Consider the following 121896-nt stretch of genomic DNA (forward strand, 5'->3'; position numbering starts at 1 on the left):
TGAATGGAATTCATTCATTCACTCACTCAACAAATATTTACTGAGTGTTCATTTCCTGGGGCAGTAAACAAATAAACCCCTGCCACTGGGGCTGACACTCGTAGGGAGACAGACAGACCCCAAACCAGCCGACAGTACAGGAGGTGATGGTGTATGCTACAGGGAGAAATAAAACCGGGATGCGTGGGGGTAGGCAGGGGGACTGCATGTAATTTTAACAAGTGACCTCACCGCGGAGGGGACATTTGAGCAAAGCCCTGAAGCAGGCAAAGAGGAGTCAGTCATATGGGTGTCTGGGGGAAGCTCATTCCAGGCAGAGGGAACAGCCAGTGCAAAGTGCTAAGCCTTGTTATCTGAAAGTACGTAATACAGGAGAGGGGCATGAGAACGATATACATTAGCTAAAGTCCAACAGAGAGAAGTCAGGGGCCTGCTACGTGCTGTCGGACTCGGAACTTGGCTGCCCGGAGATGCAAGCCGACACCGAGGAGCCTTCAACGAAAATTCCTGCAAAGACTGAGGAACAGCGACTCACCCGTACCTTATCGCTTACCCATACCATAATGGGAAACACACCACAAAATGTACCTGGTGAACGTTAACGTGAATCCCAACATGATTTTCCACTCTCTATTTCCCCCATACCAGCAAATTGCCATAGAAATCACAAACAGAATAAGCTTAACCTCTGGAGTTGGCTGGGGTCTCTCTTCCTTCTCTTGTTAGGAGAGTGCCCCACTCTGTCTGTGGAGTGGCTTTCCTGGCTTACCCTCTCTGCTCAATAAACTTTCTTCCACTTTATTTATTTATTTATTTATTTATTTATTCATTCATTCATTCATTCATTCATTCATTCGTTTGTTAGTCCTCACCCGAGGACATTTTTCCATTGATTTTTAGAGAGAGTGGAAGGGAGGGGGAGAGTCAGGGAGAAAGAAACATCGATGAGAGACACACATGAATTGGTTGCCTCCCGCATGCGTCCCAACCAGGGTAGGGGATTGAACCTGCAAATGAGGAACATGTCTTTGACCGGAATCGATCCCACGACCCTTTAGTTTGTGCCCGAAGCTCTATCCACTGAGAAAACCCAGCTAGGGCTATTTATTTTTAAAAAACACATTTTTATTGATTTTAGGGAGGAAGGGAGAGGTAAGAGAGAGATAGAAATATCAATGATGAGAGAGAATCATTGATCGGGTGCCTTCTGCATGCTCCACACTGGGGATTGAGCCCACAACCCGGGCATGTGCCCTGACCCAGAATTGAACTGTGATCTCCCTTTCATAGGTCAGTGCTCAATCACTGAGCCATGCCGGCCAGGCATTGCTTCCCCTTTAAACTCTACGCTGGCTCATATATGAATTCCTGTGCGAAGCCAAGAACCCTCTTGGCTTAGGACTCCAGTCCCCACTAGGAACTCGCCCCACTGGCATCAAAAGGAGCCTGCTGAGGTGATCCCCAATCTATGCGAGGACAAGGACAGCAGTCACAGCAGCAAACCATAGACAGGACTATGTGCCAGATACAGCCACCCCAGTCACTCATGTAAGCCTCACAAAGAACTGCAATGACGTCAAAAATGGTATTAACTCCATTTTACAGAGGGGGAAACTGAGGCCCGGAGTGATGGAGTGACTCTCTTGGACTTGAACAGAGCACAGCAGTCTGTGGTCCAGTGGTCCAGGTAGGTGAAGTCTGTGAACTTCTTCCAAAGCCCCCCTCCACCCCCCCTCCACAGGGTCCCCGGCCTCCAGGCCTGCGCAGGAGCTGCCTCTGGTCCAGGGGCTCCCGGAGGGGTGGAGCTTGGCCAAGGGTCCCCAGCTCCCGGGAGTCAGCATTGGCAGATGATTGATGGTTTAATATCTTGTGCTGCAACCCAGGCCCCTCCTCCCCCACAGCCCAGCAGGCGGCCCCCAAGGAGAGGCAGAGGTGGGGTAATCCAGTTAACAATAAGAGAAGAAAAATTCCAGAGAAGCGCAGACCAGGGAGCTGGTTTTCCTGGACTCAGGTGGGAAGGAGGAGGTAGATCCCCAATTCTGTTGGGGGTCAGGGGACTAGCAGCCCTCAGCCCCTCTCCAGTACCAGCTGACATCCTGTCTTGAAAATGGAAATGTGATGAGTGAAAGGTCACAAGCAGGATCAAGGCCTCTGAGGAGACGGCAGCATGTCGATGTCGTCTCCACAGGTCGGATGGAGGCTGGAGGGACACGGAGGGAGGTGGGAGCTGGGGGATCTTTGTACCTAGGTAAGAAATCTTGCGTCATCCTTGTCTCTCGCTCCCTCCTGTTAGGGTCGCCAAAGGAGGAACGCACGAGGCCAAAAGAGGTAAAGAATTATGAAGTTACTAGAGGCCCGATGCACGAAATTCGTGTAAGAGTAGGGCTTCCTTCCCCCAGCTGCTGGCACCAGCTTCCCTCTGGCACCCGGGACCCAGGCTTCCCTCTGGCCACCGGCAGGCACCCGAGACTCGGGCTTCCCTCACAGTCCCAGCTTCGTCCGGAAGGATGTCCGGTCCAATTAGCATCTTACCCTTTTATTATTATAGATTAGGTCATCTGGATACCCAGATGGGCTGAGCCCCAAAATGGCACCAGCACCCAAAGACAGGGAGTCAGAGGTTTTAAAAGGACTCTAGGCAGGCTTTTTCTGGGCGGAGAATTCTCTGTGCAGGTCGGGTTCTGGGAAACTCCGCAGGGGAGAGATATGGTCTTAGCAAGTGGAATGTGGTCTAAGCAAGTGGAATGTCCGTTGTGAAGTGGCCTAAAGGTCAGTTCCCGGGGGAGGAGGTATCCATTCAATTATTTGATCAGACCTAACACCTATCTCTTCATGTCTCCCTCTCCCCTCAACCCCTCCCCCTCATTCTCTCTCTCTCTCTCTCTCCCCCCCGAACCTCCCAAATCTCAGACTTCCTTTCTCCAGGCCTTTATGGGCCCCCACCTAGTCCAGTGCAGTAGCCTCTGCCCTGGTCCCCAGCTCTGCCCTTGCCCCCCTAAAGTATATTCCCTCCATAGCCCTCAGATGGCGCCAGTGAGCACCATAGCCCAGTCTCCCAAGCCTCTACTCAGAACACCCAAGGCTTCCTTCCACCTTGGATTAGTTTTCTGTTGCTGCCATCACTAATTCCCACAAATTAAGCAGCTTAAACAACGTGCATGTATCATCTCAGGTTCTGGTTTGGTGTCAGCAGAATGCGAGGCTCTTGGGAAGGATGGTCACCTGCTCATTCAGGTGTTGGCAGAATTCAATTCCTGTCTTCATCTCTTCCCACGGTGCCCCTTCCTCATCTCACTCCAGCCTCCTCAATGTTCCTCAGACACAGCCAGTGAGTTCTAGCTTCTGGGCCTTTGCATATGTTTTTCCTCCACCAGGAAAAATCTGCCTCAGGCATTTGCATGACTTGTTGTCCCTCTTTTTTTTTTTTTTTTTAATTCTAGGTTGTCAATGTCTCTTTTTTTTTAAATGTTTTTTTTTTTTTTTTTTTATTGATTTCAGAGAGGAAGGGAGATGGCGAGAGAGATAGAAACATCAATGATGAGAGAGAATCATTGATTGGCTGCCTCCTGCACAGCCCCCACTGGGGATTGAGCACGCAACCTGGGCATGTGCCCTTGACTGAAACTGAACCCAGGACCCTTCAGTCCACAGGCTAATGCTCTAGCCACTGAGCCTAACCAGCTAGGGCTTGCTGTCCCTCTTCACCCAGGTTTCTGCTTGGGGTATGGACTGTCTCCCAATATCCCTTTTCCTTATCTTCTGTTGCAAGTAAATTATTTTTTTATTGTGGTAAGATACACATAACCTAAAATTTACCATGGTAACAATTTTACAGTGTGCAACTCAGTAGCACTAATCATGATACTGTGCAACTATCACTGCTCTGTAGTTCCAGAACTTTTCCATCACTGTCAGTGGAAACCCCATATTGATTTAGCAGTCACTCACCATTCTCCCCCACTCCCTACTTTCCTTCTCTTTTGTATTAATAGAACACCTCCATTTTAAAGCTGGGCACAAGGCCATCCAGGAAAAAGACTACATTTCCCAGCCTTCCTTGAAGACTATGCCATGTGACTACATTTTGACCAATAGCATGTGAGCAGCAGTGAAGAGGTGGAGCAAAGCCTCCCCTACTTCCCTTCCCATTGGCTAGAGAGGGTGGACCTGATGTGGAGTCCACTCTAAAGATGGTAGAACTGCCCTAGCCGCCTTGGCTCAGTGGATAGAGCATCAGCCTGCGGACTGAAGGGTCCCAGGTTCGATTCCAGCCAAGGGCACATGCCTGGGTTGCGGGTTCGATCCCCAGTAGGGGACATGCAGGAGGCGGCTGACCAATGATTCTCTCCTCACTGATGTTTCTCTCTCTCTCTCTTTCTCCCTTCCTCTCTGAAATCAATAAAGAAACATATTTTTAAAAAATAAAGATGGTAGAACTGAAGACAGAAAGAGCCTGTGCCCCCACCACAGTGTAGCCAACCATTCTAGCCCTGGACCATTTACACCCAGACGATGAACTGAGTGCTAAATAAAGTTATCTCTTGTTTGAGCCACTGTCATGTTGGGTTTCTATTCCAGCTGTCAAAGTGATATTGTAACTAGTACACCACATGGTAATGGAATCTAAATTACGTGGCATTACCTTAGCAGGTAGGCAGCTGGTGAGGGCTCCGATAGGACAGTCTGGGAAGCTGGTGGCCCCTATTATGCAAGGACAGAACATTTACGAAGCCTGATGCTATGGACTGAATGTGTGTGTCCCTCAAATTCACACCTTGAAACCTAATCCTCAATGTGATGGTATTAGGAGGTGGGAGCCTATGGTGGGGTCATTAGGTCATGAGGGTGACACCTTCAGGAATGGGATCAGTGCCCTTATAAAAGAGACGACAGAGAGCTCCCTGGCGCCTTCCAACACATGAGGCCACCATGAGGAGACGGCTGTCTCTGAACCAGGAAGTGGGTTCTCACCAGACACTGAATCTGCCTGCATCTTGATCTTGGACTTGCAGCCTCCTGAACTGAGAAATACATGCCTGTCGTTTATAAGCCACCCAGTCTGTGGTATTCTGTTACAGCAGCCTGAACAGACTCAGCTGCCATCTGTGAGATCCTTGAAGACAGCCTGCCACTCCAGGGTGGATGGCTTTGTGCAATGCAGGCCAGGGCTGTTTATGTGAGTCAGGAATGACCTTCTGTGTCTCTTAAGCCACTGTAATGTTTCCCTCGTTAGCCACACCCGTTCAGTTTCCGAGTTCAGATTGAGAGGCCCATGACAAATTCAAACTGCCTTTTCCAAATAGCAAATGTTTGGACAGTGAGGGATATCTGCATTCGGAGAGTCTTGTGGTCACAGCAGCCTAACATTTGTCTTAACGCATATCCACAAAAGAAAAACCCATCTTTCATCGACGACTGTGGGGATTTAATGAGGGACATAGAAAGCACCTAGCCTGTGCCTGGCACATAGTAGGTGCTCAATAAATGTTCATTGTTTCCATCACCATCTCTGGTTTGGGAAAGTGATGCCCCTCCCCAAACTGCGGGGGAAGCTTCTTTCACATCTTTTGTTTCCAGACAAGAAGCAGCTCCTGTGGGGCAGACCCTTTCCCCACAGCTGGCTCTCTGCTTCCCACCACCCCCCGCCGACCACCACCGCCTTCCTGCCTCCCTGCTTCATTCATTCCCTACAACTTGCCCAGGTCCCTCTCTTCCTTAAACACCCGCTCCACTAACCCCACAAACACTGCCCGCAGCAGGGCTGGGGCCAAGTTTCTCACAAAACTCTTTTATGACCGTTTTCTGACTGCTAAGTGGTTAAAAATATCCACTCCGCCCAGACAATTTTGCTAAGCTGGTGTCAGGGGGAGAAAGGGAGACACGGGAGAGCTCGCAAATGAAGCAAATTGCTGAAAATCTGATTTTTACTGTCTTATCTGGGAGCCACACGAGAGGAGATGAGATTGCAGTGCTGCTGGAACTTTCTCACATCCCTGAGTCGGGGGCAAGACAGTGGGGGAGGCATGTGGAGAGAAGACAGGGAAGGAGAACAGAAGGGAAGACAGGCTCACGAGGGAGGGAGCTGGAAGAGACAGGGAGGGGGAAAAACTGAGCAGGAAGAAAGGGCAACGGCCACGTGAGCAATTAGGGGCATAGATTTGAACGTCATGACCCCGGCCAGGGCCACCCACGAGGGCTGTACCTCTGTCAAAGACCCGTTGCCCGTGGCGTCCAATTTTAATTGCCCAGCAAGCTTATGTAAGAGGTAGGAGACACTCACCCATTTTACTGTTGAGAAAATGGAAGCTTCGAGGAAGGAAGCCTTTGCTCGAGATAACGCTAACCTCCCAGCCATGGGAATGACCAAATGAGAGTCTGGAACGGGGGTGATACCTTTTTCTGTACAGGATCAGAGAGCAAATATTTTCGGCTTTGAAGTCCACACATTCTCTGTTGCAATGACCCAAGTCTGCCATTGCATGGTGAAAGCAGCCAGAGGCAATATGTAAAGGAATGGGTGTCTGTGTGCCAATAAAACTACACTGAGTGGCCAGATTATTATGATCTCTGAACATATAATAACCTGCCCACTCAGTGTATATATATGTATATATGTATTAGAGGCCCGGTGCATGAATTTGTGCATGGGTGGGGTCCAGCCAGCCTGGCCAGGAGGAGGGGACATGGGCGGTTGGCCGGCCTGCCTGCTGGTCGAACTCCTGGTCGAGGGGACAATTTGCATATTAGCCTTTTATTACATAGGATATACACTGAGTGGCCAGATTATTATGCGCTCAGAGATCATAATAATCTGGCCACTCAGTGTATTTAAAAAACCAAATGGCCCCCAGGATTTGGCCCCAGGGGCCTTAGTTTGTCAGCCTCTGGTCTAGAACTATATTGCCCAATATGGTAGCCACTAGCCACATGTGGCTATTTACATTTAAATTCACTGGAAGTAAACAAAATTAAACATCCAGGCGCTCAGTGGCACTAGCCATATTTCAAGAGCTCAGTGGCTGCCTGGTGGCCATGCATTGTGGCTATTCCGTTAGCCCAGAACGTGACCATTGCCCTCATCACAGAAAGTCCTATTGTCGTGCTGCTCTAAATTGTTTGTCTCTAGTTCATGTTTTCTAGGGGTCAAAGTTAAAGGAGTGATTTTGGGGGGCTTTCATTTATTCAGTCAACAAACATTGGTCCAGTACTGTCTGGGTGCCAGACCCTGGTGTTGGTGCTCAGGGCGGAAAGGAGCCCGAGAAAGACCCATTCCTGGCCTATTCATTGCCGTGTTGTCTCTCTGCGTTGCTCCTCCGTCCACATCTGTCTGTCTTGCTCTGATTTCCTTTCAGGTTTCTGCTCCTGTGCTTCCTCCTCCAGGAAGCTTTCCTGGACCACTCCAACAGGAGGGAGCCCCTTCCTGGTGCTCGTTACCCTGCCTGATTCTTCATCACAGCTCTCCCTGACCCTCTGAGGTATATCCATTATTTGCTTATGCGTTTCCACCTCCTCCACCAGAATTCAAAGTCCATTAGGACAAGGATTTGTTCTGCTTTCTCTTGGACAGAGAAGGTGGTTGTGAGCCCAGGCTTTGAAGCAGATCGCCTGAGTTTGCATACTGTCCTTCCCTCTCGGAGGCTGTGTGATGCTCCACAAGCTGCGTGGGCTTTCTCTACCTCTGTTTCTTCACCTGTAAAATGGGACTAATAATAGTATACTGAACGGTGGCCCCCAAATACATGTTCATGTCCCAATACGTGCACCCTGTGAATGTGGCCATTTTTAGAAAAGGGGTCTTTGCAGATGTAATTAGGTTAAGGATGAGGTCATTGTGGGTAACCTCAGTGGGCTCCAAATCCGATGACAAGTATACTTTTTTAAAAAATGTTTTACTGGGAGGTTGGATAGGGGCTGGGAGGAGGGGGGAAGGGGGAAAACATGAGAGATATCTGTAATACTATCAACAATGAAATATATTTAAAATAAAATAAAGTGTTCAAAAAAATTTTACATTGGTTTTTGAAGAGAAAGGTAGGGAGCGATAGAGAGAGATATTTATTGTTCCACTTATTTATTTTTCTTAAAAAATATTTTTATTGAGTTTATTTATTTCAGACAGGAAGGGAGAGGGAGAGAGAGATAGAAACATCAATGATGAGAGAGAATCATTGGTCGGCTGCCTCCTGCACGCCCCACACTGGGGGTCGAGCCCACAACCCGGGCATGTGCCCTGACCAGGAATCGAACCTGTGACCTCCAGGTTCATAGATTGACACTCAACCACTGAGCAACACCGGCCAGGCTGTTCCACTTATTTATGCACTCATTGGTTAATTCTTTTTTTTAAAGGATCAGTAAGCTGTGCTGTTTTTTTGAAATATGTTTTTATTGATTTGAGAGAGAGAGGAAAAGAGAGGGAGAGAGAGACAGAAGCATCAACATGGATTGGGGACCTCTTGGTGTGTGGGATGACGCTCAATCCACCGAGCCACAACAGCTGGGCTGGCTAATTCTTGTACGTGCCCTGATGGGGGATCGAACTCGCAACCTTGGTGCAACCTTGCTGGGAATGATGCTCTAATCACCTCAGCTACCCAGCCAGGGCGACATGTACCCTTTTAAGAGTAAAGCAATGACATGATCCAGCCCAGAAGTGACACATTAGTTCTGCCCCAAATTCTTTTGCCAGAACACATCCTGTGGCCCACACTTAATTACAAGGGGGCCAGGAATATGATTCCGCCCAGAAAGGGGAGAAACAGAGGTATTTGGAAAACAGTGGTCATCACTCAACCATGTGGCCATGAAGGGGTGGTCTGGAGGGAGGAGGAGAGCTCCAAGTCCAACATTTAGGGGTTGGGTAGAGAATGAACCTATAAAGGAAGCTGTAAGGTTATGGCTGGGGGAACTCAAATACTGTTTTATGCATCAGTCTGGTGGCTGCTACAGGCAGAGGACATGCTATCCTAGACAAGGGCAGGAACTGAGAGATGAGAGCAGTCACATGACTAAGCTGGATCATCCCTCTAGTAGCCTGATATTCCTTCCTCCCTGGAATCCCATCTCATTAGTTAGGCTCAGTCGAGGACAGAAGCCACTCTAGGTATTTCAATAGGAGGGGATTGAATGCAGGCAACCAGTGCCTGCAAACCTATTGAGAGGCCTGGAGGGAGGCACACCAGCATCCAAGAAGGTGGCGCGGGCTGGAACCTTGGAGAATAACTGCCAATGATCTCACTGATTGCTCTCAACATCAGAGTGGGCGATTTGCAGGGTGATGCCCGGAGGGTGCCAGGCAAACCTCATGACTGTCAGTTGCCAGGGCGGGCCTGAGTTCTTGCTTGCCATTGAGAGGAGGGGTGAAGCTCGTTTCTCTTCCACCTGACCAATCTCTCATGAATGTCTCCCAGTTGTGAACTCCCCCCCTACAGCCCTGCTGACAGGTGCATCTCAGACATGCAGTTGTCAGACTTCCAGCCCTTGAGACAGAGTGGAGAGAAAGAAGTGCGGCGTTGCTAGCAGATAATCCCGCACACCCAAAAAGGTGAAACACGGAGGTGGTGGCCAGAGGGTTTGGGGTCTGGTGACATGCTGGCCAGGAGGAGTTAGAAGTGATCCTGGTCCATGGTGGATCCCCACTCCAGGTGTCCAAGGCAGTTCCCTTGTTTCATGAAGTCATTCCTTCCCAGGCAGCTCTTGGATGGTGTTCCTCCCTACAAAGCGACAGAAGTTAGGCTACAAAGTTGAACCTTGGTGATGAAAGAAATGTTTAAAAGTAAGAATGGAGCCCTAGCCGGTTTGGCTCAGTGGATAGAGCGTCGGCCTGCGAACTGAAAGTTCCCAGGTTCAATTCCGGTCAAGGGCACATGCCCTGGGTTGTGGGCTTGATCCCCATTGGGGGGCTTTCAGGAGGCAGTCGATCAATGATTTGCTCTCATCATTAATGTTTCTATCTCTCTCTTCCTTCCTCTCTGAAATCAATAAAAAATGAAAATAAGAATGGAGTATGATGCATTGGTCAAAAGAAATGAACTATCAAGCTGCGAGAAGACACGGAGGAACCCTAAATGCATGAGTGAAAGACCCTAAGTCTGAAAAAGCTGCAGACTGCACGATCCCCGCTCTATGGGAAAAGCAAAAGCCACAGAGAACTGTTGCCAGTTCTCTCGGAGGTACAAATAGGTGGGGCACAGGGATGTTAGGGCGGTGAAAGTATTCTGTAGGATCCTGTAATGGTGGGTCAGTGAAATCTTGCAATTGTCAAAACCCATGGGTCATGCAACACCAAGAGTCAGCTCTAATGTCAACTGCAGACTTTAGTTAGGAATACGGTGTCGATATTGGTTCATCTGGTGTAACAAATGTACCACACTAATGCAAGGTATGAATAACAGGAGAAATGGGGGATACATGGAAGCTGTCTGTACAATTTTTCTGTAAATATAAAACTGCTCAAAAATGTAAAATCCATCGATTAGAAAGAAAAAACACACCCTAGATGGTTTAGCTCAGCGGATAGAGCATCGGCCTGAAGGGTTCCGGGTTCGATTCCAGTCAAGGGCACGTACCTTGGTTGCAGGCTCCTCCCCTGCCTGGGTCCTGGTCAGGGTTCATGCAGGAGGCAACAAATTGATGTGTTTCTCTCACATCGATATTTCTCTCTGTCTTTCCCTCTTTCTTCCACTCTCTCTAAAAGTCAATGGATCCGAAACCGGTTTGGCTCAGTGGATAGAGCGTCAGCCTGCGGACTGAAAGATCCCAGGTTTGATTCCAGTCAAGGGCATGTACCTTGGTTGTGGGCACATCCCCAGTGGGGGGCGTGCAGGAGGCAGCTGATCAATGTATCTAACTCTCTATCCCTCTCCTTTCCTCTCTGTAAAAAATCAATAAAATATATATATTTTTTAAAGTCGATGCAAAAATATCATTGGATAAGGATTTTTTAAAAAGGAAAGAAAGAAAGAAAGAAAGAAAGAAAGAAAGGAAGGAAGGAAGGAAGGAAGAAAGAAAAGAAAGAAAGAAAGAAAGAAAGAAAGAAAGAAAGAAAGAAAGAAAGACAAGTAAAGAGTGGCTTTTGGGGGCTGGATCATGCTCCAATCTGCAGGTTCTCTGCTAAACAGAGAGAGCTGACTGAGCTGCCATGGATGCACTAAGCACTGAGCATACAGTCCCTATGCCGGCAGCGTGAACTTCTCACTCTGGGCAGACCTGGAAACTAGCCTGGACTGCTTGCCCTGTCAACCTCGGGGGTCTTTCTCCAGGATCTGGGCTCCCTTGCCAAGGATTCTCTTGGTCTTTCTTAGATTAGTAAGAAAACTGGATCTCAGTTTTGCTATTTGTAAGTGGGGATATAATATGTCATAGTCACCATAGCCTAGGTTATGCTACATAACAAATAAGCCCAGATTGTAGAGCTAACGGATTTTGTGTTTCTAGATTCCAGACATGCTGCTTGTCAGCAATCTGGAAGATGAGACTTTCAAAAGGCAGTTATGATACAGCAAGCCCAAGTTTGCAGCTGGCCACTGTGGTGAGGATGAATCTCTGAGTGTCCACCACAGAAGCAGCAAAGACGTGTTTGCAAAAAAACAGCCCCCTGCCACTTGCCCGAAGCCAAACAAGGAGACAGGTCAGTTCCAAACCCAGCCTCTCCCAGGGTCCACTCTCCCAATCCCAGAGCTTCTTTTCTCTCCTCCCTGCAACACATTCCTTCAGAGCTGGAAGTTAATAAACTCATCACTGAAGAGCAGGGAACATGTCTGCAGAGGTTTTAATTACAGCAGAAAATTGACCCAATTGGTATTTAATGTCGACTAAGTGTCGAGTTAACTGGTCAGGGCAGGAGGAGCTGAGGTTTGCATGGAGGTGTCCTGAGCCCTGCCTGCCTGCTTTTCCCTGGGAGCCTCTGAGAGCCTGTGGGCGGAGGGGGCGGGGGGTGAGGGGAGTGTGGTTCTGGCTCTCTGGGGCCTGCAGAAGGACCTCAGAGACCCTGGAAGAGGAAAGGAAGCAACCTGAGGTGAAGAGGTGAGAAGGCATTTCTGACACCTCAGCTCAGGGCTCTGCTCTCCCGCCTCAGGCTTTTTCCTCCTTGTGACAAACAGTTGGTATCTCGTAGGCAGCAGTGGAGGAAGGGGTTCCGGTGAGGAGGGTTCAGGTAAGAAGAGTGTGGGAGGAGCTGCGAAAGGGGTGGGGATCCGCTACAGTCGGAAGGAAGGATTGAGCCCTCCTGGGGCAAGGCTGAGCTGAAGGAGCTAAACCTTCTCAGAGAGGCCGGGCAGGAGGAAGCTCCCGGGTCCTCTGTCCAGCCTCAGGGCTCTCCCCGGGGAGCTGAAGGAGGGGAATTTCCCTGGAGAGCCGGTGCCTAAGAGAGAAAGAAAGGAGAAGCCCCAAACAACTGGAGACAGGATAGCAGAAGCCAACCCCACCCAGAATCCACTGCTGTTTATTATTTTCCATACATTCCAGGCCCTCCAGGGCGACCACGTCCTGCCCAGAGGACAGTTTGTTATGTATTTATTTACTTTTGTTAGAACAACTCAGCAAAAGAACATTCCCGTTTATTGTTGGACAACATTGTTTCAGACATACATCAAACAGTCCAAAAAATAAAATAAACACCAACTTCATAGACCAAAAAAAAAGGGGGGGGGGAGGAAGAAATCTTTTTGACTTGTTCAAATCCGGATTAAAACTTTGAACTGTGAAAAAAAAAAAAGAAACCTTTTTATCTTTGGCCTTTTTAACCATCTCATACAAACCAACTACTTACAGTACAGCTAAGTACATACACAAAAAGTTACTGGAATGCTCGGAATAAAATTGTTTTTTTGGTGGTTGTTTTTGCTTTTTTACGTGGTTTTTTTTTTCTCCTTTGAGAGTATAATGAACATGGTCACACCACAAGTAAAGTCAGAAGTAAGACAAGAATGCTCCAGCTGAAACCGGTTTGGCTCAGTGGATAGAGCGTCGGCCTGCGGACTGAAAGGTCCCGGGTTCGATTCCGGTCAAGGGCATGTACCTTGGTTGCGGGCACATCCTCAGTGGGAGGTGTGCAGGAGGCAGCTGATCGATGTTTCTCTCTCATCATCGATGTTTCTAGCTCTCTATCCCTCTCCCTTCCTCTCTGTGAAATATCAATAAAATATATTAAAAAAAAAAAAAAAAAAGAATGCTCCAAAGGGCTGGTTTGGTCACCCCAAGATCATTAAAAATGGCTGTCCCCTAACAATATGTACAAAAACATAAAGTGTAAATAAAAAATACAAACAAATATTCCCTTTTGAAGTGCTTTTAAGAAAAAAAGCAGGGCCTTGGAGGTTTTGGTTCTTTTTCCCTCCCCTGTTGCAAATTCACGTTGTGGTTTTGGTTGGGTGGCGGCGAGTGCGTGTCACCTGCAGGTGGCGCTGCCGAGGTGGGCGGGAGGGCAGGGAGGGAAAGGTAACCACGTTTCGATTCTGGAAGTGGAGGGTGAATAGGTCACGGAGGCCTTTTTTTTTTTTTTTAAGTTTAACTTTTCCTTTTTTGCTGTCTGGTCATCCCCAGAGGACAGTTTAGAAATAAGAGCAGAGACTCCTCAGTCGGACTGCCTGGATTCTAACTCTGCCGTCCCTTACTAGCTGCGTGACTGAAGGTAAGCGACTTGAGCTGTCTCAGTTTTGTCATCTGTAAAATGGGGGTGTAGTTTCCAATGGTTAGACTAGGCGAGGCGAGGCGAGGCAGCAGAAACAAAGAAACCCAACATCTCAGCAGCTTAAAATCGTAGGTTTACTTCTCACTCATGCTTCATGCCAGTTTTGGGTCATTGGAGGGAGCTCTCCTCAGTCACTGCTGGAGCAATCACATTCTGGAACATTGCTGATTGTCGTGGCAGGAAGAAGGAAGAGCTTTGGAAGGTCTCACACAGGCAATTAATTGCTCTAACCTGGGGGCGGGGGCGACACGTGTCAGCTAGTTAGAACTAGTCACAGGACCTCACTTAGAACATGGGCAGGAGGTACAATCCTTGGCCACCAGATCTGATGGCCTCCAATTGAGTGAGTTACTGAATGTGAAGTGCTTAGGACTGTACCTGGCGCATCAAGAGTGCTCTTTACCCATCCCCGAATCCGTGCTTCATCAGGAAGAGTGATCTCACCAGGTGCCTGATGTGTCTCTGATACTGGCAGAGCAGGACCAAGATGGACCAGTGGCTGGAAGCCTGGAAAGTGAGCTCCAGGTTTGCTCTAGGTGTGGTCCAGCTGTGCTCCAAGTTGGCACCAGGTGTGCTCCAGGTGTGAGGTACAGTGGAGTTACACTTATGTCAGACCCTGACCTCGGACAGGACCACATTGCTCCAGCATGCATTCTGGAGAGGGAGATTGTGAGGGCTGATCTAACCCTGGAATCGATACCTCCTCCCCTGGGAACTGACCTTTAGGCCACTTCACAGTGGACATTCCACTTGCTTAGGCCACATTCCACTTGCTAAGACCATTATCTCTCCCGTCTGGAGTTTCCCAGAACCCAGACCTGCACAGAGAATTCTCCGCCCAGAAAAAGCCCGCCTAGAGTCCTTTAAAAACCTCTGACTCCCGTCTTTGGGTGCTGGCACCATGTTGGGGCTCAGCCCACCTGGGTTTCCATATGATCTAATAAATTCATAATTCTTCACCCCTTTTGGCCTCGTGTGTTCCTCCTTCGGCGACCATAACAGAGATGTGAGCTAGAGCCTGCCCAGATCCTACATCCCTGGACCAACAGGCACCCTGCCCCACAGAGACCCACCCCACATCCAGGCTGCCCAGGCCACATGGGCCAGAGCAAGTGCTCATGTCAGCTCCAGCCTGAAGCCCCAGACCTCCTGAGGGCAGGAGCCCAACAACACCCCTCACTGTCTCTCCTGTATCTCATGGGTGACGTCCTTTTCTCTTGGCTGTGAGGAGCGCTCACCCAAAGCCAGACTCGTTCACTCACTCTGCTCTTGACCCAAACAGAGGAGGTAAAGGTAAGGAAACAGGATCTGAGAGGCAGTCACAGGCTCAGGGTCTCCCACACTTAAAGCCAGGCTGCTCTGTCTCCAGAACTTTAAAAAATGTCACCAAGCTGCGTCTGTGAGGCCTCTGCACCACCCCTGTTAGCTCTCACGTGTTCCACCAGCCTCCGGCAGCCGCCCTCCTCTCCCCTGCTGAGCCTCCCTCCTCTACCCAGCCCGCAGGAGCACAGCAACCCTGCTGAGCCTGGTTTCACCTTCACCCAAACGGAGCTCACTTCAAAGGAGGGCGCAGAGGCCTGGCAGACACCAAGGGAGCCCCTGAAAAATCCACATCGCTAGGCAAAAAAAAAAAGGGGCCCCAAAGCACCGGTAACTCCAGTTAAAGCCCCGTGGCCGCAGCATGTAATTGCCCCAGCAGAGCCCAGTCAGGCCCAGGCCAGGCGGCTCCTCCAGCAGCTCTGGCTTCGTTAAGGAGAACAGGAAAGCAATGCAAGCTTGCCGCCCCCAAATCCTCTCCAGCGGTGGGGCCACGGCTGGCCTGGAGGGGCCGTTTATGGGGTCTGGAGCCACAGTGGTGGATTCTCAGGCCGGGGAGAGAAATGGGTGGTGTCCTGGTGCACTGGCAGGCAGAGGGGAAGCAGTGCCAACTGCCCTTCCCAGGGGGACGTCCCCCATGTACCTCTGTTGCAGGAGTGTGTGTGGGGGGGAGGGGGGAGGCTGAGAAGTCCCCAGAGCACCCCAGCTTCCCAGCCTCTTTCCCTGAGAGCTAAGCCCAGCCGGAGGCCTTCCAGCCCCTACAGGGCAGGAAATGGGAGTTAAGGAGGATTTAGAGACCCGCCCACCTGCTGAGAGATTAGCTGAGATCAATATACTGAGGGCTGGCGAAGATCCTCTCTGAGGGGCTCCTTAACCGTGACCTGGAGAGGTAATTAACAGGCTTGTTGGGGATGTGCCAGGACCCCTACCCCCACCGAATACGAGGCAGCCCCTCCAAAGCTGGGACTGGGGTCCTAGCTCCGGTCTTACTCCTCCTGCGGGTCCAAAATCTGGGTCCTTGTTCCAGCTACTCCTGGGGGACCATTATAATAGCCATTATCATTTATTGAGTGCTCGCTGTGTGCCTGTAATAGTACTGCATAACGCTTTAAATAGTTTGTGAGCCCTGGCCCCTTAGCTCGCTCAGTTGGTCGGAGCCTCATCATCCCCCATACCCCCCTAAGGAAGCATGGGTAGGTAGAACTGAAAGATGAGACAGAGGGCCGAAAACCAGGACTACAGGCTTTATTAGAGGAGAAGGACCCTCCCGGGCTGTCTCTCAAGGGGAGAACAGCAACAAGTGCAGAGGTGAACACGCCTTTTGAGGGGAGGAATGGGGAGGGATGGGGCTTAGGGTACTCGGCACACGCTGATTGGTGGTTTCATACAAGGCACATGATTAGGCACTTAGGTACTTAGGAATCAAGAGCTTAGGGTATTTGGCAGGTGCTGACTGGTGGTTCAATGTATAGTCCATATAAGATGCCTGGTTAGGTGCTCAGGAATGTCCAGGCCACAGGTGCAGGTTACATCATACTCCGTCCATCAGTTGGGGGAAGGGAGGATCTATCAAGAACACCAAATCATCTCTCCCCCTCTCCCTCTCAAAAAAAAAAAAAAAAAATTGTTAAATAGTTCCATGAGCTATCATCACAATTCTAGAAGGGAGGTTGCTATCAAGTCGACTTTGCAGATGAAGAAACTGAGGCACGAGGAAAGGAGAGAGATTGTGCAAGTTCATTCCATTGTTAAAAATGATGATTCTGCCGAAACCGGTTTGGCTCAGTGGATACAGCGTCGGCCTGCGGACTGAGGGGTCCCGGGTTCGATTCCGGTCAGGGGCATGTACCTTGGCTGCAGGCGCATCCCCAGTGGGGGGTGTGCAGGAGGCAGCTGATCGATGTTTCTCTCTCATCGATGTTTCTGGCTTTCTATCCCTCTCCCTTCCTCTCTGTAAAAATATCAATAAAATATATTTTTTTTAAAAAATGATGATTCTGGGATTCAAAGCCAGGCATCTGGGTTCAGAGCTTGGACCCCTAATCTGGACTACAGTTTCTTTTCCCTGCCAACCTTCCACCTAACGCCACTGTATTGTTCCCCATTTTTCTGGCACCTCGAACCATCTGGAACCATCTGAGCATCCAAATGCAGGGAAAACTATGCACCAAACACAAAGTCCCAGAAGGTGTAGAAGCTCCAGGAAGGTGGGGATCCCAGAGGATCCCATTTGTCTTGAGAAACAAGCATTAGGTCTGGCAGGTGGTGGGTGGCCAAAATATTTGTGTGGAGCCCTGGCCCTTGCGGCGCCGTTGGCTGAGTGTCCTACCATGCACTGAGAGGTCACCAGTTCAATTTCTGGTCAGGGCACATGCCCAGGTTGCAGCTTGATCTCCAGTAGAGGGCGTGCAGGAGGCAGCCAATCGATGTATCTCTCACATTGATGTTTTTCTTTGTCTCTCTCCCCCTTCCTCTCTCTCTAAAAATCAATAAAAGCATATCCTCAGGTGAGGATTAAAAAAAGAGAAAAAAAGTGGGGGTATTAACCTACATGCACAGAAACAATGGACAGGGTGGACAGGGCTTGCTTAAAGCAAAGATAAACCTTTTACTAAAAAGTTATGTGCCTGGGTGTGACTACCCACCTTGACCTGCCCAGTTAGGAATTTATGATCAAATCACCCTGTGAGGTTACTTTCCATAGAATGCCTTTTTTCTTTTTTTTCTTTTTTGTCCACAGTATAAACACCTATAAAGATCAATGGTGCCGAAACCGGTTTGGCTCAGTGGATAGAGCGTCGGCCTGCAGACTGAAGGGTCCCAGGTTCGATTCTGGTCAAGGGCATGTACCTTGGTTGTGGGCACGTCCCCAGTGGGGGGTGTGCGGGAGGCAGCTGATCGATGTTTCTCTCTCATCGATGTTTCTAGCTCTCTATCCCTCTCCCTTCCTCTCTGTGAAAAATCAATAAAATATATTAAAAAAAAAAAAGATCAATGGTGATTTTCTCAAGGCTGGAAACGTGGAAGAACACTACAGTCTCCTGGTACACACTGAGTGTGTTTCCTGCTGGTAATAAGAAACAAAAAGCTCAATATTTATTTATTTATGTTAAATTTTGTTTATTAACTTGAGAGAGAGAGAGCGAGAGAGAGAGAGGCATCGATTTGTTGTTCCACTTATTTATGCATTAACTGGTTGATTCTTGTATGTCCCCTGACTGAGGATCAAACCTGCAATCTTGGTGTTTCAGGATTACACTAACTGAGCTACCTGGCCAGGACCAAAAAGCTAAATATTTAAAACCTCTCCCTAAATGGAGGTAAGAGTAAAAGCTCAAGAAGAAGAACCCCTTTTGGTCAGGGTCCCCATGGGAAGCAGATTGCGATGTAAGTCGGTGACTTGAGGTCTGTTATAAAGATGAGGGAAGCTTCGGGAATGGCTTTGCCATGGGGCCCTGTGAGGTTGGGAGCTGTGCCACCCCTAGGAGCTGTGGCCCTGGTCAGGCACAAGTGACCAGCTTGCAGGACGGGTTTGGAGCTGACCCCACTCTCCTCTTGTCTTTCATCTCTTACCAGCGCCTCCTGTCAGCTGAACCCACTGGAAGCCAGAGGACCAGGGAGCACCCATCCGTCTAGCACCCTGAGCCAGGTGGAGGAGGGTGAAAGTGGATCTGGAAAGCCACATAGCAATGATCTTGTCCTACCATCCTTAACTTAGCATTCAGATCCAGCCAGCTCTTCCACTGGCGGGGAGTATCCCACCTTCTGGAGAAGTTTTCTTTCTGCACAAGATGGTACAGACAAGGACTTCAGCAACAATGAAACAATGAAATATTGGCCCTAATCTAAGGTTTAACCACAGGGAACAAGTTAAATGAATTATGCTTCATACCATGGAAAATGAGACTCCCCAACCCCCCCGCCCGCTCCAAAAAAAAAAAAAGGAAGAAAAGAAAAAAAGGTAAAGTGGAAAAAGCACCAAAATCTAGTGTGATTGTAGTAGGTTGAATTGTATCCCCCCAAAAGATATGTCCAAGCCCTAATCCCTGGTACCTGTAAATGTGATGTTATTTGGAAATAGGTTTTTGCGATATAATTAGTTAAGGAATCAAGACAAGATCATCCTGGATTTTAAGGTGGGCCCTGAATCCAATGACTGGCATCCTTATAAGAGAAAGGAGAATACGATTTGGATACACAAGCTAGAAGGTCAAATGCCAGGAGCCCCCAGAAGCTGGAAGAGGCAGGAAGGACCCTTCCCTAGAGCCTTTGGAAGGAGTGTGGCCCTGCTGACACCTGGATCTCAGACGTCTGGCCTCCAGAACTGTGAGAGAATACATCTCTGTTTTTGTTTTGTTTGTTTTTTAATATATTTTATTGATTTTTTACAGAGAGGAAGAGAGAGGGATAGAGAGTTAGAAACATCGATGAGAGAGAAGCATCGACCAGCTGCCTCCTGCACACCCCCTACTGGGGATGTGCCCGCAACCAAGGTACATGCCCTTGACCGGAATCAAACCTGGGACCCTTCAGTCCCCAGGCCGACACTCTATCCAGTGAGCCAAACAGGCTAGGGCTACATTTCTGTTGTTTTAAGACATCCAGCTTGTGGTCATTTGTTACAGCAGTCACAGGAAACTATGTATAAAAGCCTAAGCGACTGAACGACCCACCGACTGGTTGCTATGACGTGCACGGACCACCAGGGGACAGGCGCTCAATGCACAGGATCAGGCTCCCTCCTGTCTGGATCGGGCCTATAGGGATAGGGCCGAAATGGCTATCTGACATCCCTCGAGGGGTCCCAGATTGCGAGGGGCACAGGCCAGGCCAAGGGACCCCACCAGTGCACGAATTTGTGCACTGGGCCTCTAGTACAGTGATGAAAGCACTGGGTGCTGGTGGATATACCTCAACTCTCTAACCTGGTGGGGACAAGTCAGAGATGCACAGTCCATACCCAGAGTCCCCCAGAGGTCCTCAGCCAGACTGAGCCCACAGGAGTCACCTGCTCATTGTTCCCACCCCCACCCCCCACCCCCGTTGGCTTCCTCCCTTCCCTGGTGTATTAATTATACAATCCTGCTCAACAAATTACCCCAAACATAGTGGCTTAAAACAATGATCACATATTATCTCTCACGTTTCTGTGGATCAGGAGTGCTGACAGGGCACAGGGGAACCGCTGGTCCTTGCCCCCACGTGTCTGAGACCTCAGCTGGAAGACTTGAAGGCTGGGGCTGGAGTCACCTGAAGGGACAGTCACTCCTTGCGTGACTGCTGGCTGGTGCTGGCTGTTGGCTGAGGACCTAGCTGGGGCTGTGGGCTGGGAAACCCACATGCAGTTCCGTTTATGGTCTGGGTGTCCTTAGCCCTTACAATATAGTGGCTGGGTTTCAAGTGCAAGAATTAAGAGAAAGTGAAAGGGAGGGAGGGAGGGAGGGACCAGGTGGAAGGTATCTCATTCTTTAGGACCCGGTGTCTAGAAATCTCAGAATCTCTGCCTTTATACTCCATTGGTTGGGGCAGTCCAAGCCCCCGCTGGACTCAAGGGGCAGAGAACGCAGACCCCGCCTCTTCTGGGAGGATCATTAGCATATTGTAAGAAGAGCCTGTGTGGTGGGATAAATTTGAGGGGTGGCATCTTTGAAAATCACAACCTGCAGTTCCTCTTTCACTTCCTTGCTCCCCACAGCTGTTTCCTGGGACCCCCTCCCAGACCAGGGTCTTTGAGGAAACCCAAACTAAGATATCACACAAAGCAATACTATATTTATATGGGCGGGTATAGGTGTAAGTGTTCAGAAAAAGATCTGTAAAGATGAACCCCAGACAGACAACAGTGCGTCGGTTCTCTAGCAAGAGAGCTCGGATGGGGTGGAGGGATTGGAAAGGTTTGTCTGTAATATCTGGATTTTTATTTTTATTTTTGGCCCCAAGGAGGGATTTCCTGCATCCCTGTGGAAAGTAAAAGAGGAAGAGTCAGGATAAGGAAGCCACTGGACTTTTGGGGACACTCGTGCTGAAGCATCTGTGACTCTCTTAAAAAATATGTAAATAGCCCTAACCGGTTTGGCTCAGTGGATAGAGCATCGGCCTGCGGACTGAAGGGTCCCAGGTTCGATTCCAGTCAAGGGCATGTACCTTGGTTGCGGGCACATCCCCAATAGGGGGTGTGCAGGAGGCAGCTGATTGATGTTTCTCTCTCATCGATGTTTCTCTCTATTCCTCTCCCTTCATCTCTGTAAAAAATCAATAAAATATATTAAAAATATATATATATTTTTAAAATGATTTCAGAGAGGAAACGAGAGGGAGAGAGAGAGAGAAACATCAATGATAAGAGAGAATCATCAATCAGCTGCCTCCTGAAACCGCCCCCCCCCCCCCCACTGGGGATCGAGCCAGCAACCCCAGCATGTGCCCTGACCAGAATTAAACCATGACCTCCTGGTTCATGGGTCAACCCTCAACCACTGAGCCACCCCGGCTGGGCATCTGTTACTCTCTTAACACACACAGGAAGCAGGAAGAGAGGAGGCAGAGGGCAGCCCCAGGCAGCCCGTCTGTGCACGCAGGGAAAGCCGCCAGCCCATTTTACTGCTGAGCTGAGGGCTTGAGTAGTTCAAGAGTCCAGAATTTCTGGGAGACTGCAGAATACCCTCACCTAGGAGGGCACTCGAGTCTCACTTACATAATCTATGAAATGGGTATGATCATGACTATCACACAAAGCTGCTGTGAGGGTAACATACATTATTACACATAATGTATGTGTGGTTGACAGGGGACCTGGCACATAAAAGCAATAATAGATGTATTGTGCATGCGACAACTATATGCCAGAAATTGTCTTAAGAGCTTTTTGTGTGTTAACCCATCTAACTCCTCACAATAACACTATGAAGTAGGAACTATTATTGCCCCGATTTTGTAAAAGAGGAAACAAAGGTTGGGCAATAAGCCAAGGCCCCACAGTGAGGCTGCCAGACTTCTTCCTTTCCTTCTGACTCCAAAAGCAGTGCTCTCTCTACCCATCTCCCATACCTCCCGTGGGAAAAAAACGAATGAATAAACGAGACACGTCGGAGCCGGAGAAAGACTATGTTTTCTTGGTCTTTTCTGGGACCTAGAAAGGCTGGTATAACCCTGGAAGCTGGTACCCTCCCCTCCCCTTCCCTCTCCTTAACCACCTTCTTCCACTTTGACCCTCCTTTCTAAACCAGAGGGTTTGGAGCAAAGCTGGTGGGGGAAGCATCTCCTTCAAGATCTGGGGAAGGGGGTTTCTCTTTCCTTGACTCCCATTTCCCTTATAAGGGGGAAAGCGCCCCCCCCCCCCCCCTTGCAGAGAGCAGCAGCTTCCTGGGGGCCTTGCTGCCCTGTTGCTATGGCAACCAGACTCACTAGCAGTTTCTGGTAAAGAAGTTGGCTCTGCCCACAGCTTGGAAGGGAGGAACACTGGGGTAGGAACGAGACGTCAGGAACACCCCTTGGCCCTCAAACTAGACTGCCCACACTCCAAGGCCTGGGAGATTGGAGGCCCAAGTCAACCCAAGGACAGGGGGAGGACTGTTCCCACCTGGGGACCTCCCTTCTGAATCTGGGGCAGCTTTTTACATTTTCCAACTTTTGTCCACCCTGAAAGACTGCCTGGAAACCTCTGAGGAGGGAGGTGTCAGGATTCTCACAGGGTAGGGTCACACACAGCTCTAGGGGACATTTCCTTTTCTCAGCTTTTTCTTTCTTTGAATGAGATATAATTTGCATAAGATAAAGTGCACAGTCTTAAGTTTTAGCTCAATGATTTTTTACATGTGTATATGCCTGCGTATCGATCACCCAGATTGAGAGAATTTATCCATCCCTCTAGAAAGTTCCTTCGTGCCCTTTCCTAGCCCCCAATCTGACTTTGTCTTCACAGATTAGTTTTGCCTGTCCTTGAACTTCCTGTAAAAGGAACCGTATCAGGTTTCCTCTTCTGTATCTGGTGTCTCCCACATTACGGTAAACCTGTGGGAATACTTGAAGTTGCAAGTATCATTAGCTTGTCCTTTTTCTTTGCTATGTAATATTCCTCCGTGGGGATATTTTGCTTTATTCTATTGTTGATGGATATTTGAATTGCTTGCAGTGACTGGTTTTTGTGACTAAAGCTGCTATGAACATTCTTATGTCTTTGGGGAACATAAGTTCACGTATTTGTTGGGTGAATACACAGGAGTAGAATTGCTTGGTCACAGGGCAGGCATATGTGTAGTTTTAGGAGATAGTTCACGTTTTCCAAAGCAGCTGTACTATTTTACATTCCCACCAGCAGTATATGAACGTTCCAGTTGCCCCACATCATTGCCAACACTTGAACCATAGGTCTTTTTCATTTTAATTATTCTGGGGGATGTGTTGTGGTATCTCGTTGTGGCTGTATTTGCATTTCTCTGATGACTGATGATGTTGAACATCTTTTCGTGTGCTTATTGGTCTTTTTGATATTTTTGTTGTTGTTAATAGTTCCAGTCATCTATCATTTTATGAATTTGGTTATATGTCTTTTCCTTACTGATTGTAGGAGCTCTTTATATGGTCTGGATATGAGTCCTTTGTCAAGTATACATCTTGCAAATATCTTCCTTTTGGCGGAATATTTCTTACTCCACATTATCTCTCCAGGTTCTAGACTGGGAGAGGCCACAAAAGCAAATCGCCACAGATGATTCTTTTCCAGTTCCATCTTCATGAAGAAGGCGGATGCCCTGGTTTATTTAATCCTGTGACATGCCAAGACTTTATGTCATTATAGCCTTAAATAGTTACAACATTTTTATGTATTTAATTCACTTATTCAACACACATTTGAAAATCTAATAGATGCCAGATATTCTGGGACACACTGAGAACAAGAGTCAAGGTCTAAAAATAGATTATAGCCCTCGCCTGTTTGGCTCAGTGGATAGAGCATCAGCCTGCAGACTGAAGGGTCCCAGGTTTGATTCTGGTCAAGGGCACATGCCTGGGTTGCAGGCTCAATCCCCAGTAGGGGGCGTGCAGGAGGCAGCCCATGAATGATTCTCTCTCAGCTTTGATGTTTCTATCTCTCTCTCCCTCTCCCTTCCTCTCTGAAATCATTAAACATGTTTTAAAAAATAGATTGTAACCTGGCCCTGTTGCTCAGTGGTTAGAGCATCAGTGTGTGCACCGAAGGGGTTTGATTCCCTGTCAAGGGCATGTCCCTGGGTTGCAGATTCCTTCTCTGCACAGGAGGCAACCAACCAATGTGCCTCTTTCACATGGAGGTTTCTCTCTCTCCCTTCTGCCTTGCCTCCCTTCTACTCTCTAAAAAAAAGCAATGGAAAGAGTACCCTTGGTTGAGGATTAACAAAATAAATAAAATTAAAAGATTGTATTCCGGTTGAAAAATGGTGGGTGGCCGAAACCGGTTTGGCTCAGTGGATAGGGCGTCGGCCTGCGGACTGAAGGGTCCCGGGTTCGATTCCGGTCAAGGGCATGTACCTGGGTTGCGAGCACATCCCCAGTGGGAGGTGTGCAGGAGGCAGCTGATCGATGTTTCTCTCTCATTGATGTTTCTAACTCTCTATCCCTCTCCCTTCCTCTCTGTAAAAATATCAATAAAAAATATATATATTTAAAAAAAAAAAAGAAAAAAAAAAAGAAAAATGGTGGTGGAGAGCAACTGGTCAGGAGGGCCCCTAGGAGGAGGTGACATGGAACTGGGGCTCGAAGGAGGAGCTGGAGCCAGCCATGTGCGGTCTAGGGGAGAGTGTTCCGGGAGGTGGCTCCATGTAGCTGGAGTGGAGTAAGTATGGGGAGAGGGATCCAGAAGAATCTGAGTAAGGCATTTGGATTGACTCTAAAGTCATGTGGATGTATTGCAGCATTCTGAATAGAAGGACAATATAACTGCCATGATGCCATGAGAGGGGCAGGCTTGGGGGGGGGTGCAGGGGGCGCGGGGGGAGAGGCGCCCAGAAGTGAGAAGAAGTAAGCAAATTCAGGTTCTATCTGAAGAGGTATCTTCAGTAGAGGGAACTGAGTCTCAGAGAGGTTAAGTGACTTGCCCAAGGTCACACAGCTAGAAAATGGGGAAAAGGCCAGAAAACCCAATTCTGACCTTTCAAATACACAGACATTGTCATGTTGTGGGTGGCGTGACCTCAGACAACCTAGAGATGTGGGAATCCAGGGTGGTGGGGGAGTAATAGGAAGAGCGCCCCCCCCCCCCCCCCCCCCGCAGACCTAGAAAATCCATCTGTCCTTCTGGCGGTCATTAGTGGTGGGCCACAGGGCAGGCAAGTAGCAAGCTGCAAACTGAACCGAGTCCCCGGCAAGATGTATGGGAGATGTCCCAAACCAGCCTGGGCCCCTCCACCTAGCAGGGCCCATTCAAAGAGATGACAGCGGCCTTGGGCCCTCAGGGGAGTCCAGTAGCCCTGGTTGGTCCTGGAACATGTGCACGGGGTGGAGGATGCTGGGGAGCCGCTGCCAGCCCCATTAGCACCACCTTCATTATCCCAGATTTATGTGTGTGTGATTCTCACCCCCCTCTCGGAATCGCTCCAGCATCTCCCCTGGCTGCAAACTCGACTTCGCCGGAAACAGCCGCGGAGCCGCCTGCCACCGGGCCATTAGCACGCAGGGAGGAGGGTGTGGGAGGAGGGAGCAGTCGGCAGGGAAGAGTGGGGGGTGGGGAGAGAAGGGGGGCGGGGAGGGCGGGAGCTGGGAAGGATGGAAGTGGGTTGGAAGGAAAGGGAGAGACTAGGAGGGGGCGGGCGGCAGGGGGCGGGGGAGTGGGGTGCGGCGACGGGACGGACTAGAACCCCAGAAGGCTTGGCCTCGGAGAGTGGACGAGGGGCTGCCCGGGGTCTCCTGTCTCCTGCGCCCTTGCTGGCCGTTGCCAAGGCGGATGGGGAACTCCGCCGGGCGCCTTTGGTCCAGGAGTTACTAGAAAGCCACGCGCCTGAACCCCTCCTTCTGGGAACTGGCGCCGAGGCCTGGTGCCTGGCCCACCTGCAGGGCTGCCCCCGCCCAGGGATGCGGGGGGAACCTGGGGGTGTTGGCGGGGAGGGGTCCGGTCCTGGAGCCAGGACAACCCTCCCTCGGGTGACTCCCTTCCCCACCCCCCAGTCTTGCCCACCCTGCAGCTCCTGGGGCGGGGGGAGCGAGAGAGGCCCCTTCGTCGCGAGGGAAATCAATGCAGCGTTAATGTACGACTTCTAGGCGAGGGCGGGGACACTTCATAAAAAATGCATTGTTTCGGGGCGCTCGCAGCTCCCTCCCCGGCATCCTGCAAGATGGCAGCCCCAGCGAGGGCGGGAGCCCAGCCCGCGGCCGGGAGAGGGTGCACGGGGGAAGGGGCCCCCTCTCTCCAGCTGGGGAAGGTGGGAAGAGAGGCCAGGAGGGAGGGAGGGAGGAAAGAAGGAGAGAGGGAGGGCGGGCAGAGGGGGCTGGGAGGATGATGGGGAGGCGGGATCCAGTCAGAGGGAGGAGGGCTGGCTGGTGGGGGAGGAGGAGTGGGGGTGGCTGGCTGGGAGCCGGGAGGAGGTGGCACCGAGGAGGGAGGAGAGCAGGCCGGGTGCTGGGGAAGGGGGGCTGGGAGAGGTGAGGAGGAGGGAAGGCAGGGGCCAGGAGGGGAGGCAGTCTGGGGTGAGATGGGAAAGGGGAGGAGTGGGAAAAGGAGAAGGGGAAGAAAAAGGCAGAGAGGGCAGCCTGGACAGGAGGGAAGGGAAACCTATTCCCCCACCCCCCCTGCTCAGGTGTTCGCAGGCTCCACCCCCTTACGGCGGGGCTCTCCGGCTGCCTCTCAGTTGCTTGCACCCTCCCCGGTGGAGAGGAACCAAGGAGCCCCAGCCCCTGACATAGAGTCGGCTGCACCCCAATGGCCTGGCTCCCGACCTTCTTTCCCAACCCGGCACCAACCCCCCCCCCCCCCACCCGCACCAGTCTATTGGGCAGAGTGGCAGCCTCCTCCTTCCTTCCCTTTGCTTCTCTGGCTTCTGTCAGCCCTTCCCCGCCCGCCGCCACCTGGTGGCCCAGCTGCCCTGCCCAGAGCCTGGCAGGGGGCAAGCCCCTCACTCCAGGCCTCCAGGGTTGACCCCGAAGAGCGCCTTTCCTTAGCAGGGACAACGTTTGGCTACATCTGCATCCTGTCCTACATTCTGGAGAGGAATATTGAGGCTCCAGTGAGGGGAAACTGAGGCAGAGGAGAGCTGAGAACACAATATGGGTCTCCTTACCCCACAAGTTTCCCACCCTTTGGTCCCCCCTCCTCCTTGCCTACTCCCTCATTTTCTCTCATGATAAAAGTTTCAAGACACACTCCCCCCAACTCCCAACCTTTCTGCTTCACCATAGGGGAGCTCCCAAATGCCTGAAATATCTTTAAATTAGGAAAAAGAGCTAAGCCGCCAGGGTCCTTTGGTCTGTGAAAGGAGGAGCAGAGGCCACCGGGCCCCCACCCCCCTTTACTCTGGTTTTGCGTTTGAAGTCCAGACATCCGAGGCTCCTGCTGGAACGCTGACGGGCCTGCCCCGCCAGCCCCCGCTGCTTCCCTTTCAGTGGCCCTGTGCTCCCTGCCAGGTGTGCCAAAATTAGGAAGGCTCCCTTCTCCGACTCTTTTCATCCCCCGGGGCTGCTGGGGGCTCCGAGGCGCTAATGAAGCTCCTGCTGCGGCCTTCCCTTTGGGCAGAGCTGTCCTGAGGGAAGCCAGGCTGGAGAGGCGGGACCAGGCCTGGAAATCTGCCCTCGAAGAACTGTCCCCGGAAACGTGTTCACGTGCCATGCTCAGTGAGGGTCTTCTTGCAGCACCGCCCTGCTCTCCTCCAGTCTCCTCCAATCCCTCAGGGTTCTGGTGACATAACCGCCTCCAGGCAGCCCTCCCAGCTTGCCCGCGCTTGCTCCCTATTGTTTCCCTGGGGTTTGGGCCATGAGGTCAGGCTGCTAGGGTTCACGTCCCGGGACCACCTGTTTCTGGTTGTGCCTCCGGGGTAGTTCAGTGAACCTCTCAGAGCCTCAGTTTCCCTTCCTATCAATTACGAGGGTAATTATGAAAACCTGTCATAAGACTTGAAAGATGCGCAAAGGAGGTCATACGTGTAAAGTGGGTCCAACCACACCAGCCCCTCATTGAGCCCCAAACACACCAGGCATGCTCCCACCTCCAGGCTCCCGGCTGCCTGTTCCTCCTAGATATCCTCAAAGCTCCAGGCTCCCTCCCTGCTCATATGTCACCTCCTCAGAAGGGACTTCCTTGGTCACTTCGCCATCATCACGTTGTTTACCCAGCACCTGTTTTATCACCACCTGACATTGGATTACTTACCTGAGTTCCTGCTCTGGAACCTGAGGGCCTAGGTTCAAATCCTGACTTCTCAGCTATTGGCTGTGTGACTGTGGGCATGTTCTTAAACTCTCTGAGCCTCAGTTCCCTCATTTATAAAATGGGGCTTGTAATACCTACCTCACAGCTGTTGGGATGAATAAGTGACTTAGTGACTGAAAGCCCTCAGAACGGTGGCTGGACCACACTAGGTGTTATTCCCAGAACTAATATTGTTGGTATTATTTCGGGCACCCTCTCTTCTCCTCCCCCTTAATTAGAATGTATGCCCTCCTGAGGGCTAATACTTCAGGAGCAGCATTCACTTTATTCACTGCTGCATCTTCCATGCTCAAATGGCCTGGCACATAGTAGATGCTCAATAAATATTTGATAAATGAATGACTAAATGAGGTTCTACTGGGCCTGTCTGAGCCTCAGTTTTCTCACCTGTACAATGGGATAATAGCATGTGTCTCACAGATGCTGAGGATTCCACGAGATAAAAGCTTCTAGGGATGGCTGCGTGTCACACTTCTGACCAGAGCAGAAATCAGCTGGGGGAGCTCAGGGGAGGGTGGGCACCAAGCCTCCGTTGCTTCATCTATAAAATGGTAGTAAGAACAGCAACATGCTGTGGTGAGGATCACGGAAGTGACCTAGAGGGAAATCGAGGTAACCAGGGTGTTAGGGTCGCCGAAAGAGGAATGCACGCTGCCAAAAGGGGTGGAAAATTATAAATTTATTAGGTCATATGGAAACCCAGATGGGCTGGGCCCCAACATGGCGCCAGCACCCAAAGACAGAGAGTCAGAGGTTTTTAAAGGACTCTAGGCAGGCTTTTTCTGGGCGGAGAATTCTCTGTGCAGGTCCGGGTTCTGGGAAAGTCCGGAGGGGAGAGATAATGGTCTTAGCAAATGGCATGTGGTCTAAGCGAGTGGAATGTCCATTGTGAAGTGGCCTGAAGGTCAGTTCCCAGGGGAGGGGGTATCGATTCAATTCTTTGATCAGACCTAACACAGGGGAATCTGGCTGGTGCTGGCCCTGATGCCATTAAGCTCCTGACCTCCAGCAACCCCTGGTGCTGAACTCCTCATACTTGCAGCCCAATGCAGTCCCAAATGGTGACATTACATTTCCCTGGATCGCTAAAAGCGAGCAGGACAGAGTGGCTGTTCATTGATTTTAAAAAAATTATTATTATTATTTAGTTTACAGAATGTGGATTGAGGCTCAGGCACTGCAACATAAAAAACTGGGAGAATCACCCTGGTCCATCAGCTCAGTTGGTTAGAGCGTAGTCCCAGGACCCCAAGGTTGCGGGTTCTATTCCCCAGTTAGGGTACACACAAGAAGCAACCAATGAATGCATAAACAAGTGGATGTTTCTCTCTCTCCCTTCCTCTTTTGCTCTCTCTTAAAAAAAAAATCAATGAAACAATTTAAGAGAAAAAAAAAGGGGGGCGTGTTGGAGTGTTGATGCATTTGACCGGGCCCTCGCATAGCCCAGGAAGTGGCAACGTAAGACTGTCCATCAAGGAGAAAGAGCGTTAAGGGTGAATTGTGTCCCTCTGAAAAAGATGTTGTGATCCTAACCCCCAATACCCAAGAATGTGACCTTATTTGGAAATAGGGTCATTTCATGTACATTTAGTTAAGATGAGATCATGTCAGAGTAGGTTGAGGCCCTAATCCAACATGACTGGATTATGCATTTATTCTAAGAAAAGAGGCACAGATGCAGATACACCAGGGAGAACGCCATGTGACAATGGAGACAGATCAGAGTGATGCGACTACAGGTCAAGGGACAACAAGGATGGCAGGCAGTCTCCAGAAACTGGAAGGAAGTGTGATCCTGCTGACACCTTGATTTCAGAATTCTGGCCTTCAGCCCTGGATGGTTTGGCTCAGTGGGTAGAGCATCGGCCTGCGGACTGAAGGGTCCCAGGTTCTGTTCTGGTCAAGGCCACATGCCCGGGGTTGTGGGCTCGATCCCCAGTAGGGGATGTGCAGGAGGCAGCCCATCAATTATTCTCTCTCATCATGGATGTTTCTATCTCTCTCTCCCCCTCCCTTTCTCTCTGAAATCAATAAAAAAATATTTTTTTAAAAAAGAGAATTCTGGCCTCCAGAACTGTGAGAGAGTACGTTTCTGTTGTTTGAAGCCCCCCAGTTTGTGGTACTTTGTTACAGCAGCCACAGGAGACTCATACAGGAGGTTCAAGAGGCAGGGAGACACAGAGCAAATGACTCACACAGGCTTTGCCTTCTGCTGCATGGCTCCAGGACTTTGTATGGGTAGCACCCTCAGCAGGCCCAGGGCACAGAGGTGAGCAAGGAGGGTCCTGTTTTTGTGAGTCCCCTTTTCCACCTGCGGAAGCCTTCCAAGCCTTCCAGAATCTCCCCAGGTAGAATGAATGCATTGCAGGTGCCCACGGCGCAGGTTTAGGTGGCTGCTGTCATTAATGTAGATTTAAGGTTCTGGATGCCCTTGTCTTCCCAGGTAGACTGGAACCTCCCTGAAGGCAGGGAATAGCCCTTTCATTGGTGCCAGACAGAACTACCTTATGGACAAAGCCAAGGGGTGTAAATCCACTTAGGTCTCTGAAATGCCCAGCTGGTCCAAAGCGAGAGAATTCACACATGGAACACACGAGCTGAATCTCAATGAAGGGCCTCGCGCTGGGGTTGAAACTGCCTGGGCTGAAATTCCAGCCCCACTTGGGACTGTCTGAGTCATCCTCAGGCAAGCAGCTTTATTGCCATGTGCCTCAGTTTCCCTGATTGTAAAATGGGGACAATGGCAGTACTGCCCGATAAGATCATTTCAAGGATTAAGTCTTTAATCCATTTCGAGTTCATTTTTGTGGAGTGGTATAAGGCGGTGGTCTAGTTTTATTCTTTTGCATGTGAATATCCAATTTTCCCAACACTATTTATTTATTTATTGTATTAAACCCCTCCCCCCTTTTTTATTATTGATTTCAGAGTGAGGGAGGGAGAGGGAGAGAGAGAAACATCCATGAGAGAGCTGCCTCCTGCACACCCCTTACTGGGGATGGAGCCTGCAACCCGGGCATGGTCCCTGATTAGGAATCAAACCGTGACCTCCTGGTTCATAGGTCAATGCTTAACCAATGAGCCAGGCAATTTTTTTCCCTTTTAATCCTCACCCACGTATATGTTTTTATTGATTTTTAGAGAGAGAGGAAGGGAGAGATAGAGAGAAATATCAATCAACCTCCCTCCCCACATGCCCCAAGCAGAGATTGAACCTGCAACCTAGCTGTGCCCTGACTAGGAATCAAACCTAAACTTCTGGTGAATGGAATGATGCTCCAACCAGCTGAGCCAGCCTGCCCCAATACCATTTATTGAAGAGATTGCATTCTCTCATTGAATCTTCTTGGCTTCCTTGTCAAATATTAGTTGACCAGATATGCATGGGTTTATCACTGGGCTCTTATTGGTCTATATGTCTGTTTTAGTGCCAGTACCATACTGTTTTGGTTACTATAGCTTTGTAATATAGTTTGAAATCAGAGAATTTGTTCTTTTTTAAAAAAATATATTTTATTGATTTTTTTACAGAGAGGAAGGGAGAGGGATAGAGAGTTAGAAACATTGATGAGAGAGAAACATCGATCAGCTGCCTCCTGCACACCCCCTACTGGGGATGTGCCCACAACCAAGGTACATGCCCTTGACCGGAATCGACCCTGCGACCTTTCAGTCTGCAGGCCAACGCTCTATCCACTGAGCCAAACCAGTTAGGACAGAATTTGTTCTTCTTTTTCAGGATTGCTCTGTCATTTTAAAGATTAAATGAGATCATGTCTGTCAGGTACTCAGAAGTCAGCAGCATACAGTAAATGCTTAATAGGTGTTGGCTCCACGCATGGCGGGCAGCACTGGCTGAGTATGAAGAAAGACACGAGGCCAGGGAGCTGCCTCCAGAGGCCCAACCACCTTCCTTTATATCATTCCTCTCCTTATGCAGGTGCTGGAGGGAAAGTTAGGAGAGAGACCCCATCTAGCCTACCTTGACACCTGAATTCGCTCTATCATTATTGAGCACCTACTGTGTGCCAGGGTCTGTTTTATGATTTGAAAGCCCTCCCTGGCTGTGGAGAACCATCTTGATGGAGTCTAGCAGGGAGGAGAGACCCTGGCTTTAATGAAAGTGAGAGACCAGGCTAGCTGGGCTGTGGCATTGCAGGTGGGGAAAGGTGTGTGGATTCAGGATAGATTTGAAATTGGAGTTGGCAGGTTTAATAACAGACTGGATGTGAGGAGTGAGAGAAAGAGGGAGTCTAGCGTGATAGAGTAGATGGTTTGCCCATCACTGTCTGTGTGCCTTCCCTGCTTCGTCTCATGGCACTCAGCATTTCCAGGTATCTGTTGCCCTGTAGCAAATTATCCCAAAACCCATTTTCTTAAAGCAATACACATCTATTATTTCACAGTTTCTGTGGGTCAGGAATCCAGGTGTGACCTCAGCTGGGTGCCTCTGGCTCCGGGTCTCTCACAGGCTGCAACCAGGATGGTGGCTGGGGCCCTGGTCATCATGCTTCCAGTCTCTCCAGCTGTGGCAGGATTCAGCTATTGGTCTGAGGCTTCCTTCACTCTTTGCCACGTGGGACTCTCCCCAGGGCAGCTCCCAACACAACAGGGCAGCTGGCTTCCCTCGGAGTGAGCGAGAGACTGAGCGAGAGGGCGAGCAAGGTGGAAGCCGGTTTTTTGTAACCTAATCTCGGAGGTGCCATCCCATCACCTTTGCCACATTCTGCTGGCGGAGAAGAAAGTTGTGGAGTCCCACCCACGCCCAATGGGGAGGGGATCACACAAGGGTGGGGTCATTTGGAGCCATTTAGAGGCTGCCACCTCGCCATGCACAACAACCCACTGCCAGTACCTGCCACTCTTTGCGTGGTGGGTCTCTGGTTACAGAGGCAGCGCAGGCCTGTGTGGGGCCAGCCAGGTGTTCTGGAGAATGCACTCCCCCTGCTAGCACACCTCAACCAATGCAGGCTGGGAGCTGGTGGACAAATACCCCAGCACTCTCACTCCTGGCATGTGATGACTCTGAGGTTCGTGTCCCAGTGGTCTCCACGAGGATGAACCCTAGATGTCCCAGCATAACCTCTCAAGATGAACATGCTCTTTATTGAGCACCCTCCCTGCCCTACCTCCCCTCCCCTCTTCCCTGCCAGTGCTTCCTGTAACTGCCTCCCAGGTAAACCATGCGTACTCCAATCAGAGTGTCTTTTGAAACTGTGTTGGTTTCTTGGGGCTGCTGCAATAAATTACCACAGACTGGGTGGCTTAAAACGACAGGAGTGTAGTGTCTCAGTCTGGAGGTTAGAAGTCCAAAATCAAGGTGTCGTCAGGGCCTGCTCCTCATGAAGGGTCCAGGGGAGAATCCTTCCTTGAGGCAGTCTTGGCATTCATTGGCTTGTAGCTGCATTGCTCCAGTCTCTGCCTCCATCTTTTTTTGTGCGTGTCCTCCTCCTCTTAGAAGGTCACATGTCATTGAATTTGGCCCACCCTGGAGCCTGCATGCCAGCATCTCAAGATCCTTAGCTAATGACCTCCACAAAGACCCTATCTATATATGTAAAAGCCAAGCAACCAGAATGATGGAACAACCAGAATGACCAGTCACTATGACAAGCACTGCGGCAGCCAACCGGCCCGATCAGAGCCCGATCAGCCCCCACGACCACCTGTGGCCCCTCCCCCCACCGGTTTGGCCCAATCGGCCCCCATCAGGGCGGGCCGGCCGGATCCCACCCTGTGCACGAATCCATGCACCAGGCCTCTAGTTTCCTAATAAGATTGCGTCTGAGATTCCAAGTGAACATGAATTTGCATGAGCATTTTCCCACCCACTATACCAATGGGTCTTGGAGGCTGAGAAAGGACCATGGGATTTGGCCGGATGGAGCCCTCTCCCTGGCTGGGCAGGGACAAGAGAGGAGGAACAACTTAGGATGATTTTGCTGGGAAAGGAAATGTATTTGGTTCCTGCTGCTGCTATAACAGCCACAAACTGAGTGGCTTAAAATAAACAGAAAACAAAATCAAATCAAAGCAAAAAGCCACACAGAAATGTCTTCTCTCACAGTTCTGGAAGCCGGAAGTCCAAAATCAGCGTCGCTGGGCAAAAATCAATGTGGCCACCTGGACACTCGGGGAGGATCCTTCTGGCCTCTTCCAGCTTTTGGTGGTTCTTGGCTTTCTACATCCCTCCGATCTCTGCCTTCATCTTCACGTGGCCTTTCCCCCCATGTCTCTGTGTGCCTCCCTTTCTCTTCTAAGGACGCTTGTCCATGGACTTAGAGCTCATCCTAATCCGAGATGACCTCAAGATTTTTAATTTACAGCCCTGGCTGGTATGGCTCAGTTGGCTGAGCATCGTCCGTGTACTGAGAGATCACCGGTTTGATTACAGGTCAGGGCACATACCCAGGTTATGAGTTTGATCCCCAATTGGGGTGCATGCGGAAGGCAGCCATCTCACATCAATGTTTCTCTCTCTCTCCCCCTTCCACTCTCTAAAATCAATAAAAACATATTTTAAAAAGATTCTAAATTTACTAACACCTACAATGACCCTTTTTTCAAATAAAGTAATATTCACAGGTTCCAGCAGTTAGGATGTAGATATATCTTTTTTTTTTGGGGGGGGGGGGTCACCATTCAGCCCCCTATAGGGAGGATAAGAACAAGGTTGAGTCTGGGGAGGGAGTGGGGAGGTGACCTTGACAAACCACATGACCTCCCAGAGCTGCTGTTTCTGAATCACTGGCCTTGAGACGAAAGGGCTGAATATGCATGGGACAGTCATGGCCATGTCCCAATAGAGGAGAAACAGGGTGAAAGCTGCCTCCTGACCCCCATGTCTGGCCGCTGACCAGGATGCAAGATGTACGCCATTCCTCGTCACTCTAACTGGCCTCGTCTACATTGAACACATGACCTTTCTTTCTTTTTTGAAAATATATTTTTACTGATTTCAGAGAAGGGAAAGGGAGAGACAGAGATAGAAACATCAATGATGAGAGAGAATCATTGATTGGCTGTCTCCTGCATGCCCCACACTGGGGATTGAGCCCGCAGCCCAGGCATGTGCCCTGACCAAGGATTGAAACCGTGACCTCCTGGTTCATAGATTGATGTTCAACCACTGAGCCACACCGGCCGGGCGAACACATGATGTTTCTTCAAGGTCTGAGGCTGTAGCAAATCCTTTCAAGCCTCCACATGTTACCTAGGAAGTTCCCTCCTCCAAATGGCCTTCCCTCCCACCACTCTGTCCACCGGTCACTTAAGTTTCAGCTTGAGGGTCTCTTCCAGGGAGGGGGGCTCTATTATACCAAGACCCCTGTTACCTGTTCCTGTCACCCCCCCACCCTCTTCTGAACAGTTGCCATGATTGTAATTACATAGTTTTGCACAATTATTTTGTAATGTCACTCTCCCCGCTTCTGGAATGTGGCCCGGGAGGCCACTGTGTCCCCTTGCACCTAGCTCAGGGATGGCACATAGTAGGTCCTCAATAAACGTATCCAGGAGGTACCTGAATGAATTCCTTTGTCCAGGTGAGGGGGCGTGCACTCGGCTTCTGAACAGCATCACCCAGCCAGACAGATCACTTGATGTCTCAGCAGGATGTTCCAGAATCTTCTCTGAGGTGAAAGGGGGATAGCGCGCACACTCACATACACACACGCACACACACGCACGCACACACACACTCACACACACACTTACATACACACACACTCACATACACACACACACACTCACATACATATACTCACACACACATACACTCACACACACACTCACATACACACACTCATACACACACATACACACACTCACACACACTCACACACACATACACACTCACACACACTCACACACACTCACATACACACACACACACTCACTCACACACACTCACACACACACTCACATACACACACACACACTCACATACATACACTCACACAAACATACACTCACACACACACACTCACACACATACACACACACACTCATACACACACATACACACACTCACACACACATACACACACACTCACACACACATACACACACACTCACATACACACACACTCACACACACACACTCACACTCACACACACACTCACACACACTCACACTCACACACACTCACATACACACACACACACACACACACACACACACACACAGCAAGCCCCCTGTCCCTGATTTCTTGACAGAATATTTTCCTCCCCGGGCAGAAAACGAGCCATTATTAAAACAACACAGTGACCGGCGGGAAAAACCCATTTGCAGCAGTTTATATCCTGTCACTGTGAGGAAATGGGAGGAGAAGGTGGGGTGTGAGCACCGGGGGAAGAATCACGATAATCCATCGGAGGGAGAACAGATGGGTGCTTTTTCTTCCCGCTCCTCCCTGTTCAGGCTCTGAGTCAGGAATCCATGTCAGCCGTGGGCTTGTTCTGGATGGTGTGATGGGGGTGAGCTGGGAGAAGGAGGCCGGGCCAAGAGGCTGGGTCCCAGGGGAGGAGGGGCAGTCTGGGACCACCTAGGACCGCCGATCCCACTGCCCACCTGCTCTGTCTCCTGGGCTGGTGGGTTGCCTGCCTTGAGCCCATTCACCTTGTTTTAAGTTTTACATTTCTAAAAATCACCACCTGGGTATTCCTTTCCCTTTATTTTCTCCCTCATCCATTGTCCCTTTCCCTGAAGACAGGACTATGTGCTGTCCCTGGACCCTCTGCGTGGAACACACAGCAGTTGCTCAAATATTCACAAACATGGGCTCACCACCACTGCCCCAAGCATCAGGCCCTGACTTTACAAGCGCCGCCCTCCCTCCCTTCCAGGCTGTGGGCTCCCTGACAGGGGTTGTTTCGGCCCTTCCACCCCCAGCGAAAGCCTGATCCACAGCCAGCTTTGGGGCGGGGGAGAGATGAGCCTGACTGAGTCATTCGGCTGTTTCAAAGCCATCCTTGGCTTCTCTCCGTCAAGGCTGAAACCTGTTAGCGTAGCTCCAACGGCCCTTCCCAGTCTAGGCTAAAACTGTCCAGTTTCACCCCCTGAAATCCCCCAGGCACCTCCTAGTCAGACCCACTGACCCACTGGTGAGTGGTCCCCCTCTCACCCATGATGCTTTTCTCTGAACATCCCTGTTCCCGCACCTGGATGCCCTGCCCCCTCCACGTCCACCTTCTGAGCCTGGGGACTCCATACCTGTGCCCCATTCCCTGCATCCGTCAGAGGTCACAGGTCCCGCCACCCACACGCCTATATGTCTCCAGGTTCTGACAACTGCTTCCTCCCCTTGCCCCTCAGACCTGGGGGTGCTTACGGCTCTACATTTCCACTAGCCCACGGCGTGGCATTATTCCCTACACGTGTCTACACTTTGTAAACGCGGCCCTTCACTGAACTGCTCAAATGACCCATTTTGGATGTCCCGTCTGCTTCCTGTTAGGATGCTGACTGACAGCACCTGTGCCTCAGGGATCCCACCTGGTGAGGAGACAATAGTAGTACCTGCCTCTAGAACGGATGTGAGGATTGAAAGAGTTAATCACGTATAAGGAAAGGGCTGAGTGTTATGATTATCCCTCCCCACGCCTCCTTGTACCTCTGACACAGGAGCTGAAGGCCCCTTGCACTGTTGCAGACACAGTTGGTCTTTCTGACTTGGCAGTTCTGTTTATAGGACCTGCTGTCCCCTGTAGGTTGTGGCGTGCTCAGGGCCCAGCTCTATGCCATCACCTCTACTGTAGAGGCCCAGGCAGCCTTCCACCCCTGCCTATCGCAATCCCCGGAGCGCGCACTCTTCCATGAAGGATGCTCCCAGCATACTGAAGTGATCCATGTGTGTTTGCTTCCCCAACACATGCCAGGCCCCTGCAGGGACCCCATAAGTGTGTGTGGAATTGAATATCAGGGCCCGGATTAGGCTCCTAGGGCTGCTGGGAAAAGGGACTACAGACCGGGCTGTTTAATACCAGGACGTGACACTCGTGGTTCTGGAGGCGAGAAGTGGGTATCAAGGTGTCAGCAGGGCTGTGCTCCCTCCAAAGACCCTCGAGAGAGTCCTTCCTGCCTCCCCGGCAGCTGGTGGTCCTTGGCTTGTGGCTGCATCGCTCCAAGCTCTGCCTCCATCCTCCCGTGACCCTCCCCTCGGCCTTCTCCCCTTCTTTCCTCTTCTAAGCACACCTGGCATTGGATGTAGGGCCCACCCGAATCCAAGACGATCTCATTGCAAGATCCTTAACTTAATTCCATCTGCCAAGACCCTTTTTCCAAATCAGGTCACAGTCCCAGGTTCCGGGTGGACCTATCTCGTGGGCATCCACCATTCAGCCCCTGCAGGCCCACAGCTTTCTTGAGTCTTAGCTTTCTTTCCTTCTCTCTTCATTCACTCGATTTTTGAAGCCAGTGGAGCCCAGACCCAGGACACCCACCCCTGCCCACTTTGCGGGGAGGTCTCCCTGCCAGGAGGGGAGGAACAGGCCCCCGTGCATCCGATGGTTCTCTGTTTCTAATGAAGGCCAAGCCCGCAGGAAGCCTGCTCCTCTGTGGGCTGCCAAGGAGCGGGGTGAGCCCCCCACCTCCCCCAGGCGCGCAGAGAACACCGGCAAGCACCACTTGATCAGCCTCTGTGTGGGGCTGGGCTGAGCGGCTGTCATTACTCTCCCAGCCATCAGAGCCCGCAGTCCCTTCCACAGTTCGAAGGCTGGCCTCCGACCTGCCAGCCGATTTCTTTCCAGGACTGACAGGTTGGGTTAAGAGGGAGCACTCCCCCGAGCCCAGGCATACTTTTTCTGTCTCCACGTTGCTGCAGCCCTTTCCTCACAGAGAAGGCTCACAGCTCCTGCTTCTCTGGAAGGTGGTGCCTCCCCTTCCCATCGTCCCCCTTCCATTGTAAAATGGCCACGCTGGCCCGGGACATATTTTGTTCAATCTTAAAAAAATTTTTTTTTCCTTTAAGAGGTAAAATTCACCTAAAGGACACAATTCGCTGTTTTTTGCATATTCGAGTGTTGTGAAACTATCACTGTACCTAATTCCAGCACGTTCGCATCACCCCAAAGGAAACCCCGTCCCCATTAGCAGTCACTCTCCATTACCCCCTCCATTACCGCCACCTCCCCCCCCCCCGCCCCCAGCCCCTGGCAACCACTGATGTGCTTTCTGTCTCTATGGAGTTGCCTGTTCTAGACATTTTGTATAAATGGAGTCATACAATCTGGGCCTTTGTGTCTGGCTTCTTTCACTCGGCATAATGTTTTCGAGGGCCATCCATGTTGCAGGGTTAACTCTTTCGTTGTAAAGCACATGCCTCTCAGGAGCACAGGTCTGTGAATTTAAAACATATGTTGCACCCTTGTCACCAGCACCTAGCTTACAATACAGAAAATGCTAGTCTTTAGAAGCTCTTAAGGTTCCTTCACACTGCGAGTTATGCCCCCAAGTGTCTCGTTCCCCATGGTCCTCGCCTGAAGGTGATAGTGCCACCCCCCCCCCCCACACACACACACACAGGACATTTGTCACAACTGTAGAGATGCTACTGGCATCTAGTAAGGAGAGTCCAGCCCTGCCTGGTGTGGCTCAGTGGCTAGAGTGTCAGCCTGTGAACTGAAGGGTCCCAGGTTCGATTCCTCTCAAGAGCACATGCCCGGGTTGTGGGCTCGATCCCCAATAGGGGGACATGCAGGAGGCAGCCCATCAATGATTCTCTCTCATCATTCATGTTTCTAGCTCTCTCTCCCTCTACCTTCCTCTCTGAAATCAATAAACATATAAATATTCATTAAAAAATTTAAAAAAGTCCAGGCATGCTATTCAACATCTCCAATGCACAGGATGCCCCCCTCCCACAACAAAGAATCATCCAGCCCCAAAGTCAAAAGTGCCACCATTAGGAAACCTCAGGCTCCCCTGATTCACTCCGTAGATCACTCCTGCCTGCTCCTGAATGCCATAGAAACATGTCACAGGACCCCGTTGTTCGTTCTGTTCTCTGTCTTACACTTTTGCTCAACATTGTCTTGAGAGTCATTCACACTGCATGTATTCGTTGTTTATTCTTTTTCATTGCTGCATGGTATTCCATGGTATGGCTATATCCCAATGTATTTTCCTTTTGCCCGTTGATGGCCACAGGGTGGTGACCAACATCTGGTGGTGATGAACCAAACGGCTATGAACATTGTGTATGTGTGTTTTGGTGAATAACCAGGAATGGAACTGCTAGGTTGGAGCAATGGGACATTAGTAGATCAATTTTTGTGCTCAAGGAGCTTTGCACAAAAACCCTGACTTCCCTTAAAGAACCATTCTGGTAACTCCGAGCCTGACTTCCCACGCGGTAGCCCTCAGCTGGAGCTGAGTAGTAGCAAGCGGCTGCCAGCTTAAAAGGAGGTTGTGTCTCCAGCTCCCCACAGCTGCCACCCTCCATTCTCACAGCCTCACACCTGCCTCATTTCTGCATTTTTTAAACTTTTTTTCAATGTATTTTTTATTGATTTTTAAAAATTGATTAAGGTATTACATATGTGTCCATATCCCCATTGCCCCCCCCACTCCATTCCCGTACATGCCCCCACCCCCCTGTTGTCTGTGTCCATTGGTTAGGCTTATACGCATGCATACAAGTCCTTTGATCTCTCCCCTTCACCCCCACCCTCCCCTACCTTTCCTCTGAGGTTTGAGCATCTGATCGATGCTTCTCTGTCTCTGAATCTGTTTTTGTTCATCAGTTTAGGTTGTTCATTATAATCCGCAAATGAGTGAGATCATGTGATATTTATTTCTCTGACTGACTTATTTTACTTAGCATAATGCTCTCCAGCTCCATCCATGCTGTTGTAAATGGTAAGAGTTCCTTCTTTACATATATATATATATATATATATATATATATATATATATATATATATATTATTGATTTTTTACAGAGAGGAAGAGAGAGGGATAGTTAGAAACATCGATGAGAGACATCGATCAGCTGCCTCCTGCACGCCCCCTACTGGGGATGTGCCCGCAACCCAGGTACATGCCCTTGACCGGAATCGAACCTGGGACCTTTCAGTCCACAGGCCGACGCTCTATCCACTGAGCCAAACCGGTTAGGGCAAGAGTTCCTTCTTTTTAATAGCAGTGTAGTATTCCATTGTGTAGATGTACCACAGTTTTCTAATCCACTCATCTGCTGATGGGAACATAGGCTGTTTCCAAATCTTAGCTATGGTGAATTGTGCTGCTATGAACATAGGGGTGCATATATCCTTTCTGATTGGTGTTTCTAGTTTCTTGGGATATATTCCTAGAAGTGGGATCACTGGGTCAAATGGGAGTTCCATTTTTAGTTTTTTGAGGAAACTCCATACTGTTCTCCACAGTGGCTGCACCAGTCTGCATTCCCACCAGCAGTGTATCATTTCTGCATTTTTGTCTTCTAGCTGCCATTTGGCTTTGCAGCCCCTGTCCTGGGCCCATGCAAGGTCAGGAATCACTTTCTACCTTCCTGTGGCCATGGCCTTGACCTCCATGGGACTCTCTCCTTCCTTCTCAACAACCTTCCCAATTCTATTCTATTTCAGAGCCTTTAGACCTGGCAGGCATTTTCAGGTTGCAAGCCCTGCCACTCCCTATTGCCTTGCTGTCTGGAGTCTGCTGTCATTTTTCTTGGCGACAGACATCCTCAGAACTTCCTCTCTGCCCAGACCACCAAGGCCTCCTATCTTCAGCGTCCTGCTCTCTCTTATAGTTCACTTCCTCAGGGCAGGCTTCTCTGAGCCCCCTGGCCAGGAAGGGCCTCCCGGCTATACTCCCCCACACCCCACCTGTCGGCCAACCCTCACATTGTGTTGAGGAGTCCTTGACCACGTCCTTTGGCCCCCCACCTAGCTCAATGCACAGCGAATATTGGCCATGGGGCATAGGGCATGAAGCAGAGAGAGGAAGACATCATGTCAAGTTGAATAAGCCACTTACCTGGCCATCCCTTCTGAAGAAGCAAACTGGGCTCCTAGGATGAGCTTGGCCTACACACCACACTCCTCAGAAACTGGCCCAAAGGGGTAGGGCCCGAGAGGTCCGAGTGTGTCCCCCGCACCCTTACTGCCAAAGTCCATACCAACCAAGGCTGGAAAAGTGCAGGGCCCTTTACCTAGGGTCCTTAACTCCCCACAGGCCAGGCCTACCCCCCAACATCCCAGCTATGCCCATGCTCTGCCCAAGTGTCTCCCAGTCAAGGCCCCTTCCCCTCAGGGACTCCCCCAGACTCCTCACCTGCGCACCTGTCTTACCTCCCCCAGCTTTGCCCTGGGTGTTTTCCTCTGAATCTAGCTCTCTGCCAACCTCCTCAGATCTCCCCTCCTCACCCCTCCTCTCTCCCAATCACTCAGCTGACCTTCTCCTCACCTTCTCAGACCTCTAACGTCTCCAGGGCTTTCTTTCTCCTCCCTTTCAGCAGCTCCCACTTCAGACGCGCTCAGCTCTCTCCCTTCACCCCAACTTCTCTCCCTCACCCTACAGCGTCTACATCTCTGTGCTCTTCAACCTGCTTCCCTGGTCCCACGGCGGCCGCGCCTCCGCGCACCTGGGGGGAAGGGACAGGCCCTCCTCACCTGGCGGCCGCAGAGCAGCGGGGCAGCGGCCCCTAGTGGCCTGGCAGAGAAGCGCAGCCTGAATGCGCTCCCCTCTCAGTGCCTAACTGGGAACAGACCGCCATGCCTGCCTGCTGCTCAGGCTGGACCAGGACTGCTTTCAGGATTCTCGCTTTTTTCCACTCGCCTACATTGTCCTGAGCACCTACTAGGTGCCAGGAGCAGTTCTAGGTGCTGAGAATACAGCAGTGAACAAGAAACAAAAAATCCTGGCCTGGGGGAGTTATTATTCCAGTGAGAGAGACAAACAAACAAAACAAAAATAGGTAAGGTGGGAAAATGCTGCAGGAGGGAATAAAGGGGAGAGGAGAGCCAAGGAGTGAGCCGGTGGTGTGTTTGCAGTGTTTTCCCCAGGTCTTTTAATACTTATTTATTTATTTATTTTTGTAATATATTTTTATTGATTTCAGTGAGGAAGGGAGCGGGAGAGAGAGATAGAAACATCATTGATGAGAGAGAATCATTGATTGGCTGCCTCCTTCACCTCCCCGACTAGGGACTGAGCCCACAATCTGGGCATGTGCCCTTCACCGGAATTGAACCCGGGACCCTTCAGTCCACAGGCCGATGCTCTATCCATTGAGCCAAACCAGCTAGGGCTATTTGCAGAGGTGAGGTTTGAGCAGTCCTGGTGAAGGGCGGGGGTGGGGGGGGGAGATGCAAAGCTTAAGGGATCCTGTTGGTTCTGCCTCTAGTATATGCTTTAAATCTGGAGCCTCCTGCTCCAGACCTCCATCACCTCTCACCTGGATTGGCCATGGCGGCCACCTCCCAGTCTCCTGAATCCCTCTCAAATTCCTTATAATTTGGATTCAGTTGAGGTAAAATTCCCATAACATAAAACTAACCACTCACCATTTTAAAGTGAACAATTCAGTGACATTTAATACAATCACAGTGTTGTGCAACCACCACCTCTATCTAGTTAGCAGGCAGTTTCATCATCTCAAATGGAAACTCCATAGGCAGTGCGGTCACTCCCCATCCTTCTCCTGGCAACCAGCACTCTGCTTTCCTTCTTTGTGGATTCCAGACATTTCACAGAAATGGAATCATACAATATCTAGCCTTTTATGTCTGACTTTTTCCACTCAGCTTCATTTTTTCAAGGATCATCATGTTTTGTGTGTCAGAACTACCTTCCCTTTTATGGCTGAATAATATTCCCTTGCATGGATATACAGCTTTTTGTTTATCTGTTCATCCATTGATGGACATTGGGTTGTTCCCATCTCCTAGCTTTTGTAAATAACGTTGCTGTGAAAATTAGTGGGCAAGTATCTATTTGAGTACCTGTTTTCAATCCTTTGGGGCATATAACTAAGAGTGGAATTGCTAGGTCCTATGGTAATTCTGTGTTGTACTTACTGAGGAACCTCTCCTATAATCTTTTAAACATGTAAATAAGATCATGTCACCTCCCACCCCCTTAAACCTCCCCCCTGGGGTCCCCCATCACTGAAAATCTAATCCAGACCCTCTCCATGACATCTGAGGCTGTGCTTGGTGGTCCCACCTCGATGGCCCTTTGGCTCTTCAAATAGTTCTGTCTGTTCTGACCTCAGGGACTTTGCACTTACTGTTCCCTCTCCTTGTATCACACATGATGGTCGCTTCCGCTCAAATGCCTCCTCCTCAGAGAGGTGCCCCTCCACTCCTACCACCCACCCCCCATCACCTTAGCCTAAATCATAGTCATTCACATCCCGCCTCATGACTCTTCATGGTTTTTTCCTTCATAACATTGATCACATTCTGAGATGTTCTTCTTGTTACTAAGAAATCATATGTTGGAGAAACCAAGATGGCGGCATAGGTAAACACCTAAACTGCTGCCTCACACAACAATATCAAAACTACAACTAAAAGACAAAACGGACTCCATCCAGAACCACAGGAAAGCTGGCTGAGTGGAAATTCTACAACTAGAAGAAAAGAGGAAAGCACACTGAGACTCAGAGGAGCTGCAAAAGGCTGAGGTGCGGAGACTCGCAAGCAGAGAGGATGGGCGGCTGTGTGCATGGGCGGCTGAGTGCGCGGCTGGCTTTCTAAAGCGGGAGGGAGACGGAAGCTCCTGACTGCACTGAACTCCAGTCCTGGGCGAGATGCTGGGAAACCAGACTCATTCGGGGGGAATCTGGACTGTCAGGAAAAGAGAAAGCACACTGAGACTCGGGAGCTGTGGAAGACAGAGGCCCAGAGGCGCGTGGGCGCAGGGAGGACTGACTGCTGAATGCACAGGCGGCTGAGTGCACAGCTGGCTTTCTAAAGCGGGAGGGAGACAGAAGCTCCCGACTGCGCTCAACTCCAGTTCTGAGCAAGTTTCTGGGAACCCCGACTCATTCAGGGAGAAACTGGACTGTCTGGCAGTGGGTGAAACTTGAGGGCGGCTTTCTCTCAGAGGTGCTTGAGCGATTACCAAGGGACACTGAGACCCAGGGGCCTCATACGGGAAACCAAGGCTGTCTGCTCCGCCCTGAAACTCCGCCCCATCCAAGCTGAGCACAGAGGCTTTTGCAATTTTGCAAGTCTTGTCTCATAAGGCTGTCTCCAGCACAGAAGTTCTCCCAGTGTAGACACAGCTGATCCTCACAGCCAATTGGCCTGGAGGTCAATTCCTCCCAGTGATACCAACAACAATCAAGACTTAACTACAACAAGGCTGTACACACAGTCCACAAAGGGGTGCACCAAGAGTGTCCACCTCAGGTAACTGGGGAGGCTGAGCCACTGTTCCCTATAGGACACCTACCACACAAAGCTACTCTACCAACTCAGGGAAGCAGCGAAAATGCAGAGACAAAGAAACAGATCACAAATGAAAGAAATGGAGGAAAGCAAACAACTGGATATAGAGTTCAAAACCACGGTTATAAGGTTTTTCAAGAATTTCCTAGAAAAGGCCGATAAATTTAGTGAGACCCTCAAGGATATGAAAACGGATCAACTAGAAATTAAACATACACTGACTGAAATAAAAAATATTATACAGAGACCTAACAGCAGACTAGAGGGCCACAAGAATCAAGTCAAAGATTTGAAATACAAAGAAGCAAAAAACACTCAGCCGGAAAAGCAAAAAGAAAAAAGAATCCAAAAAGTTGAAGATAGTGTAAGGAGCCTCTGGGACAACCTCAAGCGTACCAACATCCAAATTATGGGGGTGCCAGAAGAAGAGAGAGAGCAAGATACTGAAAACTTATTTGAAGAAATAATGACCAAAAACTTCCCCCACCTGGTGAAAGAAATAGACTTACAAGTCCAGGAAGCACACAGAACCCCAAACAAAAGGAATCCAAAGAGGACCACACCAAGACACATCATAATTAAAATGCCAAGAGCAAAAGACAAAGAGAGAATCTTAAAAGCAGCACGAGAAAAACAGTTAATTACCTACAAGGGAGCACCCATACGATTGTCAGCTGATTTCTCAACAGAAACTATGCAGGCCAGATGGGAGTGGCAAGAAATATTCAAAGTGATGAATAGCAGGAACCTACAACCAAGATTACTCTACCCAACAAAGCTATCATTCAGAATTGAAGGTCAGATAAAGAGCTTCACAGATAAGAAAAAGCTAAAGGAGTTCATCACCACCAAACCAGTATTATATGGAATGCTGAAAGGTATTCTTTAAGAAGAGGAGGAAGAAGAAAAAGGTAAAGATAAAAATTATGAACAACTAATACATGTCTGTCAACAAGGGAATCTAAAAATCAAGTGAATAAAAAATCTGATGAACAGAATGAACTGGTGAATATAATAGAATCAGGGGCATAGAAAGGGAGTGGTCTGACAATTCTCAGGGGGAAAGGGATGTGGGGGGTGTTGGAAGAGACTGGACAAAAAGCGTACACCTATGGATGAGGACAGTGGGGGAGGTAAGGGCAGAGGGTGTGTGGGAACCGGGTGGAGGGGAGCTATGGGGGGGAAAAAGAGGAACAATTATAATAATATGAACAATAAAGATTTATTAAATTAAAAAAAAAAAAGAAATCATGTTTCCCAAATGAAGTGTGAGCTGCAGGAGGACAGTGACTTTGTGTCTCTTGTTCACTGTCACACCCATGGCCTGGAACCAGGGTCAGGATCAGGGTGAGGCCCAAAACTCAACCATTAAGATAAATCATGTTTTAATGCAAGATTTTAAAAAATAAAAATCCATGCAAAAAAAAATCCATGATGAACAAAATGTCTAAATCTTCAATAAAAAGACAGCATCAGTATTCCTGGCTTTTCCTTCCAAACATGGTTGCGCACAGCACTCTTACTGATCCTGTGTTTATTTTAAAAGTTGGTTATTTTGGTCACCATGGATTTTTGGCATGATTTTGGATTTTTTAAATATGGCATTGCAATACTATTTCTCTTAATTACTGAAATTTTTTGGCATCTTCTTAAGTTTGTAGCCCAGAAAGTGCCTCACTCACCTCACTCTAACGCCAGCCCTGGCTAGGGCCTGGCACCCATAGGTGTTTGAGGATGAATCGATGAGTAGGTGGGAAGCTGGGAGCCAGACAACCACCAATCCCATGGCCCCTTTTCTTGCTCCCTGCACGGCCAGCAGTGGCTCCAAGTGACCAAGTCCCTGGGTCATACAGGCTTGGCTCAGAACCTGATTGTATTTTAACTACTTGGGAGAGTTAGGAAGCCTCAGTGTCTTCTCCTGTAACCTGGGGATAAAGTACCCACCTCATAGGGTCATCATAAAGAGTAAATGAGACTGTCAGTGTTAACTCAGCTACCTGGGCCTCTCCCAGTCACCACAGCCACCTCCACTTTAACATCTACCAAACCAACTCTTGGATCTAACTAACCTCCAACCCCCTGCCTCCCCCGACCCTCCACACACACTCCATGGTCTCCATCCTTCCAGGTGCTCCGGCCCCAGCTTTGCCTCTTTCCCTTATATCCGACTTCCACTCTCTCTGCTCCACCTTCAAAATACACCCAGAACCCACCCACTGCTCGCCTGCATTGTCACTATTCCCAGCGGTATTACCTGGGTCAGTGCAGTCACCTGTGCCCTGTTCTCCCAGCTTCTGCACTTGACCTCCACACTCTGTTCCCCCGCAGTGGCCAGAGGGTGCCTGTCCACACCTGAGTTGGGACATAATACTCCTCTGCTCAAAAACAGTTAATTACCTACAAGGGAGCACCCATACGATTGTCAGCTGATTTCTCAACAGAAACTATGCAGATAAATCATGTTTTAATGCAAGATTTTTAAAAATAAAAATTCGGACAGGTCTGCCTCCATGGTCCCCACCTCACTCAGAGCAAAAGCCCAAGTCCTCCCCTAGCACATCAGGCCCCACAGTCTGCTCCATCACCTCCCTATGCTCACCTTCTCCAGCTGCACAGGCCCTCATGGCACCTTTGAACACCCAGTGTATCTCTGCCTCAGGACCTTTGCATGGGATGTTCCCTCCGCCTGGAATGCCCTTCCTCCAGGTCCCCCGCCCCCATTCCTTTCTCATCACCTCAGGCCTTTATCCAAGTACTACCTTCTCAGAGAGGCCTTCCCTGACCTCCCCTATCTAAAGTGCAGCCGTCACCATGCCCTCCTGTCTTCCTTTTTTCATTTTCTCCCGTGGTACTTATCATCTGACATTCTGTATCTTTCATTTGTCTGGTTTCTTACCTGCCTTCCTGATTAGAATGTCAGTCCCATGAACAGAGAATCTTTGTCTGCCATGTTCACCACAATGTTCTTACACTCAGAATAGCACTTGGCGCATAGTAGGTGCTCAATAAATGTTTGTTGACTGACTGGTTTCCCCCCTTCCCAAAGACAGCATTTGGAATGAATCCTTTCCCCCTATCCTCCCAGCCCAATGCTGAGACCTCTTGATCTTGCTTTTCATTTGGATGAGGGTGTAGAACAGGATGGGGCTCAGGCATTGCCTAAGGTGGGGGTACAGGGAGCCTCCAAGAGAGCCAGTGACACACAGAACCACACTGGCCCACCCCTCAAGATTCGGACAGGTCTGCCATCCATTCCCTAGCACCCTACTCACTTTCTAGAGTGAATTCCATCATGCCTTCTGTGTCTACCTCACCCACGAGAGTGCCCTTGAGAAGGGCTCCCAGTCTTGTTTGTGGGGCCCTAGTTCATCAGCACTCAGCATTGCACCATGTAAGGTGCACTCTGTGAGAAAGAAATGTAAGGAGTGAACACTTGAACTGGATGATGAAATGACTGGGTGATACATCGTGTGTGTGTGTGTGTGTGTGTGTGTGTGTGTGTGTGTGTGTGCGCGCTTGTTCTGAGGGAAAAAAACCACACACAACAGGCTGGGATGGTGGAGGCCTGGGCGTTGTACTGGTTCCCCTGAGTCCAAAACGTGTTTATTCTATTCCCCCCCCCCCACGACCCCGCCCCCAGGGCACCCTCACCCCCCACCCCTTGCAGAATATTAAGAGCCTGAGGTAGGACCGTGGGAACCAGGGAGCTCCGCCTGAGGCAAAGGATTCGGAGCAATGGGGAAGGGGAGTGTGGAGCCCAGCACCCGGGATGGTCCGTGAAGGGGACAGGATGGTCAGTGCAGGGGACGAGGCAGTGGGCGAGCACTTGGAGGGCACAGCGAGAGCCAGAAGGCACAGGTGAGCAGAGTGGTGTCTGAGGTTGGGGTGTCAGAGGTGCTAGGTGCACAGCATATAGGGGCCCCAAGACACGGGGGATCGGAATGTGGGGTGTCATAGGCGCGGAACATCCTGGCTGTGGGGACACCGGGTGCACAGAAGGTGGACGGGACATGAGTATCCAAAGGCTCATGGGTATCGAGGCACTCTAGCCAGGAGAGTCCGGAGACACAAGGTATGGTACGATCTGGAACATAGGGAACAGGGCATCCGGGGCATGGGTACCAACCCGCGCGGTGAGGGGCACGGGGCGCCCGGGCGACTGCGCGCGCAAGGACGCGCTAGTTCCAGGAGCCCAGCTGCTGGCGAGGCTTCCACTGCGGCTGCGCAGCTAAGGGTCTGGGCGCAGGGGTGCCGGCTCTTTCGCACCCCAGCTTCTCCCCATCCTTCCCCTCCTGTGCCCCTGGCCCACGAGGTCAGAGACCATGATGGAATGGAGGCTGGCGAGCCGATCCGAGTCGTGACCAGGGGTGTTGGAGAAAGAGGGGCTTGGAGGGGGTTCTGGCCGCGATTTTTCCAAATTGAGCCTGGGGTTCCTTAAAGCATGCCACCTCTTTCCCTCACATAAATAACGGCCACTCCTTCTCGCAGCCTCTGGAGAATGCAAGTTAGAACCACCTCCCAGGCAAGCTCATAGGTTCCTGGGGTCCGCAGGGGGAGGTGGATGGGCTAAGTAGGGACGGAGGGTGGGATGGTGGGGGGAGGCTTGGAGCCAGAGGATACTGGAGGCGCCCAGTCCCCCACCCCGCCCCCTTTCAATACTGCAGGGTTTATAGGAAGCTGGCTGTCTGGATGTGGGTGGGTGTCCTGGTTGCCCCTGAAGCACTGTACTCACACCCCAGCATCCATGAGGCCTTTCGTGGGTCCTACCAGGTACTGTTCCAAGTGGGAAATTGAGGCGCCCCAACCTACGCCCATAATCGATAGATTTGCTGCCAAACATAGATGGATGGGATCATTTCCACACGCATCAACCTCTGCTTCATTCCCATTTGGTCCCTCAGATTCAGCTGTCTGGCCTGGCCACCCAGAATCAAGGCCAGAGCTTTGGAGCCATGGAGGGGGCGGGGGGGGGGGGGGGGCGGGGGGATGAAGGTGGCCCATCTACACCCTCCACCTCGAAGTTTGGGGCACAATTGTGACCCAGGTTCCAGGTTATGAGAATCCCTACCCAGTCCTGAAATTGAAGGCTGTTCATAAAAGAGGGTGGAGGGTGAGGGTTTGCCACAGGGGTTACCCCTGGTTACCCAGCCAGCCTGCAAGTCCAGTGGCTCTGCCTTTCCCTAAGTTCAGCTACCAGGGCATGTTTCTCGGAAGGGATTCTTAGAGGCCAGGTTAATACACTCAGGCTTTCTTAGATACTCATAGTTCCCAAGCAATTCTGCCCCGAGTTGTGTGTATTTGCTACCCAACCCCTCCCACTGCCTTTTCCACACTCTCCCTATTCCTCACCTGTTATGCAGAACCAAGCTTGGCTGACAATGCATTCTCTTCTCCAGAGACAGACTGGGTTTGTCCCCCTCCCCATCCTTAGCGCACCCCCTTCCTCTATAATTCAAATCTGGATTTGTCTGCTGGACTCCTCACACCCCATTAATGGACACTCTGGGTCCGCCAAGATTCAGCCCCTACTTTTGGACTTTGCTTTACTATTTAGGCTTCACTTGGATGGACTCCCTTCCCCAAGGATCAAAGCCAGGTATTTGCTCCTCCCCATCCATCAGTCTTAAGAGTTGCACACATCTTTCATAAAATGGAGCCAGCAGCCAGACTTCCAGGTCTGTCTCCCCAGATCCTCACCGGATCTTATTGCTCAGGACTTTTGGCTACTCCCCTCTCCAGGACTCTTCTCCCTTCTAATTTCCTCCCAGCCCCCACCGTGCACTGAGTTGTCTATTCTGCTGAAGTGTCTATTTTTGGCCTGGGTCCCGGTTTTATAGCCCCCACTCTGAGTCTTGGCAGTCACTGCTATGGCTCCGGGGATCCAAGCCAGATCGGACTGGAAAGGGGGTGCGGGGCTCCCTCTGCAGCCTCAGCCTGAAACCTGCCCCTCGCCTCACTCAGCCAGATGCCTGGGACCCCGCCAGTTCCTCGCCTTCTACAAGTCCGGTAGCTGCAGTGTAGTTGCTATGCTGTGTAAATCCGTACCGGGTTTTTGCTGTTGCCAAAAACCTAAAATTCACTTTTTTTTCTCTCGTCATTCGGCTCCCCACCCCCAAAATCAGACGTTTGAGGCGTTTCTAGATACTAACCTCCCCTCAACACTTCCCTCTGCTCCAGGTGCTCGGTCAGTTCCAAGCCCTTGTCCCGTTGCCCGGGATCTTCTGCGGGAGGGCGGGGGGGTCTTTTCCCGTCCCGGTGACTCCAGTCCTGGCTTTGCGGTCTTTCCTCGCCTTTCATTGTAGGTCTGTAGTCCCAGAGTGGCAGCCTCCTCAACGCACGCCGGCGCACTGCCCCTGGGTCCTGAAACCGCTTTTACCTCCCCGCTCCGGTGCAGCCAGCGCTCCAGGTCCCTTCTTGCCGGGGTCCAGACTTCCTTTTGCCCCTCCCCCTTGCACGTCGCAGCCAAAAAGATGGGGATAGCTTATGCCTCCTCAGCAACCGAGAGGCCCCCACCTGGAGCCCCCTGCAAGTACAGGTCCGGGAACACAACACCAGGTCTTACTTGTTTCCACTGCATTAGGCATGACGCATTACTCCGTCTCCCGAGGAAGGATCCGGCCCAAAATTTGCGTGCCCCGCGTGCATTTGGCCGTGTTGCAGCTCCCTATCTCCCCGTTCCTCCCGTCTCTGCCTAATCCAACCCGGGTTTTGCATACCCATTCCAGATCGCCTCAACCCTCCCCTCGCTGGGCTCTTCGCCTCTCCTTCCCTGCCGGCATAATCCGCTCCGGGTTGTACTTGCGCCTTTCTCACCTCCCCCCGGCCCCCGTCTTTCCCCCCCGCCCCAGCCCCCCGCCCCACACACTCCCGTTCCAACGCTGGGATCCAGCACCTCGCCTTTCCTCTCACCACTTTCCCAGGGGGGCCGGAGAAGGCGAAGGGGAGAAAACTCCAGTCCGGGTTTTCCGCCCGGCCCTCGGTGTGTCCGGGGAGGTTGCAGTGGCCGGTCCCGGGCGGTGGCTCCGGGCCGGGTTTTGCTTGCTCCCGCCGTCCCCCTCCCGGAGCTGGTGCGCCGGGGAGCGGGGCGAACAGGCGGCTTGTCATTGCTGGTGCCCGGCGCCGGCTCGGTTCGCGCGTCCTGCGGTGCCCACGGGCCCGGCCCGGCGCCCCCCTTCCGGCCGCCCCGGGGGCGCGACGCCGCCGCGCCCGCTTTCAGCCGCGCCCCCCGCCAGGCTCCGCGCCGCCCGCCTCCCACCTGAGCCCCCCACGGCCACTGCGGGGAGCCCGAGCCGTCGGCGCGGGAGCTGTTGGCGCTGTGGCGCCCCCGCCCCGCTGTCTGCCGAGGAGGCCCCGGCGGATGGGGCAGCGCGGGTCCCGGAGCTGCGCCGCCGGGCGGCGGGGGGCTGCAGGGGCGCCCCTGCTGCCCCGTTAACCCCGCGGCGGCGGCCGCCGCCGCCCCCGTCCGGGGGGGCTGGGAAGTCTCCTGGGCGCACACGTGCCACCTCCTTCGGAGCCGCGAAGCTGCGGGGGAGATGCAGGCCGCGGCCGGCACCGCCTCGGGGGGCTCCGCCTCGCCCCAGCCCCTGGAGCTCTGACGCCGCCCCCGCCCCGCCGCCTCCCTCCCCTGGAGGGGCGCGGACCCGTTCGCCCCCTACCTAGAGCCGCCACCACTGCGAGGGGGACGCCTTTAGAGCTCTGTGATCCTCATTTTTTAATTTTGTTATTTGGTTGGTGGCGGCGGTGCTGGGCCAGAGGAAGGAGGGGACACGGAGGCCGCCCTCGCCCAGCCACCCCTCATCCGTTTCCCCCCCGCCCCGATTCCGGGAGATGTGCCGGGCGGGGGGTCCGGGTTCGCGGAGCCGCAGGAGAGACGCGCAGGGCCCAGCTCAGAGCGGCGCTGGACAGGTGAGTGTTTGCGGGCCCCAGGCAAGAGAGACGCCGCACCTGGGCCAGGTGTGCGGGCCAGGAGGGAGAGGATGGAAACCCGGGTCTGTCTGGGCCGCGAAGGGGGAGGGGATTCTGGAGCCGCTGGTCACCACACCAGAGCCGGAGGGGAGTCAGAAGCGGCCCGCACCTCACCCCCACCGGCGATGGGCCGGGAGGAGCGGAGCGCCGGGCGCTTCGGGGTGGAGATGGGCGGCCGCGGGGACCCTGCGGGGGGAGGGGACAGCAAGTGTGCCCGCGCGTGGCTGCGTGTGCCCGCGCGCGCACCAGCCTTTGTGGGGAAGCGGCGCGGCAGTGCCTGCGTGTCCCCGGTGCGTGTGCGCGCGGGTTCTTGGCGCCCTGTTTGTGTAGGTGTCTGGGTGGGAGCCGGGAGGGCGCGCGCGCGGGCCCGGGCCCCGGAGGAGCCTGGTGGAAGGCTGGCACCGCAGGATTCTGGGCTGGGGGTTGTTTTTCTCTGGGAATCAGAGGCGCGGGGTGGAGGGAGGGGTCTGTCTGGGCGCCGTAGTCGGGAGGAGTGGTGCAGCCGGCAGCGGCTTCTCTCCGCGGTGCTCCGTTAAGCGTGGGAAGCTGTCAGAATGGACCCACTGGGATTCGGGCTTTGAGGACGAGCCCACTCCCTACACCAGGTGTTGGTGGTTTTCATCGCCATCCTCCCACCTGAGAGTCCTGGGACTGGAGTCTGAGCCAGAAGAGGGTGGGGAGCGCTGTGTGTGCCCCAGCCGGGGCCAGCAAATGCCTTCCAGTGCCCCGCTGGCCCCCACCTAGAGGCAGCACCCCGCCTGTACGTGGCCTCCGCCAGCATCCCTGTCCCACTCTCCAGGCTCGGTCAGCACCCGGCCGCATCCTGCCCAGGCCTCACTGCACCTCACTGTCCGCCTCTTTCCCCCAAGTCCTGGCCGGCGCCTGGGTGACCTTCCATCCCGGCCCTGCGGCAGGGACCCCCTTTCTTTCCGGGTTCTGCAGGACCCTGAGCCTGGGCTCCTCTGCCCACATCCAAACATGTGGTGCGAGGGGAGCGGGGGAGGGGCTCAAAATGGCTGCCAAGATGGCTGGTCGCCTCTGCCCGCCTCCCTCCCTCTCTCCCTCCATCTCTCTCCCGCTCTCTCTACCTCTTGGCTTGCTCTGTTTCCTCAGCTGCCGCGGAGTCACCGTCCAGAGGGGGTTGGACGATGTGGGTACAGGTGTGGGCACCTGGGTGGTTGTCTGCTCTGGGCCCGCTGACCTCAGATGCTGCTTGGAGGGGCCTCTGATCTCCCCTCCTCGGCACCTCGGGGGCTGGCAGAGCCTGTAACCTGACCCCATACCCAACTCTTCACCCGGGCTGACAGCGGGACTGGCTCCCTGCCCTTCCAGTCTCTGCCCTTCGCGGGTCTCCCAGGCTGGCACCCTGCATTGATCACTGGGTGTCAGGGCGCCCCACAGAGGGTCCGGCTGTCATCCTTGCCTGCCCAGGGCCAGGGACTAAGGACTCCCTCCGGGTGGACCTGGGTCAGGCCCCAGCTGTGCGGCCAGTTGACTGCTCCTTCCTCCCTACTCCCTTCCTCCTAATGTTGAATTTATTACTTGAAAGTGGGATGAAAAGGGGGAGAATAAGAGAAGGAATACAACCTTCATTATCATATCGAGAAAATTATCCGTGATTTTCCTAACTAGCAATTTGCCTGCCATGCTGTTCAGAACTGACTTGCCCATTAATTACAGAGATGAAAAATCATCTGGAAAGAGGAAAAGGGAACTAATTCGATCCCTGGCTGTCGGTAATCTCACCCATGCACTGAGCCACATGCGTGCCTGTGCACATGGCAGTGCCAGCCCTCTTGATGGCACCCCCACCTTCCTCTTCCTCCATCTCAGTGACCTCCTGCAGGGCCTCAGCCCACCCCATGCTTGTCACTCCTGCTCTCCAGTGCCCTGCTAGGCCTGCCCTCCCTCCAATGGGCGCTGGTCCCAAACCCCACTCGTGGCGTGGGGAGTTGGCTTAGGGCTTGATCACTGACTGGCACACTGATGTCTGCCCTTGGGTGTGGAGATGGTGCCTAGGGTGGGGAGCTGGGGACCAGCGCATCTGGGCTGTGGGCCCTGTAGGGAGGAGGTGGAAAGCAGGAGGCTCAAAGCCCAGTTCTATTCCCAGCCTGCCCTGGGGAACCCCTTCTCCTAGGGGGATCCAAGGAGGACCCTGTGAGTATGTTGGGGAGGGGCTGGCAGGCGCCTGGGCTGCTCCTGAGACTGGTTGCATCAAGGCCTGGGCTTCAGGATGGAAGACCTGTGTCCAGGGCTGTGTGTCATCTGCGTCTTATGTGTCTGTCCTCCCTGCACGCCCCCGGCTGATGGGAGATGCTGTGGCGCTTCAGCCCCAGTGTGGGCATCTGGAGTTGGGTTTCGGATCCCAGGAAGTTGCACTGCTATGCCCTCGAGTGGGTGCCCTTAATGGGGAATAGGAGTGGGATCCCTGTCTCCCCGCCCCCCCCATTTGCTGGCCACTGGGAGCTCCATCATGGTCTCTGCCCCCCCCCCCACCCGCCTCCTACCTCTCCAGTCAGACGGGTGGCCAAGGACACGGAAGGCTCTGGTTTCTGTGTGGGCTCCACTCGAGGATCCGATTTCCAGACGCCAGACACTTCCCCTCCTCCAGGCCCCTCCGTGGGGAGGTTAAAGGAGGGGCTCCCGAGATGGGGGTTCCCTGGGTCTGGAACCAGACCTGACTGCAGTGACCCTGGAGGTGCATGCTTGAGCCAGCATCCTTCCTGGGCTGGGTCTTGGCCACTCTAATGAAAGAGAAAAGTGGGGTCCCAGGGTGGGAGAAATCCAGTCCTGTCCGACGTCTGTCTTTCTGCACCTGTGTGTACCTGTTCTGTGAGTGATTGGGTGGTGACCTGGCTGAACCAGCGTGTGGCCACGTGTCCTCAAGCTGGTCCTATATTCATAGGGGTCTCCTGTGTGATGGTGTTTGTGAGCTTTGCAGAGGGGCTGGCCCTGTTTTTGTGTGTGTGGCTCCACATGTGAGCAGCACCTGCAGGTATGTACCCAGGTGTGTGTATCTCGGGCTCCTTGGAATTAGGCCGGGCCGCCTCTAGGCAATCTGTGACCATTTGCCAAGTGCCTCTCCACCAGGTGCCATGCTGGGAATGCCATGGGGACAGTGCCCTGGTCCTGCCCTCATGGAACTCACAGTATCGTGACACATAAAGGATTTCAGTCAATGGCTCATTTCATAGGAGTTGGGGAGAAGGCTTGTGTCTCCCCCTTCAGAGCAACCAGGGTCCCAGCTGGGGAGGAACAGCCCCAGACTTGGGCAGCAGCCCCTGCATTCGAGCACTACAGCAATCACAGGCCTGGGGTGTCCTGGGGTCCAACTCTGCAAAATCTTCCCCATCGCCCCTTCCCCTTTGCCCACCCTCTCCTTGCTGCTCCTCAAACATGCAAAGTATGGTTCTACTCCAGGACCTTTGCACTGGCTGTCCTTCCATCTGGACCTCACCCAGATCTCTGCAAGGCTTTTGCTCCCTCACCTGCTCCAACTGTCACCTCCCAGTAATTTTACCCCCTGCAGCCTTTCTTTCGCTCACCTCCTGACTTTCCATAGCAGGGATGGCTTTTCCGACACTCGGTAATTTCCTGACTTATCCCACCTGTTTGTTTATTGTTTTTCTCCCTGACCAGGATCTGAATGCTCAGAGAGTTTGTTACTTGGTTTGTTTCTGGATCCCAGGTGCCTAGACTCCTACCTGGCCCACAGTAGGTGTTCAAGAAATCTCACCTGAGTGAGTGGGAGGGGGCCTCATAATGGACCAGAGACCTCTGGGCAACTCCCTTAGTTGTGCATAGCTAGGGTTTCCCATGGCCCTGGACCCCTCAGGCCATTGAAGGCTGCCTGCCTGCCAGAGGCCAGGCCGGACCAGCTCTGCACCTGCCCCGGGCACCTGAGCAGAGGTGGCTTCATGGTACATGCGGGCGAGGCTGTCTGAGTGGCAGGTGGCTTCCCAGTGGGGCTGTGTGTGCTATGGAGTTTAGAGCCCAGAGGAGGAATGTGGAGGCCCCCTGCCCTTGCCAGGGGTAGGAGTCCCAAGGTCAAAGCCTGAGCAGCCCCTCCCCCACCTCCTGGGAGGCGGGGGTGGTGGTACTGAGCTAGCCTCTCATGAAATGGGACCTGTTTTTTGGGTCTGCTCTGGCTCTGGGGACCTAGCCAAGTAGAGCCCCCTTCCCATCCCCCCAACTCCAAAATTTGGGGAAAATAAAAACCTTAATAAATAGATATTGAGGCTAAAGATACCTGAGCTCCTGTCAGCTGATGGGGAGATGGTCCAGGCAGGTGAGGGGCCCAGGGCAGAATCTCTCAGCCATGGCAGTCCTGACATTGTGGTCACATCATTCTTTGTTGGGGGCTCTCCTGTGCATCATAGGACTTAACAGTATCCCTGGCCTCCTCCCATTAAATACCAGTAGCACCCCCCTCCTCCCACACACATACATGCCCACACCTAACACCCTAGTGGTGACACCTAAAAACGTCTCCAGACATTGCCGAGTGGCTGAGGGTGGGGGCAAAATTGGTCCCCCATACCCCATCATCTCTACCCCCGTCGGGTTGAGAGGCACTTCTCTAGATCAGGGATTCGCAGACTTTCTCTGCGAAGAGCCGGATAGTAAGTATTGGAGACTTTTGTGGGACACTTACCAACTCTTGCATGTTCTCCTCTGTCTCTTCTCAACCCTTTACAAGTGGCAAAACCATTATTAATTCTCTGGCTGTTCAAAAACAGGTTGTGACCGAGCCATAGGTAGTCAGCTCCTGCCACAGAGCACCCCCAAATTGCCCTTGGTAATGGAGGTTGGGGCCCCCATGGATGCATCCTCATCAGCAGAGGGGCAACCTCATTTGGGATGAGTGCAGTGCAGCCTCCCTGCCCTCTCCTCCTCCTCCTCTCCTATGCTCACTCCCCACTGTCACACTGGTTCCCTCACCAAGCCTCACACGTGCATGGGCTGCTGGCACCGGGGTGCCACCCTTCGTGGTGGGGCACAGAGGAGCCTCGCCTGGCCAGCCTGCAAGTCTGGAAGGGTTTCCTGGAGGAGGACGGTGCTTGCTTATCAGCTGTGGCCTGGAGGGAGGAGGAAGGATAAAGTGGAAGGGAAGGAGAGTGAATGGGAGAGAGGGGCCCACCTTGAGGTCAGAAAGAAGGGGGTGGCTCAAAGGGGAAAAGGAAAGATGTTGTTTCAAGGCGGGGCATGCAAAGAGGAGGCTGGAGGCTGGTGGCTGGTCTACTGGGCCAAAGGACCGAGTTTGTGAGTTTACTGGTATGTTTCTGTTTGCTCCTGGGGATGAGACCTGTGGAAGGGTGAAGGCCCACAGAACAGGTAGCAGCATAAGCTACCTTTGGCTGCTGTGTGGGAGCACTGCAGAGGGCAGGAAGGGAGGCCAGGAGGCCAGCAGGAAGAGGAGGCAGCTGTCAAGGCAAGGGCTCCAGTGAGGGCCTTGAGACATCAGAGATGGGCTGATATGAGGTTTTGAAATCTGAGTTGACGGATGGTTGGCCGGAGGGCGGACTAAAGTGGGGATGGGAGAAACTGCAGGTTTCTGGTTTTGACAGTGGGTAGACAGGAAAGAAGAGGGTGGGCGTGGGGAGCACCCACCACTCTCAGGCCTCCTGCCAGTCCCCCTCCCCTCCCCCCCACACACACATAGTCTAATCACCCCTCACCATCAGGAGTCTGAACACCTGAGTCAGGTACCATCTCTCTCCACTCAGAACCTCCCTGGCTCCATCTCACTCAAAAAAAAAACAAAACCCAAGTCTTTCCCCCTGCATGGTCTGCCCTGTAACCTCCCACCCCCCCTTTCTTTCCACTCTTCCCCTCTCACCAGGCCGAAGCTACATTCCACACCCTGCCTCGGGGCCTTTGCACATACAGTTCCTGCTACTCAGGATGGTTCACCTCCCTGAGACCTCTGCCAAAATGTCACCACCTCAGTGAGGCATTTCCTGTCTATAACCTCCACCCCCATCTCTCCCCTTCAGGCTTATTTTCCCCCAAAACAATTGTGACTAGGTGGGAACTGGGTAACTAGTCACTGAATGGATGACCTGTTCTCTGGGTTTGTTTTGTCTTAGTTCATTAAACAGGTACACCCTCCTAGCCCAGGGCTAGGGATGCAACAGAGCACCAAGCAACCATGATGGCAGTTTCCCTGTGGAATCCTCAGTGGTGAGGAAGACAGCTGATCAGCAGCAGAGTCCAAATTCGATTAGGGGAGCCAAAGGTGGAGGGAGGCCCAGTGTGCTGCAAATGTGGGTATGGGGAGAGACTGATGCAGACCCGGTAGGCAGAGCCTTTGGGAGGAAAGAGGGTGGGAGGCCCAGCAGAGAGAGAGAGAGAGAGAGAGAGAGAGAGAGAGAGATGGGGGTGGGAGTGGGGGGCTGAGAACAGGCACATTGGGAGGACAGAGTAGAGTAGGTGATGACAAAGTGGCAGGAGATCAGGGCCTGAGACTCTACATTAGGACTGCGAGGCAATGGGGAGCCATGGAGGATTGCAGGCAGGAAGGGACATGATTGGGCTTTCATTTTGCAATAGGGTGGAGATTGGATAGAATGGGAGTGGCAGATAGAGGGGGAGCCCAGGGAGGAGGCCCCTAGGGGAGGGGGACACTTTGAACAGTCCCTACTCCTTTGCAGCGCAGTGCCACTCAGCAGCCAAAATTGTGTTTTAAAACTCTCAAGACAGGCAGACCCCACCCGGTGGTGTTTGCAAATAAGTAAGATGCATGGCTGGAGTGCGGTGGGATTTTAAAAAGCCAGAATGGGCCCTGGCTGGTTTGGCTCAGTGGATAGAGTATCAGCCTGTGGACTGAAGGGTCCCAGGTTCGATTCCTGCCAAGGGCACATGCCCAGGTTGCGGGCTCGATCCCCAGTAGGGGGCGTGCTGGAGGCAGCCAATGAATGGTTCTCTCTCATAATTGATGTTTCTCTCACTTTTCCTCTCCCTTCCTCTCTGAAATCAATAAAAATAAATAAATTAAATTAAATTAAAATTTTTTAAAAAAGCCAGAACGGGATGTAGGAGTGCTGGGGCCCGCAGGGCCTCCCTGACCTGGGAGAGGGCCACCAGACTGGTGCAGGGGGAGAAATGATGGGACTGGACCAGGGAGGTGGCAAAGGGGTGGGGAGAAGTGAACAGATTCTGAAGGGGAGGCCACAAGAGCTGCTGGGGTTGGATGTAGGGGTGAGAGTAGAGGGGTCCAGGATGACTATACAGTTACTGAGCGCCTGGGAGGACCAGCTGCCCACTGCTGAAATGTGGGAAGATGGGAAGATGAATGTTTAGCAGGGATCCTGCCTTCCCTGAGCCCACAGTTCCCTTCCTGAAGGAGGGCATGTTCTGGGCACTCTCTGGGCAGTTGTTCTGCCTGTGCAAGGTAGATCTGTTAGCCTGGAATAGGAATGGGGAAATGGTCTCAGAGATGCCAAGAGCCCTGCTCAAGGCAGCACAGCAGATTCAGACCCAAGGTCTGCCCCTTCCCCCTCGATCATGCCTGAAGACTTCCTGGAGGAGGAGGGCCTGTGAGCTGGGCTCTCAGGTGGCTGAGTTTGGGGAGGGCTTAATCTGCTGAGGAGGGAACACGAGATGCTCTGTGGAGGGAGGTACTAAGGGGCTCAACGCCCCATTGTCATATCCCCTCCCCAGGCACTCAGACACCCACCACTTGAGCACAGAGGGTTGCTATGGCAACTGCACTCTAGGGCAAGCTGGAGGCGCCCCTGCTCCAGCATCCCGTTCTCCTCCTGTCACCTGACTACCCTATTCCAGGGCACCCGAGGACAGAGCCTGGGCTGCAACACCCACCACTGGGTAGCCCGCTCTACCCCCACCCCCTGATTTGAGACCGACGGGATCAGGTGCTCAGGCACCAACACTGAGGCAGGTGTGAGGCAGGTGGGCCACCTACCTGCCTGACCTGGTAGCCAGACACGCCTGAGGCCCATTCCCTCTCTCAGCATGAGAGCAGTGAGCCCCACTTCACTTGGGTTCAGCCGGGGCCACTCAAGTCACTGAGGTGCAGGTTGGCGACAGACGCAGATGCAGGCTCGCCTGGCCCTGAAGAGTGGAACCTCCAGTCCAGCTCTGAGGACTCTCAATCACACAAATGCAGTAGGGGCCTGGAGGGGGACTCTCCTGGCTCCCAGGGTCTCCCCAGTTCTCAGCGCCCAGCCTGCAGGGCCAGCCTTCCTGTGTTCAAAGCCCCCTTACCAGTTGGGTCTCCCTGGGACCTCACTTTTCCTCATCTATAAAATGTGGGTTACTCCCCTTTACTCAGTCCTTAGGACGATTAGGTGGGTATGTGTGCGTGGTGCTCGCACGGGCACGGTGTCAGCTGCTATGCCTGGCACCTCGGGTGGCTCAAGCACTGGAGACCCTAGCAGCCCCACCGCCCTGCAGTTTGTGAAAGGCTCCCCGAAGTTGTGCAGCCCAGGGTCCTGCCTCTGTCTGCCCCCCCCCCCTCCATGTGTCCTGACCCTTGTGTGACTTTCCTAGGGCCGACAGGACAAAGTACCCTAGACTAGGCGGCTTTAATAGCAGAAATGTATGGTCTGACAGTTCTGGAGGCTGGAAGTCCAAGATCAGGGTGTTGTCAGAGATGGTTCCTTCTGGGGCTCTGAGGCCAGAATCTATCCCAGGCCACTCCCCAGCTTCTGGTGGCTGCCGCAGTCCTTGGTGTCCCTGAGCTTGTAGAACCATCGCCCTGACTCTGCCTCTGTCTTCACATGGGCTTCTCCCCAGGGGCACGTCTGTGTCCTCACCAGCCCTACTGGCTAGAGCCAACCTTAATGACCTCATTGTAACTTGATTACTTTTTTTAAACAATTGATTTCAGCGAGGAAGGGAGAAGGAGAGAAACATCAACGATGAGAGTCATTGATCGGCTGCCTCCTGCACACCCCCTAATGGGGATGGAGCCGGCAACCCGGGCATGTGCCCTGATTGGGAATCTGAACCGTGACCTCCTGGTTCACAGGTCGATGCTCAGCCACTGAGCCACACCGGCCAGGCTTGATTACTTCTTTTAAATAAGGGCCCATTCTGAGTCCTAGGGGATGGGACCTGAGCATATCTTTTTTGGGGGGAGGATAAAATTCAATCCAAAATAACCCCCTCGGAAGGTCCCAGGATGGTCAGGCCTGGGTCTCCAAGGTGGCTCCCACATACCGACGCCTGGCCTTCCCGCCCAGGTGGGCACAAGGTGGCAAGTGAAACGCTGGTGTAAGGTGGGCACGAAGTCAGGCCAGGAAGAGAGGGAACGGGAGCCGCAGGGCCCAGCTCCTGAGCTGCTCCAGGGAGGGGACCTCAGAAGCAGCGGGGCAGCCCTTGGGGAACACTTTGTGCCCCTTAGGCATTGGTGCCTAGCCAGTGTGGGCCAGGCTTGGCCCCAGGTTGCAGGGCAGATGCCCCGCCTCCAGCTGTCCCCATTACCATCCTTTGTCACTCATCTTGGTTCATTTGGTAAATATTTGTTTGAGGACCTACTGCATGACTAGGCGCCAGGAGACGTCTCAGGAGCTTCCATTCTCCTGGGGGTACAGAAGCAATCCAGGACTACACAGGTAAAAGTCACCTGGGAGAGACGTGATTGGTGGTGACGATGCTGCAGGGGACGCGGCACTCAGTACGTGCCAGGCGCGGCCCTAAGTGTTTCACGTGGATGAATTCCTCTTATCACTCTGCTATCCTGTGAGGTATCCCCATTCTACCAAGACAGAAACAGGACCTAGGAGGTTACAGGATGGCGGGGACCGGATAGGTAGGCACAGACTGCAGGGTGCTGTGATGCAGGGTGTTGGAGGCCCGTCCGCACCTCTGAGGGGTGCACATCTGAGCTGAGATCTAAGGGCTGTGGAGCTGGGGTCACAGGCAAGGCCTTGTGGGAACCGGGTGGCTGGAGCAGCGGGGGAGAGAGACGGGAGTCAGAGCACATGTGGCCTCATGGGCCGTGGAACCGGAGCTGGTGCAGGGGTTTAAGCTAGGGAGAGATCTGTCCAGATTGCCTTAGACAAGACCCCTCTGTGGAGACACCCTCTGTGGAGACAACCCAGTGTCCGTCTTTGGATGATGGAGATACACAAAGGGTGGTCCATCCATCCAGCGGGGTATTACTTCGTCACAAAGGGGAAGGAAGCTCTGACATGCTACAACTTAGATGAACCTCAAAAAACGCAATGCTTAGTGAAAGAAGTCAAACGCAGGGTTGTGTGATTCTATCTACTAGTATATGAAAAGCCCAGAACCTGCAAATCCATAGTGACAGGGCAGATTAGTGGTTGTGGGGCTGCGGGCGGGGGGGTGGGGGTGGTGAGAGAAAGAGGTTTTGCATAAGAGGCACAGAGTTTCTGTTTGGGGTGATGAAAAAGTTTTGGAAATAATGATGTTGGTGGCACAGCATTGAGAATATAATTAATGCCACTGAATTGTATGGTGAAAAAGAGTGATTTTATGTTATGTATATATATATGTAACCATAATTTTTTTTTAAGGCCCCTCTGCCTGCTGGGGGAGCCTGGAGTGGGAGTAAGAGAGGCTGGAGTGCAGGAGGACAGAGGTCAGGGCCATCGGGGTAGATGGTGAGCCCAGGTCTGGAGGGGGCTGCCAAGGATGGATGGGCCTGCAATGTTCCAGAGGCGCAGACCCAGGACTTGCTCCTGAACTGCATGTGGGGGATGAAAGACAGAGGAGCCAAAGGATTTTGACTCTGAGGTTTTGACCGAAGGACTGGAGAGGACGGTGGGATCATGGACTGATTGATATGGGGGCTCTGTTTTGGTCTGGTCAGGCTGAAGGTATGGTGGAGACTCAGTGGAGGTGTAGTCGGCGAGGAGGGAGGCAGGGCTAGAGCTCGAATGTGGCAGTAGTCACAGTATAAACAGTGGCTAAAGCCGGGAGGCTGGTTGGGATCCCTGAGGGGGCGGGGGTAAGGACAAGAAAGAGGCCCCCGGCTGGGGCTCCAGGTCCTGGGGTGCGGCCTAGGAGGAGGGAGAGGAGCCACCCCCCTCAGATGGATGCTCCCTGGGCCTGACTCTGCCATGCTGTGGACAGCACCCTCTGATGGGTCCCAGGTAAATAAAAATAAATAAATAAATAAATAAATAAATAAATAAATAAATAAATATTCTGTCAACATTTATTTGTCCCCGCTCAATCGCCAGTCCCTTGTCTTCAATCTCTCATCTCCACAGACAACTGGTCAACCCGATCACTCTGATCTGCCACCTGAGACAAAGTCCGGGCTTGTTTATGCAGACTGTTATCCTTACCAGAACCCTGCAGATACAGACTATTTAGGGAACTGGGGTCGGGAGGGGAAAGGTCAAGGTCAAGGTCATACAGCACATAAATGTCCATCAGGATCCAGACTTACATGGGTTAGCTGTCCTCAGCCCGGCCTCCCAGCCTCCCCAGCATTAACCAGCCACTAACCAGTTTAACTGCGTCAGGGAGGGAGTGTCCATCTGCCTGGGGTCAGTGCCTCCCCTGAGGCTGGGAGGTGGGGTGGGGTGGGGATGAGAAATGAGGTGGTTAGGCATGCCCTTCCCCCAAAATTGTGAAACGAATGGAAAGTGTCACAGGCCAAGTCTGGTCAGGGTTGTGGGAGGAGACAATTTTGGACAGTAGAGGGGAGATTTCTTGCTACGGGGCAGGGAAGGGGCAGAGAAAGCTGCTACAGGCATGGGCACAGGGATTCAGGGCTGTACTGTGAAGTTGCTGTCCCATTTCACAAAAGAGGAGACTGAGGCCTGTGGGTGAAAAGCTGCAGCAGGTATGCGGGACCCTGGGCAGTGTTTCAGGCAGAGGAAACAGCCCAGGCAACGGTGGGGAGGGTTGGGGGAAGAAGCGGCTGGAGCATTGTGGGAATGGAAGGCTGGCGAACCTGGTAGCAGCCCCAGATCACCCCCAGCCTCCACCCTGGTGAGGAACGGAGACCCCAGAGGAGAGCAGAGGGATCTACGTCATTAAATGATCCCTCAGCACTGAGTGGAGGGCAGGGGCGGCGGGGAGGAGGCCAGGGCAAGGTCCGGGGCAGCAGGATAGTGGCTTGGTCCTGGTGGTGGCCTCGAGGGCCAGAAGTGGGCACATTGGTGAGATCCTTTGGAGGCAGAGCCCACAGGGTTGCTGACGGAGTTCATGAAGGGGAGGGAAGAGGCAGATCCTTCGGTTTGGGTCTGAGATTCAAACAGATATTTGCCACTGTGTGTCGGGCCTGTGCTAGAAGCTGGGGATGGGACCATGAACAAACAACCCACCAACCCCTGCCTGTGCAGGGGCCATTTGTAGGAGCTTGGAGGTCATTACATTTGAACAAAGGCCTACAGGAGGTGAGGGAGCAGAGGGAGAGGCCATGTGGATAACGGGGGCAGAAGGTAAATGCAGAGGAAGTGAGGCCCTGGGGCAGGGCTTGGTGTGGTGGAGGAATCGCAGGAGGCGGGGATGCTGGGGTGGCAGCACAGAGAAGGGGTCAGAGACTTAACTGAGTCAGTCAGTAGGCTTTCGTTTGGGGGAAAAAACAGGAGCTGGGCTCTGTTGAGAGATTCCAGACTGGAAATAAGAGACTGGGAAAGTATTGGGTGGTTGATGGTGTTGAGACTGTGGGGCAGGCTGGGATGACAGCGGGGAGGATGGAGCGGGGATTCATACGTTATAGGGCTGGTTAAAACACAAGTGCTGGCCCTCCCCAGAGAATGTGTTTCTGGCAAGTTCCTGGCCAGGCTGGTGCTGCTGGGCCTGGGCCACACGTGGCAAACTGGGTGTAGATACAGCAAAGGGCCGAGGGAGATGTGGGCAGGCAGCTGAAGAGCATCCACGAGAAACCGAGGCAGCGAGCTGTGGGAAGGAGTGACTGTGAGGGAGGAAATAAAGGGTCAGAACCTAACTGTGGTGGGGACGACTACAGGGCAGGGCACACGACCCTCACCCCTTCCTTACCCTCCCTGGCCCTCAGGGGGCTGCCCTCTCCCCTCCCCACCTGCCTGTCTCCAACTTACCCCCGGAGTCCCCTGGAAACAGTTGTCCCTGGCCCCCAATTTGTGGCCCCAGCCAGCTACCAGCATAAGAGAGTCAGGAAGTAGGGGGTTGGGGGTGGGCCTGGATTCCTGCCCATGATCCTGAGGGGGAGGCTGCACATCGTCGGGCAGGGATGCCGGGTCCCCCACCCTGGATGCTCTGAGGAAGCTCGGCTGGAGGGCTGATGGGCAGGGTCGGGATTTCAGGATGGGGAGGAGGCTTCCAAAGGGTCCCTTTCCCCAGGATGCAGGGTCTGAGGCTGTCTGGTGCCATGCTAACACCTGTCACCAGGGGGCGCTGTTCTATCTGCTGGGGTGGGGGTGGAAGGAGTGTGAGCCCCAGGCCCTGGAGCGGGGCGGCCTCTGACCAGAGGATGTGGCTGCTGTCGGTGGAAGTGCTGGATGTGGACGGGCCTCTCGGGCCTGCAAGCCCCCACTTCTCCACGGCCTGCTGAGGGATGGCCCCACCTCACTCTCCCTGTCCTCCCCAGGCTGGTGGGCCAGGCTGTGGTGCCCACCTGGTGATGCAGGGCAAGGACCCCTGCACCAGCCACTGAGAGCTCCGAAAACGTCCCCGGCCGTTGCCATGGCCCGCCTGGCCGCTGTGCTGTGGAGTCTCTGCATCACCGCCGTCCTGGTCACCTCGGCCACCCAAGGTAGGTGCTGCTGGGGCCGCGTCTCCACCACTCGGCCGGTACAGTGGGTGGAACATTGAAATGCCTCTGAACTACTTGTTAAAGCCCCTACCCCACCCACACCTCAGAGGAACCAGGCCAGGGCAAGGCTTGGTGGTTACACACCGCCAACAACGCTGAGGGGTCCCAGAGCCTGGAATACAGCCTGTGGCACCCTGGGACCGGTACAGGCCTTCCTGGTGATCTGAGGTTTGTGTGTGTAGTACCTGTGATTACATCTTCCCGGCTCTCACTGGAAGAGGCTTAATTAAAGCATGCCCATTGACATTTATTTAAAAACAACTAATTACTCGGCTCGGCCCTGTGCCGTCCCCGGGATCCTGTGCATGCCACAATTAGTGCCCCGAGCCTGCCCGTCCACCTCACCAGTTACTCAGTTATGGTCCCCATGGTGGGCAAGGGCAGAGCAAGGAGGGAGGCAGGGAGAAGGGGCCTGCTGACCTTGTCCTTGCCCTTGCCTGGGGCATGGCCCCTGCCCACCCCTCCTAGCCCTGTCTGGAGGGCCCTGGCAGTGAACACTGCTTCCCAGTGCCCCTTCATATAGCCCACCTTTAGAGAGCCACACGGGAGGGGGCTTCATTCAGCCGTGCCCAGGGCCTTGGCATTGCTCTGGCCAGCTGGTATCTTCTGCTTCCGCAGTGCCCGAGTTCTCTGCCCATCTGGGTCCTGCCCCATGGTCCCAGCTGGTCCAGGAGGGGCTGCTTCCACCCCCCGGACCCATCTGAGCCAACCCTCCACCCCCGGCCTGCCTCCCAGACCCAAGACGGGCTAAAATTAGCCGTGGAAGCAGATGGTGCTAAAGGAACTCATGTAAAACTTTCCCCCAAGTGGAACAACTCCCCCCAGAAAACCCCAGGGGCCTGGCTGCCATTCTCCATGGGTCCCCCGCCAACAGTGGCGGGACCCGATCTTAGGAAAGAGGCCGGCTTAGCTCTGCTGCCATTAGGCACTGGTACCTTCTCTTCATCTGCAAATGACAGTTGTCCCCACATTGCAGCCTCTGGGCCACTCTGTGCATCCCCACGTCCCTCTGGCACCAGCACGGCCTGGCTGGGACCAGTGTCCAGGAAGGTGGCTGCCTCAGCAGGCATGGGCCCTGCCAAGCCCACTCTGCCCTGCAGAGACGGGCTGCACCCTGTTGCCTCACTGTGTGCTGCTGCGTCCACTGCCTGGTTCTGTGAAATGGGAGCTGTCAGCTCCTGTAGGAGGGGAACAGGCATAGAGGTGGTCAGTGACTGGACGAAGCCACCGGCCAGGGAGTGGTTGAGCTGGGATTTAAACCCATCAACCCAAGCTCTCAGTCCCCACACGGCATATAATGGGGACTGACGTGTGACGATGCTGGGCCTGCCCAGGGTGTGCTCTTTCATTTTCCCACAACTTGGGAGGGTTTCCCAGGTGATAATAAGGAGGAACCTTCTAGTGTCGCCCTCGCCATTGACAGCACCATGCTCAGCACTTCCTTCACAAACATTCCTAGCACAGAATCCTCACAGCATAGTCCTGGGCTATGGTACCCATTTTACAGAGTGGGAAACTGAGGCCTGGGGAGGCTATTAGGGGTGGCTGTCCAAAGGAGTTTGCATCAGAATTGCTGGTGGTTGCATAGATCCAAAGGCTCCTGGCTTTCCCCCCGAGATCCTGATTCAGCAGGACTGGGGGGAGGGTGGCCATAGTTTGCATTCTAAACCAGCTGCCCTGTGATTCTGGTGCTGCTGATCCCTGGGCCGCACCATGAAAAGACCTGGGCCAAGGGACCTGGCCTGTCATCTGGGAAGTACGAAGTCAGACTCTATGGTTTCTTCCAGAATATGAGTTCATACCCCACCCCCGTGCCTCTTCTCCTTGTGTGGGGTGGTGTGAACTTAGGGCAGCACCCAAGATCACCCTCTAGACACTAACTGCAATCAGGGGTCCCTTACGCCAGCAGTCGCCAACCGGTGGTGGTCTGTGAGGTCCGAAATGTTGGCGACCGCTGCCTTAGACCATCCTCAAGTTTGATGGTTTGCTAGAAGAACTCATAGAATTCAAAAATGCTGTTAAACTTGCAGTTACAGTTTATTACGGTGGATTGATGCAGATTAAAATCATCCAAGAGAAGGTGCATGGGGCAGCAGCGTCCAGGCAAGTTTCATGCAGAGCTTGCAGTTGCCCTCTCTTGGAGTCGTGGGCAGTGTAACTCTCCTGGCAATGCTGGGCGACAGCACACATGTGCATTGCCAGCCTGGGAAGTCCCCCGAGCCTTGGTATTCACCATGTTTACTGGGGCTCTGACCACCCACCTGGCTGACCTTCATCTCCAGTCCCTCCAGAGGTCAACTGATACTTCATGACCCAAACCTCCCACCCAAAACCACATTATTAGTGTATAGGTTGTTAGTGCTGCTGTAACAAAGTACCACCGATGGGGGGCGCTTAAACAACAGAAATTTATTTCCTCACAGTAATAGGGGCTGGAAGTCCAAAATCAAGGCATTGGCAGGGTTATTCCTTCACAGGGCTGCAAGGGAAGGATTTGTTCCAGGCCCCTGTCCTTGGCTTGTAGAAGGCCATCTTCTTCCTCTGTCGCCACACGGTCTTCCCTCTGGTGTGTCTGTGTCCAAATTCCCTCTATTTATATTGGACAAAATTCGTGCACAGGTAGAGGGTCCCTAGGCCTGGCTGGTGATCAGGGCCCATCAGGGCCTTCCTTCGTTCCAGCGCCGCCCCCTGGTGGTCAGCGCTCGTTATAGCGAGCAATCAAATTCCCCAGGGGACACTTTGCATAGTAGGCTTTTACACATATAGATGATTAGTGTCCATCTTAATTGCCTCCTTTTAACTTGATTATCTCTGTAAAGACCCTGTCTCCAAATTCAGTTACATTCTGAGGTCCGATGGGTTAGGACTTCAGCATAGGAATTTGGGGGAGGGGGCACAATTCAACCCCTAACAGTTGGCACAGACTATCTGGCATGGCCCAAGGCCCCCAGGTAAACAGACACTCTTATCAAGCTGAACATTCCAAAGGCTTGGAGGGCCCTCCCAGGCCCTGAGGCAAAGGCCAAATTCTTTTTGAGCAGGTTAATGACTTGAGAAGCCCATTTTACAGATAAATATAAAGCTATGCCTGTGTCCCAGGTACAGCTAAGCTGGAGATGGCGCCTCCTCTGCAGGATCTTCACTCCCTTCCCTGTGCCCTGAGCATGATGCGCCCCCTCCCCCCCTTCCCCACAGGCCTGAGCCGGGCTGGACTCCCATTCGGGCTGATGCGCCGGGAGCTGGCATGCGAAGGCTACCCCATCGAGCTGCGGTGCCCAGGCAGTGATGTCATCATGGTGGAAAACGCCAATTACGGACGCACAGATGACAAGATCTGCGACGCTGACCCTTTCCAGATGGAGAATGTGCAGTGCTACCTGCCTGATGCCTTCAAGATCATGTCGCAGAGGTGAGGGGCCACTGGGCTCTCAGGCAGGGTGGCGGCGGTTCCTGGAGTCCCTGAATCCAGTGCCTGTCCTCCCTGCACCCCCTGGACAGTGCACCCTGTTCACCCTCCGTCTTCCTTTTATGATTTTCACACACCTTCCAGGTGCCCTGCGAACAGCCCCCCCACCTCAGCGTATCTCCCCACCAGTCCGTACCCCTTCCCACACACATACACTCATGAGCCTGATGCCTCCAGAAGCTCATGCAAAGATTACAGGGAGGCGGTGAGGGCTTGCTTGCAATGTAAAAGCAATGGCAGGACAGGGTGAAGGTGTCCTGGGAGCTGAGGCAGGACCCAGAGTCTGGTCAGGCTTCCCTGAGGAGGTGACATCTGAATACAGATGACAAGTGCGTGTGAGAGAGAGAATATGAGTGCCTGTGTGCGACTGTGAGTGAGGGGGTATGCCAGGCAGAGCAATGAGTGTTCAAAGCTGCAGAAACCTCTCACACCCACAGCCAGTGCACCTCGAGCTGCTCAGTGCTTCCTTCAAATTACACTGATTTGACCACTGTTTCCAACAAGTCCATGCCCCACCCCTTACCTGCTCCCTCTTGCCTGCTACAGTCTGTTCCCTCCACAGCAGCCAGAGGGCGTCTGTGAGCACCTGAATCTGGAAACGTCCCTGTTTCGCTCATAATCCTACCTCGCTCTCAGCTCACAAGAGCCCAAGCCTTCCCTCCGCCTGCAAGGCCCTGCACGCTCTGCCCTTTCCTCTCTAGCCCTCACCTCCTCCACGCTCCCTCTCTCACCCACCTGCTCCTCACACACATCAGGCATCTTCCCCCAGGGCCTCCTGAGGGCCTTTTCATTGGCTGTTCTCCAGCAGCCGCTGGGCTCCTCCCTCCTCCCCGCTCGCTCAGGGAATTTCCCCCTAACTGTCCTCCTCCAGGGCTGCCCGACCACCCTCTAAAACCACAGCCCCCCACTTCCTCACCCCTTCTCTGCTTCCTGGCTTCCATCCACAGTTCCATCAGATATTTTGCCTCCTCATGTGGTTTATGTCTTTCCTCCCTGGGCTGTCAGCCCCACGGGGACCGGGAGCTGTCACTGCTGTGTCCGCAGCAGCAGGCACTCACTGCATTTTTGCCAAATACCTGTGAGAATGCAGGATTCCTCCGGAGCCCAGGGCATAGAACTGGAAAAGGGAAGGGAGGCTAGGGCCAGCAGCTCCTTGAAGTTCTAGAATATGCCACTGGGCAGGGGCCCTGAGAGTTTGGGGCATAGGACAGGTGTGGGCAGATGGCCCAGCCCGGTTGGCCAGGCTGGAGCTGCCTCATCCCCTCCCTTCCACCTTTTCTGTCTCCAGCATCCATCCCCCTTAATAATCTTGCCCCTTTTCCCCTCCCAGTCTCCCCTGCATGGGTGCTGACAGTCCAACCTCCCAGTCTTTGCTTAGGCAGTGCCCCCTTCTCCTTGGAACCCTTTCTTCCTCCCTCCTGCCTCTCCAGATTCTCCCTCAGGGTTCATTCAGCACTGGCACCGGGTCGGTGGTGTCTCCCGGCACCCGGCACTCGACTGGCCCAGTTCCGATGGGTTGTCAGGTCCAGAGAGGGGAACGCTGAGCAGGATGGCCATGGGGCTGGGAGTGTCCTGAGGCCGCTGCTGCTCCGCTGTCTTAGAACCTGGAGGTGCTTTTTTTAAAAATCTTTTTATTTTATTTTAATCCTCTCCCAAATATATTTTTCCATTGATTTTTAGAGAGAGTGGGGGAGAGAGGCAAAGACAAAGAGAAATATCGATGTGAGAGAAACACATCGATTGGTTACCTCCTGCACACGCCCCAACCTGGGCTCAGGCTGGGGAGGAGCCTGCAACCTAGGTGCATGCCCTTGACCGAAATCGAACCTGGGACCCTTCAGTCCGCAGGCTAATGCTCTATCCACTGAGCCAAACCGGCTGGGGCAACCTGGAGGTGCTTTGTATTAGTTAGGGTACAGCTCACTGCTCTGACGGAAACACCCCAGAATAAATACAGTGAGGAGCTGAGGAGACATCAGCACCCGCTTCTCTGTGTGGTGCCTCCCACACCCATCACATCCCCCCTCCTGCTGGAAGGCCAAGGCTTTCCCTTCTCTATATGGCAGTGAAATTCACATAACAAAAATCACTATTGAAGTGAAATATTTAGTATGTTTACAAGTTGTGCAACCACCATCCCTACCTAGGTCCAGGACATTTTCATCACCCCAGGAGGAAACCCTATACCCATTAGCAGCCACTCTCCATTCCCCTCCTCCTGGCAACTGATCTCCTTTCTGTCACTGGATTTGTCAATTCCGGACATTTTGTGCAAGTGGAGTCGTGAGACGTGGCCTTTGTATACGGCTTTTCCATGTGGCATGCTTTTGAAGTTCATCCACGTTGTGGCCTGTCAGCGCTTCAGCCCTTTTTATGGCTGAGGACTATTTTGTTGTAAGGATGGGCCACATTTTGTTCATCCCTTTGGGTATAATATTTGGGTTGTTCCCACTTTTTGGTGCTTGTGTGAATGATGCAGCTGTGAATATTCACGAACAAGTGGTTAAGCACTTGCTTTCGGTTCTTTTGGGACTATAACAAGGGATAGAGTTTCTGGGCCATAGGTAACTCTCCTTAACCTTCTGAGGCCAATGTGCTGTTTTCATTTATTGTTGAAAGTATTTCAGATGACCTCCTTTTTTCCATTGACCCTCTACTCCGAACCCTTCCCCCAGGCCTTCACTACACTATTGTCTGAAAATATGGAACGCTTCATGAATTTGCATGTCAGCCTTGCACAGGGCCGTGCTAATCTCTGTATCATTACAATTTTAGTATATGTGCTGCCAAAGCGAGCACCAGTGTTCTGTTTTTGTTTTGTTTTGAATGTATTTTTATTGATTTCAGAGAGGAAGGGAGAGGGAGGAAGAAAGATAGAAACATCGATGAAATCATGGATCGGCCACTTCCTGCACGCCCCCAAGTGGGGATCAAGCTGCAACCCAGGCATGTGCCCTCGACCAGAATAGAACCCAGGACCTCTCGGTCCACAGGCCAACACTCTATCCACTGAGCCAGACCAGCCAGGGCACCAGTGTTCTGATTTTTTAAAATATATTTTTATTGATTTCAGAGAGGAAGGGAGAGGGAGAGAGAGACAGAGACAGAAACATCAATGATGAGAGAGAATCATTGAACACTCTTCCATGAACGAAGGTGGGGCTTTACAGTCAATTGAGGGAAAATGCCAAGGATGCACTAGCACCAGTGCTGGATGGAAGCCATGAAGGGCTGGGCAAGCAGTTTACGGGGCCCTGCTCGGTCCCAGCCCTGAGCTTCATGCCATGCTGGGGCGGAGAGTAGAAGAAGCCGATCTAGTGGAAAAGAGAGAGCAGGCAGGAAGCAGAAAACAATATCCACGAAAGGCCCCTGGCTTTGGTCTCCATGGTTCCTTCCAAATTTGGGGGTACCCATTCTTCTCCTCACCCTGGAGCCAGTTCTAGGCCTGTCTTCCCATCTCCGTCTTTCCTCCACAGGTGTAATAACCGCACCCAGTGCGTGGTGGTTGCCGGCTCCGACGCCTTTCCTGATCCCTGTCCTGGGACCTACAAGTACCTGGAGGTGCAGTACGACTGTGTCCCCTACAGTGAGTCCTCTTGTTCCTCATGCGAACCCGGGCCCTTCCCCTACCCAGAGTGAGCGAGGAGGAGACACCTTGACCCGCCACGCACACGCACGCACATGCACAAGGGGCCAAGTTGGGGCTAAGTGCGTGGGGGACAGTTGGGCCTGTTCCCTCCCTCCCACATTCCCTTTTTCTAGTCACCCTTGTCCACACCCTATCTCTCACCCCGCCCGCCTTTTCCCCAGCCACCACCAAAGACTATGTCCTTTCCTCGGGCACCTTCTCCAGCCCTTGTCACCCTGGCCCCCTTGCCTGCTTCTCTATGTGCCCTGGCTTCTTTACACATTCCCAGGCCACACCCCACTCTGCTTGGCACACTTACATCTCTCCCTCAACCCCACTGCCCTATAATCCCTCTGCCTCCCTCTTCTCTCATCCCTTCCCTTCCTGGCACCTTCCCCCCCAATCCCCACCCCCACCCTGCCACACACACACCTGTCCTTCCCTCTTACTCACCACACTTCTCTCTGAACTCCCTCTCCTTCCTCTTGTCCTCTTCACCCCTCACCCGCCCCTCCTGCCCTTTCCCAGTCCTGGAAGCTGGACTTTATGTCCACAGAGAGGCAGACCACCGCTGAGGCCTCGGGGCTGGGGGCCTCTTGTCTTCCACAGAGTCCCATCTCCTGGTCAGTTTGCCCATCACCATAATAGCACTTCCTGTTTGCCAGGGAAGTGCCGCCATGGTGGATGGAGGGAGGCTCCCAGGTGGACCTGGGGAGCCAGAGGCCTGGCTTTCTTATACCTGGTGAAGGGGAGCTGACAAAGACAGGGTCTCTCCTCCTCAGCACCCACCTTAACATCATCATCCTCCTCACTCTCCCTCCGCCTCCCCTCTCCTTCCCCAACCCCCAGCTTCATTGAGCCAGGAGGTAGGCTCCAGGCAGAGGGGGGCGGAGGCAGGGCCACCAAAGTGTGTGCGTGTGGGGGGCAGGGGCGTGTGGGTGGCAGGGGTGGGGAACAGGGGGCCCTATGTCTCTCCCTCCTCTCCCCTCCCACTCCAGCCTTCTCCCCTCTCCCACTTCAGCCTTCTCCCCGAACCTTTGATTTCTCCTCGCAGGTGATGATCTACACTGGGAAACAGGATCGCTATGTGTTTCCATCACTTTCTGCTTTTACTCCTCAACCTTTCCTTTCAGCGACCAGGCCTCCAGCCACCGCCTGAGGGAGACGCCCGTCTGATCCTTGAAGCCTTCCCACAGCACTGGGGACACTGCCCACCCCAGGGCTGGGGAGCAGGGAGGGAAGGCAGGAGGTGGGGAGCTTAGCACACAGGAAGTCAGGCTGGTTCAAAGCTCGGCCAGGCTCTTGAGTTTTTCTGGCTCTGAAACTTGAGCAGGTGACTTCATTTCTCTGGGCCGCCGTAAGGGGAGGTGAGAGACAAGGAGCTCGTGTGTGAAGCAGCCGGCCCAGAGCCAGCCTCAGGGCCTGCTCCCAGGGGCAGAGGCAAATTTTCAGACCCAAGCCTGGCCCAGGATGTGCTCAGCAGCGGTCCAAGTGCCCTTTCCAGCCGACTGACCCTGTAGACTCATCTGTGATGGGGGAAGGGACCAAACACCTTCCCTGGGACACTGCCAGGAAGCGAGAACATGGGTAAAGCCCATGTACCTTGAGTCACAGGGTGAAGGTGGTGGTACCCACTTTTGCCAGCGTGGGGCCTCAGCCTTGTTGCTTCACCTCACTGAGCCTGTTTCTCCATCTGTAGACAGGGTTCTCAAAAGACTGCCCAGGAAGTGCCTAGCACAGTCCCTGGCACCAAGTGAGTGCTGGGCACTTGTTAGTCACTGTTTCCGCTGTAACCACCAATAATTGTCATTGCTGTTGGTAATCAAAATAACACTAACAACTGATGATGAACCCAGTTCCTCCTGAGGCAGATGGGATAAAGGGCAGGGAAAAGTCCCTAGGTCCAAGTGGTGTCCAAAGCGGATGCCACACAGTTAAAGACGCAGGAGGAAAGTTTAGAGGGCCTTGGGAGGAAAAGGGTGGGGGAGGCCTCCTGCAGCCGACCCCACAGGGTGGGCAGGAGCATGACCCACAAAGGCCAGGAGGTAGGCAGGTCAGCCCAGGGGATGGGTGGCCCTCAGTCTGATGGGAGAGAGCTAGCCTGAACTCTGGGGGAGGTTAGACACACACACAGTGGTTGTGTGTGGGGCCATGTGTGTCCTAGACATGCAGACGTGTTAGCTTCTGGTCCCAGAGGAAGGGGGCTGGGTTAACAGGAGGATTGAAGCCAGACCACAGAACAGGGAGACCGGACACTCGTCCCCCAAACGTTTGCTGAGCACCTCCTGTGTTCCAGGCCCTGGATGAGGCACTGGGGATGCAGCCAAACCCTCCCCTGTGGAACTCCCTGCTTCTGCCTCCAGAGAGGTGCTAGGAGAGCCAGGCCCTGGCAGAGGTTCCTGAGGGGCCAGGGCACAGAGCCTGAGGCTTCAGAGGCTGGAGTGATCCCAGTGCTGGTGCCGGCCAGGGGCGGGGGTAGTGTGGGGGCTACCGTGGGGCTGGGGCAGTGGGTGTGTGGGGTCCCCGCCACACACACATTGGACAGTCCCGACTAACACTGGTTTTGCCTTGCAGCTGTGCACAGTCTAACCATTCCCCTTCCTCCCCCAGGTACCGCCGGCCCACCAGGCAGCGGGTGGCGTGGAGCTCCTGGCTCTGGGGCCCCCAGGGGGGTTGCTGGGCAGAGACACTGAGTCTCGGGGGGGCGTGTCTGTGCCACCTGCTGTCCTGCCCTGTGTGATGTCTCCCCACCCCAGCCTCTTCCCTCTCTACCTCTGTCTCCCCACCCCAGTCTCTGAGGCCCAAGGGGGCTCTGCTTGTCTGCCACTCCGTCATTCTGTGTCCAACTCTGTCACCCTCTCTCTGTGTTGGCTCTTTCTGGGTGGTGAGGGTTGGGGGGACCCAGCTGCTCCCAGGTGGGGCCAGCACAGAATGGAAGGAGTTCAGCCTGTTCTCTCGGTTCCGGGCACCCAGGCCCCGGGAGGAACTGAGCTTCCTTCCCTGGGCCCCTGGTTCTGGCAGGAGGGCAGCAGACAGGGCGAGAGGGGACCAGAGTGTCCCCCCACTCCCTCCCCGATGCCCCCCTAACCAGAGCCTGCCTCCCAGCTGGGACTCCCCCTCTCATGAGGGTGCCCACTCACATCTGAAGGCATGGTCCTCCTGCCTGCCTGTCGTCCCCTCACCCCGTGTCTCTCTTGGTCTCTGTCCTGCGTGTTTCCCCTCCCTGTGACTGTCTCCCTCATGACCTCTTGCCCCAACCCTACCCCAGAGGAAGGGACTTGGGGGGTGGGGGCTGAGCTGATGCAACATTTGGGGTTGGGGAACCAGGAGTAAGGAAAGAAAGGAAAAGGGGACATGTTGCCAAAAAAGAAACAAAAGCAATTTAATCTCTTTTTTTTCTCTTTTTTCTTGCACATTTTTTTTTTCAATTTGTTTTCTCTCTCTCTTCCGATGCTTAAAGTAGAAGTGGAGCAGAAAGGTAAACGCACTGTTACCAATGCTAACCCCTAACTCACACTTTGTTTTACCTGTACCATCCTTATGTGACCGCCCTCCCCTCTTGGCCCCTTCTTCTCCCACCCCCACTGGGTCCAGTTGATAGCTCCCACCCCAGGTGTCCTCCCAGTGGGGCGAGCCCTGGTCCAGCCATGGGTGACTCCACCCTCCAGACACCCGAGGAAGCTCCTCTGAGTACATGGGCAGGACCTTCCTCCTCTCTCTCTCTCTCTCTCTCTCTCTCTCTCTCTCTCTCTCTCTCTCTGTCTCCCTCCCTCCCTCTCTGTCTTTCCCTGTCCCTCCTTCCTAGTTCCTGGCCCTTGCTAGGGGACCTGGCCTTCTCTCATACTTCTTTTGCTCCTTCAGGAGAAGTTTGTAAGCATCCTGGGTGGGTGGGGACTCCCTTTCCTGGTTCCAGACTGGGGGTGGGGTAGGGGGGCACTGGGTGAACCGTCTCTTTTCTTCTTTCTGCCCCAACTTTGGTAACTTATGTCCCGTTGGGGGAGGCGGGATGGAGGGGACACCTTTGTTTTCCTTTTGGAGAGCAGATTCATCCTATCCCTCAGGCTCCTGGTGGCTTCAGTTCCTTCTGGTTTGGTGTTTCCAAGGCCCAGAGCTGTTTTGGAGCACAGAGCACAAGTCTCCCCCACCCCTGTCCCCCAACCTCCACCAGTTGGGGGCCCACCCCTGGGGAGGGGTATGAACTGTCCTCAGCCCTGGGAGGGCAGCCTGTCAAATGGGGGGATAAGGGGGTGGGGGCGGGCCTTGCGGTGGGGGGATCGAGGGATGGGGGAGCATTTTTCTCTGGTTCTGAAACACTTGCGAAGCTGCAGTCAGGGTTTCTTCTGGGCTGTTGTGGTTAGAGGACCAGGGAGAAGGGGGGCGGGGACAGGATAGGCCAGGTCTGGGGACTTCCAGGAGCACCGTAATTTCTTGCAGGGGTTTAACCTCAGCTGGGGAGCAGGAGAAGTCTGTGGTGGAGAGGGCTGTCTGTCATGGAGGGGAGGGGAGGAGTTGGGGGATGGTTGCTTTCATCCCCTGAAAGTTTAGGAAAATTGACAGCTCTGAGGCTGGGTGAGATACCTTTTCATATAGCTTTTGTCTTGAAATTACGGTGGTCTGTGGAGCATCCCATTCAAGGAGGGTGGAGTGGGTCCCTCCAAGCTGCTCCCCTCCCCGCTGTCTCCCTCCCCCATCTCAGAGAGGCTTGGGCAGCCAGCCCATGGTCTGCCCCCAAACACCCTGCCAGTCCGAGTCTCTCTTTCCTGGAGTCTCTCCCATCCAGCACCAGACACTCTTCTTTCAGGTCCGGTGGTGGTTTGGATATGCAGCCCTGGATCTTTTCTCTTCAAGAGGTGGGGAGGGAAAAGGAGGTGTTGGGAGCTTGGTGCTAGGGAGGGGTCCTTGCTGGCGAAGGCCCCAGACCCTTTCTCATCTTCTCCCCCTTCCCCAGGGTAACCTCTAACCACATTTTCCTCCTCCACACCCTTCTGACCAGGTCATGTTCTGAGACCTCCCACCGCCCCCCTCACACACACAGCTGGCAGGGGCTCCCCTGGCTTGGGGAGAGGGGAGACCTTGGCACAGAGGAAACAGGTGGAGGGTCAGGCCAACACCTCAGGGCACCAGGAACAGGGAGATGATGAAGCCCCAGGGCCCAAGCCAGGATCCTCTGGTCCCTGTCCACCTCTGTGCCCTGGGTTCCCCTTCTCCTAAAACAGGGCATGCTCCTGGCTGCTTTTGTGCCTGGGGACCCTTGGGCTGCCTCCCAAGCCAGGACCAGGTCCCAGCCTTTCCTGTCTCCCTTGGGGCCATCTGCTTTGGTGACAGCCAAGCAGAAGCAGAGAATTCACTGCAAGTCCTCAGCCTGGCCGGTCTGTGGGTTCTGCTAGCAGGGAGTTGAGAGGGAGGCCCCAGCCATCCTGGATGGAGGGGCCTCTGACTGTCATCACTCTGGGAGGAGGAGGGGAGTCGGCCATGCTGACCATGAGAGTCCAGATCGCCACTGGGTCAGCAGGGGAGCCTAGGAGTAGGTAGCCCTGGGACATGATGGGGTAAGGGTGGGCAGGCCAGTGGGGGCCAATGAGATGCAGTTGAGGTTTTCCTCCTTTTCAGGGAATGGGGGGGTGGGGCGGGGCCCCCCACCTTTCTGACATCAACGCTGCCTTGGTCCCTCCTCCCGAGCCGGGGATGGTTGCAGGTAAATCCGGGTCGGGGCAGGGGAGGTGGGGGGCCTGGCTGGGGTGGGCTGGGTCTTTATCCTAGCATTTGGTTCCCTCCCTTGCCCACTCTGAGCTGGACCTGGGAGTGCCCTCCTGAGGGACCCTCAGTCGGGCCTGGGCCTTGGAGTGAATTCTCTGCTCACCCCCTCTCTCCTCTGCCAGCACTAACCTTTCTTCCCAGGTGGTCTCCAGCGTGCCTCCCTTGGAGCCAGGACCTCTGCTGAGGGCCCCGCCTTGTCTCTCTTCCCTCTACACAGCTTTCCTTCCCTCTCCCCAACTCTCCTGGGGAGTCCCCTCCCTCCCCATGTCCCACCCCCATCCCTGTGCACCAGTGTCAGTGTCTGCTGCTGAACAAACCCCATGAGAGACCCTGCCGGCTGGGGGCAGGGCTGGGCACCATAGGGGAGAGGCTGGAGTTTTCCAAAAACCCTTCCTGATTGTGTGGGTACTGGGGGAGGGCACAGGCTGCATCAGGAACCTTGGGTGCTTCCCCCACCCTGGAATGGAGAGATGCTCCTGACACCCATAGTGGGTACAGAAACATCACTACCTTGCAGTTTTTGCAGGAGGAAGAAAGGGGAGTAAAAAAGATCTGTCCTGTGTGGTTGGTGAAGGATGGGACCCTCCACTCTAGCTCTTCCATGGGGGGTGGAGACAATGGCCAAGAGGCAGGGCACTGAGTCCCTGGAACTTAAAAGCTGCCAGGCTGCAGTGAGGTCTTTCCGCCATGCTTAAAGCACACAAGAAAGTCTCTGGGAGGGCTCTTGCCAAACCCCTTATCCCCAGCCTGTGGGGTCTCTAGCAGCCAGAAAAGGAAAGAGGGGTACCACACCTTCTCCCACTAACCCTGCTCTTAATGGCCTCCAGGGTTGACATCTCCAGGGAGAGGGGCAGCTGGGCGGGCAGGGATCCCAGCCCGGAAACCCCCTTCCCATCACCAGCCCTACCAAGCAACCGTGACTGCAGCAGCAGGAGGGGACAGTCTGGCTTCCCCCTGGCCTTGTGACCAACTGCCTCTCTCTCCCCTCTCTCCTCCCCTCTCTCATCCCTGCACCTCCTCTCCTGTTTCCTCTCCTCCCACCCACCCGGCCCAGTCTTCGTGTGCCCAGGAACCCTGCAGAAAGTGCTGGAGCCCACCTCCACGCATGAGTCAGAGCACCAGTCTGGTGCGTGGTGCAAGGATCCACTGCAGGCGGGAGACCGCATCTACGTCATGCCCTGGATCCCCTACCGCACGGACACGTTGACCGAGTATGCCTCATGGGAGGACTACGTGGCGGCGCGCCACACCACCACCTACCGCCTGCCCAACCGCGTAGATGGCACTGGCTTCGTGGTCTACGACGGCGCTGTCTTCTACAACAAGGAGCGCACACGTAACATTGTCAAGTACGACCTGCGCACACGCATCAAGAGCGGGGAGACGGTCATCAACACTGCCAACTACCATGACACCTCACCCTACCGCTGGGGGGGCAAGACTGACATCGATCTGGCCGTGGACGAGAATGGGCTGTGGGTCATCTATGCTACTGAGGGCAACAATGGGCGGCTGGTGGTGAGCCAGCTCAACCCCTATACACTGCGCTTCGAGGGCACATGGGAAACAGGATACGACAAGCGCTCAGCGTCCAACGCCTTCATGGTGTGCGGTGTCCTCTATGTGCTGCGCTCGGTCTATGTGGATGACGACAGTGAGGCAGCTGGCAACCGCGTGGACTACGCCTTCAACACCAATGCTAACCGCGAGGAGCCGGTCAGCCTGGCCTTCCCCAATCCCTACCAGTTCGTCTCCTCTGTGGACTATAACCCACGTGACAACCAGCTCTACGTCTGGAACAACTACTTCGTGGTGCGCTATAGCCTGGAGTTTGGACCTCCAGACCCCAGTGCTGGTGAGGATGGCTCCTGTTCACTACCCCTGGCCTCAACCCCAGTCCCAGGGTGGGGGGCACACTTGGAGTTCTTAGGGACCTGGAGATGGGTTGGGGGAGACCTTGAGTCGGAGAGTCACACAGCACATATGTTCTAAGCACTTAATTCATCTAACCCTGATAGTCACAGGGATTGTTACTGCCCCCAGTTTACAGATGAGGAAACTAAGGTTGGGAATTAGTTTATGTATTTTGAGGATTTGGACTCAGAACTCTGTGCACCTAACCCCCGAGTGCACTGCCTCTCCCTGTGGCCTGTGCACTTTTAGCCATGGAACGCATACCAACCAAAATCTTGAGTGGAAGCCCAAATATCAGGTGAAACAGAACAAGGCTGAGCTGCTGATGTTGATGGGGTGGAGCCTCTCCGGAGTCTCATTTGCCTCCTCAGCTGCCCTGAGCCATCTCTGAGCAGCCCCAGGGGTCCAGGGAGCCTAATCTAATCCAGCTTCCTTTGCATAATGGGAAACTGAGGGCCTCCCACCCGAGGGAAGGGACCTGGCCAGGTTACAGACCTGAGTGAGAGTAACCGAGGATAGGAGGTGGCCATGTTCACTACCTTCATGGCCTGTCCTCTCCAGTTGTTCTTTTAGACCTCAGGGTGCACATGAGTAAATTCTTAACACCTTTTGATGCTTTACATGGTCCTACAGAAGTGAGGGATCTCTGTGGGCAGAGAGAATGTGGGGGGAGATCCCCTTCCAGACCCAGTGGGGACCAGGACACCTTTCTACTTCATTGGCAAGAAAGATGCTAAGATGCTAGGATCCAAGTACCCAGGCATGCTGTGGCAAGGCCCCAAACATGGGGGTGACTCTGTCTCATGTCTCCTCTCCATTTCAGGCCCAGCCACTTCCCCGCCCCTCAGCACGACCACCACAGTCCGGCCCACACCCCTCACCAGCACGGCCTCACCTGCAGCCACCACCCCACTCCGCCGGGCACCCCTCACCACACACCCGGTGGGTGCCATCAACCAGCTGGGACCTGACCTGCCTCCAGCCACAGCCCCAGCCCCCAGTACCCGGCGGCCCCCAGCCCCTAATCTGCACGTATCTCCAGAGCTCTTCTGTGAACCTCGAGAGGTGCGGCGGGTCCAGTGGCCGGCCACCCAGCAGGGCATGCTGGTGGAGAGGCCCTGCCCCAAGGGGACTCGAGGTGAGTGCAGAGGCCTCGGTCACTTCCACTGTGGCTAGTTTGTGGGGTGGCTACTGCTGGTCTGGGCAGGGAAGAGACAGGGGACATGCCCACCACTCAGCTTAGCACAGGTGCACTTACCTGTCCATCTCCCCTGCCAGAGCATGGGTTTTATATGGCAGGGGTCATACCTGATATCTGCAGCTGTGTCCCCAGACTCCGACAGAGCTCCCAGGTCATAGTAGCAGCTCAGTACCCTTCCCCGCCCCAAACCCTGTCCCCTCTTGCAGTACTGAGCACCTGCCGCATGAAAAGCACTAGGTAGACCCAGCAGGGAGCCCACAGAGATGACTTGGGTATGTCCCAGTCTCAGGCTAATATGGAACAGCCCTGGCAGCAGCTGATGGCAGGGTAGGCGGCAGTTGAAGTGCCAGAGGGGTGGGCTATGACTATGTGCTCAAGGGATCTGAGGGAAGGGTCAGAAGAGGCTTCCAAGATGGGCTTTGCTAAAAGGTTCTATTCCTGTAGGCAAAGATGGAAGGGGAGCCCAGAAGGAGAGCTTGGGAAGTCAGGGGTGACTTATGTCACCTCAGAATGACACCTCTCTTGACTGTCTGGCCTGCTTCATGTCTGGTCTTCCATGTTCCCCTCACCTACTTGCCCTCTCTGTCATCTCCTTTCCCCCTGCTTTGGCCCCTTTTCTCCTTCCTTGTGGCTCCCTTCTCTGTCCTGTCTGTCTGTCCCTGCAGGAATTGCCTCCTTCCAGTGTCTACCAGCCCTGGGGCTCTGGAACCCCCGGGGCCCTGACCTCAGCAACTGCACCTCCCCCTGGGTCAACCAGGTGGCCCAGAAGGTACCAGTAGCAGCTGCTCCTCTCAGGCACCTGTGCACACTGGGCTCTGGGTGGCTGGGTGCAGGGTGCAGTGGAGCAATGGGACACAGGGAGACAAATGGGTGGCAGGTCTGGGAGGCAGGAATGTGGGTCCACTCTCTAGTGTACAGAGTGGGGGAGAGGGCAAACAGGGACAAGGGGCAGCAGAGAGCAATGAGAAGGGCTGAGCAGGCTGGGTATGTGCAAAGGGACCATGGGGAAGTGAGATGGTCCCTGACAGAGCCGGGTCCCCCACTTCTGCCTCATTCAGATCAAGAGCGGGGAGAATGCAGCCAACATTGCCAGTGAGCTGGCCCGCCACACCCGGGGCTCCATTTATGCGGGAGACGTGTCTTCCTCCGTGAAGCTGATGGAACAGCTGCTGGACATCCTGGATGCCCAGCTGCAGGCTCTGCGGCCCATTGAGCGCGAGTCGGCTGGCAAGAACTACAACAAGGTGGGGCCTGGCAGCAGGGCCAATGGTGGGCTCTGTCCTGGAGGGCTCAGGAAGGTTCTGGCCTAGTACCTAAGAGCTGGGCTGCCACCCATGATGGTCAGAGGAAGGAAGGACGGAATGCAGGCCTGCTGGTCTCCCTCCTGGGATATCTTGGAGGGTCCTGGGGGGTGGGGGGGTCCCTTAGGAACAACTCTTACTCATGGCCCAGCGCCAGGTCGGTGGCAGACACAGAAGAGTGAGAGTGTTGGAATGAGTAAGGCAGGAGGCCTGGCCTGACAGTGCCTCCATCCCTTTCCTTAGATGCACAAGCGGGAGAGAACCTGCAAGGACTACATTAAGGTGAGGCCCAGAGGGCTTCTACTGTCTGAGGAGGGTGGGGCAGGCCCCAGGAGGCACTGGGGGGGATGGAGATTGAGAGGCAGGGATACAGAGGCCATCCTGAGGAACTGGAGGATGTCGGGGGACTCATGGCACCACCCCCAATCTTTCCCCCTCCCCCCAACCCTCTCCCTGATCATTTAGGCTGTGGTGGAAACGGTGGACAACCTGCTGCGGCCAGAGGCTCTTGAGTCCTGGAAGGACATGAATGCCACAGAGCAGGTGCATACAGCCACCATGCTCCTGGACGTCCTAGAAGAGGGTGCCTTCCTGCTGGCCGACAATGTCAGGGAGCCGGCCCGCTTTTTGGCTGCCAAACAGAATGTGGGTGAGTGCTATAGTCTCGCCGGGGCAAGTTCAAGTGCAAATCTTGATCTGTGGGGCCCAACTGTTACAGATACCACCCTGGCCCTGGACCTTGGGCCCCTGGACTTGGCACAGATTCCAATCCCATATGCCCTGCCATCCTCTGTCCCACAGTCCTGGAGGTCACGGTTCTGAACACAGAGGGCCAAGTGCAGGAGCTGGTGTTCCCCCAGGAGTACCCGAGTGAAAACTCCATCCAGCTGTCAGCCAACACCATCAAGCAGAACAGCCGCAATGGTCAGTGTCCCTTCTTTTCTCCTTCCATGTGGATCCCTGAAATCCTCTGCTCAAGCTGGGGGAATATTTCAGGGTACTCCTGGGGTCCTCCCAAAGCCCCGTAGAGCCAGGACACTTCAGTCTGCAGGGCTCACTTCGGTGCAGCAGCAGTTGATCCTCAGAGCTCAGGGAGGACTGTCCCGTTTGAGACTAAGGCACAGAGAGGTTAGGGATTTGTTCGAGATCACACCACAAGTGAGAGGTGCCCAGGGACCCAGCCGCTGTGTGTTCTGGCCTGCTGCCCTGTTGTTTGGCACTGCCTGCAACCGAGAAGTTGTCCCGGGGCAGGGTTCTCTGAGCCCCACTCGCGTGGGCTTTGCCTGGTAAAGCCAGGTCCCAGTGGCCAGAGCTGCACCAGCCAAGGGCTAATGGCAAACCCCGCTACACCTGTCCTCCCTAGGGGTGGTCAAAGTCGTCTTCATCCTCTACAACAACCTGGGTCTCTTCCTGTCCACTGAGAACGCCACAGTGAAGCTGGCGAGCGAAACGGGCACGGGCAGCCCAGGGGGCACCTCCCTGGTGGTGAACTCACAGGTCATCGCAGCCTCCATCAATAAGGAGTCCAGTCGTGTCTTCCTCATGGACCCTGTCATCTTTACCGTGGCCCACCTGGAGGTGAGCTGAGGCATCGCCCACCCTCCATGAGGGTCCCAGCATCTTTTGTGTTCCCATGGTGCATATCCCCCTGCTCATCCACCCAGAAGCAAGTTTGCACCCCTCCCTGGGCCATGCACCCCCTCACAGCCCCCACATCAACTGCTTAGGTCATTTGTCCCCAGAGATATCAGACTGCCACCTGGAGCTCCAAGCACTTCTCCATGCTTGTTGCTATCCCTGTAGCTGGGTGTGAGGGCTGGAGAGGGACTCCCCAGATCTGACTCCCCGGCCACCACCACACAACAGGCCAAGAACCACTTCAATGCTAACTGCTCCTTCTGGAACTACTCGGAGCGCTCCATGCTGGGCTACTGGTCAACCCAGGGCTGCCGCCTGGTGGAGTCCAACAAGACCCACACCACATGTGCCTGCAGCCACCTCACCAACTTTGCCGTGCTCATGGCTCACCGTGAGATCGTAAGCTGGCTGGCGCTCTGCTGCGCGCTCCTGGCGGGCCCACTCTCTGGCCCAGCTTTGCATGGCATCATAGAGTGAAGCATGGGCAGTGCCAGGGAAGACGAGCTTCGTGGGCATGGGGGGGCCACCAGTCTTGCCCAGGGCACAAGGCCACACATCTGGTTCTCTCTGGTCACAGTCCCACCTTCTCCCAAGGCCCTCTGGAGAAGCAAGTTGGTGTCACCTTTGTCATCTCTCCACACGCCTTCCAGAGCATGAGGAAGTGAGCGCGCCACCTGCAGAGGGGTGGGGGCCAGCAAGTTGGCCAGGGGCAGTAGGCCAGGGGTTGGGGGCTGCACCAGCAGTACTTGTGACCTGCAGCCTTGCCCCCAGCTGGCACTTAGCTGAGCCCAGTGTGAGCCCAGCTGTGGGCAGGGGTGCTGAGTGTGCCCTCTGCTGTCCCCCAGTACCAGGGCCGCATCAACGAGCTGCTGCTGTCAGTCATCACCTGGGTAGGCATCGTGATCTCCCTGGTCTGCTTGGCCATCTGCATCTCCACCTTCTGCTTCCTGCGGGGACTGCAGACTGACCGCAATACCATCCACAAGAACCTGTGCATCAACCTCTTCCTGGCTGAGCTGCTCTTCCTGGTTGGCATAGATAAGACTCAGTATGAGGTGGGCCAGGCACAGGGTAGGGGGTGGGGGGAGGCAGGAGAGGCCACCTGGCTGGGCAGCCCCTCATTTGTGGTACCCTCGCCCCCCAGATTGCCTGCCCCATCTTCGCTGGCCTGCTGCACTACTTTTTCCTGGCTGCCTTCTCCTGGCTGTGCCTGGAGGGTGTGCATCTCTATTTGCTGCTGGTAGAGGTGTTTGAAAGCGAGTACTCCCGCACCAAGTACTATTACCTAGGTGGCTACTGCTTCCCAGCCCTGGTGGTAGGCATCGCAGCTGCCATTGACTACCGCAGCTATGGCACCGAGAAGGCGTGAGTGCCTCCCCCCCACCCCCATCTCTCCTCTTGCCTGGTTCCCTGCTCAACAGCAGGACCCTTGGGGCACTGGGCTCCTGGGGTCAGAGGGAGGAACCCCCCTTCTCCGCCTCTATCTACCTGGCCCTGCTTCCTTTATAGTTGCTGGCTCCGAGTGGATAATTATTTCATCTGGAGCTTCATTGGGCCCGTCTCCTTTGTTATTGTGGTAAGCTGGAAGGTGGTACCCCAGTACTGCGTCTCCATCCTTTATCCAGGCTAGCCTTGTCCCCGAGCAACCCCAGTCTCCCCAAGCCCTTGAAAACCGTGGGAACTGAACAGCCAACTAAGAGGACGAGAGCACAGTGGGTCTGTAGAGCTCCAGCACAGAGGTTCACCCATCCAGGAGTTGGAATTTGAGCCCCTGCTCTATGGCAGGCTGTGGGCCCCATCCTTCCAGTAGCGGGAACCCTGTTAACCAACAGTTATACCAGTCGGTGAGCACCTGGGGCAGGTACACCTGTAGGAGAGGCCCTGAAGAAGGAGGTCCAGGCTGAGACTTGGCCAGGAACTCACACCGGAGGCAAAGCAACCCCAGCACAGGCCCTCCCCTTGTCCTGCCCCCAGGTGAACCTGGTGTTCCTCATGGTGACCCTGCACAAGATGATCCGGAGCTCATCTGTGCTCAAGCCTGACTCGAGTCGCCTAGACAACATTAAGTGAGCACCCCCTCCCTGCACCCCTGCCACCAAAAACTCCACACTGGCCCGGCCTCTCCCAGGACTTCGTAAAATGTACAGTGCTGTCACTCTGTTGTCACACAATGTGATTTAAGGACAAAGTGATGTTTTATTGTGCTTGTTATATATCTACCTAATGTGTATTTAAAAACCTGGCATTAGCACATTCAACCTGTGGTTTGGGGGACATACCTGAATAACTGCTTAGGGCAAGACTGAATTCAAAAGTGAGTCTATTTCAGGACAAGCTAAAGAGAAATAGGCAGCAAAAGATAGTTTAAAGGCCTAGAAATAGGACCAAAAGGATGAAGGATGCAGGGAATGATTGACCATTCACAACCCCAACCCCCGATCTTTGCTTGCCCCTCAGGCCCAGGCTAGGTGGAAGTATCACTGGGCAGGCCGTTATCCTGAGGCCTACTCACTTAGGTGGGTCTTTGCAGAGACTGTCCAGGCCCAAGGAGGACAATAGGGGAAGCATCACCACTAGCAGGTATTTGATGTCCCTGTCTTCTCTCCCCACCCACCCCAGATCCTGGGCCCTGGGGGCCATTGCGCTGCTCTTCCTGCTGGGCCTCACCTGGGCTTTCGGCCTCCTCTTCATCAATAAGGAGTCGGTAGTCATGGCCTATCTCTTCACCACCTTCAACGCATTCCAGGGGGTCTTCATCTTCGTCTTTCACTGCGCCTTACAGAAAAAGGTGAGGTCAGGGAGGAGGCCCAGATGCCTGCCTTCTGTAGAGACCTGTGTCTGCTGCGAGGGGAGCATGGGCTCAGCATCGGGGAGGATTTAGCCAGGGGTGAAGAAGGATCTGGAAAAGAGCAGGATAGAAGACTGGAAGAGCAAGAAAGCAGGGTGGATTTGGGACAGGGCCTCTTCCCAGGGTGTGGGGCACGAAGCAGGCATGCGAAATGGAGATGACCCTGGGCCCCATCCAGACAGATGTTTCCTACTTTAATAGTTATGAGATGAACTATGAGTTTTGTGGTGATAGAAAGTTTCCTTTTTAAATAAAACATGTTAAAATCTAAATCTTAAGTAAATGAAGGTGATAACAGAAGCAGAGGAATGTGAAGAGGGCATACAGGGCATACAGGACTCAAGCCATGGAAACTGAGCCAAAGCATTTGTATACTTGGTCCTGAAGGCAGTGGCGGGGGGTTGGGGGGAGCAGGAGCTGTCAGACTGTTAGTCTCGGGGGATAGTGAGGTGGGTAAGGCTAAGGTTGGGGATGGAGATACCAATCAGAGTCCTGCAAGTTTGACTGTATCCTTCCTCCTCTTAAACCTGGTGGCCCCCATTGGACACACAGGGACAGTGACATCCTTATAGGAACCTCTAGGCACACAAGGTCCAACCAGGGCCCCTTCTGTTCCCTCTCTTCCAGCAGTGCCCTCCTCTGCCCTCTCTCAGACACCTAGACATGGACCCTCCTCATGGCTTGTTCCCTGCTCCTCCCCAGATAGCCACAGGGCCTGCTGTCTATTTCTCTCAAGTCTTTGCCAAAACGTCTGCTTCTCAGTAAGGCCTCTCCTGATCGATTTGCAATCTGCAAACCACCACCACCATCCCACTCCCCACCAGCACTGCCTAACCCCCTCCTCAGCCATAGGTCCTTCGCAGCACCTAACACAATAGACATCCTACATTATGTACTGATGTTTGCATCTATGTTATGTCTCTGTCTACTAAAATAGCAGCTCTGAAAGGTAGGGCTTTATGTCTGATTTGTTCTGATTATTCCCGGAGCCTTAAACCATGCCTGACACATAAACGATATGCATTAAAGAGCTGTTGAGTCATTGAATGGGTAAGAAACTGGTGGAGGTGAAGAACTGAAGATGGGCCTGAGCGAGGAGAGAGTCTACCTGGCTGGCTGCTGGGGGACAGGACAGGTTTCTGATGCCCGCCCGTAGCTTGGTCTCTGGTCTCTGAGTGGGAGCTCCTGCTATCAGCTGCCTGTTCTCCTCGTCTCCCAGGTGCACAAGGAGTACAGCAAGTGCCTGCGACACTCCTACTGCTGCATCCGCTCCCCGCCCGGGGGAGCTCATGGCTCGCTTAAGACCTCAGCCATGCGGAGCAACACCCGCTACTACACAGGGACCCAGGTATCTGAGCTGGGGCCGGGCACTAGGCAGGGCTCCCTGGGACTGAGTGTTAGATCCAGGAGCCCCAGAGGCGGTGCAGTGCTTTGCCCAGGTCCTTGGTGGTGTTCATCAGGCGAGTGGTCTCAGAAAGCTTCTGGAGGGTGGGCAGCTTGAGGGCCCCCTTATGTCTGGGCTGTGTCCCCAGAGCCGAATTCGGAGGATGTGGAATGACACCGTGAGGAAACAGACAGAATCTTCCTTCATGGCGGGTGACATCAACAGTACCCCCACTCTGAACCGAGGTGAGACAGCATCCCTGGCCCCTGGCTCCAGTCCCTTGAGATTCCTGGCCTGTGTCTCCAAGCCGCCCTGTTACTTCTGACCTCCTGGGCAGGTACCATGGGGAACCACCTGCTGACCAACCCCGTGCTGCAGCCCCGTGGGGGCACTAGCCCCTACAACACCCTCATTGCCGAGTCAGTGGGCTTCAATCCCTCCTCACCCCCTGTCTTCAACTCCCCAGGTAAGAATACTCTAGTGCTGGGAGAGGGCAACAGCCCAGGTCAGGGAGTGTGGGGTCTGCATCCTGAGGGGTTTTCACTTGGGGTGCCCTTGTGCATCCTGAACTGGAGCCTAGACTCAACATTCCAAGCCTATTCACCTTCTTTCTTTTCCCTCCTGGCCTGGCACCTGCAGGGAGCTACCGGGAACCCAGTAAGTGAGACTTTCCTGGTAACATTTCTGAGGCTGGGAGGGGAATGAGACAGTGGCCTCCTTTATTTAGGGAGGAGAACTCATAGAGTGCGTCTCCCTCTCGCCCCAACACACACCCACAAGCATATGCATGCAGTCTCTGGTTTGGCAGCTGGTTGGTGTTGTATTTGGGCCTCAGGTGGGAAATGAAGATGAGGGTCAAGTACAGGTTTCCCTCCCAGCCGGGGGCTCAGAATCTTAGCGGTGTGAGAAGACCTCGTCGCCCCAGTCTTCTCACACTGCTAAGATTCTGAGTCCCCGGCTGGGAAGGAAACCTGGGAAAACTGGTCTCCTCCACCTTCCACCAACCTGCATGATTGGTATCCCCACTGCCAATGAGGAAGAGAGGGAATGGAAGACCCCAGTCCCCAGGGGCAGGGGTAAACCCAGGCAGCCCCACCCCACATGGCCTGGATCCTTCCCGATCGATGCCTGGCCTTCCACCTGAGCAGCCCCCTTCTACCTGCAGAGCACCCCTTGGGAGGCCGGGAAGCCTGTGGCATGGACACACTGCCCCTCAACGGCAACTTCAACAACAGTTACTCCTTGCGAAGTGGGGATTTCCCTCCAGGGGATGGGGCACCTGAGCCACCCCGAGGCCGAAACCTGGCAGATGCTGCCGCCTTTGAGAAGATGATCATCTCAGAGCTGGTGCACAACAACCTGCGGGGCGGCAGCAGCGGGGCCAAAGGCCCTCCACCTCCTGAGCCCCCGGTGCCACCTGTGCCGGGGGGTGGCAGTGAGGAAGAGGCTGGTGGGCCCGGGGGTGCTGACCGGGCGGAGATTGAACTTCTCTACAAGGCCCTGGAGGAGCCACTGCTGCTGCCCCGGGCCCAGTCGGTGCTGTACCAGAGCGATCTGGACGAGTCAGAGAGCTGCACAGCAGAGGACGGGGCCACCAGCCGGCCCCTCTCCTCTCCTCCAGGTCGGGACTCCCTCTATGCCAGTGGGGCCAACCTTCGGGACTCGCCCTCCTACCCGGACAGCAGCCCTGAGGGGCCCAGCGAGGCCCTGCCCCCACCCCCACCTGCACCCCCTGTCCCCCCTGAAATCTACTACACCTCGCGCCCACCAGCCTTGGTGGCCCGAAACCCCCTGCAGGGCTACTACCAGGTGCGGCGGCCCAGCCATGAAGGCTATTTGGCAGCCCCAGGCCTTGAGGGGCCAGGGCCTGATGGGGATGGGCAGATGCAGCTGGTCACCAGCCTCTGAGGGACCTCATGGACCAGGGGCTGGTGGCCTAGGCCAGGGAGGGAACCCTGAGTAGGGCTCTGATGGCATAGGGAGACTGAAGGAGGCAGTGGCTGGAGGGCCACTTTCCAGGCATCCCTTGACTGAGGGCCCTCCAGGGTTCTTGGGGGCTCTGCTGTGGAGACCTGAGGTGCAGGGTTCACAGACAGGGTTTCCCACCAGCCACACGCACCAGCTTACTTTGGGGGAAGTGCCATGAGGAGGAACCCAGAGGTCCCAAGGGGAATAAGGAAGGAGAAATTGGAAGGGTACATCTTACTCTTGACTTCCCCCTCCCTACTACTCTTCCTATCTGCTGGAGAGAAAATGAGGGCTTTGGTGTCCCTGGACCAAAGGCCCTGCTGGATGGAACCTATCAATCTGCACCTCTTTCTGTAGTCAGAAATGCTAGGCTGCACCAGGAGGGAGCAATGGGGGCAGAAGGACAGATGGACAGGTTCCTCCTGTACTACAGTTCCCTGCTCCCGGAGACTGGGGCCTCTGGCCCAGGAGATAAGCCCCCGGGCAAGAGGAATGGGCATTTGTGGCTGGTGGTGTAAAGGTTGAATTTTCTCTGAAGCTCCTTCCCTCTGCTCTTAGTCCCTGCCTCCCCAGCAACCCTGTCCCCTCTGCCCTCAAGTGCACCCAATGACCCCCTCCCTTGGGGTGACTCCTGATGAAGCACAACTCCCTGAAGGGCCCCCAGCCCACAGGGATGGCCATATTTGGGCAGTTCCAATCCTGTGGGCTTGGCTATCTGGGGAGCAGATTTTGGGTCTGGATCTCCCTGGGGAGTGGGTCCTGGGTTTGGATCTTTCCCTAGGGGGCCTTCTTTCCTTTCCTCTTTCCTCCTCTCCCGTTGCTGTAAATATTTCAAAGAAATGGAAAAGACAAAAAAAAAAAAGAAAGAAAATCTCATCACTTGAAGCCACCAGGAGCCTGCGGCCCAGCCAGCCCGGGCTTTCTCCGGAGCAGAGCTATACCGCTGGGCCTTGGCAGCCCGGACTTCTCCATGTACGTGTGCATCCCCAGCCAGGTGGGCGGCCACCAGAGCAGCTTTTTACAATCCAGAGACAGAAAAAATCTAGAAGCAACAGTGAAACAAAGAACCTGTTTCCTTCCAGGCACCTATTTCTGTTGCCTCCTTCCCTGCTCCGCCTGACCCTGGCATCAGTCAGCCCTCCTGGGGTGTGTACCTCACTGCCTGCCCCAGGACCAGGGAGCTGTCTACCCCTTCCCTCCCCACTGGCCCAGGGGAGGCACCCCTCACACCCAAAGATGCTTTTGCCAAGATGGCTGTGCTGTCCCTTTGAGTTCCTGCCTCTTGTATATTGCTTCTGGAACTCTGGGCTGGGGATGAGGGGCTGATTTCCTGCCTAGAGAGGTTAATGCGGGAGGGAAATGAGGACAGCAGGGTTTGATGTGACTGAGGAGGGAGGACCAGGAATGATGAGGTGGTCTTGTTTGGGTGGGAGTGGGGGTGGTATAGGGTGCAAAGGTGAAATATCACCTTCCCTACCATACATACACCCTCCAACAGAGGAGGCAAAGGAAGATAGCAGGGCCTCCAGTCAGGACACCCATGTTCTGGGAGCTCAACCCTAAACCTGCAGGCCCTAAAGAAGTATCAGGTTTGGAATGTCTCCTGAGTACTTCTGGCCCCCTCTCTAGCCTGTCCCTCTGGCCCTCCAGAACACACACTCTGGGGGTAGCATAGTCCCATTGCCACACTAACACAGCCCCATAATTGCCATTTCCTTGGGTGGCTCTCCACCTCTGCTCAGACCCCCTTGTCTCTTTTGCCCCTTCCTCTTTTCTCACAAGTGCCATGAGTTTTCAAACATCTTTGGGTCTCAGTCTGCTGCTACCATGAACTTTTGGGGTTAAAGGGGAGGGGCTCTAGGGAGAAACTAGAGAAAACAGACAGGTAGGTGGCTGGAGGGGCCCTTTTTGCTGCTAGGAAGTCCCTCCCTTCTGGGGAGCTGAGGCTGGCTTGTCCCCGTCAGGGGAGAAGGGGTCAGACCAAAGATGGTTTGTCCTGTGTAGGAGTACTTGTGTGGGGAGAAGGCAGTGTTGGATTCCATCGCTGGCTTTTTCTGGCAGGGATGCTTAACCCTGTTCACCAGAAGACCATGGGTGAGTCTGGACCCAGAGAAGTAAGGGTGGGGATGATCTTGTCCAGATGGCTCTGTGGGGAGGATGGGAACCAGCTCTGTGGCCTGCCTTGGTTTCGAGAGGGGCAGCTAGAGGTCTGCAAAGAGCTGGCAGGAGACACGGGTAAATGGAGGAGTTGGTCTGGCCCATGTATCAGCCCAGCTAGGACCAGAGGCTGCCTCTGACACCAAGAGGACTGGAAAAGTTAGCATGGTGGGAGAGTTTCCAGGGGAACTGGAGGCATGCAAGGAGTCCCCCATCCTCTCCCTGCCCAGTCCTCCATTTATCTCCAGACACGGACAATCAAGGGGAGAGAGGGTAAGTGGGTCCCTTGGTTCCCATTCCAGCTAGATTCACCAAGGTGAATTCCTAGGCCTCAAAGCTGTGTGGCAGGGCCCCCTGGTGGGGCTGAACACCACTGCAGCACAGTGCAAAACCACCACCCAGAGCCCAGGTGTCCATCCCCGCACCCCAACCAGACCTGGTGCCTTGACACCCCCACCCCAGCTGGGACGGTATAGAGAAGAATGGGTCTTGGTTTCCTCTCCTATTCCCTTCCTTGGGCTCCTGAATTCATTTGCTTCTCAATCTTAATTTTTACCTGGGGTGGTTTTGTTTTGTGGGTGTTTTTTTTTGTTTGTTTCCCTTGCCTTCCTTTCTGTGTCTCCACCTCTTTCCATTTTTCTCGCTGTCTCTATGTTCCTCTTCTCTCAATTTCTCTGTCCATTCGGGCCTCCCCTCCTCCATGCCCCCAGTCCCTCCTTGGTCTCCTTTTCAATATGCCAAACCAATTTTGGGTCGAGTGCATTTAACGAGAACAAAACAAAAGGCTCATAACAACAAGAACGTTTCAGAAAAAAAGTTAAAAAATTGTTGAGTCAAAAAAACAATAAAGAAAATAAGATTTCTTGGAATGATGAGTGGTGTGACTCATTGAGGGGTGAGGAAACAGGTGAGTGGATCTGCACTGAGCACCCACATGAGGCTCTGACACTGAGGAGCCTGAACCCATGGCAGAGGCCTGGAGTCACAGAACCAGAAGCTACTCAGAACTTGGTAGGTTCTTGGGCCTGGCTGAGCAGCAATTCAGGTACAGTTTTTCATTGAACACTCTAGGGTGGGTAAAGGTTATTAAAACTCCACTTCAAACACAGGGAAACTGAGGCTTACAATACCTGGATGCATACCCTAGTCTCTGGGCCAGGCAACGGTGCCATGTGTCTAGAGAAGCCCTTCCTGGCCTGGACATACTAATATGTCCACAGGCTTTATTAGAGCAAAAAAGAATTTTACGCTGTGCCTGTCTGATTCCTAGACTCCCCTCCCACACACCACTGAAATGGTGCTTTTTCAAAAGTGACAACACAATGGATTTGCAGCATGTGTATTTCGAATTCTCAAATAGAACTGCCAGTGCATAGAGAAATGACCACTCAAACAGTACTCCTCTCCATACTCCTCTGTCCTAGACACCACACTCCCCCGTTTCTCCTCCCATCTCCCCAGCCACTCCTTCCCAGTCCTGGTGGCTGGTGCTTTCTCATCTCTTGACCTCTTAATGGTGGCAAGGCCAGGAGCTCAGCCTTAGACCTTTTCCCTACCTACTTTGGGAGAACTTGTCCCATCTCATGGTTTTAAATGCTATCAATATGCTGATGAGTCCTGAACATAAAGCTCCAGTCTAAACTACCTCGAACTCCAGATTTACATTCATCCAACATCCCACTCCACATCTACCCCTGGGTGTCTATTAGGATCTCAAACTTAATCTGTCCTAAACCAGATTAATTAAATTCCTGACCACTCCCCAGCTCCTCCCAAATGCTCCTCAATGGCAAGTCCATCCCAAGACTCAAGCTAAAACCCTTGCAGCTTCTCTTGAACTCATCTCCTTGTTTCATCTATTCTGACAGTAAATGCATCGGCGGCTCTAACATTAAAATATCCAGCATTAACTAGTTCTCACCACTTTGGTTCAAGCCAACCCTGTCTTTCACTAGGTCTACTGCAGCAGTCTCCTTACTAGCTCCCTTGTCCCCCCTTCAGGCTTTTCTCAACACAGAAACCACAGAGATCTTGGTAAGCATATTTTGTCCTTCCTCGGCTCAAAATTATCCAATGGCCTCCTCTCTCACCCAGATGAAAGGCCAACAGCACAATTGCTAACAAGGCCCCACAGAGCTCATTCCCATGACTCCCCTCCTTCCTTCCATGCCAGCCACACTGGGCTCCTCATCGGCAAACATGCAGGCACTCTCCTGCCGGCCTCAGGGCCTTTGCAGTGGCTGTTCTAGCAGAGCTTTTGCAAATCAGAGCTTCCCAGCAGGCTACTCCATTTAAACTGCTATTGGCCATTCCAGAACTTCCTAAACCTGGTCTTGCTTTGTCTCTCATAGTTCTCCCATCTCACAAACTATCCTTTTTGCTTGTTTACTGTCTGCCTCCCCAATTAGAAGGTAATATAGAATGGTGTTTTTTTCAATGCTGTTCCAGCTTCTAGCATAGCATCTGGCACACAGGTGATCAATACATGTTTGTTAAACAATGGAAAGCTGACTTGAACATAAGACCCAGAGCGAACCTGAGATGAGACCTAAGAATGATGGGAGTTGTGAATCTGCTGCTCCCTCGACTGGTCTCAGTTCCCACACCTCTCTCACCATGTGATACTAAGTTTTTAATTCAACATGGCCCAGAAAACTAACTTCAATATTTTAGTAGTGTCCAACCCAAGAAAAGGCAAAATCTCTTCCTATGCTGGAAAAGGAACTGATTCTACTGGATCTACTGAGAGATGCCCTGTGAGCCAGTTCAGGAGCTTTATGGGTAATTAATTAACTATATGTGGTTTTGACCTCATGATTTTGAAATAAAATCCTGGCCTAAGATAACAACATGGCCTGTTCTTCTGCCATTGTGTCCTTTACTCTCCCCAGCCCTACACATCCTTACCCACTACACAAACAGTAGAAATCTGCTGGGCTGAACAACTGATGATCCTCAGGTAGTTGTTAGTGGCATGGATTTGCATGTACATAGGAATAACGTTTATATTGAGATTTATCATTTCAAAGCTCTTTCCTACATTTCATCTTACTTAATTATTACAAGGTATATATTATTATCCTTATTGATCAGATGAGAAAACTGAGGTTAAAGTGATTAAATGACTTACTTAAATAAGATTACTAAGCAAGTTTACAGTGCCTACACCCTGTAGATACTTTACATATGTTATCCAATTTAATGCTTTCAATGACCCAGTGAGGCAGGTGTTACTTAGCCCCATTTATAGCTGCAGAAACTGAAGCCCAGAAAAGTTAGAGAATATAACCACAATAGTTAGAGAATATACCCACATTCACTCAGCTAATAAGAAAGTGCTGGACCAGGCATCCATCTTGGTCTTCAGATCCCAGGGCTGCCTCTATGGCTATCTGCATGCAGCTGCAGTTGCTCACTTCTTATCACTGCCCACCAACCCCACTTGGCACACAATAAAGGAGGCTGACAATCTGGCTTCCAGAGTCAGAGGAAATGCCCACTGACTGCACCTGATGGTCCCTACGTAGCTAGTAGTAGGACTGTCCAGGGTGGACCCATGGGAATCAAGTCAAAGGGAAGGCTTTAATTCAGAGCAACAGAAGAGTCTTTTCAGATCCCCAAAGTACTGAGAGCACTAGGGGCCTCTGCCCTTGAGAAAACCTCCTCTCTCCCACAAACGCTTGGGAAAGCCTTGGGAAGTTGGGCTGAGGATAGACCTCTAGTCCTACAACATTTCAAGCTTAGTCTGCTCCTCTATTACCCTTCAAACATGGCAGTCATGGAAACCAGCAGTGATGACAGGCACCTGCTGGCTTTTCCCTTCCTATTTATATCCATCACTTTTCACTTAACCTGGACTCTCCTTGACCAAAACCCTAATAACTGCTACTCTTTTCTATCTGTCCTGTCCTCCTGTCTTCCACCAGCCTCTGCCTCTGACCAAACAATCCCAGCTTCTCACAACTGTAGTCCTCACTTTAAGCCAGGCGTCCTCAAACTACGGCCCACAGGCCATATGCGGCCCGCCGAGAACATTTATCCAGCCCGCCGGGTGCCACTGCCTGTCCTGCTTAGCAGCCGACTCGTCCCGGGCCCGCAGTGCGCATAGGAATTTGTTCATAGTTTTTTTTTTTTAAACTATAGTCCGGCCCTCCAACGGTCTGAGGGACAGTGAACTGGCCCCCTGTTTAAAAAGTTTGAGGACCCCTGCTTTAAGCCAACCAGTCCTCTCCAAGGAATCAATCCTAAGGAATCACACATGGGCATGAAGACTCAGCAGCAAGAAGATTCACTGGAGTCAGGCTTTTAAGAGTGAAATATAAGAAATAATCTAAAATTTCAGTATAAAAATAGTTATATAAATGATGTACATCAATACAAACGAATAAATAAAGAATACAAACAGCATACCATGCAACAATTAAAAATGATGATGTAGCCCTACCCAGTTTGACTCAATGGTAAGGCCTGCAGCCTGAAGGGTCTCGGGTCCAATTCCTGTCAAGGGCATATAACCTCAGTTGCAGGCTCAATCCCCGGCCCTGGTTGGGCATGTTCAGGAGGCAGCCAATGTGTCTCTCTCATGTCTCTCCCCTCCTTTCTATTCTCTCTAGAAATCAATGGAAAGATACCCTCGGGTGATGATTAACAAAATAAAAGATGTAGAAGAACATTAAATGACATGGAACTATATTCATAATACTAAGTGTAAAAAGGATATAAAAGACTGGCCCAGTTTAAAAAACATATGCAAAAAGTGTGTATACATATATAAAACTAGAAGCCCGATGCACGAAGATTCGTGCAAGAATGGGCCTTCCACCCTAACCGGTTTGGCTCAGTGGATAGAGCGTCGGCCTGTGGACAGAAAGGTCCCAGGTTTGATTCCGGTCAAGGGCATATACCTTGATTTCAGACACATCCCCAGTGGGAGGTGTGCAGGAGGCAGCTGATCGATGTTTCTCTCTCATCGATGTTTCTAACTTTCTCTCCCTCTCCCTTCCTCTCTGTAAAAAATCAATAAAATGTATTAAAAAAAAAAAAAAAAAGTATGGGCCTTCCTTCCCCTGGCTGGTGGCACCACCTTTTGCTCCGGCCGGAGCTGCCTTTCCGCCTTCCCACGCTGCCCAGAGGCCCAGAGTGGCTGGGGCAGTGCAGAGCGACTGCTTATGCAAATTAACCCATCTTAGTTGGGTTAATTTGCATACTCACTCCTGATTGGCTGGTGGGCATCACAAAGGTACGGTCAATTTGCATCTTACTCTTTTATTAGTGTAGATTGTATGTGTGCACAGTATATGCAGAATATAAAGTTATCAGTAGTGAATAAATTTTTAAAATTTTTAAATATATTTTTATCAATTTTTAAAAATGTATTTTTATTGATTTCAGAGAGGAAAGGAGAGGAAGACAGAAACATCAATGATGAAAGAGAATAATTGATCAGCTGCCTCCTGCACACCCCACACACTGGGGATGAAGCCAGCAACCTTGACATATGCCCTGAACAGGGATGGAACTGTGACCAGCCAGGCGTGACTTTTAGAGACAGAGAAAAGGAGAGGGAGAACGAGAGAGATAGAAACATCAATGTGAGCCCAACTGGTTTGGCTCAGCAGTTGAGCACTGACCCAGAAATCAAGAGGTTACCAGTTCGATTTGGGGTCAGGGCACATGTCCAGGTTGCAGACTCAATCCCCAATAGGGGGCATGCAGGAGGCAGCCTGCCAATCGATGATGCTCCTCTCTCATCAATGTTTATCTCTAACCCTTTCCTTTCCTCTCTCTAAAAATCATTTTTAAAAAAAGAGTGGTGAGCCCTTAGTCGGTTTGGGCTCAATGGATAGAGCATCAGCCTGTGGACCGAAGGGGTCCTGGGTTTGATTACAGTCAAGAGCTTGGTTGCAGGCTCCTCCCCCGCCCAGGCCACAGTTGGGCTCATGCAGGAGGCAACCAATTAATGTGTTTCTCTCCCACATCAATGTTTCTCTCTGTCTTTCCCTCTCTCTTCCACTCTCTAAAAATCAATGGGGGATTAAAAAAAAAAAAAAAAAGTGAGTACTTAAAAAAACCCCAATGAGAAATATCAACAGGGATCAGCTGCATAAGTTGACCTCCTGCATAGGTCAATGCTCAACCACTAAGCCACACTGGCCAGGCAGTAGTGGATAATTTTTACTTTCTTGCAACTCTGTTGTTTTTGCATTAAACATATATTACTTTTGTAATAGGAAAAAGTATTTGAGTGCCCTACTTTCTGTGGAAGAACAAGGATAACCAATATAAATGGAAGAAGAAAAGAACACGATGGGGAACTAGCCCTGCCAAGATTGGTTATGGTGTGATGATATTTAAGATGATGTGTTGGCACAGGAAGAGAAGAACAGGCCAATGAAGAGACCTGTGACTAGATGGAAACTCTAGACAGAGGTTATAAGTCACTAAGGAAAGAATGGATCAGTCTAGAGGAGCTAAAACTTTGTAGTATTATAGGGATTCCTTTATCCTCTTAAAAATTAACAAGCATGGTGCCCTAACCGGTTTGGCTCAGTGGATAGAGCATTAGCCTGTGGACTGAAGGGTCCCAGGTTCGGTTCCCGTCAGGGGCATGTGCCTTGGTTGCGGGCACGTCCCCAGTGGGGGGTGTGCGGGAGGCGGCTGGTCGGTGTTTCTCTCTCATCGATGTTTCTGACTCTCTATCCCTCTCCCTTCCTTTCTGTAAAAAATCAATAAAATATATTTAAAAAAAAATTAACAAGCATGGGGGGGGGATGACTAGGCAAAGCCCCAAAGATTTCAGGGCAGTGAAAAAAACTCTGTATGAGACTATATACATGTCATACTTTTGTCCAAACCCATAGAATGTACAATGCAAGAGTGAACCCTAGCCCTAACCGGTTTGGCTCAGTGGACAGAGTGTCGTCCTGCGGACTGAAGGGTCGCAGGTTCGATTCCGGTCAAGGGCATGTACCTTGGTTGTGGGCACATCCCCAGTAGGGGGTGTGCAGGAGGCAGCTGATAGATGTTTCTCTCTCATGGATGTTTCTAACTCTCTATCCCTCTCCCTTCCTCTCTGTAAAAATCAATAAAATGTATTTTTTTAAAAAATAGTGAACCCTAATGTAAACTATGGACCTCATGCTCTGATAATGATGTGTCCACATAATTTATCAATTGAAACAAATGTACCACCCTGCTGGGGAAGTTAAAGGTGGAGGAGGCTATGCAATGGGGGGTTAGGGGGTGGGCTGTGGGTATACGGGAAATCTCTGTAACTTACTCTTAATTTTGCTGTGAACCTAAAGCTACTCTTAAAAAAATTAAGTCTTTTAAAAAAGTGAGAAACCTAAAGAGTTATTGTTTATAGGCATAGGGTTTATATCTATTTGTATTGACTGATCTGGAAATTAAAACTGATTTAAAAATTAAATATTTAACTAACTTAAATTAGCTAATAAACTCATTAAATGTTAACACAAATAACCTATAATGAAAATATATTTATTTACTTATAAACAAAGCAGTGAAAAAAATGGCATTATTTTACATTTTTGTAAAGCTCCTACTAGTTTAATGGAAGACAGCTGGATTCTCACATAGGCTACTGCAATCAATCTGTTACAATATGCTGTTTTGGTTGAAGAATATGAAGAAAATCCAGCCTTACACTGATACATAGTTGTAAAAGGGAGAAGTATTATAGCCTTTTCAGCTAATTGGGGATATTCTACTCTGTTACTACACCAAAATACTCTGTTACTACACCAAAACTCAAGTGGCGGTGTATTAAAGTTAGTTACTATGTGGAACAGGAAACTGTATCAATTTACTGCGTTACATTGAAACATATTTCTCATGCAGTTTTAATTGATCTTTTCCCTATCATGCTTTTGTAACATCATACATTGGTCTTTGGGAAAATACTGATTTTACTGAGTTATTACATTTCACTACACAATATTTTTAAAGTCATTTTTTGTAAATATCACCATTGATTTCATCAAAAAGCTTTTAAATACTGAAAAGTTGCCAGATTCATGGTAGTGAATAAAATTTTCCCAAATATCTAAGTTTTGCTTGAAAGCTTGAATTTTATCATTGGCATTAGTTGTCCTTGCAGTGACCAGCTCACTTCATTCATTTCTGAGAAAATATCTGCCAAATATCCTAATCTGAGTAACCACAGTCTGTCATTCTTTCAAGTAAAAATGATGCTCCATGAAAAATGTTGCCAGTTTAATCTCAACTCAAACAATTGTACAAGTATATTACCTAAACTGCCATCATTCTTCCATGCACCAAAAGTGCTCTATGCAAACTTCCTATGCCACCATACTGAATATTAAAAAGACCTGCTGCAGCGCTAAAGCTTTAACACAATTACTACTTTTCATTGCTTCTTCAAAGGTATTCTTAAGTGAAAGTATTTTGTTTAACATTGAGTGTGTGGGGGTGAGGAATACAACAGCAAGTACTGCTAGCGTTTGGTGACACTGCATTGATTCCTGTTAAGGTGCCAGCAGTTTTACCCACCATTGCTTTTATACCAATAATGCACATGATAACACAGACAAATGACAAAGGCAAATATCTCCTTTAAATTATTATGAAAAGAGTTTTTCTTCTGGAACCCCTAAAAGGCTCTTGGGGATCCACAGAAGGTCACATTTTGAGAACCACTGGATTAATCAATAAATGGAGCTGGACAACCGGTTATCCATGTGGAAAAAATAAAAACAAAATCCAGGCAGGTTTTTTAAAAAAGCTAAATATGAAAAGTAAAACTTCCAGAAGAAAACACAGTAGGATACCTTATTAACCTCAAGGTAAGATTTCTTAAGCAAGGCACAAAACCCCCCACAAAATATACAGGTTGATAATTCTGATGACATTAAAATAATAATTCTGAACATCAAAAGTCTCCTGAGATTTGCCTTTTCATAAAATCTCCATGTGAGAAGAACTCCTGAACTGAGTAAGATGATGACAACCTAGTAGGAAAATGGGCAAAGATATGAACAGGAATTAACAGAAGGCAATCAATAAGCATATGAAAATAGCTCAGCCTCACAATAATTAAGGTAATGCAAACTGAAACCACTAATTCACATCCATCAAAAGACAAAAATGTAAACATCTGATAAAACCAAGTGTTGATGAGGACATTGAGCAATAACACTGCTAATGGGGAGTGAAAACTGGGATGATCATTTTAAAGAGCAAATTGGCAATATTTAGTAAAAGTGAATACTCCCATAACCCATAAGCCAGCAAATTTCAACTCTTAGGCAAGTATCCTAGAGAAATCCTTGCATGTGTACACAAGGACACATACATAACAATGAACACTGTAACACTGTTTGTAACAGAAATCTGAAACACCTAAATATCAAGGGGTGACTGTCCAACAAAACTTTCTATGATCATGAAAGTGTTCTCTATCCATTCTGTCCAATGCAGTAGCCACTAGCCACAGATGCCTATTAAACATATGAAATTTGGCTAGTTGTGACCAGGAAAATAAATGTTTCAGCTACAGGTGGCTAGTGTCTACATCAGAAAGCACAGATTTATAGCAGTAAAAATAAATTAATTAGAGCTACATAGTCAACATAGATAAATCTCAAAGCATTATATTGGACGAAAAAAGCAAGTTTCATAAGTTATGGCAAGAACTAGAATGAAGCAAGTGATGTATCTAGGATGAAAATTTTAGGAGGCACTCTCCCTCAAGATCATGCAAGTACATGTTGGACACTTAAGTGACCCTGGGAGTGAGCATGTCAAATTTGGTACCCTATGCACCTTGCTTGCCTTACCCTAGATCCAGCCCTGTCAGGATATAGTATATCCAGTATGATATTGTGTCAAGGTTCCCCAAGATCACCTCCAGGTTCAATGATTCTTTAGGAAGACTCACAGAATTTAGCATGAAAAGAATACAAAGCAAAATTAGCCAAGGGAAAAGACACATGGGGGTGAAGTCTGGAGGAAACTGGGTGCAAGCTTCCTCGAGTCCTCTCCTAGTGGAGTCACATGGGACACACTTAATTCCTGCAGTAGAGCTGTGGCAACTTGTGTGAAATGTTGTCTACCAGGAAAGCTCATTAGAGACTCAGTGCTAAGGTATTTATTGGGGGCTGATCAAATACCAAAATTTCAAGCTCCAGAAAGAAAGCAGGTATTTAACATAAACCACAATGTACAAATAGGTTAGGCACCACAAGCCACTCATTATTTAAGGACTAGAGGGCCAGTCCACAGATTCGTGCACCGGTTGGGGTGGGGTGCCTCAGCTTGGCCTGCACCCTCTCGCAATCTGGGACACCTTAGGGCAGTGGTTCTCAACCTTTCTAATGCCACGACCCTTTAATACAGTTCCTCATGTTGTGGTGACCCCCAACCATAAAATTATTTTCGTTGCTACTTCATAACTGTGATTTTGCTACTGTTATGAATCATAATGTAAATATCTGTGTTTTCCGATGGTCTTAGGCTCTACAGCAGCGGTTCTCAACCTGTGGGTCACGACCCACAGGTTGAGAACTGCTAGCAGGGTCTCCTAAGACCATCGGAAAACACAGATATTTACATTACAATTCATAACAGTAGCAAAATCACAATTATGAAGTAGCAACGAAAATAATTTTATGGTTGGGGGTCACCACAACATGAGGAACTGTATTAAAGGGTCGCGGCATTAGAAAGGTTGAGAACCACTGCCTTAGGGGATGTAGGAGAGCCAGTTTGGGCCCAATCTCCGCAGGCCAGTCATGAATCCATGCACCAGGCCTCTAGCCTATATATAAAAGCCAAAGCGACCATTACGACCAGTCGACTGAATGACTGGTCATATGATGATGTACTGACCACCAGGGGGCAGATGCTCAATGCAGGAGCTGCCCCCTGGTGGTCAGTGCACTCCCACAGCCAACCTCCTGGGGCCAGCTAACCTCTCTTGGTCCCTCCCACTGGCTGACCAGTCCCAATTGGCCCCGATCGCCAGCCAGGCCCAGGGACCCCACCCATGCACGAATTCGTGCACCAGGCCTCTAGCATGCATATAAGATCTTTGGTTAATCCCTTCCCGCCCTCCCCCCTTTCTCCTCCCCTCTGAGATTCATCAGTCTGTTCCATGTTTCCATGCCTGTGGTTTCTGCTCCTGCGTTGAGCGTCTGCCCCCTGGTGGTCAGTGCACATCATACCTACTGGTTGACCAGTCAAATGGTCAGCTGGTCGCTTAGGCTTTTATATATATAGACTAATGCAGTGGTTTTCAACCTTTCTAATGCCGCGATCCTTTAATACAGTTCCTCATGTTGTGGTGACCCCCAACCATAAAATTATTTTCGCTGCTACTTCATAACTGTAATTTTGCTACTGTTAATGAATTGTAATGTAAATATCTGTGTTTTCCAATGGTCTTAGGCCAGTGGTTGGCAAACTGCGGCTCGCAACCACTGCCTTAGGGAAAAACACTTAAAAAACATTTTAATAATGTACTAATGTCTTTAACCTGAAGTCAAAACTTCTGGGTAAGGGTAATGCCTTACGCAGTGGTCGGCAAACTCATTAGTCAACAGAGCGGCAAACCACGGCTCATGAGCCGCAAGTGGCTCACGAGCTGCAGTTTGCCGACCACTGGCCTAAGACCATCGGAAAACACAGATATTTACATTACAATTCATTAACAGTAGCAAAATTACAGTTAAAGGGTCACGGCATTAGAAAGATTGAGAACCACTGGACTAGTAGGAACCCTCCTAAAATCCAAGTTCCTAGACACCAGTCAAGGACCAACACTGCCAATAGGCCTTTCCAAGAACAGTAGTCTTAGGCCTGTTAGGTTAACTCTTTTTTTTTTTAATGTATTTTTATTGATTTCAGAGAGGAAGGGAGAGGGTGAGAGAGAGAGAAACATCAATGATGAGAGAGAATCATGGATCGGCTGCCCCCTGCACACCCCCTACTGAGGACTGAGTCCACAACCCAGGAATATGCCCCAACAGGGAATCGAACTGTGACCTCGTGATTCATAGGTCAACCCTCAACCACTGAGCCACACCAGCCAGACAGGTTAACTCTTTTTTGCATTTATATCATTTATATGAAATTATAGAACATGATATACAATACTATATATTGTTTAAAGACACATGCATATAAAGATATACAACATGCACAGAAAAATAAACACCAAATCCAGGATTGTAGTTACACTGGAGGGAAAGAAGAAAGGAGTAGGTTTGAGGCAGGGGCCTTTCAATTGCATCCCTAATGTTTTACTTCTTAATCTGGGTAATGAGTAAAAGTGTATTTTGTTTGAGCACTTCTTATAGTTTTCCAAGTGTGTGCACCTGAAATATTACATAAGAATGAAGACTTATCTAATTATTACTAAATAAGTGTTTATTATTTTCACATTCCAGGTATTATACTAAGCCCTTTATATGGATTTATTCTTTTTTTAAAAAATATATTTTATTGATTTTTTACAGAGAGGAAGGGAGAGGAATAGAGAGTTAGAAACATCGATGAGAGAGAAACATCGATCAGCTGCCTCTTGCACACCCCCTACTGGAGACGTCCCGCAACCAAGGTACATGCCCTTGACCGGAATCAAACCTGCGACCTTTCAGTCCGCAGGCTGGCGCTCTATCCACTGAGCCAAACCGGTTTTGGCGGATTTATTCTTTTTTTTAAAAATCTACTGAAGATTTTGTGTGAGGCCCTATCCTAATCTCCATAAATACATTGAGAGGTCAATGTGAGGCAGGTTAAGATCTCTGTCCACAGCCAGCTTTTAATCTATTAAAGGATGATGAACAATAACAAGCACAACTCAAAACCAACATTAAGTATAGATTCCAAGTGCTACTAAGATAATAAAGCAGGGTGATGTGATTAAGGAAGGGCTACTTTAACTAGGGTGGTCCAGGAAGGCTTGAGAGGGACATTTTAGTTGAACCATAAATGATGAGAATGAGACAACCATACTATTATCTGAAGGAAGCAGATTCCAGAGAGAGGGAACAGCAAGTGCAAAGTCCTGCAGCAGGAATAAGCTTGTGCTGAAAGACAGGAAATAAAGCCAGCAGGGCTTGAAAGTGGTGACAAGAGGGAGACTGTTAGATGAGGCCTGCAGAGGTCAACTGAGGCCACCCTGCAGGGCCTCCTAAGCCACAGTAAAGATCTCAGGTTTCATTCTAAGTATGATAAGCCTTTGAAGGTTTTAAGCAGAGTAATGACATGATCTGGTTTACAAATGAGTATTATTCAGCCAGCTATATGGAGCCATTTTCTTTATTAGCACCACCCGGTTGTTGAGCTTTCCCGGGGGGCTATGAAAAGGTTAGGGCTGGGGATAAAGGAAAAAAGTTCCACAATGAAAAAGGAAAACTACAAAGTTGGAATGAATAGATGTTTAATTAAATATCTAGAAAATGTAACATTATGGCAACTTCATTCATCATTAAATTTAGTATCCATAAACAATCAAACTACATTTGGAAATAATTTGAAAATTAGATTTTCTTGAGTCACAAAAATCTTGAGGCTCAATGATTGCCAAGAAATCACAGCCATCACAAACGTGAATTTCTTCATAGCCAAGTAATTTCAAAGGCGAAAAAGATTTTCATTTTTTAATGCAAAAAAACATTGCTTTAAATTAATGTGACATGTATGCCATGGCCCATGTGGCTCAATGGTTACAATGTTGGCCCACTCACCAAAGGGTCACAGGTTCCATTCCCACGTACCTGGGTTGCAGCTTCGATCCCTGGTTCCAATCACCATGCCTGTGGGAAGCAACCAGTAGATGTGTCTCTCTCATATCCATGTTTCTCTCTCTCTCCCCTACTTACTCTCTTTCACCCTCTCTAAATATCAATGGAAAAATATCCTCAGGTGAGGATTAACAAAAAAATTAAAAAATTAAAATTGATGTGACATGTAGATACAAAAATATATGTATGCTTAAGACTCTAGCGGGGGCACAGAGGTGGCTGGATAAGAAATGCTAGTAAGTTGGATCAGTGCTATTCAGGCCTACACTCTGAGTATGAACACTGTCCAGGGCAGCGGACCACCAGTGGTCCAGGGGACCCTTGGAAAGGCTTCTCTGAGGAAAGGATATTTAAACAGAGAGACATAAATGACAAGGAGGCACCAACCATCCCCAGAACTAGGAGAAGAGAATCTAGTTAGAGGTTCTGAGCTGGGAGTGCTATGTCAGATTTTTAAGGAACAAAGAGAGGGGCAATTTGGCTGGCCTGAAGTTGGGGCTTGTGGGTTGTAGGAAACAAAGCATGTAGAGTCTTAAAGACAATACAGTAGTGCCCCTTTAGCTGAGGAGGACAGTTCCAAGATCCCCAGAGGATGCCTAAAACTATGAATATCCTATCTAATAAAGAGGGAATATGCTAATTGACCATCACTCCATCACAAAGATGGCTGCACCCACAGCTGAAGTCAAGTTCCCATAAGGAGCCTTAACGAGCAATCAGCAGGGACCTGAGGCTATGCCCTCCCCCGCCTGGTGGGGCTTGACAGGGGACATCAGGCTGGGGGACCTCAGGCCACGCCCTCCACCAGGTGGGGCCTGACAGGGGACCTCAGACCACGCCCCCACCCTGGCACCAGGTCAGGGGACCTCAGACCACACCCCCCCGCCCCAGCACCAGGCCAGGGGACCTGACTTTGCCCCCCCCTGCCTGGCTGGGCTTGACAGGGGACCTCAGGCCATGCCCCCCACCCAGCGGGGCTTGACAGGGGACCTCAAGGTGCACCCCCAGTGCTGGGTCGGGGGACCTCAGGCCATGCCCCCTGCCCCAGCACCAGGCCAGGGGACCTGAGGCTGTGCCCCCTTGCCTGGCTGGGCTTGACAAGGGACCTCATACCACGCCTCCCGCCTTGGCACCAGGCCAGGGGACCTGAGGCCATGCCCCCCACCTGGTGGGGCTTGATGGGGACCTCAGGCCACAACCCCCCCCCCCAGCAGGGCTTGATGGGGGACCTCAAGGTGCACTTCCTGTCCTGGTGCTGGGCTAGGGGACCTCAGGCTGCTCCCCTGCCCCATCGCCAGGCCGGGGGACCTCAGGCTGTGGGGGATCTCAAGGTGGACCCCCAGTGCTGGGTTGGGGAACTCAGGCCGCACCCCCCCGGCCAGCGGGGCTTGACCTGGGACCTGATGCTGCACCCCTCTGTTGGTGGGGCTTGACGGGGGACCTGAGGCTGTGCCCCCCTCCCGGTGCCGTGCCAGGGGACCTGAGGCTGGCAGGGCTTGACGGGGGACCTCAGGCCATACCGCCCACCCAGCGGGGCTTGACAGGGGATCTCAGGCCATGTCCCCCACCTGGCAGGGCTTGACAGGGGACTTAAGGCACACCCCCGCCCTGGTCTGGGCTGGGGGACCTCAGGCCACGCCCCCCCGTCCTGGCGCAGGGCCAGGGAACCTGAGGCTATGTCCCCTGCCCAGCAGGGCTTGACAAGGGTGGGACTGGCCAGGTCTGGATCTAGCCCAATGGGGCCAGGGGCCAGCTGGGTCTGGGTCTCACACGATTTTGAGGCGCATGTGGGTGGACGGGGACTTGACTCTGGATCCCATGGTGTGCCCCAGACTCTGACAGGAGGAAGGTTTTCATATACATTTTACTAATTTTCTTTCATCTCTTACACTTCTATTTTAGAGAAAGGGCAAATAGCAATATTAAATTATTTCCTCTAATTAATCCCCCTTTAATGTGCACGAATTTTGTGCACTGGGCCACTAGTGTATATACGCTATATCAGTGATTTTCAACATTTTTCATCTCATGGCACACATAAACTACTAAAATTCTGCGGTACACCAAAAAATATATGTTTTGTTGATCTGACAAAAAAAATAGGTATAATTTTGATTCAGTCACATCAGATGACTATTGTTGTTTTGACTGTTGTCATTTTTTTATTTGACAATCTAAGGGAAAAGCAGTCAGTGCCCCTGGCTAAATAGTCAGATATTACATGTTTATTTTTTACATTTTTATTGATTTTAGAGAGAGAGAGTAAAAGAGAAACATCAATGTGAGAATGAAACATTGATTGGTTGCCTTCCGCACACTCTGACCAGGGATTGAACCTGCAACCTGGGTATGTGCCCTGACAGGGAATCGAACCTATGACCCTTCAGTGCATGGGACAATGCCCAACCAACAGAACCACACCATCCAGGGCGAGATTTCATTTTCATCATTATACTCAGAACAGTGCACAATTTAAAACATGAATTGTTTATTTCTGGAATTTTCCATTTAATATTTTCGTATCAAGATTGAGGCAGGTAACTGAACTGTTGAAAAGCAAAGCTGTGGATGGGGCAGTGGAGCAAAGGGGTAACTGTGTTCTCATCCTGAGAAAAATAGAAAATCACTCACATTATAAGCAGGAAAGTGACTAATCCAATTTGATCTTCGATGTCCAATAATACAGTAGCCACTTGCCATAAGGGCTCACAAGCAGCTGAATATAGCTACTTCCATTGTGAAACAGAACTTTCCATGTCACTTAATTTTAACTAACATTTCAATTTAAAAACCAATATGCAATTGAGCTCATGGAATACTTTTCATGGGAAGGCTTGGGCATGAGAATTTACATTTTCAACTGTAAATGTTATGAAACTTAAAGCCAGACCAACTCTTTCTGATAAAAATGTAGCTGTAAAAAGAATGGGATTTCACAGACCTTGTGCAGAGTAAAATAACGTAAGTTACCTCATTTGTATTTTTTATACCCACCACCTTTGAAATATTTTGGTTATACTGGATTAAATACAACTTTTTTTTTTTTAAATCCTTGGGGGCACTGACCTCTTTTCCCTTAGATTGTCAGGATATTTTTTCTTTTTTTTTTTTTTTAAATATATTTTATTGATATTTTACAGAGAGGAAGGGAGAGGGACAGAGAGTTAGAAACATCTACGAGAGAGAAACATCGACCAGCTGCCTCCTGCACACCTCCCACTGGAGATGTGCCCGCAACCAAGGCACATGCCCTTGACCGGAATCGAACCCGGGACCCTTCAGTCCGCAGGCCGACGCTCTATCCACTGAGCCAAACCGGTTTTGGCAGGATATTTTTTCCATTGATTTTTAGAGAGAGTGGAGGGGAAGAGAGAGTGAGGGAGAAAGAAACAAAGATGTGAGAGAGACACATCCATTGATTGGTTGCCTCCCGCACATGCCCCAACCAGGTTGGGGATCCAATCTGCAATCCAGGTACATGCCCTTGACCAGGAATCGAATCCAGGGCCATTCAGGTGCGCCGACCTACGCTCTAACCACTCATCCACCCACCCACACATGTGTTTTGATGTTTTTTTAACTTTTTAAAAACGTAGTTACTAATCAAATTAAGATTAGGTATGTGGCTTGAGTTATTTCCATTGGTCGCGGGTGGGAGCAGAGAGAGTGGGTGCGGAGGCGCCAGGAGTCTTCCTGGCAGGGGCAACGATGGTCGCAAGGCATGTAAATGGAGACAAGTTTCTACATGTATTATGAAGTCACAAGTCAGTGTATATTCACGGCCCCATTAAATTGAGCGAGTAAACATGGCCTCGGGAGCTGAGTGGCAGAGGCTGGACTCGACCTCCTACTTACAGCGTTGTGCACCTGACACAACTCCCAGCGGCCCACGAGGAGGCGAGGGAGGGATTCGAACTGGGCTGACAGCCAGGTCCCGGGCCCCAGCGCCGCATTACCGCTGCTCCATCTTCCTGCAGGGGTGAGTCCAAACGTTCACAACGGACTCCGCCGCCGCTGGGCCTAAGGGGCCAGGAGCCCCTCAGAGAAGTTCCCGGTAACGTTCACCTGTTGACAGGCACCGAAGCTGCAAACACCCCTTCTTTCTCTTCACACCCACCTCCACCACGCCGGAGGCCGACTTCCGCTTCTTTCTCACGAATCCCAAACCAAGTCTTCCTCTCCTCCCGCCCCCTGAGGCTACTCAGCCAATAATCTCTCAAAGAATCTGCTTTATCAACGCCCATTCTCACCTGCCAATCACCGCGAACTCGAGCACCGCCCTTCCCGCCCACTTAAGCGAGCGCCGCGCGCCACCGCTTGGCAGTTGGCGGCGCTGCTACCCTTGATTTGCGTCTCCCGGAAGGGTTAGGGGCGAAGGGCGGGCCACGCTGGTGTGGGAACCCTCAGGATTGGCCGACAGGAGCCCTGTGCTCTGACTCCGCCTACCCCCGCCTTAGTTCTCTGAGTCTTGAGACGCTGGGGATTGGTTCCCCGCGGATATCCAAAGAAGCCAAGAGGTGATCCCGCCTCCCTTGCACAGCCCGGAGAGGGAGCTCCGCGGATTGGTCCGGAGAGTCTCGACGCACGCCTCCAGACGCTCCAGGATTGGCTAAGAGTGTGCTCACGCCGCCGAGGAGCGTTTACGGTGATTGGTCGGAGGGTGCGGCCAGCTATTTGAAGGAGGCGCGCGGAGGATATACGCACTTCAGTCTGCGGTAGAGACGGCGGTAGCCTCCGTGGGCAACGCTGTCCCGCTGATCCTATAGGATCCAGACGTGGGCTCGGACACAGCCTCGGCTTCAGTCGCGGCCTGGCGAGGCGATGGCCAAGGTATCGGTGTTGAACGTGGCGGTGCTGGAGAATCCGAGCCCTTTCCACAGCCCTTTCCGGTTCGAGATCAGCTTCGAGTGCAATGAGGCTCTGGCGGACGGTGAGGCTGGGCCTGTGTGGACACTGCCCCCTCCCCCCGGGTCCCGTGGCCAACCCGACTTCCCCATAGAGACCCTCGCGGCCAACCTCGACCTTCTCTGTGAAATAACCCCCCAAATTACGATCTTATCCCCCTCTCGCCTCTCCCGCTCTAACCTCTGCGTGGAAGCTACCTCTTACCCCCATCCCACGTCCAACCCGATCCCTTCCCCACGGATACGCAAGTTTCCCACGGGGGAGACCTCATCATCCCATCCTCCCAAACCACACTTTTTCCTGTGGAGCTTCTGGGTTCCCGTTTTCTATATGGAAGCTTCAGCCGCCATTCTTTAACCTGCGGAGACCCTCAACCACCCCATCTTCTATTTCTGTATAGAAGATTTTTGTATTAACGTTACAGCCACTCAGTCTTCTCCACCTGTCTTTTCTTTGGCGAGACACTCCCACCTCACTTTTTCCCTACGGAGACTCCAGCCCCCAGCCCCCTCCCATTGCCAATGGAAACCTTAACCTCCTCCCCCAATTTCCCTGTAAGAGGCCTCTCTCCCAAGCACCTTCCCAATTTTCCCAGTGGAACCCCCTCCTACACCCTTTTTCCCTGTGAAGAAAGAAAGACCCTCGCCCTGTGACAAGACCTCACTCACCCCATCTCCCCATTTGTCACACAATAATCCCCTCCCCAACCTACTGATATTTAAACAACCCCACCCATTTCTTTTTGTTTTCTATCCCAACACACATACCCTAGAACCTGGCTTCCCTCCTCCTTAGCCTGGCCCCAATCCTCTCCTTGAGCTCCAACTGGCCTAGGTTCCAGCTCCAGTCTTTGAGAATAACTTAGTCTCCCCAGCTCCCATTCTTCACTCTTCCCTGACTGTGGGCTTTGATGAACACACTCAGATTTGAAGAGTGGGCTAGCCAGGAAAGCATCCAAGCATGTCTAACATATAAACAAGGCATGTGGGCCGTTGGCCGCGAATTTGACATGCTTGCACAGTTCCCACTGTGCGCACCAGGTTCCAGCTGGCCTACAGCCACAATTCTTTTAGCACTTTTGATGGTCTGACCAAATCTGGAGGTTAGGTGAGGTGGGCTGAACCATGTTGGTATCCAGCTTCAAACAATCAGCTAGGAGGTTACAACCTTTTGGGCATCTTTTCCAAGGTGCCTTCATAGATGTACTTATTCATCTGTGTGACGTAAAGGTAGACATGGCTCTCATCTCCCAGATGAGAAGATGGAAGCCACAAAAAATGAAAGACCTTTCAAGGAAAGGCCTATAAAAATCACTTTCAGGAGGAAGTACAGGCTTACCTCCATTTTATTGCACTTCACAGATGTTGCAATTTTAAAAATTGAAGGTAAGACTTACCAGCAAAAAGATCACTACTCACTTTATTATAGTGGGGTGGAACTGAACCCACAGTATCTGAGTTATGACTGTACTCCATCCAACCATTTCTCCACTTGGTGGTTAAAAGAGAAGAGGCAGCAGCTGAAGAGTGGAGACCTGGGAAGCCAGGGTGTACTAATTAGCACCTCTAGGTGGTAGTTGGGCAGTTTGCTTGCAAAGCCAGCCACTTGGGTTAGTTTAGGGTTGATACAATTGGAGATGTTTGTGTGTTAGGCCAATGGATCAGTCTCTCCCTGGTTTCTCTTCTTTTTAAATTATGTCATCTACTTGTGGCTAACTATAGAATAAGTCCATTTATTTTTTTATTTTTTTATTTTCAAATTTTTATTAAGGTATTATATGTGTACATATCTTACCATTGCCCCCCCCCACTCCCATACATGCCCTCACCCCCCAATGTTTTGCATCCGTTGGTTACTCTTATATGCATGCATACAAGTCCTTCAGTTGATCTCTTATTTCCCCCACCTCTCCCTAACCTTACCGCTGTAATTAGACAGTCTGTTTGATGCTTTACTGCCTCTGTAACTATCTTTTTGTTCATCAGTTTATAATGTTTTTCATTATCCCCAAATGAGTGAGATCATGTGGTATTTTTCTTTCATTGACTGGCTTATTTCACTAGAATAAGTCCATTTAAAACCTTTCTGTAACAAGGCAGGGTGTAAATAAATTAAGTGTAGAATGTCACTATGTAATAAGATTTAGTTTTAAAGCCAAGAGGAGATGTAAGGAGCTAATAGGTTAAGGCAGTGGTCGGCAAACACATTAGTCAACAGAGCCAAATATCAATAGTACAACGATTGAAATTTCTTTTGAGAGCCAAAATTTTAAACTTCTTCTAACGCCACTTCTTCAAAATAGACTCACCCAGGCCATGGTATTTTTTTGTGGAGGAGCCACACTCAAGGGGCCAAAGAGCCGCATGTGGCTCGCGAGCCGAGGTTTGCCGACCACTGGGTTAAGGGATTCACAGTTCCCAAATGGCAGGAGATCAGATTTCAGTTAGCCTGTTTGTACTCCTTGTATTTAAAAGTAATTTTGTGGTCATTATCTAATACTTGTATTCCTAGGAAGCCCCTGCCTGTTATTTAATAATCTGTTTATATAATCAGAGTTGAGGTCCAAAGTCAACCTGCTGGTCATTATATTTTACTAGAGAGAAGTAGAATGACTTCTCCAAGGTCACATAGCTGGTTGGTAGAATAATTGACACTAGGGCTTGTTCTGAGTCCAGGGTTCTTTTTTTTAATTGATTTCAGAGAGGAAGGGAGAGAGAGAGAAAAAAACATCAACGATGAGAGAGAATCATCAGAGGATTGGCTACCTCCTGCACACCCCACACTGGGGATGAGCTCTCAACCCAGGCATGTGCCCTTGACCGGAATTGAACCCAGGACCCTTCACTCCACAGTCCAATGCTCCATCCACTGAGCCAAACCAGCCAGGGCTTGAGTCCAGGGTTCTTTATCTTTACTAAAACCTGGGAGAGAATGCATCCTCTATTTTAGAAGTGGAACATAAATAGAACTGATCACAGAATTTATTTCCACATCAGGACTCTCAAAAGAGAGCAAAGCGGGTACTATTATTAATTACACCAGGACAATAAAGCTTTTGCCCAGAGAAACTCAAGTTGGGAAGTAAACTCTGGCCTGAAAATCCAGGCTATGGTTCATACCCTTAAGGCTCTACCTATCAACTTGCATTCTGCCTTTGCATTCTGCCTCTTCCCACAGAGCAAAAGGAATTTGATTCCTGCCTGCCTCCCAAAAAATAGAGTGGACCTGGCTTTAGAAGCCTCAGATACTGAGGAAATCGCAGCTTATTATGTTGACACTAGCAACTACAGATCTGACAAAACACCTTTTGCTCTCTTTTGTCCTCAGCTTCTGGAAATAGATGCTTCCAAAACATGGGTTCACATTTAACACATTAGGTTTGTCCTTCTGCAACTTTCAATTGAGAAATTCAACAGGCACTGCTTGAATAAGTCATGGGGCCAGATGATCTGACCCACAGCTGTGGTCAGGCCAAGGTTCATCTGTATGATTATGAACAAAAATAAAATGACAAACAGAAAAAGACCTACTGGATACATTTAAAAAAAAAAAAGGCAGAAAACAGTTTCCTCAGTTATTTCAACTACACATGTCTTTTATCATGCCGTTGGCTTTGGTTTTGTTTTCATACATAGTGGAGGAGCATCTTGTGCAGTGGTTAGATCATAAAGTTAGGGTATAAAGACAAAATGAAATGCAGTCAAATTATCTTTGAAATTGCCCCAAAGGTGCCTGGCTGGTGTGGCTCAGATGTTGAGCATCGACCCATGAATCAAGAGGTTACCATTGGGTTCCCCATCAGGGCACATGCCCAGGTTTCATGCTCCATCCCCGGTGGGTGGCACACAGGAGGCAGCCACTTGATGATGTTTCTCTCTCATTGATGTTTCTAGCTCTCTATCCTCCCTGCCTCTCTTAAAAAAAAACAAAAAATCATATTTCAAAGTAAAAAAGAAATTGCCCTGAAGGTTAAGTATGCATGTTGCATGTATATAATTGTGTCCTGTGTTTTATAGGAGTGAGTTTGTGCTGTGTTGGTGACTGATACTCCATATCTAATTCTAAAGAACGGTTATATTAAAAACCGATGCCACTTAAGTATGGCACTTAAGTTAGAACACTTGAACTTTAAGATGATTCCAATTTATAGGTTCTTTTCTTGTCCTGTAGATGATTTTATCAGCTCCTCCAACTTTTGAATTAATATTTCTCTGATCACCCATTAATTATTTGGTTAATTTCTGCAGTATTGAGGGATCCACTGTGGCCCACTTGCCTGGCCACCCATGCAGTGTGTTTTCTCTTCTAGTCAGCATCCACACAGTCTTTGTTCAGATTTGCCTAATAGTATTGAACATCAAGGGCCTTTGGTGTGCCCCGAGCCTGCTCTCTATCAGTCTTCTTTTTATCTCTCCTCCCCAGCACATTAGTTAAATGCACACACATGTGATTCCAACTGGTGATGGGGGAGAAACCAGAAGGAAAGATACCAAAATCTAGACCTGTGTGAGAAATGTGAGAACAGATAGCTGGTTTTCTGATGGTTCCAAACATGTTATGTATAGTTATGTCACTACTTGTAACAAAAATAAATCAATAAACTTAATTGTCCCTGCAAATAATAAAAGATACTAGAGTTTGAACCTCAGTGAGCCTGGAGCGGGTGGGTGTCATTGTATCTCAAATCTGATAGAGTCCCTGAGTAGGCCTGGGTGAAACTGCAAAGGGACAGGAAGCCAGTGTATCGAGGAAGAGCTTGGGGCTCAGATGACCAACCTTGGTAGTTGTGGCCCGGCATCAGTGTGCTTCCGAAGTTGGATGCACTTGCAGGACACTGGACCAAGGAACAGGGCAGCTTCCAAGAGCATTTGCTTCCTGTGAAAATCACAGCTTGTGAAACTTCCCCCAGTTGCTGGAGTGATAGGTTGTGTAATTTCAGAGAACCTAAAATAAGTTTCAGGTCTCCTGCCAAGCTTCCATGTACTAATGTGACCTTGCCCCTGATACACTTGGATCTCTTGCAAGAGGCAGTGGTCACTGGGAATTTCCTGTGATTGATGGGCAAGGTATCCTTAAGCACTTTTCCTTTAATCTTGCTGGAACATACTCAGGAATGGGGGGTCCTCTCTACTGGATCAGATACAAGAGAGTTGGAGTTAAGAGGATCACCTTATGATGCCACATTTGTTGATTGAGTCATGGGTCACCCAATGGCCATAAACAGGCATGACTTGGTGCTGGATCTAAAAGACCTGGGGCCTGGCTGACTCCCACAGCAGCCTTGTCTTCCCCCTCCTGCAGGCTGGCTGTCCTGCTGTATTGGAATCTGCCGCCCTGCCCCAGTTGTCGAGGGATCTACTCAGTTTTGTGGCACCGGTCCCTGTGTGTGAAAGAGGATGCTGCTTCCTATCCCAGTACCCAGTGGGCAGGGCCCTGAAATGGCCCAACTCCCTGCTGTTCCCTCCTCAGCACGCCTCACGTGGGTCTTAATTCAGCCTCTGCCATACGGTTTGTCCTCTGGCTCTGAGAGGCCCGAGTTTCCCTGGAGGTGCAGAGTCAAGGTCGCCTGGCAAAGCTAGGCCCATAGGAGAAATTTCCCACTCCCACTGGAAGTAAGAGTTTCCTGCCTGCCCAGTGTTCAGGACTGCAGTGCCTGGCACTTAGTGCCCAGGGGATGTCAGGTGTTGTTTAGAATAAGAATCTTGCATCATATTAAGGATCTCTCCAAAACTAACATGAGAAGACCCTTTCTTTGCCTTCTTGCTGTCACGTTATTTCAATTCCCTAACACCCTATGTCCTTGCAGACTTAGAGTGGAAGATAATTTATGTTGGCTCAGCTGAGAGTGAGGAGTTTGATCAAATCCTAGACTCAGTGCTGGTCGGCCCTATCCCAGCAGGGAGACACATGTTCGTCTTTCAGGTAAGAAAGGAGGCCTTAGGCTTTGACACCTAGAAACATCCTCTTCTACCCACAAGCACATAGTGTGGTTTAGTGGTCTAAAGTTCAGATTCAAATTCTCGCTCTGCGCTCAAGAACTCTGACCTCTCAATGGTACTTCAAACACCTCTCTTTCCTCCATCTCTGGGTCATGACTGTTTCCATGAACCACTGATTCACAGTTGATCGTCATTATTCACAGGAGTTACATTCTGTAAAGCTGCTATGAACAGTGAATTAGTGAATACTGAACCATGGTCCCATAGGACATACAGAGCTAGGTTCCTGCATGTCACATTTTTGTCAACCAGTCAACACATAACCTTGTTTTAGGTGTGTTTAAATACCTCAGTTGATATTATTGTTGATTCATTAACATTGAATTCAGAGCTGACGGTGCTAAGGCTCAGTATGTGTTTTCCCTAGGCCGATGCTCCCAACCCATCCCTCATCCCTGAGAGCGACGCCATTGGTGTGACCGTGGTCCTCATCACCTGTACCTACCATGGGCAGGAGTTCATCCGTGTGGGCTACTACGTGAACAATGAGTACCCCGACCCAGAGTTGCGGGAGAACCCACCCCCAAAGCCAGACTTCTCTCAGGTGGGGTGGCTCTCCACTCCCTGCTCTAGATCATCTGGCTCCTTTGTATTTGGGGGGAGTTGAGTCATTGGATTGATTCAGGAGCCAAGGTCACTTAAAGTTTTCAAGTAGTGCTCAGAGAGAGAGGTCTTTGTTTCTCAGAAGCATGCCTTGCAGAATTAAGATTAGATAGGTTCTGGCCCTAAATCATGGTGCACAGGCATTCCCTGGAGTCCCACACATATTGTTGGTGATGGAATAAGCAAGGTCTGCTCTTCATGGGTCTGGGATGGGAGACTAGGGGTGCCCTGGCTTTGTGGGAGTAATGATAGGGCATGCTGACAGTTGACATTTCTCTTCCTACCCCAGCTCCAACGGAACATCTTGGCCTCGAATCCCCGAGTGACCCGTTTCCACATCAACTGGGACAACAACACGGACAGGCTGGAGGCCATAGAGAACCAGGACCCTGCCCTAAGCTGCAGCCTCCCCATCAACTGTACCCCTGTCAAGGGCTTGGGGCTCCCTGGCTGCATCCCTGGACTCCTCCCCGAGAACTCCATGGACTGCATCTAACTGAGGTCTTAACTGGGGGACTCCAGGCCCTGCCTGGGCCCAGCTAGGACTATGGCCAGTCTCCCATCACATCTGGAGGGGGCAGTTAGACCTCCCAGAGAGTCCTCTGGGGGCCATCTGGAAGACTTTGGAGCCATCAACTATATTCAGGCCTATCAAACTTATCCCTGAGGAAAGAATGGACCTCAGGTCTCTCCCAACCTCAGCCCAGAAAGATTATCTCACCTTTACTGCCCAGGCCTATAAAAAGCAGGTACTTTAGTTAATTCTCTAACTTGTGTCCTTTCTCTTCCACACATAAGCCAATATGTCACCACGCTCCCATATAAGTACCATTGAGCCAGAGCTCTTCCCACAGACCTCCCTGGCCTTCCTTGAGGCTTTCTTGGTCAATGGTTCCAGCCCTGTAGAGCTAAAGGCTCTGTCATTTCCCTTCCCAAACATTTGAGTAGATCCACCCAGCTTTCTGGAGTCACAAGGAATCTGAGTTAGAAGGTAGACTCGGTCACAATTTCTGTCCTTTTCCCAGAACAATTTATAGGTCTTTTCAATCCAGCAGCCCCTGGAAAACTCTGTTCACAAAAGTGTGATCAGCTGGATGCTGAGGAATAATTGTTGATTCTCCTCTCAGTCACAACCACCTTCTTGTTACTTCCTAACTGGATCTGGATTTCCCTGGAGGCTGCCACTGTTGGAGCAGCCTACCAGGCTCTGTCTGTTTTGGCATCAGGGCCTCTAGCTGCCTTTGCCCTCTGCTAAGACCTTATGTTCTCACAGGCTACAGAGTGATTACAGGCATGTGAAACGGTAGGGACCCTGAAAACCACCTTCCCCTGCCATACTCTGCCATGTTTCCCATCCCTTCGCTGCTACGTGGATGCTGTTGGTGATTACAGTTTGTATATTAAAAGGTTTTTGTATTAAATATGTTTGGTTGATCTAAAAATGCATTTCATCTAGATTGATTGTTTCTGCTTTTGTCTTATATGAACTGAGGCAGCTTTGTCCATCTTTCCTTGGAACATGGGGTGGAGGTCCTCTTGCCCTGGCCAATGGGTTGACTGCCTCTTGTCTCCTTGCTTAACTTCTTGCCCTAGTCCTAATTGGTTGTATATTTGTAATCCAGACTGGGATTTGGAAAGGGGTTTTTATTTGTTTAAGCTTTAGCAATGCAGCAAAACCAGTGGTGGTTTTTTTTCAGACATTGACCTTGACCCACAGGAAGAAATTAACATTGTACTCCAAGGACACAGCAACACTTTTATTAACTTTTACTTAACCTTTCTTTGTAACCCCACAGCCAGACTGGAGTCGTTTGGCTGGTGAGCCATTTCC

At 51.8% G+C, this 121896-nt stretch overlaps 2 protein-coding genes across 2 annotated transcripts; both read left to right on the forward strand.

The window, feature by feature from the left end:
- Positions 1-53521: 53521 nt before the first annotated feature.
- On the forward strand, positions 53522-93641 carry ADGRL1 (adhesion G protein-coupled receptor L1). The gene is made up of 23 exons (XM_080676521.1): positions 53522-53708; positions 67285-67449; positions 70705-70918; positions 74452-74561; positions 81415-82215; positions 83098-83412; positions 84141-84244; positions 84534-84719; positions 85020-85058; positions 85242-85425; positions 85578-85700; positions 86140-86354; positions 86643-86813; positions 87260-87469; positions 87559-87779; positions 87924-87990; positions 88389-88480; positions 89034-89202; positions 90482-90610; positions 90795-90891; positions 90984-91112; positions 91286-91303; positions 91812-93641. Exons 2-23 carry the CDS (start codon positions 67380-67382, stop codon positions 92552-92554), a joined length of 4407 nt encoding a protein of 1468 aa, XP_080532647.1. The 5' UTR covers positions 53522-53708; positions 67285-67379; the 3' UTR covers positions 92555-93641.
- A 19619-nt stretch (positions 93642-113260) lies between these two features.
- On the forward strand, positions 113261-121510 carry ASF1B (anti-silencing function 1B histone chaperone). The gene is made up of 4 exons (XM_080674038.1): positions 113261-113488; positions 119270-119385; positions 119830-120006; positions 120355-121510. Exons 1-4 carry the CDS (start codon positions 113380-113382, stop codon positions 120559-120561), a joined length of 609 nt encoding a protein of 202 aa, XP_080530164.1. The 5' UTR covers positions 113261-113379; the 3' UTR covers positions 120562-121510.
- Positions 121511-121896: the final 386 nt, after the last annotated feature.

The sequence above is a fragment of the Plecotus auritus genome, assembly GCF_963455305.1.
Source record: "Plecotus auritus genome assembly, chromosome: 6".
Lineage (NCBI taxonomy): Eukaryota > Metazoa > Chordata > Mammalia > Chiroptera > Vespertilionidae > Plecotus > Plecotus auritus.

Bases quoted from the DNA above. Each gene is read 5' to 3' on its own strand.
- ADGRL1 (XM_080676521.1), top strand. From the start codon at position 67,380: ATGGCCCGCCTGGCCGCTGTGCTGTGGAGTCTCTGCATCACCGCCGTC. The intron at 84,720-85,019 runs GTGGGGCCTGGC...CCCTTTCCTTAG, and splicing joins CTGGCAAGAACTACAACAAG to ATGCACAAGCGGGAGAGAAC. The intron at 87,991-88,388 runs GTAAGCTGGAAG...TCCTGCCCCCAG, and splicing joins CCGTCTCCTTTGTTATTGTG to GTGAACCTGGTGTTCCTCAT.
- ASF1B (XM_080674038.1), top strand. From the start codon at position 113,380: ATGGCCAAGGTATCGGTGTTGAACGTGGCGGTGCTGGAGAATCCGAGC. The intron at 119,386-119,829 runs GTAAGAAAGGAG...TGTTTTCCCTAG, and splicing joins GACACATGTTCGTCTTTCAG to GCCGATGCTCCCAACCCATC. The intron at 120,007-120,354 runs GTGGGGTGGCTC...TTCCTACCCCAG, and splicing joins CAAAGCCAGACTTCTCTCAG to CTCCAACGGAACATCTTGGC.